Source organism: Onychomys torridus, chromosome 3 (genome assembly GCF_903995425.1).
Source record: "Onychomys torridus chromosome 3, mOncTor1.1, whole genome shotgun sequence".
NCBI lineage: Eukaryota > Metazoa > Chordata > Mammalia > Rodentia > Cricetidae > Onychomys > Onychomys torridus.
The window spans coordinates 126120765-126221810 of record NC_050445.1 but is presented as its reverse complement, the minus strand read 5'-3'; the positions used below and the strand labels follow the sequence as shown (position 1 = coordinate 126221810).

Here is a 101046-nt window from a genome sequence, read left to right as displayed (position 1 = left end):
CTCACAATACAGAAAACAGGGATTGAGGTACGGTCCAACGCTGCTCTCTGGAGAGCTCTGCCCTGATCCGCACCAGCATCCAAGACCATGAGGTAGTGAAGAGAGCCAGCACGCATATCACCCCAGGTCTTAGGGGTTCCTGTCTGGGTCATGCCCCAGTGGGGAGGACAGGTACCTAGCAGTTACGTTCTGCCTCACTGGGGCAGTGCTTTGGAGTAAGGCACCGACAACCACCCTACAATCCAGCACTGGGCAGCGCATGCCTTTAATCCCAGCACTCAGGAGGCAAGGCCAGGCAGATCTCTGTGAGTTCGAGGCCAGCTTGGGCTACAAAGTGAGTTCCAGGAAAGGCACAAAGCTACACAGAGAAACCCTGTCTCGAAAAAACAAAAAAAAAAAAAAAAACCAAAACAACAACAACAAAAAACAATCCAGAACTGGTGAGGTAGAGGCAATTCAAGACCAGATTGAAGCTAATAGGAAAAGAAGTCGTGGGACAGGAAGCTTGCGAGGCAGGAGACCAGTGTCCATGGATGCCAGAACAGTGAGTCAGTTACGGAGGAAGGACACAGATACTCCATAGTTCCACAAGATTTTAACACTGGCCAGAGAGCCAACCACCACACTTGACTCTGTTTCCTTGTCAAAATGCCTTCAGCTTGAATCCGAGTTTGTGCCCCAAGGATTGTCAACATAGAGGCCTGCATAAATGATTGCCTACATTGTCTATATTGTGGATTCTGGGTGATCTTCAGTCTTAGAAACCCTTCATCAGCAAGCATGTTGGCTTTTGGCCTTGTGGGAGTCAGTTTGCCTCTATAAGAGCATTTACTCAGTGTCCTATTTAGTTTCACACACACACACAAAAAAAGTTTTGATAACAGAGTGGTGTTATCTCTAACACTGTACACACACACAGGAGGTGAGGGGCTCCAGGGAAGGGTGAGGCCCGGGCCCTAGAGTTTCTTTTTTATTCTATGGGTGTTTTTCTTGCATGTATATCTGAGAATCATGTGTGTGCAGTGTCCTCAGAAGCCAGAAAGCAACATTGGATCCCCTGGAACTGGAATTACAGAGGGTTGTGAGTGCCAAGTGGGTGCTGGGAATTGAACTCAGGTCCTCAGCAAGAGAAGCAAGCGTTCTTAACCGCTGAGCCATTGCTCCGGCCCACTGGCCTTACAGTTTGATGTCTAGGAGGAAGCTTATTCTTCCTAAAAGATGGCTTGGTCAGAGCCAGAAGATTCTGCTGATCCAGGCCCAAGATTTATTTAATTAATTAAATCTTAGCTTAGATCTGCCAGCTTTCTGGGAAAACAATTAAGGGCATGACTTCATACTCCAAGGGGCCCTCCGTATTCTTGGAGACGCTGAGTACATTTGTTTAAAAAACAAAACAAAACAAAAAAAACCTGTCAGGCATTCTGTGGACCCCTAAAATTTCCTCAGGAAAATGGGGTAGAGACCAGAGACTCTCTGCCCCTCCAGTGTCTCACGCAGCCCAGGCAGACTGTGAACTCCCTATGTAGCTGAAGACGTGAAGATGAGGCTGCGGTTGGGAGCCTCGTGCCTCCACTTCCCCAGTGCGGGCGGGGCTTGCAGGTGGCCTTCGGTGGTGTTAGAGACGGAAGGCGGAGCTTCACACACGCTGGGAGGGCGGGCCCTCTCCCGTGGCCACGCCCCATCCTCTTCTGAACTCTTGTTCCTACCTTTCAGGGCGAAAAGCTAACGAGAAGGAGAGGCAAGCAGCCCTCCAAGTGGCTGATGGCTTCATCTCTCGCATGAGATACTCCCCAAGCACTCAGGTGAGGACGAAACCATGTCCCCACCTCCTCCTGGCACCTTCCTGTGGCTCCCTACCCGGAGACGGGACGAGTACAGGGCAGCAAGGGAGTTGGGAGCAGACTTGCCTGCCTCAGACCAGTCAGGTGGAAAAGCCTTCTCAGTTCTCCAGCATTAAAACCAACAACTCCAAACTTACCTTCAAAGAGAATCCTGGGAGCCTGAAGGACAGGGTGTGTCACTGGGGGGCTGTGTACCCCTTTTAATCCCAGCACAGTGGCTACACAAGATATTCTCATCTTGCCTCTCTCCATATGGGTCTCAGGTAGCCCAGGCTGGCCTCAGACTGTCTATGTAGCTAAGGACGACCTTGAACTTCTGATCTTCTGGCCTCTACTTCCCAAGTTCTAGGATCATAGGTGTGGGTCACACCTGGTTTAAGTGGTGCTGGGAATTGAACCCAGGGCTTTGTGTGTGGCTAGCATGCCCTCTACCAGTGAGCTTCATCCTCAGCTCTCTCTTCCTCCTTTCAAGACAGTGTCTCACTCTGTTGCTCAGATTAGCTTAGAACTCACTGTGTATCCCCAGCTGGCCTGAACTCACAGCGATTCTCCTGCCTCAGCCTCTCACGTGCTGAGAGGCCAGGTGTGAGTCACCGTGCCCTGCTCAGAAGTTCTGACGTAGAAATTCTGGCACAGCTGATGTCTGACTGGTGCATCTGCCGAGCTGAGCACCCCAATCCTTGAAGTAGCGTTCCCTCAGCCTGCGACCTGTGACCTTGTACCTCGTCATCTTCTCGGGACTGGCTTAGACTGCGGCCTCTCGCCTGGTGTCACAGGGCCATATTCTTGAATGAGAAAGAATTTAGTTAAAAGACAGGCAGTCTGAGCTAAAGTTTATTCAGCCAATTCACACAAAGAAACAGTCCAAAGAGCCTGGAGTCCACTGCCCCCATGGTGGGGAGCTGCCCCGGGTTCTGCATTGTGGATACTGAAGACAATTTTACGGATATTTGTGAGGTGGGTGACACACTCCATGGGATAAAGTGGTCCTTTCCCCTCCTAAATCCCAGTGGACCAGGTATCCCTCTAGAGTATTTCTTCTATAATCCTCTAGAAAAGCCCACAAAAGTGTGTAAATGTGTGGGGCTATGGAAAACCACAGTGTGAATGATGTGATGATCATTCGTCACTTGAAGATGCAAGCCTTTTGGTCGATGACATGCTCGCACCTCAGGCTCTGACGAGACAACCTAACTGTAGGGCCATGACAAGGAGATTTAACCGGAAAGGAACATTCTCTCAGGGGCAGGCTGGCAAGGCACAGCTGCCATTTCCCTTGGTTACGTCCTACCGAACTCTGCTGACCCGTCACGGTATTGCTTGTCCTCCTCAGCAGCAGAGGTGAGCAGCCCGTGAGCCAAGCTTTTCTCCCACTGCAGGTGGAGATTCTGCCCCAGGGCCGAGAGAGTCCCATCTTCAAGCAATTCTTCAAGGACTGGAAGTGAGGGTGGGTGTGCCCAGCCCTGCTCTCCTGCCTGCCACTACCTGCCTGCTTGTTCCTGCCCCTGGCTGCTGAGTCAGCACCAAGGTGCCCTCTGGATGCTCAATAAAGGAGACACATTCCGTTCCCAGCTCTCTCCGGGTGTGCTCACCCTGGGCTGATTCTGTCCCACCTACTCACTTGGGCTCATCCCCATTCTGGGTCAAGTAGAACACAGATGGTAATCCACAGCTTCCAGGAGCCCAGCACTGGCTCTGCATGGCCAGGACTCTCGGTGGAGCTGCTGTCCATCCCCCACCATGCCCAGAACCCGATAGGGGTGGCACAGTGCCAGGCCTTGGCATTGCTTTCAGGCCAGGGTTTCATTCAGGTCTCACATTCGCAGCTGGGAGAAGGCTGTGGCTGTGTCTGGGGATAGATTTCTGTTCAAACCAGTATTTGCTCAGATGCCCCAGTAAGCACCCTTTGAGGCAGTTTTAAATGATTACACTCACCCAGCAACAGAATGTGCCACAGCCCTTGAGTAGGTCCGCTGTTCTCTCTTACTCCACTGATGTTTGGCTCCTCAGCCCAGGACCAGTGAGTGTGTGTGTGTGTGTGTGTGTGTGTGTGTGTGTGTGTGTGTGTGTAAAGCACAGTCTACAGTGGAGAGGCCCCTGCTCCACTGTATGGAATATCAAGTAGGGCAGAGAGCATATGCTGGGAAGAGAGAAACTGAGCCAGGTATGGAGGTACAAGCCTGTAATCCTGACACACTTAAGAGGTAGAGGCAGGAGGATCATGAGTTTAGCCTTTGCTACATAGTGAGTTCCAGGTCAACCTAGGCTACATGAGACCCTATGTCAAAACAAACAAGCTAGAGAGCGGTGAGGAGTGTGTCACAAAGAGGCCCCCACCCTGAAAGGGATGGCAAGAGTGTGGTGTCTTGGTGAGCCTGGACCAGAGGCTGAGGCCTAGCAGCAGCCACCCTGAGCCACCCCTCCCGTGTCCTAAGGGTTATTGTGGCTTCTGAGCTGTGACACACTGATTCTTCTGTCCCACACAAACCCAGAAAATCTGACCAAGTTCAACTTTTTGATGTTGTGCCAAGAAGCAAAGGAAGGTGAGCTCCTCTGTGGACCCTCCCCTCAGTTTCCCCTGAGACATCCACAGAGGAGCACATGCCGGGACAGAGGAAGACACACCCAGTGATTCTGCCTGTTTTAGATTTATGGAGACTTTGAGGTCTCCCGTGGAAGGCGGTCCTCCCTATCCCCAAGAAAAATGCAGCTCTCAGCTCTCTGCGGCCTCCTCTCTCCACCTCCACCGGATCAGAACAGATTCCTGAGTTATCCTGGAGTCTTGTGCACCCTGGTCTGGATGAAGGGCCCCTGCTGGGGGTGCTGGCTCCCTTCCAGCCAGACCCTCCTAGGGTCCATGTGGCCAGATATGCTGGGATCCGGTGCTTCCAGCATCTCCAGCCGATGCTGCCGAGTGAGCCTTGCAGGCTCAGAGCAAGGGAAGGGGACAGGAAGGAAGGAAGCACCCAGACTGACCTCTGCCAGCCCCGTAACCTCTGTGACCTCTCTGCGGGAGGAAGAGGCATGGTAACAAACATTCTAACTGAGACCCTGTAAATACGACAGGGCCAACTGCAGGGCATGTCACAGCACACTGGGAAGCCTCTGTTGGTGCCATCTCTGGGCCAGATTAGGAGTGGCCTGAAACACAAGCAGAGATGGACACTGGCTTCCACAGCTTCACTTGCGGGGAGCCAGAGGCGCGCAGGGGGCCTGAGGCTCTAGGGTGTTAGGTGAGGGGCAGGGGCGAGGGAGCAAGAGCCAGGCCCTGAAGCAAATGCAGGAAAAGCCTGTGGTGGACACCACACTAGTCGACTCTAACGAGAGCCATCGTGCTCACTGGCTAGCGCTTGCAAGGGGTCTCCTGGCCTGGGTAGGCAAGATGGGTAAGGAGCCTGCCACAAAAGCCAGACGACCTGGTTTTAATCTCCAGAACCTAAAGGAGGAGAGAGAGAACTTCACAAAGCTGTCTTCTGATCCCCACGTCATGTCGTGTGTGCCCCCACACCCCATATCATACACACAAACAAAAGTAAATAAGACATCCCCAGGCCCGCAGGTGCAGCCAGGGGAACTCAGGTGGCAGGGAGCCCGGGCGCAGGAAGCCTCTTCATCCGGGGCTCTGAGGGGTCTGCAGCCCCACCTGTACCCTAGGCGCTAAGCTGCCTGGCTCAATCTGGTGCCCAGACAACCGGGCACAAGAAGGCCCTGAACTGTCTTGGAAGAAAACACTAGAGACTACAACAATTCCTTTATTCTAAAGCTGCTGGTGGGTGAGCGGGTTCTCAGCGCCTCCGAGCCAGGCCAGATAACCAGTTAACCTGGTGCGTGGTCTCCCTAGGAGCCCCGGCCTGCAGGCGGTGGGGATCGGGCGCCACGTTGACTAGGCTAGCTAGCCGAGTGCCCATTTCGAGATCACAAATCACGGTGGGCAAGGAGGGAGAGGGAGGGGGAGAAAGGTGGAAATAAGAGTCCTGAAAATCGCGGTGGTTGAAGGAGAGGCCGGCCCATCAGTCAGTCGCTTTGAACTGTGTTGTGCTGCCCCCTGCTGGCCGAAGGTATTGTTGCCTCTGCCTCTCCAACTCCAACCCCAGACCCTGCGGGCAGCGGCTGGGTTGCCAGACTCCCAGCAGCAGCTCCCAGGAATTCTTCCTCTAGGTGTGGATGGGTAGACTGTTCAGATGCGGCTGTCCTACTTTGCGGTCTGTTCACTTCCACTGAGGTATCGGGAGCCTAACCCTGTGACTGCAGCCCAGCGGGGAACGACAGAAAACCCTCCTTGCTTCAAAAGAGGCGAGGAGGTAAATTCTAGCTGCCCGAATGTGCTTCACTACCCACACGTGGGAGCTTCCTGACCTCACCTGCAGGGGCAGGAAGGGCTTTGGTTCTGAAAGCTCCAGTGACCCAGCTTCCTTTCTAGGAATGGCCCCTGCGGTGGGTCAGCTCAGCCCTGCACTCTCCAGTGAGTGAGACTGCAGGTCACACACGCCTGTGAAGGTGAGGTCCTTGGAGGAAGGCCCTTGTGATCCAGAGCACTTCTGGGCCCCCAACAAGGAGGCCTGTCCCTTTGACACCCGGGCTAAGTAGGCGTCCAGAGTCTTGAGCAGCCGTTTGGGGCTCTTCTTGGCCAATACTTCCAAATCTGGAACAGAGGAGATTGGGACTGAGGGCTCAGGGGGCTCTGGGGGACACAAGGCCTCAAGTCCAATGGCCCTGTGAACACTTCCAACCCTGTCCTTTAGAAACAAGAGTAAAACAGCCATCAAAGATGGCAAAACTTGACAGAGCCCAGGGACCACTTCCTCCTTGTGACAGAGATCTCAACTCTGGAAAAGCGGGCTAACTGCTAGACCTTGGCTTTCACATGTTTTAGTTTAAAATTTTGTGTTTTATATGTATGAAGTTTCGCTTGAATGTATGCCTGTGTCCCACGTGTGCTTGATGCCTGAGGAGGTCAGAAGAGGGCGCCAGATCCCCTGGAACTGGAGCTGTGAGCCACCATGTGGGTGCCGGGTTAGAAACCAGGCCTGTGGAGGTCAGTCAGCGCTCGCTCTCAACCGCTGAGCAATCTCTCCAGCCCCAGCTTTCACGGCTTTTTTGTTTTGTTTTGTTCTGTTTGGGACAGGTCTCCTGTAGACCTGGAACTTCTTATCTTCCTGTCTCCACCTATTAAGTGCAGAGATTACAGGCTTGTGCCACCACACATAGTTTGTGCAACTCCGGGAATTGAACTCAGGGCTCCCGCATGCCAGGCAGGAGCCTTAACAACAGCACCACACCCCAGCCCCAACTTTTATTGACTGTGTGTTTTCAAGACTTATTCTTGTTTTTCAAAACATGCATGTAAGTCTGAGTGTGGATATGTGAGTGTCAGTGCCTCAGAGGTCAGAGGAAAAATATCTCTCTGGAGCTGGAGTTACAGGCAGATGTGAGCTGCCCAACGTGGGTGCTGGGAACCAAGTGGGTTCTCTGCAAGAGCAGTAGGCCCTCTAACCACTGGGCCATTTTGTCCGTCCTGTTTTGTTGTTTGTTACTATGTAGCTCTGGCTTTGCCTGAAACTCACATGTAGACCAGGCTGGCCTTGACCTCACAGAGATCTGCCTGTTGAGCTTTAAATTTTTGGTTCAGAAGATGTGGGTTTTGGTTGTTTGATATGACCATGAAGAACGGTGCATGTTCAAGACTGTAATCCCAACACAGGGGATGGAGCAGGAGGCCTGTAGCCTGGCTAGTGTGAGACTATCTCAAAAATCTAAACAAAAATAACAATGACAACCAGTCATCAGACACCTATGGCCAGAGCCCACCAACCACACCTGTCATTTTTTTTTTTCCTTCTTTGAGACAGGGTTTCTCTGAGTCCAGGACTATTGTCCCGGAACTCCTTCTGAAGACCAGGCTGGATGCCTGCCATCTTTGTAGTCAGGAAGCAGAGGCAGATGGACTGCCACAAATTCAAGACCATTCTGGTCTATGCAGCAAGTTCCAGGTCGGCCAGGGCCTTATAGCGAGGGACCCTGCTCAGACACGCAAACAAATAAAAAGCAAGGGGACAGAAGTGCATGGGCAGAGAAAGGAGAGACAGCGGGCCCCAGGGGTTCTGGGCCGGGAGGGCAGGGGAGGGGAGGGGCACGAAGTAGTCCACAGGAGAAAGTGCCCACCTTTGAGGACAAAGCCCGAGTCTGAGATGGTCCTCTGCTGGGTCCTCCACTCCCGTGCCAGGTGAAGGAAAGTGGCCGCGTAGAAGCTGTTCACCACTGGGATGACCTTCTGCCGCCGGTTACACTCCCTACAGGGCAGAGGGGATCTGCTCAGCCGCAGATGAGCCTGACTCCAGTGCCCCCCTTCCCAGCCTACCCAGTCGTCTCGCCCCACCCCACCATTCCCCAAGCAGCCTGGCATTTGGTCAGGTTAGGGAGGCGAAGTGGCTGGTGCATGGGGACGTGTCCAGGTCTGAGACCCAGCAGAGCCGTGGAGGAGGAGGCATGGATGGGAACGGACCAGGCTCAGCCAGGTCACTCTGATCCGATGGGGACTCACCTGGAGAGACACTCTTCCCTCAGGGCCTGGATGGCAATGCGGGTGATGTTCACAGACATCACACAGAAAGGGAATTGCTGGAATGGAGGAGCGAAGGTCAGTGGCAGCCGGCTCTGCCTTAATTGTTTTTCTTCTGCCTCATGTGGCTGGCAGGAGCGGCTGCTGCTGTTACTGGTCCCGCTTTCCACCTTACATGCCAAAATACTTAACCGTAACTTAAGACCTGGAACCTAGGACTCCACATGAGGTTAGTCCAAACGAGATCTGCATCCAACTCCCTCTTTTCTCATAATGGACTGGGTTTTATGGTGGTATTGTGTTCCCTGAAATATTGCGCAGGCTAATAAACTTATCTGGGGGTCAGAGAACAAAACAGTCACTGTATTAAACATAGAGGATAGGCAGTGGTAGCACATGCCCTTTAATCCTAGCATTCCAGAGGCAGAAATCCCTCTGGATCTCTGTGAGTTCAAGGCCACATTAGAAACAGCCAGGCATGGTGACACTCGCCTTTAATCCCAGAAAGTGAGCCTTTAATCCCAGGGAGTGGTGGTAGAAAGCAGAAAGGTATATAAGGCGTGAGGACCAGAAACTAGAAGCTTTTGGCTGGTTAAGCTTTTAGGCTTTTGAGCAGCAGTTCAGCTGAGAGCCACTGGGATGAGGACACAGAAGCTTCCAGTCTGAGGAAACAGGATCAGCTGGGGAATTAGCAAGGTGAGCTGGCTGTGGCTTGTTCTAATTCTCTGATCTTCCAGCGTTCACCCCAACAACTGGCCTCTGAGTTTGATTTTATTTAATAAGACTCCTTAAGATTCGTGCTACAGGCTTTCACAGATCCCATGCTTGACTTAAACTCTCTTTGTAGCCAAGATCAACCTTGAACTTTTTTCTTCTTTTTCCAGACAGGTTTTCTCTCTGTAGTTTTGGTGCCTGTCCTGAATCTCGCTCTGTAGTCCAGGCTGGCCTTGAACTCACAGAGTTCCGCCTGGCCCTGCCTCTGGAGTGCTGGGATTACAGGCGTGCGCCACCACCGCCTGGCACCCTTGAACTTTTTAATTACTTATTTAATGTGTATGATATGACTGTTTTGTCTGCATGTATGTGTACCATGTGTGTACCTAGTGCCTGAGGAGGCTAGAAGAGGGTGTTGGACCCCTGGGACTGGAATTACAGGTGGTTGTGGACTGCCGTGTGGGTGCTGGGAATGAGCCCGGGTCCTCTGGAGGAGCAGCCAGTGCTCTCCCACTGCTGAGTCAGCGCTCTAGTCCCATAACAGTTTTTGTTAATTATACTCATTTACTTGTGTGTAGCATGTGCACACGCAGAGGCACATGTGTCAAGGTCAGAGAACAATTTGTAGGAATTGGTTTTCTTTCAACTGCGTGGGTCCTGGGCAGCAAGGGCTCTACCTGCTGAGCCATCTCCATGGCCCTCAGTCATCTTTTTAGGAGGAAACAGACATGGCTTCTGGTTGAACATGTCCCAGAGACTACATCTGGAAAACTCCACATTTTGGAGCTCAGACTCCACACTGTTACTTGTTTTGTGTTTTGAGACCAGGTCTTACTATGAAGCCCAGCTGGCCTCGAACTCAGCAGCCTCCCACCTTGAAGGTTTCACCCCGAAACAGTGGATTATAGCCAGGGGTGGTGGTATACACTTGCTAACAGCCTGGGAGGCAGCAGAGGGCCACTGAAGCCTAGGAGGCATCAGGTGGCTCACAGCCACCTTAACTTTTTAGTGCCAGGGGATCAGATGTCTCTAGCTCTGCAGGCACATGCACTTACATGCACACATACTTATATGCATTATTTTAAAAATAAATCTCCTTTTAAAAAGTGGATGGGTGAAAATTTGAGGGTAAACAGGATATTTGCATAATTTCAAAGTATTTTTTGTTAAGATGGTTATTAATTGTAAGGGGAAAATAGAAACCTTATTTAAATGGACATGGACCAGAGGACACCATCTTAACCAAAGCTAACACCACAGGAATAACACACAGAAGATAGTGTGTGTGCACCTTGGAACCAGGCACCCAGGAAAGCATATTACATACATGGTGCCATTTTGCCCCAAATGCAAACCTCCAACTGAATTAAAAAAAAACAAGAGAGAGAGAGAGAGAGAGAGAGAGAGAGAGAGAGAGAGAGACAAACCTAAATTGAGGGATGGTCTACAAAAGAACTGAACACGGGTCCTTTAATGTGTCAAGGTCGAAAAAGACAAAGACTCCCACAGGCTGGAGGAGATGAAGGAGACAGAACAAAGGTCGCCAGATGTGCACTGGGCAGAACAGGCAGGTAGAAGATTGCTGGGGAAGTTGAAGGGACAGGATGGGCTGCTCTCTCTAACGTCCTTTTGCAAGTTTTCTGTGATTTTAAATTGAAGGGACACTAGCCCCCTAGAGCATGTGGCTCTGGCAGGCCATGCCCTTCTCCCCCATTCCCTCTGCCTTGCTAAACCATTAGATTACACTCCTAAAGCTAGCCACCAAGGTCTATTCCCTTATTTGGCCACTTCCTCCTCCCAAGGCTGACTACCAAAGTCCCCTTTGGGGGCTGGAGAGATGGCTCAGAGGTTAAAAGCATTGCTTTGTTCTTCCAGAGGTCCTGAGTTCAATTCCCAGCAACCACATGGTGGCTCACAACCATCTGTAATGAGCTCTGGTGCCCTCTTCTGGTCTGTGGGTGTACATGCACACAGAACACTGTATACATAATAAATAAATCAATCCTTTTAAAGACGTTATCCTAACACGGGGTTTGTTTATAAATGGCAATTTTCCTATGGGCCACACCGGTCTTTTCTCTATCCAGAGGCAGTTCAGGTAGTTCTTTGTCCCTGAGGGACAAATACCCCTGCCCCCTGCCCCTTCCCCCTCAGCCCCATCTCCTTGCCCACGGCATCCTAGCCCATTCTAGCACAGGCCTCCCCTTCTCTTCTCGAGAATGGCACCTGCAAGGTCATTTGCTGCTGTTTTCCTGCCTGAGTCAAACTTTTCCCCACTTAATAAAGAATCTCTCTGTGAAACAGGTATTTGGATGTGGTTTGTGCCTAATTCGGGGTCTGGAGGGGAGCCCCCACTGTGTGGGAGTCCCCTTCAAAAATCATTACAAAATAAAAAGTTAAAGGGCATTGGTCAGGAAGCAGAAGCATGAGGATCAGGAATTCATGGCTAGTGCTGGCTACAGAGTGAGTTTGAGGCCAGTCTGGTCTACCAGAAAGTCTATAATGGAGCTGCTGAGATGACTCAGGCTGTCTGCCGCCAGACCCGAAGACCTGAACTGATCCCCAAGACCCACATGGCAAAAGGAGAGAATGAACTCCCACAAGATGTCCTCTTTTGGTGTACTTGTGCATGCACACAATCGTGTACACACACACACACACACTGTACTTTGATCACATCCCCCTCAACACCCTACCTTACCCGGTTCTCCTAACAAGCCCCTACTACTTCCACGTCTAATTAAACCCCACTGTATTTAATTAGAAGTGCTGTGTAAGCACAGGTGAGGGGAGTTGATAGTTATTCTTGACTGTCAACTCGACAGGGTCTAGACTTACCAGAGACTCTGGGCAGGTCGGTGAGGGATTCTCTCGATTAGTTAACTGAGGTGGGAAAACCACCCTAAATACTGGTGTTGGGTTGGTGTCCTGGACTGGATAAAAAGCCAGCCAAGCAGCAGCATTCACAGTTTCCTGCTTGTGACTGTGGATGCCATGTGACTGACCATCTGGGTACTTACACCCTCCCTCCTTTCAGCTGCTTTTGGGAAGTAGTCTGTCTTAGTAACAGAAAGGTAACTAATACACCTCCACTTATCATCCTGAAAACACCAGAGCCAATCTCTGTGGTGGTATTGTGTTCCCTAAAATATTGTGAACCCTAATAAATTTATCTGGGGTCAGAGAACAGAACAGCCACTAGATACAGAGGCCAGAAAATGGTGGCACACATGCCTTTAATCCTAGCATTCCAGAGGCAGAGATCCATCTGTTCAAGGATACAGCCAAGCATGGTGACTCACGCCTTTAATCCCAGGGAGTGATGGTAGAAAGCAGAAAGGTATATAAGGCATGAAGACCAGAAACTAGAAGCATTTTGGCTGGTTAAGCTTTTAGGCTTCTAGCAGCAGTTCAGCTGAGATCCATTCAGATATGAGGACTGAGAGGCTTCCAATTTGAGAAAACAGAATCAGCTGAGGAACTGGCGAGGTGAGGTAGCTGTGGCTTGTTCTGCTTCTCTGGTCTTCCAGCATTCACCCCAATACCTGTCCTCAGGTTTGTTTTTATTAATAAGACCTGTTAAGATTCCTACTACATCTGGCGCCTAATGTTTGTGGTAGGAATTCATGAAAAAGCCGCTTGCCTGTGGTCTTGCAGGCCCCAGCTCAGACCCAAGCTACACTCAGCCAGTTGTGGTGGCGCACGCCTGTAGGATTTACTGAAGGAGGCAGAGGCAGGAAGATCCCGAGTTTGAGGCCAGCCTGGGAAGGTTGCTAAGGAGAAGCTGCAGCCACAAACTTTGGCAGTGGGACCATAGGCTGCTGCTCCGAGTTGCAGGCTCCTTCTCATCGTGTTGGTGACTGCAGTGATGCTGCTACCTGGGACAAAGGGTTTACTGCTGCTTGTTCAGAGAAGAATTGCCAGGACCAGCATGTTACATCGGCAAAGGTCAGTTTGGAAATGTTTGGTGAGACAAATGGTGGAGAGAAATTGCTGTGAAGATTTTCTCTTCTAGGGAAGAACATTTGTGGTTCCAAGAGACAGACATTTATCAGACTGATTGCTCCAAACCACAGAGGAGGAAAAAAATGTCTGCAGGGAACCATGACCACACCTAACAGTGACTTTGAAATCTTCAAAAAGATGATAGGATCCCACAATGAAGATTCCACAGGACTATGGTAAAGCCATTAAGCTGATTAACACCATGGAAAGATCGACTTTGGACTACAAACTGCTCAGGACAATTTCGAGATGGCTAGCTGAGATGATCCAGCCTGACAGACTACTTGAACAAGGACTTGAAACAAGCCCTGCACTTTCTCATTATGCAGAAACTGGACAAATGATACAGGACTTGTCAATTAACTCTAAAATTTTCTTTTCAGGATCCCCTAAAGATGTCTTCACCCCCAGAAAGCGGGAAGTAATTTTAAGAAAAATTCCCAAAGGTGGGGTGGGTGATTTTTGGTCGTTTAATGACTTATGGATAATTGTCATTGTTTACAATGATTGGTTACTAGGTGTTAATTGTTAATGGTCAGGAAAAAAGCTGAACATGGATATTAGATTCAGAGGTTTTGTTTAAAAAAGAAAAAAGAGAAAAGAGAATATAGATATGAGGTAGATCTCTGAATCTATTCTGAGAAAAAAGATAAAGAATAATAGGATAAATGGGTAGATCACCGAATCTATTATAAGAAGAAAAAGGAGAAGATATTAAAAGACAAAAGATAGACTACTGAATCTATTATGAAAAGAAAAAAGAATGTGGATATGACAATATAAAAAGGTCAATTATTGAATCTACATTTAAAAAGAAACTACTTGTTTTAAATAGGATAAGTTGGGTTGGGGATTTAGCTCAGTGGTAGAGCACTTGCCTAGCAAGCGCAAGGCCCTGGGTTCGATCCTCAGTTCCACATACAAATAAATAAATAAATAAATAAATAGGATAAGTAATGAAATTTTTGTCTGTGTTTATCAAATATTACTGGACTGGACATTGTTAATATATATAATGAAGTTTTTATCTGAATCTGTCAAATATTAATGGACTAGACAGTGTTAATATAATTCTTTTTATTTTTTTAAGATTTATTTATTTATTTATTTATTTATTTATTTATTTATTTGTTTATGTATACAGTGCAGCCATATATGTATGGCTGCAGGCCAGAAGAGGGCACCAGATCTCATTACAGATGGTGGTGAGCCACCATGTGGTTGCTGGGAATTGAACTCAGGACCTTTGGAAGAGCAGCCAGTGCTCTTAACTGCTGAGCCATCTCTCTAGCCCGTTAATGTAATTCTTGACTGTATATATTGTATATACTTATTGGACAGTTTTTCTTGTATTAGTTATAAGCTTTTTAAATTTTAGACAAAAAAGGGGAAATGTGGTGGTATTGTGTTCCCTAAAATATTGTGAACCCTAATAAATTTATCTGGGGTCAGAGAACAGACAGCCACTAGATACAGAGGCTAGAAAATGGTGGCACTCACACCTTTAATCCTAGCATTCCAGAAGCAGAAATCCATCTGTTCAAGGATACAGCCAAGCATGGTGACTCACGCCTTTAATCCCAGGGAGTGATGGTAGAAAGCAGAAAGGTATATAAGGCATGAAGACCAGAAACTAGAAGCATTTTGGCTGGTTAAGCTTTTAGGCTTCTAGCAGCAGTTCAGCTGAGATCCATTCAGATATGAGGACTGAGAGGCTTCCAATTTGAGAAAACAGAATCAGCTGAGGAATTGGTGAGTCGAGGTAGCTGTGGCTTGTTCTGCTTCTCTGATCTTCCAGCATTCACCCCAATAATGGGCCTCAGGTTTGTTTTTATTAATAAGACCCTCTAAGATTCGTGCAACAAATCTCATTTGGTTCTGTTTATGTGTCTTGCCTTTTTGAAATGGGGTCTCATGGAGCTCAGGCTGGCCTGGAATGCACTCTGTAATGGAGGGTAACCTTGGACTACTGGTTTTCCTGCCTCCACCACTTGATGGATGCCTGCTCTCACCCAGCTTCATTTGTTCTTTGGACCTTTTCATGTGGTTGCCGTAACCCTTGCCAGACTCCAGGGCCATGACCGGCTTCCTGCACACTCCACCCCAAACAGGCTCTATCTTTCACCTTTCCCCTACTTCCCAAATGTGCCACTGTGCTCCTGGCACAACTGTCCTACTCAATGCGTGATGCGCACAGCATGATGATAAGCATCCAATTACAGCAAGTGGTCCTGTGAACAAATACTCTATTTGTGGACCTGGCACTCTGCTGGGGACATAGTTTCCCTGATGGCCATTTCCGATCCCTGGGGCTAGAGTATGTGTGTATGTGCAAGGGTGCTGCAGCCTGCTTTTAAATCATCCTTCCCATTTTTCCCTACTGGCTTCTAAGTCATTGTGTGGCTTGGGATGACCCTGACTTGTGACTGTCCTGACTACCTCCAGAGTGCTGGAGTTACAGGTGTGCACCACAATGCCTGCTTTGTGCTGAGGGCTGAACACAAGGCCTGTGGATACTAAGCAGGCACTCTACCAACGGACCCACATTCCCAGCCCCTGCCCCACTTTTGAGACAGGGTTCTACTGTGTCACCCTGGCTGACCTGGAACTCTCTATGTAGACCAGGCTGGCCTTGAACTCACAACAGATCTATCTGCCTCTGACTCCCAGAGTACTGGAATTAAAGATACCACACTCATATAAAAAAATTTTTTTTTTTTTTAAATTCCTTTCTTCTTAAACAGGGTGTCTTGGAACCCAGGCTGGCCTTGAACCTTGCTATGACGTTTAGGATGACCTTGATTTTATAAGTGTGCCCTAACATGCCAGGTCCTGGGGATCTGTAATATATATTATATTGGTAAATTGTCACGTGCTGTTTGTGCATGGTTTTTTGTTTTTGTTTTGAGCTGAGGATCGAACCCAGGGCCTTGCGCTTGCTAGCAAGTGCTCTACCACTGAGCTAAATCCCCAACCCCAAAAGTAAGAACCATTTCACATCTTTTTTTTGTTTGTTTGTTTGTTTTTTTCGAGACAGGGTTTCTCTGTGTAGCTTTGGAGGCTGTCCTGGATCTTGCTCGTAGCCCAGGCTGGCCTCGAACTCACAGAGATCCACCTGCCTCTGCCTCCCGAGTGCTGGGATTAAAGGCGTGCGCCACCACCTCCTGGCCGTTTGTGCATGTTGAGAGCTGACTCTTGAGGACAAGAGTCCCCTTGTCTCAGACTCAAGCCTGTTTATCTCAAGTGTCCTCTGAGACTCCTTGTCCTGGGGCAGGCTGATGTTCCAGCCCTGTGGGGGGCAGGGGGAGGAGGGAGGAGAGCAGTAAACAGCGGAGGGCATTAAAGACATTGCACCTCTGAGACCAGGTAGAAGGCAAACCATTCCAGCAGGGGTTACTATTGTCTAGCCCATGGCATTCAACTGCCTGCAGTGGGACCTGGAAGCTGGAAGCTCCTCCATGAAGAGACCACCCTGCTCTGCCCAGAATGCTTGCAGTCAGGCACTTCAGCAGTGTGTGAGCAGGGTTTCTCCCATGGTTTCTGCTGGATGTGGTAACTACCTGATTTGATGAGCATTCTTATCTGTTACTTGATATTTATTCTTTTTCTAAAAAACATTTGTTTGTTTGTTTATATGAGTGCACTGTCTGTAGAAGAGGGCACCAGATCTCATCACAGATGGTTGTGAGCCACCATGTGGGTGCTGGGAATTGAACTCAGGACCTCTGGAAGATCCGCCAATGCTCTTAACCGCTATGCCATCTCTCCAGTCCAATAGTTATTCTTTTACTTTTGCTTTCTATATAGTTAATAAACTCACTCATTCAAAACGGAAAATATGGCTATCATAGATCAGTCTCTGGATAGAAAAGAATTGAACTCAGGGCTCTGTGCACACTAGGCAGTCACTCTACCAACTGAGCTACATCCCCAGGGCTCTAACCTTGATTTTTTTTCTACGTTATTAGATAATATTTCCCACTTACAACTTTTCTGTACACTTGAAGTTTCATGAAAATAACTACTTGTCATGGATGGGGGCTCACACCTGTAACCCTAGCCCTTGGAATGCTGAAGCAGGAGAATCACTATGTATTTAAGGGCAATCTGGGCTACACAGTGAGTTCCAAGACAGCCCGGACAACAGAGTGAAATGCTGACTCAAAAATGAAGAACAAAACAGAACAATATAAGGGGCTGGAGAAGTGGCTCAGTGGTTAAGGCACTGGTTGCTCTCGAAGGTTCCCAGCACCCAGGTCAGATAGCTCCTGGGGATCCTATGCCCTCTTCGGGCCTCCACGGGCATATGCACACATGTGCACATACACATATACACACAAATACACATAAATAAAAATAAAATCTTAAAAAAGCAAACTGAAACACACACACACACACACACACACACACACACACACACAAAATCACCCTTCTTGGCTTCCCTTTGGCACGAAATGCTCCCAAAACTGAGTCTACATTGACTGTCTCAAATGTATTCCCCCTGCTCCACTCCCTTTCAAACTTAATCCAAGTCAAGGCTCTTTGTCTCTAATATCTGCTGAAAACATCCTATTTTCGTTCCCAGTGACAGCCTAGCAATCCTTAGGTCTTACTAGCTAGCACCCCAGGCCAAGGCCAACGCGGCATCCTCCTTCTGGTGACTTCTGCGGTGCTTCTGTCCCCTGGGCTTCTACTCACGTAATGTTGGAAGGCTGTCACTCATGTCCCGGGCATCTCACTCCACCTCCATGACTGAAAGTGTGGACTCTACCATTGACAAATTTTCAGAATCGCTTGCAGGGCTTCTTACAACACAGGCTTCTAGGACCCCCAGAGGGTCTGGGAAGGGCTGCCTTCCTCCCAACCTCGTCCTTCTCCTCCCTCCCTCTCCTCCATTTTCTCCCCTCCTCTCTCTCTTCTTTCTAGCTAGACAGCCCAGGCTTGCCTTGAACTTGATATGTAGCCTGGGCTGTGTACAACTCACTACAGGTATTTATTTTAAGGTAGTAATGGGGATTGAGCCTGCACCCTGAGCCTGCTAGGTTAGTGTTCTTTCTTTCATAGCTACATTTCCAACCCCTGGAAGTCACAACATGAGGCCTTGAACTTGCCTTCAGCCTCCCGAGTGCTGGGATTACTGTTGTGCATCACCACCACACGAAGCTCAGAATGTGCACTTATTCTTATTTATTTGTTATGTGTACGGTGCTTTGCTTACATGTATGTCTGTGCACCGAATGCATGCCTGGTGCTTGAGGAGGGCAGGAGAGTGTCAGATCCCCTAGAACTGGAGTTACAGACCATTGTGAACCACCATATGGGTTCTGGGAGTCAAACCCAGGCTTTCCAGAAGAGCAGTCAGTGTTCTGTGTAGCCCTGGCTGTTCTGGAACAGTTTCTGTAGACTAGGCTGGCCTCAGACTCAGAGATCCCCCTGCCTCTGCCTCCCATGTGTTGGGCTTAAGGCCTGCACCACCACCGCCCCATGCAGTCAGTGTTATTAACTACCGAGCCGACTCTCCAGTCCCCACATCTGCTTTTTCTTTACCTTTTTTTTTTTTTTTGAGAAAAAGTCTAATTTTGTGGTTCTAGCTGACCTGGAACTTGCTCTGTAGACTAGGCTGGCCTCAAACTCCCAGAAATCCACCTACCTCTGCCTCCTGAGTGCTGCGATTAAAGGCGTGCTCCACAATGCCTCTTTCCCCCTTAGTTGTTCTTAGTTTAAAAAAAACCACTGACTTCTTCCTTGTCCCAAGTCCCAACTCTGTCCAGTCCATCAAAACCCACACTGCTTCTATCTCTTAGACACACACACACACACACACACACACACACACACACACACACACACGAGTCTTATTTTATTTCACCTCCTCTGGAATTTCCCTGTTCCAGCCCCTGCCTCCCTGAACTGGGATGACCCTAAGGGACCTCCCTAGAAATTGCTCTTCACCTAGCAGCTGGTAAGGTCCCTGTGAGGTGGCACATGTCACTGTGCTGCTCAAGCTTTGCAGTTATTCCTGATGCAACAGAGAACAAACCTGGAATCACCTTGTGACTGAAGAAGCCTACTGCCTGATCTGCTTCCTTGGTGGCTTTTTCTCCCACTGTGTGCCCTGTTCCTTCTACTCACTCCCAGCATGCTCCATTTCTTGTGACCTTTGCCTCTGCTGCACCTCTGCCTGGAACACCAGGCACCCTAGGCACAGGCTTGGCTGCCATGCCACAGCCTTCCAGACTCCGTTTATCCTGAGAGTTAACCCTACCTCCTCCATTGAACACCATGTCCCCCCCCTTACCAGACTTAATGCTGCCTCCTCCACTCATCACTGTGTCCCCACCTTACCAACCCCAGAGTTAACGCTGCCTCCTCCACTGAATGCCGTGTCCCCCCTTACCAGCCTCAGAGTTAACCCTGCCTCCTTCACTGAATGCCGTGTCCCCCCCCCCACCAGCCCCAGAGTTAACCCTGCCTCCTCCACTCAGCACCATGTCCCCACCTTACCAGAGTTAACCTCCTCCACTGAACACCGTGTCCCCCTTTCCAGCCCCAGAGTTAACCCTGCCTCCAGTCAGCACCGTGTCCCCCCTTACCAGCCCCAGAGTTAACGCTGCCTCCTCCACTCAGCATCGTGTCCCCCCTTACCAGCCCCCTTTCCTCAGCACTTTGCACTTTCGAATGAGTTCTGGAATTCATTTAATATATTATCTTGTCATCTCTGCTGGAAGATCCTAGTCTGTTTTGTTCTTTGACACGTGCCAAGCACCATGAGAAATAACTAGTGGGGGTGGGTGGGGATGTGGAACAGATCTTTGTTCTTTGTTCACTGAATGAAGTAATTTCTAGCCCCGGGTGGACAAATTTGGGAGGAAGCAGGCTGCATCTGTCTTCTTTTGGAGTGAATACTATCTTTCACTACATGGGAAAACCATCAGACCTATCCCCAAAGGGCAGGAGACACTAAGGGGCTAGCAAAGCCATCACTGGGCTGATGGTTAAGATCATGGGTCACCCCAAAACTAACCCTGTCCCTTCAGAGTTGAAAGAAACTACCAATCCCGGAAGCAGCAACCCCTCTGTGTGCCTAGTGCATATAATCATAGACAACTGAATATTCCCAGTGGGCCAGCTAACAGTCATGATGGGCAGTGCTGACAAATGGCCAGTGTCTGGAGTCACCTGGGATATGGGCCTTGACTATATTGTTGACATGGAGACACACATCTTAATTGTGGGCAGGACCATCCCTGGGCAGGGTATCTGGGACCACGTGAAACGACAAAGTGAGCTGTCCACTAGCACATTCTTGCAGTTACTGTTGTTTCTTGACTGTGGTGCAATGGGACCAGCTGCCCCCTGAAGCTCCTGCTGCTGCGGCTCCCTGGCACTGACACACTATAACATCAAACTGTGAGCAAAGACAAACCATTCCTTAGGAGGCAGAGGCAGGCCGATCTCTGTGCGTTTGAGGCCAGCCTGGTCTACAGAGAGTGTTCCAGGACAGCTGGGGCTACACAGAGAAACCCTGTCTTGAAAAACCAACCAACCAACCAACCAACCAACCAACCAACCAACCAACCCAACCCAACCCAACCCAACCCAACCAACCAACCAACCAACCAACCAACCAACCAACACCCCTTCCTTTCTCAGTAGCTCTTGCCAGAGACCTTCACTACAGCGACAGACAAGAAGTGAAAATGAGTCTCCAGGATTTCCGTCCAGCAGATGAGGAAATCAAGGCTCCGAGTGTCTGAGGATTTGCTGGAGACCCACAGCTAATGAACAGTGGAGCTCAAAGTCTACAGCCTCTGACAGAGAAGCCATCCTGACGCTCCGCTGCGCAGTCCTCCTGGCTGCTCAGGTCCTCATCCCACAGCCCTCCCCTCTGCCTTCCCACCAGAACCCTACCTGGATGTGGTGATGAGACAGACGGAATATCTCCTGGGCCATCAGCAAGGTCTTCGAGTCCATGACCAGGTAGAGCAGGTGCAGCAAGGCCAGGAAGCCTGCCCCCCTCAGGTCCGTAGCTGGGTTTGCTCCTGTGCCAGAAACCGGGGTGTGACAGTAAGCGAGGATCCCCTGACCTCCCAGGACTTGGCTGGAACGTTGCCCTGACACTGGCCCTGCTGGGCTAGGAGAGGATGCGAGGCACGGCCCACTTCCAGACACACCCCTGCTGGGCTCTGTGGACCAAACAAGCCCGTCCTTCTGCACTCGGGACTGCCCGGGCAGCAGTCTTCTGTTCCCACAGCCTTTTGGAGTCATTTCCCCACACAGCTACCAGCACGATCTTCACACAGATAGGGGCTGGGATGGAGCTTAGCAGGTAGAGTGATGGCCTCCCATACGAGGCTCTGGGTGACATCTCCAGCAGAGTGTAAACTGGGCATGTTCGTCAACATGCCTGTCATCCCAGCACTTGGGAGGTCATCCTTGTCTGTATAGCAAGTTCAAGGCCAGCAGAGAGACCATGTCCAGAAGGAAAGAGGGAGAAAGAAGGTGGAAACATAGCCAGAGGAGTTAGGAGCAAGCTCAGGGATGCCCTTCTGCCTATAAAGTGTGCAGGAAGTTTCTAGAAGCTCAAAAGGTTAAGGAAATGGATGTTCTCCCAGGTCCCCTACAAAGAAGTCAGTACTGCTGACCTCCTGGTCACTCTCTTCACGACTGAGACAGGGTCTCCTGGAGTCCAGGCTGGTCTCCAACCTGCTATGTAGCTGAGCACGACCATAAACTTCTGATCCACTGCCTCCATTTATCCAGTGCTGGAAGTGTAGGTGCATGGAACGGCATCTTTTTGTTGTTTTTCAAGACAGGGTTTCTCTGCATAACCCTGGCTGTCCTGGAACTCTGTAGATCAGGCTGGCCTCGAACTCACAGAGATCTGCCTGCCTCTGCCCCCTGAGTACTGGGATTAAAGGCGTGCGCCACCACCGCCCTGTGATACTGTCATTTTATGGGGTGCTGGGGATTGAACACTCTAACAACTGAACTACACATCTCTTGGTCAGTAGAAATCTGTTACTGCAACTATAGAAAACGACGACAGTCCTGGTTGGTCTGGGACTCTATGTAGAACAGGCTGGCTCCAAACTCACCGAGATCTGCCTACTTATGCCTCTGGGTGCTGGAATTATGCCCTGCAATATAGTTTCTTATTCTTTAAAATATGATAGGATTTGAGGAAAAAAAAAAAACAGTATAGGGTGGAGGATGCAGCTCGGTGGATAGACCGCTTATCTGGCATGCAAAAAGGCTCTGGGCTGGGTGTCCAGTACTATATAAACTGGGTGTGGTGGGACTACCAGCTAGGGAGGGGGAGCAGGAGGGTCCAAATTCAAGGCCAGGCCAGGCAAGTATAAGAGACCCTGCCTCAAAAATAAATAAATAAATACATAAATGAATGAATGAATGAATAAATAAAAGCCAGGCGGTGGTGGCGCACATCTTTAATACCAGCACTCACAGAGGCAGGCAGATCTCTGTGAGTTCAAGGCCAGCCTGGTCTACAGAGTGAGATCCAGGACAGCCATGGCTGTTACACAGAGGCAGGCAGATCTCTGTGAGTTCAAGGCCAGCCTGGTCTACAGAGTGAGATCCAGGACAGCCATGGCTGTTACACAGAGAAACCCTGTCATGAAAAACAAAACAATCAAAAAAAGGTGTAATCCCAAAGCAAGTGCACTAATTGTTTCCAACCTCATTTAGAAAGAGGAAAGGACACAGGTAAACCAGATTCAAATGACATCACTCTGTATACTCCATCCCACAGCACCACAGTGCTTCCTGACAGACGGCAGCGCTCCCAGGGACATGTGCTCTGTCCCTCTCTTCTTCCCTCAGCCACGCTCGACACACTCCGGTGTGCTGCCCCTAGGGCCCTTGACTCTTCTGTACCCTCCTGGATGTTCCTCCTCACTCGAGATGGCCTCTCCCTCTGGAATCTGGGATCAATCAGACCAGGAAAGCAAGACAGGCGCTCTGTTCTCACCCTGGAAGCCCAGGTCTTCCCAATGGTCTCCGTGAAGGGCACAGTCGAACTTGGAGCCGGTCAGCTTCTTGTAGATGGTCTGGAGCACTCGGCCGTGCATTGGGTCTTGGCTGTCCAGGCCACCTGCCCCAAAACACACACACACATACACATACTTTCTGCCAGGCTGTTCCCAGGGAGAAACCAGTGCTTCCTGGAGAAGTGGACTATGATCGAGACGTGCTACGGCCATTCCTGTTCTTTTTTTTTTTTTTTTTTGCCAGAGCTGAGGACCGAACCCAGGGCCTTGCGCTTGAGCGCTCTACCACTGAGCTAAATCCCCCCCCCCATTCCTGTTCTTATCACAGAGCTTCAGGGTGTGCCCTGGGGCTGCCCCTAGCACTCACACTGAGCAATGGTGAGGACCAGGTCTCTTTCTTCCCGAAGGCCCTGGTGCAGCTTTGGCGGCCCAAAGAGGCAATGCCGGAGGGCGGCGAGCCCAGTCCTTCGAATAGTTGGCTGGATTCTTTTCTGGGAAGAAAAGCACAGACAATCTACTAAACTCCTGTCAAGCAGGGGCTCTCCCCCCAGTTAGTGTTGGCCAGGAGAAGGAGTCAGAAGGCAGGGGGCAGCAGCTGGACCGCAGAGACAGGCGCATCCAGACCCCAGATTCTCTGCAAGATGTCCCAGCCAGCTCTCTGCATTTGTATCTTGGACTTTTTCACAACTAGTTATTGACGACCAGGGAGGCTGAGCTGTGGCTACATGGAGTCTCAGACATGGTCAGACAAAGGCCAGGCTAGTATTCTCAGCAAGGTTGTGTCTACCTTTCATACGGATATGAATTCCAAAATTCGGCTCCTTCCCCACTTACATGATGCTAGGACCAGTGGGCATTCATGAGTTAGATGTCCTTTTAAACTGCATCATGCTGGCTCCCTAAAGTCAGGGCCACCGCAGTGTGCCTTACAAGGTGCTGGGTTGACATCTTCTGGCCTTCCGTGTCAGCGTCTGTCTCTTTAACCTCTCCTAGGATCCAGGCTTTAGGCTGACCCCCAAACCACATTCTGCTAAACTTAGTACAGGTCCCACAAACCCCTCAGTGTGCTTACTCCCCCAATCCTCCTTTCCCCAATCCCACTTTATTTTGTGTGTGTGTGTGTGTGTGTGTGTGTGTGTGTGTGTACATGATGTGTGTGAGAGGCACACATGTCAGGACTTGTGTGTAGAGGTCAGTTCTCTCTTCCCACCTTTCCATGCGGCTTGTACAGCAAGAGCCTTTACCCACCGAGTCATCTTGCTGCCCCACACGACTGTTTGTTTTTCTAGACAGGGTTTCTCTGTGTCGCCCGGCCATCCTGGGACTCGCTATGTAGCCCAGGCTGGCCTCGAACTCACAGAGATCCACCTGCCTATGCCTCCCGAGTGCTGGGATTAAAGGTGAGCATAACCAGCACTCAGCTCTCACATAAGTTTTTTGAGACATGGTTTCTCAAGGTAGCTCAGGCTGGCCTTGAACTTGTGATCTCCTGCCTCAGCCTCCTGAGTGCTAGAATTACAGCTGTGTGCCATCACAACATCCTTTTTAATAGTTTATTTTATGTGTACGAGTGTTTTGCTTGAACGTATGTCTGTCTGTCTGTGCCCCATGTGTGTACCTGGTGCCTGAGGTGGTCAGAAGAGGGTGTCGAATCCCCTGGCCCTGAAGTAATAGATGGTTGTGAGCTGACATGTAGGTTTTGAGAATCAGACACGGGTCCTCTGCAAAAACAAGTACTCTCAACTGCCAAGTCATCTATCTCTCCAGCCCCCAACATGTTTCCTGAATTTCTAAATTATATTGGGGTGTGGCGGCACATGCTTATAACACCAATACTTGAGAGGGGAGGAAGGAGGACTGCCTTGTGATTATCACCAGCCCTGCTAACATAGTGAGTACCGTGCAGCCAGGGCTACAGAACAAGATTCTGCTTCAAACATTAATGAATTAATTCAATTCCCAGACAGCTCCTGGCTCCTCTGGGAACTTCCTTCAATTGCCATGAATCTTTAGTACCCGGCTCCCTAGACAGTCTGTCTTGCCTCCCCAAGGAGGTCTTCGACTGCACACTTCCCATCTCTGAGAGGGAAAAAGTCAGGAGAATCTGCACGTTCTGAATCACAGGACTGCAAGAGCTCCTCAGGCTCAGTCCCACAAAGGCTGGCAGGGCCCTACATCATTCTGGGAGACGGCCCATGAGTTAATAAGAGTACTTATTCTTTCAAAAGACCTGGGTCCGGTTCCCAGCTCCGACATCACATCAGGCGGCTCACAACTACCTGTTCCAGAGGACCCAACAGCCTCTGGCCACCACAAGGCACCTGCACACACCTAATCAGTCCATCAGTCATGGGTTCTTAGTTTGGAGCACACACTGTAGCTGGCTGTAAGCATGAGGCAACCCTCTTGCCTCAGTGTCTCTATGCTGGGATTAGAGGTGTGAGCCACCAAACCTGGTTCTTTGGCTACCTGAGATCCTGTAGCCCAAGCTTTCTTAGGTGAGGAAGGGTCCAGTGCCCTGCAAGTTTAGGAAGCAGGAGCATGCTGCAGGCCCATACTTTCCTACAGCCATACCTTGAAGGAGGAGAGGTCCACAGTCTGGAAGTGTTGGAGGGCCTCACTGAAGGAGACGAGCTGGCCAGGCTGTTGGGAGCTGATTCCACTCTCTGGGTAAAAAGAGAAGACACCTGAGGAGTTGAGATGGTAGTTGTCCTAACAGCAAACATCCACTGATGGCCAGCTGGTTGTTACCTCTGAACCGAGCACTGGCTACCAACTTGTCACTAGCAATACAGGGGGTGGCTGGTGTCACTCTCTGTGAGATCTCTCCTGAGCTTGGTGTGAAGTTTGGGTGAGACCTAGATGGCCTCTACCCTTCTTCAGCTCCATCTAAATTGGTCAGGAAAGGACTTGAGGCAATTCTCCATCCCCTTCCCCAACCTTCAGAGACTGCCAGCAGATGGCTTCCACAGGGGCCCTCACTGCCTGCCTCCACCCCATCCCTTCAGGGGCTAACTCTGACCAAGGCTCTCTTGTCTCCCCTCAGCACTGGGTGGAGGGTGGGCAGCGCTGGCGGCGTTGCCCTGTGGTGTTCCTTCCCTACTTCATGTAGTAGATATCATTTCCGGATCTGTGGAGGAGACTATACTATGTCACATAATGAAAAATTAAGCTTCTAATCCCAGTCCCAGCTACATTGGCTGTGCACTGGGATTCTGCAGGTGGCTGTGCTGGACAGCTCCATCTCCATACCTACCTGTGTCTGGATGGATGGTGTCCACCACGTCCCACTCTTCCTGGGCTCTGAGCACCTCCGAATTTACAACTGCAACAGCAAGAAAAGGAGTCTGTGAGGCCGCTCTCACACAGCCCTTCCCGCCAAACCACAGCTGTCCTCCTGGTCAATCGGCCTGCAGGAGGCGGTAAGGGTTAGAGCAGGCGGTCATGTCTGAATCCAGGTGGCTTCATCAGAGAGACCAGGACGAAAAAAGGAAGTGCTTAGACATTGCAGAGCCAGAGAAAAAGGGCACAGGAGCACCATGCCCACAGGGATCCTCAGGGAGGCCTCAGTACAGGAGCACCATGCCCATAGGGATCCCCAGGCCTCCCTGAAGATCCCTGTGGGCATGGTGCTCCTGTACCCTTTGGCCGCCCTGGGGATTCCTGTGGGCATGGTGCTCCTGTACCCTGTCTTTAAAATACTAATAAGGGCTGGAAAGATGGCTCATCGGTTAAGAGCACTGACTGCTCTTCCAGAGGTCCTGAGTTCAATTCCCAGCACCCACATGGTGGCTCACAACCATCTGTAATGAGATCTAGTGCCCTCTTCTGGCCTGCAGTCATACATGCTGTATACATAATAATAAATAAATAAGTCTTAAAATACTAATAAAATAAAAACATGCTATTTCTTTATTATTTACTTATGTGCATATCTATGTGTATGCACGCAGGTGTCAGTAATGGCCAAAAGCAGGTGTGGATTCCCTGGAGCTGGCATCATAGGCAGTTGTGAGCCACCTGCCCAGGGTGCGCAGAACTGAAATCTGAAATCTAGTGCTCTGAAACAGCAGCAAGCTTGCTTTCTTTCTTTCTTTCTTTCTTTCTTTCTTTCTTTCTTTCTTTCTTCATTCATTCATTCATTCATTCATTCATTCATTTATGGTTTTTTGTTTTGTTTTGTTTTTTGAGACAGGGTTTCTCTGTGTAGTTTTGGTGCCTGTCCTAGATCTTGCTCTATAGACCAGGATCTCGCTCTGGTAAGCACTATTAACTACTGAGCCATCTCTCCAGCTTCAACATTAAAAAAAAAAAATAGTAAGTGACATATATTCACTTGGGACAAAAGTCTGGTGTGTCAGATTTTTTTCAGGAAATAATTGCAGAGAGGGCAAAAGTATTTTAATTCTTGGGGGTTGCAACATGGATAACAGAAAAGTGAGAAAGGCATGATACCAACCTGAAGCCAAGCATGAGAGTTCATGTCTGTAACCACAGCACACAGGAAGACTGCTGTGAGTCTAGGGCTAGCCTGGGCTATGGTGAGACCTTGCCTTAAAAATAGTCATAGTGATGGGAAAGTTTTAATAACAAAAAGAGTGGAAAGAATACTAAACAAGCCGGGCGGTGGTGGCGCACGCCTGTAATCCCAGGGAAGCAGAGGCAGGTGGATCTCTGTGAGTTCAAGGCCAGCCTGGTCTACAGAGCTAGTCCAGGACAGGCTCCAAAGCTACAGAGAAACCCTGTCTCGAAAAACCAAAAAAAAAAAAAAAAGAACACTAAACAAGTCATTGCTCAGTCTGCCACAGAGTCAGACTTTTTTGGTTTGTCATGTGTGGTCATGACTTTCAGTGAACTTGTGCAAACAGGGTCTGCTGCTTGGGTATATCTTTTGTCCTCTCCAGAAGACTTCATTTTGACTTTGATGAAAATTATGACTCATACAATTTAAAAAATGCCAAGCAGTGTGGCAATCTTTAATCCCAGCACTTGGGAGGCAGAGGCAGCCGGATCTCTGTGAGTTCGAGTCCAGCCTGTTCTACTTAGACTGTCTCAAAACCAAACAGGAAGGACAGGAACTAGAAGAGACATTGTGTATGTAACCTCTCTTTGTCGTGGGACACCCTGCACCAACGGCAGGTAGGACACCAGATACAGCCCCTTCTGAACCTCAGTGAACCTCAGGTTGTCTGTTTCTTTGGTTTTTTAGGTAGAGTCTCCTGTAGCCCTGGGCTATCTTGAACTTACAATCCAGCCAAGAATAACCTTTAAATTTCTGACCTTTCTACCTCCACTTCCCAAGTGCTGGAGATACAGGCATGTGCCACCATGCCTGCTTAAACCCCTATTCCATACAAAATTACCCAGCCTCTGGTACTTGTTGTAGTAATAAAGGATGCATTGACAGAAGAGACTTGTAGATGAAATAAAACACAACCCAATGCTAATGAAAACTGAGGAGAAAGCGGCTGGGAGAGGAGAGGCTTCACTGCTGCTGCTTACTAGCTGGGGTTTTGTTTTTGTTTTTTTTTTTTTTTCCAAATTACTTAACCATGTGCGAGTTCTCTTGGGACTGCTGTAAGCACGAGGCAACTCTCCAATGTCTTACATGGGTATGCAGCCTAGAGGGAAGAGTTTAACAAATGTTCACTACTGTTACTGACACAGCCACGGTTAAGGCCAGCAGGTTAGTGGGATCAGGGGAAATGATGCAGGGTCCTGAGGAATGGACTGCTAGGAAATTCCACCTTGCTACTTCCAGCCTTGGGGTGGCAGACACGGAGACTCAGAATGACTGAGTCCACAGGACTTAGTCTTGCATGAATAGAGAAAATGAAGTTCAACCTTTAGCATTCAAGACTATGGGAGATAAAAATGAGGGGCAAAGGGGCTGAACCAAGAGACGAAGGAGGGGTTGGGGATTTGGCTCAGGGCATCTGCCTAGCAAGCGGAAGGCCATGGGTTTGGTCCTCAGCTCCCCTCCAAGAGGGGACAGGCTGGAGAGATGGCTTAGCAGTTAAGAGCACTTGTTCCAAAGGATGAGTTTAGTTCTCAGCATCCAGACTGGGAGCTCACAGCTGACAATAACTCTAGCTTCAAGGCATCCAACACCCTCTTCTGGCCTCCACAGGCACCCAGTAACATTCACACACACACACACACACACACACACACACACACACACACACACTAATAATAATAATTCTTTAAAAAAGAGTGTGTGGGCTAGGTGGTGCACTCCTAGAATCCCAGCACTAAGGAGGCAGAGGCAGGGGGAACACAGCAAGTTAAGGCTAACCTGATCTACAGAGCGAGCTCTAGGACAGACAGGGTTACACAAGACCTTGTCTCAAAAACCAGAAAACAAAAACAAGTGAGGAGTATGGAACATAGGAAAAGTGGTGAACAGAGCCTTCCGACCTTCGACCCTGGCGTCCAAGCATCTTTATCACTGATAGACCTCTCACCCCATGCTCGCTCACCTACAAGCAATTTGACCATATCCGTGAGTCAGGAGCAAAAGAAACTTTGGCCAGAGGGCAAGGGAATTGGCCATTACAACATTTATGCAACGGAAAGTTCAAGATCTCAGCTAGCCTTATCCAGCTGGTGCCTAAAATCTGGAGAGAGATGGCCAAACCTGGCTCTGACATAGGATCCATAGGAGCGTGCGCATGAAGCAAAAATCTCTAGGATAATTCATGCAGTTCACATTTTTCTCTTTTACTACTTAACTGAATTCTTTATTTTTGCCTCTCTTATTTATCCATCAACTAGACAGCACTGATTTAGTCATCCTGTAAATGGAAATTAGCCAAGAGCATTACTTTTTTGAAGAGAGGTGTATTGAGAAAGGGTTTCTCTATGTAACAGTCCTGGAACTTGTTTTTGTAGACCAGGCTGGCCTCGAACTCACAGAGATCCACCTGCCTCTGTCTCCTGAGTGCTGGCATTAAAGGCGTGCCCCACCATGCTTGGCCCCATATTGCATCATTTTTAGACTGTCCTTGAGGATGAGCATTGTTTACATTTCCACTGCTGGGTCAGGGAGATGGCTCAGTGCCTCCAAGGCTAGAGACCTGACTTCATCCCTGGAATCCAAATGGTGGAAAAAGGGAACCGACTCCTGCCAAGTCATCTTCTGGCCTGTACTCCCCCCATAAACAAATAAATGTAATTTAAAAATTTCCACTGTAAACAGACATTATTACATGACTTGCCCAGAAGCACACAGCAAACCACTACCAAATAAACTGGCTCCTAACCCAGCATTGCTTCTAATTTTTGTTGGGGAATGATACAAACAAAATTCTGTGGCTCTGATCTGGGTCCCACTCAAACCACAAGGGCCCTCAGAGTTCTTACCACCTGGCTGCCATCCATTGGTTTCTGTGGTCAGGGCCTGGAGAAAGCCATGGTTCTTCAGCTCTGAGATCTGTAGAGGCAGGTGACCTTTAAAGTGAGGGTAGCCTCACTACCTCCCCACACACTACTCTTCCCACCCACTGTATGTAAAATATCCTGGAAATCAGAGACTGGAAGAATACAGTCTGCTCTGATGGGCTGATTAAAAATTTGTGTGTGTGTGTGTGTGTGTACACACACACTCATGACACACACACTCATGTAGGCCACAAGTCAACTTTGGGTGTTGTTTCTCAGGAGACTTCCACTTTGCTTTTTGTAACAGGGTCTCTCTGGTACCTGGGGCTCCCTGCTTTGGCTAGACTAGCTGCCCAATGAACCCCAAGATCCTCCTGCCTCTGCCTCCACAGCACTAGGATTAGAACATGCCACCATGCCTGGCCTTTTATGTGCATTCTAGGGATCAAACCCAGGTCCTCATGTGGGCAAGACAACCACTTTACTATTTCCTCGATCCTAATTGTGTGTGTGTACACTCACTCACTGGGGATTGAACGAAGAGCCTAGTGCATACTAAGCACTCACTCTACACCGAGCTACACCCCAGTTCCAAATCCAACCCTGTTTGCGTTCGAGACAGAGTATAGCTATGTAGTACAGGTGGGCCTTGAACTCTTGCCTTCCTGTGTCTGCCTCCCCAGGTGCTGGGACTTGCAGGCCTACACTACCTCCTCCAGCCTAAAAGTTATTCTTTTTTTTTTTTGGTTTTTTGAGACAGGGTTTCTCTGTATAGCTTTGCGCCTCTCCTCACAGAGATCGCCTGCCTCTGCCTCCTGAGTGCTGGGATTAAAGGTGTGTGCCACCACTGCCCGGCTAAAAGTTATTCTTTAAGTGGAGTTCCTGGAAAACTTTGACTGTGGGGTTGCAGGTCTTTAATGTGGGGGACAAAAGACTGCCCTTGTTGAATGCTAAACAGACACAAATACCCACAATCCTCTGAGACTGTGGTGTACCGTTGGCAACCCTAGTGCATTCTATGCTCACCCTCTGGGTGGTAAGAGCTTATCAGACAGGTGGGTGAGTGTGTGCTTTCCCAGATGTGAACTCCTGGAGTCTGTGCCCTCCTGTGTCCCCAGCACACAAAAGCTTATGTTGGCAGGAGAGGCACTGAAGAGTGGGTGATACGTACAGGAATTCCTCTGAAAGCCATGAGTGTCTCATTGTCCTTGTACAATGAAGGGTGCCCAGCAGAGACACTTTCCACCTGCAAGACAGACAGACCAGGGTCAACTTCCTGCAGCAATCTCCCTCAGACCACAGTTTAAGTTTCTCATCTTTTCCTAGAATCACAAAGATATGAACTTCAGAGAAATCAGACACAACACTACAAAGACAAACCACTAGGCATGGTGGTGGACTTGGGAGGCAGAGGCAGGAGGATCAAGGTGTCTGAGGCCAGCCTGGGCTACAGAAGAGCCTATCTCAACCCTCAACTCCCACAGAGGGGGTGGTGGTGCAGGCTTTTGCTTGAGACACTGGGTTCCTATGATCTTAAGATAAGCATGCAGCTAGTCGCCAGCACAGCACTGTGTAGCATGAACAGACTAGGGTACCACCACAAGAGAAAGGAAGGGAGGGTAGAGGGCAGAAGAAAAGAGGAAAAACTATCAAGGGATTACTGAATGCTATTCAAGAAATCACTTTGTGTGTGTATGTACGTATGTATGTATGTATGCTTGTACATATGTATGCATGGGGGCACTGTGCCACAGCATGTGTGTGCGAGTCAGAGGGCAATTTGTAGGAGTTGGGCCCCTCCTTCTACCATGTGAGTCTGGGGAATTGAACTCAAATCATCAGGCTTGGCCGCAAGCACCTTCACTGCTGAGCCGTCTCACCAGCCCCTAAGAAATCTTACGTCGTCGGTTTCTCTGTTGTTACAAGTCTTGGAACTTGTGTCGGTGAAGTTCATCTAGGCACTTGGCCCTTTCACTCAGCACACCTTCCCCTAATAGTGTTCAAAAAACCAAAAAAACAACAAAACAGCTGGGCGGGGGTGGCGCACGCCTTTATTCCCAGCACCTGAGAGGCAGAGGCAGGTGGATCTCTGAGTTTGAGGCCAGCCTGGGCTACAAAGTGAGTTCCAGGACAGTTAGGGCTACACAGAGAAACCCTGTCTCCAAAAAACAAAATAAATAAATAAATAGATAGATAAATAGATAAGGAAGGAAAGAAAGAAAGAAAGGAAGGAAGGAAGGAAGGAAGGAAGGAAGGAAGGAAGAAAGGAAGGAAGAAAAAGAAAGAAAGAAAGGAAGGAAGGAAGGAAGAAAGAAAGAAAGAAAGAAAGAAAGCACGTGACAGGGAGGGAGAGTCAGTTTTCTCTAAATGTGTGGCCTGGAAGGTCCCAGTGCCCAGGGGCTCCCTCCACACCCACAAACACCTGAGCAGAACAAACCAGACTTGAGGTGGGTTTTTTGTTTTTGTTTTTTTTAAATTCAGGGGAGGTTCTGAATTTGGGAGGGATTGGGAGTGGCTCTGGGAAGGAGTTAGGGGCAGAAGGAGGGGCAAATATGATCAAATGTATATATTGTATACATATATAAAATTCTTTTTTTTTTTTGAGACAAGGTTTCTCTGTATAGCTTTGGTGCCTATCCTGGAACTTGCTCTGTAGCCCAGGCTGGTCTTGAACTCACAGAGATCTGCCTGGCTCTGTCTCCTGAGTGCTGGGATTAAAGGTGTGCACCACCACCGCCCAGTCAAAATTCTTAAAGAATTAATAAAAATAAATTTTAAAACATACACAGGAGATTCTGTCTCAAACCAACCACTCAACCATATCCACAAACCAAACCAAACAAGCTGAGAGTGGTAGAATACAGCCTTGCAAGGCCAGCACACAGGGGGCAGAGGCAGGAGCATATCGCTTTGGAGACTTGCCTAGGCTACAAAACAAGACTGTTGAGTGTCACACACACACACACACACACACACACACCCCTAAACCCAGGAGAAAATGCATGATTTACACAAAAGGAACTATTAGTTTGAATAATTTAAAGTGTGAGGTGCGTGTAGGCGCACGCGTGACAGTCAGAACCCACCCTAAAGTATCTATCCTCACTTCCCACCTTGCTTTGAGGAAGGGTCTCTTCTTCCCTGCTGGTGTGCCAGGTCAGCCAGGCCCCTGAGGGGATTCCACATCTACCTCCCATCTCTCTATTCGGGTTACAGGCACAGGCCACCACATCTGGTTACATGGGTTCTGAGGGTGCAAATCCACATCCTCATGTTGCACAGAAGGTGTTTTACCCACTGAGCCATCTCCCTGGCTCAAAAGCACATTATTTTAAAATTTTTTCTTGCTCTGTGTGTGTGTGTGTGTGTGTGTGTGTGTGTGTGTGTGTGTTGTCTTTCTATGTATCTCAGAGTTTGCCATGTGTATGCAGGTGCTCAGTGAGGCCAGGAGAGGGCTCAGATCCTTCGGTTACAAGCTCTCTGACATGGGTGCTGGGAACTGAATCCAGGTCCTCTGAAGTGCAGTAAGTACTCTTAACTGCAAGCCATCCATCCCTCCAGCCTCAAGAATTTTTTTTAAAAAACATAGGTGTGAAGGCTACTCTTGGTTGTTAACTTGACCACATCTGGAATTAACTACAATCGAAGATGCTAGATAGACGTGAGGGAATTTCTTGACTGGACATCTGAAGGGGGAAGACCCACCTAAATCTGGCCCACACCTGCTGCTGGCAGCCTACACAAAGGACAGGGAGAAGGAAGCTTTGGCTTCACCCGCCCACTGGCCCTTGCCCTTGCTGCCAAGTCCACCCCTTCACTGGCATCTGACCTACTTTCTCAGGATTCTGATGTAGATGAAGTCCAGCCGAGACATCCAGCCTCAGGGGCTAAGAACTGCTGGACTGCTGGATTCTTGGTCTTTCTGTTAGACTCGCAGGACCACAGCCTGTAAGCCACTCTGACACACACACACACACACACACACACACACACACACACACACACACCCCAGTTCTGTCCTCCAGGGAACCCTGACTGATATACATGAATAAATGAATTATTCTGAGATAATGTTTCAGTTGTTAGGTTATCAGAGGTCAAAAAATGTGATTAAAAAAAGTTGTTTTTTTTTTTTTTTTTTGACTAGAGGGTCAAGGGTTATAACTCACCAGATGCAAGTGTATCTAACCTTTTGACCTTGCAACAGATACTGTCATCTATAAGATTCATGCTCAGGTTATAAAAAAGAGAAAATTGCAAGAAAGATGTTCTAATGCTGTAAATGTCTTTTTCTTTTTCTTAAAGATTTATTTATTTATTATGTATACAATATTCCTCCTGCATGTTGCCTGCAGGCCAGAACAGGGCACCAGATCTCATTACAGGTGTTTGTGAGCCAACATGTGGTTGCTGGGAATTGAACTCAGGACCTCTGGAATAATAGTCAGTGCTCTTAACCTCTGAGCCACCTCACCAGTCCTGTAAATGTCTTCTTAAAGAATGTAGGGTTGCTGGGCAGTGATGGCACATGCCTTTAACTTTAGCAGGGAGGCAGAGGCAGGTGGAGGTCTGTGAGTTCAAGGCCAGCCTGTCTACAAAGAGAGTTCCAGGCCAGCCAGGGCTATTACACAGAGAAACCCTGTCTCAAAAAACTGAAAAAAAAAAAGGAAAAGAAAACTAAACAAACCCAAAACCTTAAAGTATGCCCATTCAATGAGATAAATGCAGCCCTGAGGAAGCGCTAGTCTCTGGAAATTACTAGAGTACCACCACTTCATCTGTGGGCCAACTACACGGCCTCCTGAGACCCTATTTTCCACGTGGCCTGTGGAACTTTGCTTTCCTTTTCTTTGGGTTTAAAAGAGACTCCTCTCTTGCTGTTACATTTATTTTTCATCACTATTACTTGGTTTGAATCTTGTTTCATTATGCATCCCTGGTTGCCTTATAATGTGCAGTAATCCTTCTGCCTCTACCTCCTCCTGAGTGCTAAAAGGTGACAGATGTGTACCACTGCTGTGGGATGTTCTGTATGTCAAATGTGTTGTTCTGGTTGGTTAAAATAAATAAAGTGCTGATTGGCCAGTAGCCAGGCAGGAAGGATAAGGTAGGCGGGACAAGGAAGAGGAGAAGGCTGGGAACAGGAAGGCTGGGAGGGACACTGCCAGCTGCTGCCATGAGAAGCAACATGTAAAGACACCAGTAAGCCACAAGCCATGTGGCAAAGTATAGACTAACAGAAATGGGTTAATTTAAGATAGAAGAAGTAGATAACAAGCAGCCTGCCACGGCCATACAGTTTGTAAGCATTATAAGTCTCTGTGTGCTTTCGTGGTTGGGTCTGAGCGACTGTGGGACTGGCGGGTGAGAGAGATTTGTCCTGACTGTGGGCCGGGCAGGAAATCTCTAACGACACCCCACTGTGTCTGGTAAGGTGGGGGAATGTCACCATTTTGTTTCACTGACCTTACCTTTCTTTCCTTCCTTCTCTTTCCTCCCCTCTTTCCCACAGTTTAAAAAAAATACACAACCCTGGGCGGTGGTGGCACACGCCTTTAATCCCAGCACTCCAGAGGCAGAGGCAGGCGGATCTTTGTGAGTTCGAGGCCAGCCTGGTCTACAGAGCAAGCTCCAAGACAGGCTCCAAAGTTACACTGAGAAACTGTGTCTCAAAAAAAAAAAACCAAAAAACAAAAAAAACCAAACAAAAACAAAAACAAAAAACCCACAAATGTACAGCTGGGTAGTTGTGGCACACGCCTTTTATCCCAGCACTCAGGAGGCAGAGGCAGAGGCAGGTGGATCTCTATGAGTTTGAGGCCAGCCTGGTCTACGGAGCGAGTTCAAAGACAGCTGACGCTACCCAAAGAAACCCTTTCTTGAAAAATTTCTTTTAAATTAAGACATTTATGTGTATGAGTATGAGTGTTCTGCTGCATGTATGCCTGTGCACATCACGCATCCCTGGTACCTGTAGAGGCCAGAAGGCATCAGGTCCCCTGGAACTGGAACTGCAGATGGTTACGACCCATCATGTGATACAGGCACTGAATCTGGAGCCTCTGCAAGGGCAGCATGTGCTCTTAACCACTGAGCCATCTCTCCAGCCCCTTATTTTATTTTGAGACAGGATCGGATTACGCTGCTCTGGCTGGCATGGAACTTAATTAGTAGCTCAGGCTGGCCTCCAACTCACCTGTCTCTGCCTCCCAAGTGCTGGGACTAAAGGGGTGGCTACCACACCCAGTTCTATTTTGATTTTTTAAAAATTAAATGTGTGCATCTGTGCGAGCGTATGTCATGTGTATGGAGGTGCCTGCAGAAGCCAGAAAGGACGTTGATCCCCTGGGCTGTAGTGATAGGTGGCTATGAGCTGCCTGACGTGGGTCCTCCAGAAGAGTAGCTAGCGTTATTGCCCACTGAGCCATCTCTCTCAGTGTCCCTGCAAAAGGCTCCAGAAGACCTTCTCTTCTATGTCTTTGATGTTTTCCACAACCATCAGCCTAGTACAAGACACAAAATCTGTCCATAAATTTTTTTTTTTTTTTTTTTTTTTGAGCTGAGGACCGAACCCAGGGCCTTGTGCTTGCTAGGCAAGCGTTCTACCACTGAGCTAAATCCCCAACCCCTGTCTATAATTTTTATTGAAATTCTATCTCAATAATATTTGGTGGTTCCTGGTGTTACAGATAAAAACCAGATTCACTTCCCTCTTCCCTGTCTACATTTCAGCCCCTTCCAGAGCCTTCCCTTTGGAGAATAAGGAAATCTCCCTGGAGAGCTCAGCAAATGCTGCTCTGTCTCTACTCTGGCCCCCGAATCTCATTTCTGGCCAGCAGGTCAGAGGGGAATGTCCAGAAAGTAAGCGAGCTGCCAGGCTCACATGGACATACACTGTGACTGTGCTGAACCAGGAGACAAAACAGGTGTCATCTGGGAAAGATGCCTCCCCTGAGAAAATGCCTCTGTTGTATTGGCTTTAGACAAGTCTGTTGTTTTTGTTGCTGCTCTTAGACAGGGTCTCACTTTGTATGCCCAGCTGGTCTGGAATTCACTATGCAGCCCCAGGTGACTTTGAACTCCCAGAGATCTGCCTGTCTCTGCCTCCTGAGTGCTGGGGTTAAACGTGTGTGCCACTCTGCCTGACTGATATTTTCTTGATTAACAACTGGTGGGGGAGGGCCCAGCCACTGTGGGCAGTGCCACACCTGGTCAGGTGGTCCTGGGAGGTATGAGAAATCGGGCTAAATGCCAGCTGAGGAGCAAGTCAGTAAGCAGTGTTCCTCCATGGTTCTGTTCCAGTTCCTGCCCCCAGGTTTCTTCTCTGACTTCCCTCAGGGATGGGCTGGAAGCTGTAAGATGAAATCAACCCTTTCCTCCCCAAGCTGCTTTTGGTCACAGTGTTTATCACAGTAATAAAAAAACTAAGTAAGGGAGCTGAAGAGATGGCTCAGCAATTAACAGCACTGACTGCTTTTCCAGAGGACTCAGGTTCAATTCCCAGCACCCACATGACAGCTCACAACTGTCTGTAATTCCCAGATCTGACACCCTCACACAGACATACATACAGGCAAAACACCAATGCACATAAAACAAACAAACAAACAAATAAATAAAAGCTGAGTAAGACAGTTAGCCAAAGCCAATGATCGGCAGGGAAGAAAATAGTAAGTTAACTGATGTGAGTCCAAGCAATAGTGAGTTCTTAGGGAATTTCAGACACCATCCACCTTCTCCAACCCAGGCAAAAGAAAACAAGGTTCTTTGAGTCACCCAGAAATTACCCATCACCTACAAGTAGACAGAACCTTCTGCTTTTCAGACAGGGTCTCCGTAGCCTTGAACTCATATGTAGCTGAGGATGACCTAGAATTCCTGATCTTTTTGTCTCTACCTCCCAAGTGTTAAGTTCACAGCTGTCCCCCATGATGGCTTAGCGTCTCCTGTCTCTGCCTGTCTGTCTGTCTGTCTCCTCCAGGGAATGGAACTACAGCTACAGGCACACTAGGCAAGCGCTTTACTGCTGAACTTACACCTCCAGCCCAGACTCTCCTAGAACGAAGATATACGATCATTTTCCCTAGATATTTCTAAAGCCCCACATTCTCTGGCTCATGAACAGCAGAGCCCCCAAACAGCACCTTCTTTTCCAAGTAGGAGTACTCACCTGTCCATCTCGGAATTCGCTCTCCATCCTGAGAGAACAAGATTTTTCATTCATGACTCCAGATCACTGGTTCAGATGAGCCCTATGCTTGGGCTCTGGAAGGGTTTGATGCGATGGTCTGAGCTCCAAAGCTACCAGGAGAGCCACAGGCCCATGTGCTCTACCTTTGCCTTCCTTTTTGGCAGTCATTCAGGCTACAAGTAAGTAAACAGTCCCTTTGTGCCATCACCAAGGTGCAGGTTTCTGTGAGTCTTGAAAGGAGCCCCTGGGGACTGTGAAGCCTCACTCTGGAAAAACAGAGATGGGGTGGGCTGGAGAGGAGAAGAAAAAACTGGCTTCATTGGTTATGCCTCTATTCAGTGGGGGAAGGACTTTAAAAATCCTTCATCAACTGTGAATCTATTCTAAATAAACAAGATGCTTAGCCAGATGTCTACTGTTTACTGCCCACACCACAGGATTGGATGCCATACAGGGGACTGGGGGTTGGGGGTGGACTGTCAGTGTCTAGAGGGCTGTGGCACTATTCTAAGTAGTGGGGTCTGTTTCTGGCCATGACGTCACCAAGGCCTAGCTAGCTTATAGGGGTGAGTCTAAGTGGTGGTTGCACTTTACTGAAGAGCTCTGGCTTTGTTCAGATCTTAGACATAGGTGGAGCTCTGAGGCTTATGATCCCGAACCTGCTTCCTAGAGTTATAGAAAAACTCAAAATGCAAGATATCCTAACCTTGCCAAACCAAAATGGTCAACTCTCTGTGTATGAGACTCTGCATGTGTATGTGTGTGCAGTTGTGGTGGTGGTGGGGATATCAAATTCAGGTCTTCATACATGTCAGGTAAGTGTTCTACCACTGAGCTACATCTCCAGCTCAACTTATGTGTGTGCGCATTCCTGTGCGTGTAGATGTACATCTGTTTGTGTGAAAGGGTTAGAGGACAACCTCAGCTGTTGTTCCTTAGGGTCCTGTCACCTTAGTTTTTTGAGACAGGATCTCTCATTTGCCTGGAACCCAATGAGCAGGCTGGGCTGGCCAGCCAATGAGCTTTAGAGATCTGCCTGTCTCCACTGTCCTAACGCTGGGATTACAAGTATGTGCTCCCACACTACCACACCCAATTAAAAAGATATTATTTTTAGCTGAGCGGTGGTGGCACACGCCTTTAATCCCAGCACTGGGAGGCTGAGCCAGGCGGATCTCTGTGAGTTTGAGGCCAGCCTGGGCTACCAAGTGAGTTCCAGGAGTTCAGGAAAGATGCAAAGCTACACAGAGAAACCCTGTCTCAAAAAACCAAAAAAAAAGATATTATTTTTATTCATGTGGATGTGTGTGTCTGCCATGTATGTACAGATGTCCACAGGGTATTAGATTCCCTGGAGCTGAAGTTACAGATGGATGTAAGCTGCCATGTAGGTGCTGAGAGCCAAATCCTGTTCCTCTGCAAGGACAACAAATGTTAAGTGATGAGCCCTCCCCACCTCTGAGACGGGGATATAGATATACAGAACAGGATACAGACGTAGTTCAGCCTGGCCTCGTACTTGCTGTGTAGCTGAGGCTTGCTTCTACTTCTCCAGGGCTGGGACAAAATGCTGTGGAAAAGCTCTGAACTCTAGCCCTGCTCTAATGTCTTTCCTCCCATGTCTGCCTCAGGACTAGGGCAGGACAGAGATCATATCTTAATCATGAAGGAACTAGACATCATGGATGCTTGTCACATCAGATGTTTGTGTCAAGCAGAGACAGTCTTCTCATGGACAAGAGTTTCCAAGATCTTAGTGGCAGGGATTGATGTGTGTGGGTCAAGACAAAAACATGAGGCCTGGGATATAGATCAGAAGTAAAGCTATTGCTTATCATGTATGAGGTCCTGGGTCCAACTCCCAACACTGAAGAAAAGAAAGAAAAGAAAAGAAAAAACAAGCAGGAAAAAGAAGATCAGAGATCATTTTCTCTCTCTCTCTCTCTCTCTCTTTTCTCGAGACAGGGTTTCTCTGTAGCTTTGGAGCCTGTCCTGGACTAGCTCTGTAGACCAGGCTGGCCTCGAACTCACACAGATCCACCTGCCTCTGCCTCCCGAGTGCTGGGATTACAGGCGTGTGCCACCACCGCCCAGCGATCATTCTCAATATGGTATGCAGAGGCAGGAGGGTCACTGTAAGTTTGAGGGAAGCCTGATCTACCTAGAGTTCCAGGACAGCTGAGGCTACATAGCAAGACTTTGTCTCAATAAAAAACAAAATAAGGGCAGGTGAAATGGCTCAGTGGGTAGAGGTGCTTGCCAGCAAGTTTGGTGCACTGGGTTCAATCCCCAGAGGGACCCACATGGTAGAAGAAGAGATATAAGTTGTCTTCTGACCTCCACACATGCACCATGGCACACACCATTCCACTCACCCCCTACTACATAAAATTAATACAAACAGAACAAGGGATTGGGAAGATGGCTCAGTGGGTAAGAGAGCTTGCTTCGGGTATAAGGACCTGAGTTTGGCTCCCTAGCACTATGGGGGATGAAGATAAAATGACTGCTCGTTTCTGGGCCTAGTTCCAGCAGAGCCCCAACTTCAAAGGTATGAGGCATAGAACAGGGCATTTGGCAGTCCTCCTCTGGTCTGTCTCTTCCTGTATGGGCATGCATACTCACACCCACACACCGAAGAGTCAGCTGAAAAGGTTGGCACTGCAGTGTAGTGGCAGGACACTAGGTTCAACCCTTAACACTGAGGGAAAGAAAATGTGGCTGCAGAGTTTTCTTACAATTGACAAATCATGCTTCACAGGCTCAAAGGACTAAGGCAGGATCTCCAGAGTCAGCTCTCGACTGGGGGGGACAGGATCCATAGTCTCCAAGGACTGGCTGCCAGTAACACACTGGGATCATTGTTAACTTTTGGGCTGGACACCTGACTGTCTGTGATCTAGGAAGGCTGTGGTAATCCTTTACCAGGAACTAGCTTTCTCTCCCTGGAACCTCAGCATCTACCTCTCTTTTCCTTCCCTCCCATCTTGTTCTGGATGACAGCACAGGATGAAACACACACATCAGCTAACCTGGCGGAGTAACAGGTAGGTAGGACAGCAGCAGTCTCAGGAAGGCTTTCCTCTTACTGGGTGGGAAACAAACCAAGTAGCACAGAAGCATGACTTGCTTTACACAGTCGACTGGAGCCCTGCTGGGATCTGTAAAAGGGACAAAATACTCAAAGTTATGAAGTCACTCTTCCTGATAGTTGGTATCTGAGGAAATGGACTTCCTATAAAAACAATCAGTCTCAAACCAAGTACTTATTTCAGACCTACTTTCTTCGAAGGGCAACGTTAAGAGGGTTAGGATATCTAGACTGTCCGCTGACGCTAACCTAAAGAGGTGATTTAGAAGCTGGTTTACCCTTAAATGCAAATGCATACATAGGTATGATGATCCTTGACGGTCTTTCTTGAGGCTCCTACCGAGTGATTGAGATTAGGGGGATCCAGCTAGGGGCGACTTCAGGGACCAGTGTTCGGCTGCCAGCCCTGGGGCAGTGAGTGACAGAATCAGGAGAGAGCCTGTGCAGTTCTCAACAGGGGGTCTCAATTCATCAAAAAACCCAGACAGGCGGAGGCTGTGGGGACTGGGAGGCAGAAACGTTCTCATTGCTTGTAAGGGGAAAGTGGAGGAAAGCAATGAATTGCCTCTGAGGTTTCAGCAAATCCATCGCAGAACTAGCACCAGGACCCAGATCTCTGCCTTCCAGGCGGGATCTCTCTCAGACTTGCAACTTTCAGTCTTGTGTATTCCCGTGGTGACCATTTCCATCTCACATCGTCCCCTTGACCCTTATCTCCCTCACCCCAGCCCTGGCTCACCGGACGCGTCCCCAGAATTCCGGTTGGGATCCCACATCCCCTGTGGGGCCTCATCGCGCAAGCGCTCAGCGCCTCCTGTCCCGTGCTAGAACTACATTTCCCAGCAGGCAATGGAAATCCCGCGCCGCAAACGTCATATGAATAACCAGGATGGACAAACTTCATCAGTTTTGCGCGGGCATGGGTCAAAGTTCCTGGGCTGTCCTTGGTGTTCTTCCACCAACAAGCTAATGGGGCGGAGCTTCAGCCATAAAAACCGAGCTCAGACGGAAAGGACGCATTCTTCCAAGCCCACTCAGCAAGATGTGGGTCGCCGGACTGCTGCTGGCCGTACTGCTGCTGGCGGTCCTCCGCAGAGTTTACGTGGGTCTCTTCGGCGGAAGATCCCCGAACCCCTTCGCCAAGGATGTCAAGCGACCACCTGAGCCCCTGGTGACCGACAAGGAGGCCAGGAAGAAGGTTCTCAAACAAGGTCAGCTGGAGGGACTGTGGGTTCCAGTCTCTCGGGCCCTTTGCTCATGCAGGGCACGGACCTCCGTCTCCCCATTAAAAAAAAAAAAAAAAAAAAAAAAAAGTACTGGGAAAACTCACTTGCACACGGAGGCTCCACAGCTCAGTGTTCTTTGCTCCTGAAGGTTTGGGTGCAGGCACTAGTTACCCTTGGCACGCCAAGATGTTGGCATAACCTAGTCCCAGCTTGTCCGGTTGGAATCTGTTCGGCTAACAGCTCACACAGAATAAGACACCTTTCCCCTACTTGGTTCTAGAATCAACTTTTTCCTATGCTCCTGTGCAAGTTCGGGGGTATTGGGGAGCAGCACAGAAAATTTTCCCAGCAAGCGGTTTGACAGGGAAAGTGTCGTAGTCTCAGTTAATAGGATTGAAACTTGACTATAAAACTTCCGAGTTCCACTACTGCTTCGGGATAAGAACCTTACTGTCCAGTCAACCAGCTATCATTAAAACATGTGTAGAGTTGCCTCCAAGGTTTTTGGTTTTTGTGTTTTTGAGACAGGTCTCTCTTTTGCACCAGAGCTGGCTTCAAACTCACTATGAAGCCTCGAGTCAAGCTTGGAGCAGCCCTTCAGCTTTTGGGATCACAAGAATGCATCCACATGCCTGGCCTTCAAAGTTTTAAGGAAACGTTGGAGCTGGGAAAAGTGGTGTAACATTTTAATTCCAGCCTGGACTATACAGTGAGACCCTGTCTCTACAAACACCAAAACAACCAAAACCCTCAAATGTAAAACCTTCAGAAAACAAACAAGGATCTCTTGTTTGACCTCCAAGGACCTCTTGCTTGTAAATTTTAGCCTAGGGTAGCCTCAACTCACTATCGAAGACTGACCTTGAACTCCTGATACTTGTGTGTCTACTTCCTAAGGCATACCACAACCAGTTATTTTATGGTTACTGTTTGTGGATTTGGGGAGGGGTGAAGATCTTATACTTGTATCCCAGGCTAGCTTAGAACTTGCTACGTAGGCCCAGCATACCTCAAACCTACAGCGATTCTCCTACCCTCAGCAAGATTACAGATGGTGGGATTACAGATATAAACTACCATGGCTTGAGAAGTGAATTTTTTTTTTTTTTTTTTTTTGAGATAGTGTATCTCTATGTAGTTCTGGCTGTCTTGGAACTTGCTATATAGACCAGGCTGGCCTTGAATTCACTAATATTCTTCTTCCTCTGCCTCCTGAGTGCTAGGACTAAAGCTGAGAGCCCCTATTCCTGGCCTTGGGCAGTGATTTTTTTTTTTTTCACTGAAAGGAATTTTTTATTTTTAAAATTTCATTTAATTTAGCATGGTGGTGGCAGTGCACATCTTTAGTTCCAGCACTTGGGAGGCAGAGGCAGGCAGATCTCTGTGAGTTCGAGGCCGGCCTGGTCTACAGAGTGAGTTCCAGGACAGCCAAGGCTACACAGAGAATCCCTGTTTCGAAAAAGCCAAAAAAAAATTTTTTTTTTAATTTTATTTTATGAACAGTGGTATGAAGGTGTTGAACTAGAGTTACAGACAGTTGTGAGCTACCATGTGGGTGCTGGGACTTGAACCTGAGTCCTCTGGAAGAGCATTCAGTTGCTTTTAATGGCTGAACCATCTCTGCAGCCTGACTTTTTTCTCTCTCCTTTTTAAAAAAAAAAAAAAATTATTTTTTATTTTTTTTTTGGAATTGTAACTGGGCAGTGATTTTTAATAAACAGGTTTTGCTGGACATAGGGGCACATTCCTGTAATCCCAGTGCTGGGGAGGAGAGGCTGGTGGATCTCTACATAGGGAGTTCCAGGCCAGTTAGTGAAACCCTGTCTCCAAAAAACCCAAATCAAGGAAAGTAAATAAATAAAGGAGGGAATGAAGGAAGAGAACAGGAGAAGACAACAAAAAACAAGTCTTGTGTTGGACATGCTTTCCAGTTTGGTTCTGTTAGGTGTCCTGCCTTTTGTAGCTGGTGCTGTGTGACTTCTCAGAGTAACAGCTCTGAGCAGCCCCGCCTGCCCTACCTCCATTGGCATTCAAAGAAACTCAGTTCTCTGAACCTCCAACACACACACACACACACACACACACACACACCATCGTTCCCTTTCCTTGCTTGCATTCATAGAAATGTCTGCACTTAGATTACAATGCCTGTACTGGTGCCATCTTTCTGGTTTTGTTCTACAGTAGTTAGCTGAATCCTACTTTCTTTGAAAGGTATGAAAATCCCCACGTACATAGTAGGGGTTAAGACCCAGATCATCACTGTTTATTTTGCCTGCCTGGTCCTGAGTATTCCCTGGTAAAGTGTTTTGAGGCATCTTAATCAAGAATTCTGTGCTGACCTCCAATTCAGCTGTATAACTGAGGATGACCTTGAACTCCTAATCCACCTTCCAAGTGCTGGGCTCAGGAGTGCACCACCATGCCCAGCTTGCCTTAGAGATTTCTTACAGAGTACCAGCTAGAGAAGCCCCCTCCGGCTTCTCTGACACCCCTGCCTTCCTGTCCTCGGAGAAGCCCACCTCTGTCTCCCTCCTACAGCATTCTCAGTCAGTCGAGTACCAGAGAAGCTGGATGCCGTGGTGATTGGCAGTGGCATTGGGGGGCTGGCCTCAGCTGCGATTCTGGCTAAAGCTGGCAAAAGAGTCCTTGTACTGGAGCAGCATAGCAAGGCAGGAGGCTGCTGTCACACCTTCGGGAAAAATGGCCTTGAATTTGACACTGGTAAGGCTTTTGTGGAAAAGGGTTGGGAACATGGCTCTGTCTTTAGAAGGCTGGGAATGGGCACTATGGAGTGATATGGGGCACACACAATAGAGTAATTTTGGGGCACCTCTATGTTTTGGAGGTCCCAACTTCTTTCTGGGCATCTCCATTTCTGTCTGGCCTGGCAAGCATTGGGTGGTATATATTCTGGCACATTCCTATAGAAAGGGTGGGCAGCCCTCTCTGGGCATGAACTTGGCCACACAGGGAAACCTCTTCCTTACTGGGCACATTTCCAGGGTGATGACCTCTTCCTTACTGGGCACATTTCCAGGGTGATGACCTCTTCCTTACTGGGCACATTTCCAGGGCCCGATCCCCTTATCTCTGTGCCTCCTTTTCTTTCCACCTCCCAACAGGAATCCATTATATTGGACAAATGCAGGAGGGCAACCTTGGCCGTTTCATCTTGGACCAGATCACTGAAGGGCAGCTGGACTGGGCCCCCATGGCCTCCCCTTTTGACCTGATGATACTAGAAGGGCCCGATGGCCGAAAGGAGTTTCCCATGTACAGTGGGAGGGAAAAATACATCCGAGGCCTTAAGGAGAAGTTCCCCAAGGAAGAAGCTGTCATTGACAAGTACATGGAGCTAGTTAAGGTAGCATGCACCACAATCAGCATCCCCAGTTTATTTCCAACAAGATTGACTTTTTCTTTGGTGAAGTAAGTGGTTGGGGGGACTGAGTTGGGGAGGCAGGCAGGCATGTCTGTCTTGAATCCAGTGTACACTTGCATATATATGCCTGGGCCCTGCCAGACTCTTCAGCTGCTACCCTCACTCTGGCCGCTAGATGGTACCCCTGGGAAGTCAGGCTTTGAGGGAGTCCTGAGAAGAACCAGACTCTTTGTTTTGTGATTTTTGAGACAGAGTCTCACAATGTAGCCCTGACTGGCCTGGAACTTAGATCCTCCTGCCTCTGCTGGGTGTATGCTCTGCGTCACACCTGGCTTCTGGACCAGGATATTTGAAAAGAATTTGAGGACTGGAGACAGCTCACACTCGTTAACATGTATAAAACTCTGCACTAGATTCCAAGCACCCCTTAAACTGGGCATGTCATCCTAGTACTCAAGAGGCAGAAGCAGGAGGATTTGGAGTTCAAGGTCACTGGGATACATGGAACTCCATATAAAAAACCATATTGGGGGGGCAGGAAATGGAAGAGCAAGTATAGTCTCATTTTAGTGTGAAGAATGAGAAAAATTTAGGGTCAGTTTTTTTGCTGTTATTGTTTTATGGTGAGGGAGACAGTCCTGGCTTGAGTGTCAGTGTGTAGCTCTGGTTGCCCTTGAACTCATGGCAATCCTCCTGCCTTAGCATCTCAACTGTTGAGATCACAAGCCTGAGCCACCATGCCTGCCCAGCTTAAATTTTTTTAAGTCTAAAAATTCAGACACGAGTGAGTGTTGCTGGGCCAACAATCAGTACTGGCTGTCGGTGTGGTGCCTAGGCTACAGAGGTTGAAGATTCCCCTTACCTGTCTTTCCCCAGGTGGTATACCGCGGTGCCTTCCACGCCATCCTGCTGAAGTTCCTCCCGTTGACCTTGACTCAGCTCCTCCACAAGTTTGGGCTGCTGACTCGTTTCTCTCCCTTCTGCCGAGCATCTACCCAGAGCCTGGCCCAGGTTCTGCAGCAGCTCGGGGCTTCCCCTGAGCTCCAGGCTGTTCTCAGCTACATCTTCCCCACTTACGGTGGGTAGCTACTGGCCCAGGCTCTTCTAAGCTGCTGCCCTCCCAGCTTTTGGTCTCTCTTTCCCATCTGCCTAGCTGACAAGCCAGAACAGAGTAAGGTCTACTGGAGTTTGAAGAGAAGGGCTGAGAAGTCTGACCCCTGCTGGACTCTGGTAGAAATTCTTTTTTATCTACTTCGTAGTCAAGGACGCCCTTAAATTCCTGATCCTTCTGCCTCCACCTCAGTAGTGCTAGGATTATTGGTATATGCCACGATGCCTGGTTTATGTGGTGCTGGAGATCAAATCAGACCTTCCTGCATGCATCCTGCTAATTGAGCTACATCCCCAGTACATTTTCTTCCCCACATCCCTTTCCCTTCTGAGACAGGTTCTGACTTTGTTCAGGCTGGTCTGGAACTCTCCGTACCTGAGTCTGGCTTTGAATCAATGATCCTTCCATTTTAGCTTTTGAGTGTTGAGATCATAGGCATGTACTGTCACACTGCTCAAGTCACACACTCACACACTCTTTAGCCAACAGCATCAGTGACTTCCCTGGTCTTGGCAGAGTAGTGGTTTTCGGGGAGTATTATTTATATTCCCACTAAACTTAGTATCTTCCCTGGGCCTTCGGGAGCATTTGGATCCTGGGATGGACTCATGTGGCCCTTTACAGGAAGCCCTGTTTCTTCCTGCATGGCACCAAGTGACTACTCTTGCCTGCTCACCTTTTCTATCCTTCTTCCTTTGTAGGAGTAACCCCCAGCCACACTACCTTTTCCTTGCATGCTCTGCTGGTTGAACACTACATACAAGGGGCATATTACCCCCGAGGAGGTTCCAGTGAGATTGCCTTCCATATCATCCCCGTGATTCAGCAGGCCGGGGGTGCAGTCCTCACCCATGCCACTGTACAGAGTGTGCTGCTGGACTCTGATGGGCGAGCCTGTGGTAAGAGAGCTGCACTGAGCTGTGGGGTCAGTGGGCTGGGGTGAAAGAGACTTGGAGTCTCCCTATAGATGAGCCAGCATGTTCATGCAAGGTAAGAGGCTGGAGTCTAGGCTGGTGAGATAGCTCAGTGGATAATGTTCCAGCCACTAGTCCTGATGACCTCAGTTTGATTCCTACAGTCTACATGTTGGAAGGAGGGAACTGACCCTGCAAGTTGTCCTCTTAGCTCCACATGAGGACTGCAGCACCTCACCCCCACACAAAATAAAGGAAGAAAAATACAATTTTTACAAAAGGTCAGGTTTGGCATAAAGGTTTTATGAGAATAGCCAGAGATGATGTTGGACACACAGGCTACAGCAGATCACAGAAACTGGTGCTTCATGAAGGTTGAGTCATCCGGGGAGTATTGTGGATGTAGAACTTGGCGGCAGTGAAGGAGGGCCCACAACTCCATAGAACCAGTGTTCTTGGGACGGCGAGACATGGCTAAAGATAAGCAGGTCCATATGGGTGGGCGGGCAGAGCTAGAGAAGGCAAGCACAGGCGCAGTTGAGCCCAGGCCTGCTTTGCTTAGGAACTTCCAGGGCTGAGAAAGTAGGGTCTGCCCTAGGAGACATCTGCACAGTGTGGCTATACGCAGAACTGATGTTTTGAGGCAGGGTCTCATGTGGTCCAGGCTAGCCTCAAATTCACTAGCTAGCTGAAGCTGTCCTTAGAACTCCTGATTGTGCTGCTTCTACCTCCTAAATGTTAGCATTACAGGCATACGTCACCATGCCACGGCTACAACTATAGCCTTGAGAGAAATGTATTTGAGGCTTTCCAGGAGTTTATTTGTTTTATGGGGGGTAGGGGTGCACTGAACCTAGGGCCTCACACATGCTAGACAAGGGCTATACCACTGAGCTACATCCCCAGCCCTTAAGTGTTTTTCCATTGGCACAGAGGCTGCGCTTTAATTTGCTGCTGTCTTAGCCAGCAAACGTGGCCCCGCAGTTACTGGCCCTCTTCTCTGGCAGTGGCCCAGCTATTCAGGCTGCAGCCGGGCGGGAGTTCTGTTCCCGCAGGCACTGGCTATGTTGCTGCCCAAATATAGCGTTAAACTAAGTCTGTATTGTTCTAATTATCAACAAGACTTGGGGGTTGAAGGCTGGGGTAAGCTCAGAGAGGTAGAGGAGCAGCTAGCCGACCATCTCTTTTTGCCGGCATCTCCAAGAGAGTATTCTTCCGCTCTGCCAAAACAAAAGAACCTGTGCTACACTAAGCCCCTCCTACTACTTCCCGTGCGTTTATCATCTTACAGATACCCTATGACTCTCTATGATTACTTTCTGTCTCCTGACCCTAGGTTGATTATTTAATTAATGCAGATGCAAACTTGGGGCTCAGAGTGTGATCAAATATCCCACAACACTTGAGAGGTCTGGAGAAGGATATAGGCCCTTCTCTTTTTCTTCTTGAACTCCCAGAAGCTCAGCCACCTTCTTGTGCCTGCAGGTGTCAGTGTGAAGAAGGGACAGGAGCTGGTGAGTATCTACTGTCCCGTTGTCATCTCCAGTGCAGGACTGTTCAACACCTACCAGCACTTACTGCCAGAGAGTGTCCGCTGCCTGCCAGGTAAGAGGCTGGTCTTCCAAACTGACATGTCCTCTGTGGAGCTTATCACTCAGCCTGGGTTATAACTCTTCTAGGGCACCTCCCTGACTGACTATCTCTGGTCTGTGTTACCAGCACCACAACATTTACATTTGGGGAACCCAGGACCACACGGGAATAGGCCCTTCACAGAGGCAGTGGCAGAGCTCTGAGGGCCCTGTTCTGTCAGATGCAAATGTCTGGACTCTATACTTCGGGTTGAGAAACCAAAGCCTGTATATTTGCCTTCCTTTGCCTGAGGACTTCAATAGAAAGGGACTCACTTAAAGGGGGAGAGGGCTGGGGATGAAATTCAGTTGAGTAGAGTGCTTGCCTACCTAGCATGCATCAAGCCCTGGTTTTGATCCCCAGAACCAGGCAAGACAGCGGTGGTGGATTTTGCTGTAATCCCAGCACCCTGAAGGTGGAGGCAGGGAGATAGGAAATTCAAGGTCATCCTTGGCTCCATGAGACCCTGCCTCAGCAAAAAAAAACAAAAAAAAAACAAAAAACAAGGGTCGTTGAGCGTTGAGCTGGTTCCAAGAGTAAAAAAGCACTTGCTGCTAAGTCTGGAGATTTGAGTTAGGTCCTCAGAGTGGAAGAAGATCACCAAGTTGTCCTCTGACTTCACCCTGCACATGCAGACGTGCACGTATCCATGCACGCCTGCAATTAAAAAAAGAAAAATCTAAACATCTAAAGAAGAGGATGGAGACAGCCTGCTTGTCCAGGGGTGCTGTGAGTTAGCTGTGCTGGGAGCCAGCACCTACGTCTAAAGGTGCACAGAGCAGAGGTGGAAAGAGTCTGAGGCTATGTTTGACATGGTCAGGAAGAGACAGACGAGCAGGACCCTGGAGATATAGCTGTAAAAAGAGCTAGGTCTCTGTCTGTCCTAGCTGGCAGCTGAGTAGCAAGCTGCAGATGAGAAAAGGAACATCCAGAGGCTGTCCTGGCAGGGAGGAGCTGTCTGGCCACAGCTCCTGCAGTGCAATCCTCTCGGGCTCTCTCTCCAGATGTGAAGAAGCAGCTGGCAATGGTACGGCCCGGCATGAGCATGTTCTCAATTTTCATCTGCCTGAGAGGCACCAAGGAGGAATTGAAGCTTCCGTCCACCAACTACTATGTTTATTTTGACACAGACATGGACAAAGCGTAAGATGTGGGGGGTTGGGGAAGACTGATGGCACTGGACCTTAACCACAAGACCCCGCTTCCACCCTTGATACAGTTCGATATGTATTGAAGGAGGAGGTGCACAGTCCCCAGTGTACCCCTAGAAAGGCTTCTTATACCAAAGCTGCGTCTGTTTCACCCCGTGGGGAATATGGCCTTGGGCAGGGGTGGGGTAGGGGGTGGCCTAGAGATTGGCAGTCACACACCCCCTCATCCACAGGATGAAACGCTATGTCTCTATGCCCAAGGAAAAGGCTCCAGAACACATTCCCCTCATTTTCATTGCCTTCCCATCAAGCAAGGACCCAACCTGGGAGGACCGATTCCCAGGTAGGGCTCTAGGTCCAGGGGAGTTGGGTGTGGGCGGGGGAGGACCAGGCTGCAGTGACATGGCCTTACCCCTGCAGACCAGTCCACAGTGACTATGCTGGTCCCCATGGCCTTCGAGTGGTCCAGGGGAGTTGGGTGTGGGCGGGGGAGGACCAGGCTGCAGTGACATGGCCTTACCCCTGCAGACCGGTCCATAGTGACTATGCTGGTCCCCATGGCCTTTGAGTGGTCCAGGGGAGTTGGGTGTGGGCGGGGGAGGACCGGGCTGTAGTGACATGGCCTTGTCCCTGCAGACCGGTCCACAATGACTGTGCTGGTCCCCATGGCCTTCGAGTGGTTCGAGGAATGGCAGGAAGAGCCAAAGGGCAAGCGGGGTGCTGACTATGAGACCCTCAAAAGCGCCTTTCTGGAGGCCTCCATGTCCGTGGTCATGAAACTGTTCCCACAGCTGGAGGGCAAGGTAGGGCTGACATACAGAGTGCTTGGTCTTTTCTTGGGTTCAGGAATAAAGCCTGAGGTAACAAGAGTCCCAAGGAAGGAGCAGCCCTTACAGTTCCCTTGCTCATTCTGCCCTGCCCTTTTGCCTCCTTAGGTGGAGAGTGTGACTGGAGGATCCCCACTGACCAACCAGTACTATCTGGCTGCTCCCCGAGGTGCTACCTATGGGGCTGACCATGACCTGGCTCGTCTGCATCCCCGTGCAATGGCTTCCCTAAGAGCTCAAACCCCCATCCCCAACCTCTACCTGACAGGTACAGTGCCTCACTTTGCTAGGACCTGGGCTTCCCTGGCAGTCTTCTGTTCTCATCCTCAGGGCTCATTGTCCCCTTCAGCTCCCATACCAGGAGCTGGGCTGCCTCGGCTGATTACAGTCCTGGGGTCTAGCTGAAGCTGTCTCTCTTTGGGTGGCCTTGATGTGGAGGCACGAACACAAGAACCCTGGCTCTATCCTCATATGGGTAGGTATTTCATGGGTCACCGTTTTTGCCTTCTAGGCCAAGATATCTTCACCTGTGGGCTGATGGGGGCCCTACAAGGGGCCTTGCTGTGCAGCAGCGCCATCCTGAAGCGGAACTTGTACTCAGATCTGCGGGCTCTTGGCTCAAAGGTCCAGGCACAAAAGAAGAAGAAGAAGTAGTCCACTCAGAGATAAGCCAGAGGAATGGCACCTTCCCCAACGTCTTCCTCATGGCGTCCTCCTGCAGCACTTTTGTGCATATACCCAAACCACTTTGTTTCTGATAACTGCTGTAAATCAAGTTCTTCACCTTTGCACCTTGCATTTCTACTTAAGGCCTAGTGTGGGCTGCATAAAATATCTCTGCTTGACCTTGTAAACAGACCTAATATCACTACAAGTTTGACTGTAATGTCTAACTACTAACTTTCATTTCTTTATATCCTGGTAGTTGGTAATAATAACATTCAAGGATTAGCAAATTGCATTACATTGTTAAATGAACTGCGTAGGTGCAATATCTCGCACAAGATTAGAAATATATGTACAGCATTTTCTAACAAAATCAATCTCAAATTTGTATAAATATATATAATTTGTATGCAGTATACAAAAATCCAATCCAATGTAAAATATTTAAAAAACTAGTAGCTCTTCGCCTTTGCACCTTGCATTTCTACTTAAGGCCTAGTGTGGGCTGCATTGTCTCACGATGAAGAATGCTCCCATGCCTTCCCCACACAACTCTAAGCAAGGGTCAGGCACCAGAACCCAAGGGTGTTGGCTATTGGAGTAGGTTGGTCTAGTCCTGCCCTTGAGGTTTTTGCTCCTACTCTAGTGTTGTGCTCTGTCTGTCCTATCAATGGAAAGGATGACTAGCATGGGTTTCGGTGGCAACTCTCTCAAAGTGAGCCAAGAAACTCCCAGCCTTAAGCTTTGTCCTCCGATAGAAGCAGGCTGAAGGAGCGTTCCAATCAAAGACATACCAAAAGATACCACTGCACCAACAAAATGAGATTTTGACTAGAGAATGGCCAGCCTGGTAGGGAGGGGACAAGAGTGGAGACGTTGGGTCCAAATACAGGAAGCCCAATGTGCACAGAGCCTAGAGATGGCATTTGTAGTTGCGGACACATAGTAAAAACTGTATTGTTTTCCAAAATGCTTGGAATCAGAATTCCTTCAGATTTTGTAGTATTTGCATATATATGAGATAACGTGGGGAATGGGATCCAGGACTAACCTCAAATTCATTTGTTTCATATACACAGACCAGGCATGACATCTTATGTAATATTTTGAAAACTTATGAACATTCCATTACCTGTCATATGAATTCATGTTATTAAAAAAAGCTTGCTTTGGATTTTAGAATGGGGATTCTCAACCTATATGAATAAATGGGAAAGTGGGTAAAAGTTTAAAATCTTTCACTTATGTTAAACAGGTACCAATTTTAGTTCATTTAAATATAGAATTAATACATGTAATTTTTCAATGCTTTTATATCTGAAGTTTATTTTGGTTTTTGTTCAATAATGACATGAAACTACACTGAGATGCCATTTACAGAAGCTCAGTAAAACATACTGAAAAATACTTATTATACCACAATAAGCTTTAAAAAAATAAAATTAAATCATTATAGTTAAGTTACAAAAAAGGTGAAAATACAAAACATGACTAACAGTGGCAATCTACTAATGGGTAAACAAAACAAGGAAAATAATGTCAACAGTCACTCATTTACTAAACATGGTAGTTTGAATTAAATTCCGATCACAGTGTGAGGAGGCCACCTTCATGGCTAGTTTGCTATGTTATGCAAGCTGAGGAGTTTCTCAAACTACAGAGTTTCTAAGCTAAAATACTTAGGAGAGTCACATCTGAGCAGGGAGCTAAATGAACTGAGAGTCATCCTGATGTAGCTAGATAAAACTTCAACATCTCTTTACAGCTTTCTTTTGTTTTTTGAGACAGGCTCTCACTGTGTAACTTTGGCTGCCTCGAACTTGCTATTCTAGACCAGGCTGGCCTCAAACTCACAGAGATCTGGATTCTTGCCTCTGCCTCCTGAGTGCTGGGTTTAAAGCCTTCCTTCACCACGCCCATCTCCTCACAGGTTTCTTATGGCAATGCCAAAATGAACCTTCCTAGCAAGAGTTTATGTCAAGGAACAACACAGTAACACACTTAGTTTGGTCCAGAAGTGGCTTCTATAATCCACAGCAGGAAAATAAACTATTACCATCTAGGACAAGCAGGTTCCCCTTAAGAAACTGCCCTTCAGCCAAAAGCTGTGCAGGAGAGCAAGCTTAGAATAGTCTACAGAGTGCTACTTGAGGCTTCCTACATGCCAGCCCAGCCCCTGGTGTGGATGCCTCAGTTGGGCCATCTGCACACTCTAGGAAAATATGCTTCAAGTACTCTACCTTTAAAAAACAGTCCTGAAACTGACTTTTCTTAGGTGGGAGCCATCTCCTTACAGTGCAACTCTGTCAGCACAAGAGACATCTGTCCGCAGTCCAGGGGGGAGGCTTTGTACACTCTGGCAATATTTCATGTGTATGTCCACTTGCTGGCAATCTTGGTTCCTGAAAATCAATTTTTCTTCTTGCCCCTCAAAAGCAAAGTCAACAAGTATAAGGTCACAGAACCAGTATCCAGGTATTGCTGTGTGACCCTAGGTTTCAGTTACATCTCCAACAAGAAATCTGACCCCTGAAGTCCCTGGGGGCTTTCACAACACTAGACAGATAAAACAATGACAATGGCTGTCTCTCAGGGCTTAGTTTTCTTGGGGAGATCATAGCAACATCAGAACTAGTCATGGTGAAGTTCCAAGATGAGGGAGACAAAAAGAAGCTATCTGTGGAATGAGAAAAGCTAGGAAGGAACGTAAGCATGGGAGCTAAGTCCTTCAAAACACAAGGACCTGGTTTGTAAGCTGAAAGGAAGGGGAAAGCCTAATCATAGAGCAACCATGAGAAGCTGGAATACAGAGGCCATGATGAGGGCAGAGGCAGAGAAGCAGTGTGGGCTTGAATGATGAAGCCAAGGAATCTAGTCTAGAATACAACTTCAGACAGAAGCTTCAGACCAGGGCACACATTCTAGAAAGATCAATGTTTCCAAAACTGGCATGAGAAAAGATCAGGAGAACAAAATGGAGAGTATATTTAGATACTTTCTTTAAAAAAGGTGGGTGGGGTGGGACTTCTGTGATAAGAAAAATGTTATTAGTTTGCAGTGTGGAGTTTTCAGATGATTAAAGAAACTCAATAATAATAGGTAGAGGAGCTTCATAGGTACAAGTGAGAAATTCTGGTTGGATGAAAACCAGACAATGTTGCTGAGTTATTTAGCATATAGCAGAAGTGGGTTCTTGGGAAGTAGGCTTGGGAAGACAAAGATGAGTCAGAGAGGATAAAGAATGGATGGATTTATTGAGATAGTAAAAGCAATAGAGACCTGGCTTTGGGCACCCTGTTCCCTTCCCACCATAAGGCAAAGGACAATTGGCCAGAGACACCCAAGCTGTCAACATGCATGGACCCCAGCATCCACTATCACCAAGTGTAAGAATAAGGTGAGAAGGAGCTGTTGAATTTGGAGCTCTGTTAACTGAGTAACCTTGAAAAACAGGAGGAAAACAGACCAAGGGCGTCTAAGGTCAGGAGGAGGAGGCAAGCGATGGAAGCAACGAGAACAGGATAAGTATGGGCGTGCAGACAGGCTGGAGGGAAGCCTGCAGAGGTGCACAAACAGGTCTGAAGAGGAAGAGAAAACGGGAAGGGGGCGCTGAAGAGATGTTAGGGAAAGCTGAAGGAGCCTGAGAAAGGCTTCCTTAGCTTGGAAAGTTAAGACTTGTGCGCAGCTGAGAGAATGGTAGCAACGATCTTATTTCCAGAAGGCAACCTGCTAAGAATACAAACTTCTACTTCAAGCACAAGCTGCAGTCAGCACAGGGAAAGAACTCCAGACTGTTTCTTCTTCAGACTGACTTCTCCATCGTATTTTCCCTCATGCTTTCCACATCCCTGAGATTAGCTGAGACTCTTCTTTCTTTAGGCATGACCGTATAGACTGGAATAAAACTTCAGACGGCATAATCCAAGACATCCTCAGTAACGTCAGGGAACCTGCTTGGTTTCTTACAGTTTCATGACCAGGTGTCACAGGAGAGAAAAGATTTTACTCATTACCTTGGCATCTTGGATGGGAGGACCATTAAACCGAGCAAGAAAAGATGTGGAGCGTGTAGTTAGTTCCTAAATATCTATCTATCTACTGTAGGCAATAAAGGCGAATGGAGTTTGTGGAAACCCTCTTTTTTGCAGACCAAATCCCTTCTATGTATTTCCTTCCACAATGCATGAACCTGCCCCTTTCCAAGGAGTTCCTTCCTATTGGGGTGACTGTATGCAAGAACAAACTGGTTCAATGATCATCACCTTATTAAGCAAAACAAAGCGGAAAGCCCATGGAACAGTGACTTTACTTTAGAAACCCCGAGTTCCCTTTTATGCTAGTACACCCAAAGAGTGCAAACTTTCAGAAAAATATACAGACTGTCAGATGTGTCAGACTTTAACACTCTTTAAACTTACTACTCTGGTTTGCAGCTGAGGCCTCTGTAGAAAATGAGTGTTCAAAGCCCTCTCTGCCCATAGGCATCCCACCTTCTACACCTTGTCTAGGAAGCACCTCTCTTCAGATTCCTCCTAGAGTTGCAAAGATAAAGAGGCTATGGGAGGGTGGTCCATCATGCGGCCTGCCTAGGGTGGTGTCTTCCTTTGTTCACAGCCATGTTTCCACATGTTCCCTCCTCACACTCCAAGAAAGAAAGGATGATGGGACACACCAGCATAAAGGGAACACAAAAGCAAATAAAACATCACCAGAATACAATGTCACCAAAGTGCAGGTGCAAAATCTGAAGCAATCCCGTCTCTGCCAGCCCAGACTTGCCACCAAACCCCAGACGAAGTCAGTCTTTTCATTTCTCTTGATTCGGAAACAAATCAGCAGGGAGGACAAGGTTCTTGCAGACAAGAAAATAATCAAAGCTGAAATGAGAGCAACACATTCCATTGGTAACGTTCATCTTTTTCAGAGAAATATACTACTGCCTTATTTTGAAACTGAGGTTTAGGTGAAATGTCAGAATTAAACTCATCCACCACCACGAAACAGAGTGAACAAAAATACATGAGTCGGGGTTGGGGATTTAGCTCAGTGGTAGAGTGCTCGCCTAGCAAGCGCAAGGCCCTGGGTTCGATCCTCTCAGCTCAAAAAAAGAAAAAAGTTAGACATTTAGCTAATGTGGTAGCTAATATCTGTAATCCCAGCACTCAGGAGGCTGAGGCAGAAGGATTATGAATTTGAGGCCAGCATAGATTACATCATGAGTCCTGAGATATAGTGAAAGATTGTCTCAAAAAAAAAAAAAAAAAAGCTAGTGATTGACAGGAGAGAATGAAAGTTACTTCCTTCAGCAGGGCCCACTGGTAAGGTGCCCATGCCCCTGTGAACAACTCCTAAGGAAACTCACTGGGTCATTTTAAAAAAAGTATACTGGGAGTTGGAGAAATGGTAGTTAAGAGCACTGGCCATTTTTCCAGAGGTCCTGAGTTCAATTCCCAGCAACCACATGGGGGCTCAAAACCATCTGTAATGGGATCTGATTACCTCTTCTGGTGTGCCTGGAGATAGGTCACTCATATCCAATAAATAAATAAATTAATTTTTTTAAGTGTGCTGGAAAGACAGTTGAGCAGTTAAGAGCACATGTTGCTCTTGCAAGGAGTGGAGTTTGTTTCCTAGCACCCACACAATAGTTCACAACTATCCTTAATTCCAGTTCCAGGGGATTCAATGACTTCCATTGGCAACAGGCACACCTGTGGTACATACACATACACGCAGGCAAAACACACACCTAAAACAAAATAAATAAACCCAAAAAATGTTATAAATGTAGAGGGGGACAAGAAAGGATAACAGGGTGGTGGTAAATATTATCCAACCCCCCCACACACACACACAAACATGTAGTAAAATTGTGTAATTACTACCTGCTAATAAAGAAACAAATGATGGCAGGTAGATAGAATTAGGGCTTCTAATTTATATTCTCTGGTATTATTCTGAATAATTTTCATGTGTATTATTTTCTTTCCAACTAAAACAAAATTCAGGAGGAAAAATCCTTAAAAGTCAGTTATCAAGGAAAGTAGCAGGCTAGACCTAACTGTGAAGTTGACCTAGTTATGACAGATCTCTGAGCAGTGACTTAGTCTATGGTGCTGTGATTGGACAGGTGAACTGTTCCCTGCAGGAAGTCTTGGAAACGTTCCCGTCTGGGTCATCAACTCTTCTTTGCCAATGTCCTTCCTGTTGCTTAACAGAACAGGTGCCTGTGGTAGCAGCTAATATGACTGACTAAAAGTTACTTGTGGGGAGAACCTTCCTCAGCTCCTGCTGCTGAGGGATGGAAGGAAGGTTCCTCTCCCTGGCAATCAGAGTGGCCACAATAAGGAGGTGAAGCCTGTAGTGCTGACCTGCGTGTGGGGTTACCTGAGGTCTATGTGCTTCTGGGCTCATCTGCTTTGAGAGAGTTGTGATCTGGGACTCTGCTGCCCATAGTGTAGTCTGGAAGCATCTGGTGATCCCCAGAAATGAGGACATAGCCCATACTTAGTGAATCAGATTTGGCTTTTTTTTTTTAAAGTGTTCTGCCTTCAGGCCAGAGGAGGGCACCAAATCTCACTATAGATGGTTGTGAGCCACCATGTGGTTGCTGGGAATTGAACTCAGGACCTCTGGAAGAGCAGCCAGTGCTCTTAACCTCTGAGCCATCCCTCCAACTCCAGATTTGGCTTTTTATCACACTGCTCAATGTTTATCACAATGTTCATGTGTCAAGAGCTAAAACAGTGCAAACGTGTTTAAAAGTATATGGAATTACTATCAGGTGCTGGTGTTGCCTCTGAGTGGAAACTCAGGACAAAAACAAACAAAAGAGACAAACAAACAAAAATCACATTTTTGAGCAGATCAGTTTATCTGTCAAATGTGAGAAGTACTGAAAGGCCTCTTCTAGCTCTAACTTTGTAGATAAATATATAGTCTATGGATGGTCCTATTTGCAGTCTCCAAGGGCTGGGGACATTGACAGCAGCATCCCCAGAATTGGCCCAACTCAAGTTTCCTAGACCTGGCTCCTCCTTCCTTACCTTTAAGTTCAAACGCTGGTAGTCACTGGCCTTTGGCCTCCGAGTGACTTTGGATCTCTTTCCTTCTAGGGCAAAAGCAATAATCTGAGGAAAGGAAAAAGAAAACAAATTAACCCTTGGCTCTGTAATGATGTTCTTCGGTTCCTGAAATCGGAGGCAACTACCTAGATCCACAAAGAGGCCTATTTAACTTGTCTATACATTCTTCCCTCTCTCTCTTTTCAGTGCTGGAGTTCAAATAAAGCCTTGTGTATACTAGGCAAATGCTATATCAAGCATGGGATATAGCACTAGAGTAGAATGCTTGCCTAGCATGCACATAAGCTGAGTTCAACCTCCAGCACCACAAAAGTAATAAAATTGTAGGTTTTAAAAGGAGCTTGGTGATGTTCTAAAACAGGAAGTGGTGATGGTGTCATGGGTCTACGAGGATGCTGAACTAAAGTCCATCAAATTGTGCAAACAGGAAAATTGTATACTATGTGAATTATCTGTCAATAAAGATGTTATTTTAAAAAAAGAAAACAAACAAACAAACAAAAAAAGGAGCTTGGTTACAAGAAAATCCTTTATACTATTTAATAGGGATTAACAGATGGAGGGTGTAGCCTGTGGGAATCTGTTATGATTTAATTGCAGGGATAGAATTAAAGGTCTGTCAGTCCCCTTGCCAAAGAGCTCTAGATCAGGTCTTTAAGGGTGGGGGGAGCAGCTCATAATCACTGACTGTTTCCTATCTACAAATACATGTTTTTATCCTTCAACAACTTCACTCTGATTTACCGCGCTCATTATAAACATTTGGATGGAGAGTGAAGAATGCATTTTTACTAATGGTCTTCCCTCATTCTTTGTAGCCATATACCCAATGGCCATCACAAATTGAACTCTCCAATTAAATCAGGTTACTGAAATTATCTTCTAAATTTCATGGCTCATTAGGAAATACAATCATTTTCTCATCAGTAAAGGACATGGGTGCCACTTTATCCCCAAAGACATTTAAGCACTTTCTAGGTTTGCTCTAACTCTTGTTGGTTGCAGAAGAGCTGTCGTGGGCTTTATGTTACTGGTATTAGAGCCGATGTGACTGGAAATATTCTGTCTACAGAGAGAAGACAGTTGGGATAGAAGCTAGAAATGGTAAACTGTCTCAAGCCTGGAAAAAAGGAAAGGGGTCTACATATCAAGAACTCAGGTCCACAAAGGCTGTGAAAGATCTGAGTTCCAAGTTATGGGAGGAGAATCTCAATTAGGTCAGGTCATGATTCATGTCCAACTTGGCACTTAACAACAGAAATCACAGGAAACAAGTCACATGATGAAAACACATGACTTACAAAACTAGAGTTTTGTAAGGCCTAGCAGGGTCTGAGGAAAAACTGAAGTTGCTCTTCAAATCCTTGGAGCTCACAAGCAGATGAGTGACAGATAGGTACCCATGCTCCAAGCTCTCAGGGTTAGGGAAATCCCAGTCTCCTCTTACCTTCCGTTTGTTGTGGTAAGCAATATAGAGAACAGCAACAAGAACAGCTGCGGTCACCAGATATGCAAAGAAATGGCTGCTTTCTGCACTGGTGTTTCCAGAATTGTCCTTATAAGAATCATCCTTCTCCCCATTCATAGAGTCCATAAGTGTCTCCTCTCGGTTCTCACTGGAGGAAGGGTCCAACACCTTTTCATTCTCTTCTTCAAGTGGTGAGCCCTCTTCCGGCTCTGTATCACCCTCATCAGTCTCCTTGGTTTCCACATTTTCAGTAGGCTCTGAAGACTTGTCTCCTACCTCTGGCTTTAAAGAGAAGTCGGAGTCCCCTGCCGGTCTCTCCCCAGATTCAGTTTTGGAAGTAAGCGTTGGTTTCTGTCCTTGTTCAGCTAGGTCGGTTTCGTCAATCTTGGGAGTCTCCTTATCTGAGGTGGGTTTGGAGATGGGCTTGTCCAAATTAGCTTTTGTGGACTTGTCTGGATCATCTTTTGCGGGCTTCTGCTCAGGCTCCTCCTGTTTGGGGTCGGCTGGCGGGGGCAGCTGTGCAGTCCCAGTTGACGTTGTTTGTGCTACCTCGGGCTGATTTCTGGAACCAGCCAGCTCTTTTGCGGGGGTAACGGCTGCAGCGGCCTGCTGTCCAGATCCCGCCGAACTGGAAACTGCTGCCGCAGTCGGCTCCACCTGCGTCTCCGGGCTTCTGTTAGCGGACGGCTGCCTCTGCCCGGTCTGCCCGCTAGGCTCTTCCTGCTTAGAAGACGCTTTTTTCTCAGGAGGCGGGGACGTGGGGGGCTGACTGGAGTCTTTTTTTGTAGAAGGCTGACCCGGAGGATTATCTTGACTTGGGGTGGTGTGTGGCGTAGGAGGAGGTGGCGACTCAGCTCCTGAAACAGAAAAAGCAGTAAGTCCTCGGAAGAAAGGGCCGGGAGAAGAGAAGGGGAATTGGCGTCTCAGAGCTGGAAGAGCTCAGTGGCGATGGCCAGAGTCGGGTCAGGCACGGAGGACGCCAGCTCCGGTTGCGACCCGCCAAGGGGAAGACGGGGGAACCTAAGGGAGAGAGCGGGATGAGCTGGGGGGCAGGGGGCTTCTTACTCGCCACTGCGACACTTAGCAGGAGCAACGCAACCAGGAACCGCATCCTGTAGTCTGCGCTTCCGCCCTCTACTGCTGACGTGAGAGCGGCGCACCGGACTTCGAGCGCGTGGCCCCTCCCCTTCCGGCGGGCTGTTCCTTTTCCGGCGCGGCCCCGCCCCCGGGGGCGGGGCTCTGGGGTACTGGCAGTTGGCGGCTGTGTATTCCCATAGGGTGCCGGAAGTCGAGTCCGCTCGGTCTTCCTCCTTTTCCCAGCTCTCCGACGACCCCCGCAGTCGCTTTCCTGTTTACTCGTCCACGTGCTTTGGAAGCTGTTCTGACCCGCAGGCACTGCGCCGCCCCTCGTGGCTCGTGAAGTGGGGTCGCGGGTTCTCCGATGCTGGTGGGGCTTTTCTCACTCCACACAAAAATGTAATCTGTTCGGGTCTTTCCCATCATTTTCGTCCCTGGTCCTAATCCCTTTCTTGATGGTACCTCGGGCCCACTGAATTTACCACGCATTTTTTTTCTCTGAATTTTGTGTATGAGAACGTATTGCTATATAGACAGGCTAGCTAGCCTCAAGCTCCTGCCTCCGAAGTGCTTGGGATTACATGTGTCTCACCAGGCCCCTCTCAGGCTATTTATTTATTTAAGACATACGATAGTAAAGATTTGTTTTTATTTGTGTGTACCACCTGTGTGCGGGTGCCCTTGGCCAGACGAGAACGTCGGATCCCCCAGAGCTAGAGCTACAAGCGGTTTCAAACATCTACATGGGTGTTGGGAACTGAACTCTGGTCCTGTGGGAGAGCAGCAAATGCCCCTAACTGTTGAGCCATCTATCTCTCTAGTCCAAACATAAGGTCTCTTGTTAACCAACCAGAGGAAGACCTTGATCTTAGCCTTCCTACTAGATTACAGGCTTGTATCCAAAAACCCAATTAATGTGGTACTGGGGATCAAACTCATATCTTTGTACACTAGACAAGAACTCTGCCTCACCCCAGTAATTTTCTTTTTTTTTTTTTCCCCAGAGATAGCCCTGGCTGTCCTGGTACTCACTCACTCTGTAGACCAGTCTGGCCTCAAACTCAGAGATCTCTGCCTTTGCCTCCTGAGTGCTGGGATTAAAGCTGTGTGCCACCACCGTTTGGCAGCAATAGATTCTTAATAATTTCAAACAACAAAGAATTTTAAAAGAAATATACTTTTAAGTACAAAGGATGTTTGAAGGACTCTCTGGTAGCAATTGATTGACCACAGAATGTCCCAATGCCGGAGGTAGTCTATAAAGTTCGACAAACAACTTTAAACTACATAGTGAGATAACACAGAAATTCTGGAAAGCCCCTAAAACTTGAGCCAATCAGAATTGTACCCATACTAGCACCCCTAAATGATGTAACCTTGTGGTTTTTGCCTTTAAAAACTGAGCTTGCAGAGGGGCGGGCACCTCCTCCAGCCTCTACTGTGTTGGATGGCCTGACGAGGTCCCTGCCACGGCTTGAACTGCTTCAATAAACCTTGCTTTTGCATTTCAGTTAAAAAAAATTACATAAAAATTCTTTTAGGGAAAAAATTGTTTTATGGAAGCTTGGCATCATGGGTCATGTCTTTAATTCTAGCACTCAGGGGGCTGAGGCAGAGGGATCTCTGAGTTCCAGCCTGGTGTGGTTCCAGGACAGCCAAGGCTACACAGAGAAATCCTGTCTTGAAAAATAAATTTATTTTAGAGGCTAGAGAGATGGCTCAGTAGATAAGAACACTAACTGCTCTTCCAGAGGACTCAGGTTCCATTTCATTCCCAGCACTCACAAGATAGCTAACAACGGTCTGTAATTCCAGTTTCAGGAGATCTGACACCCTCTTTTGGCCTCCACAGACATTGTATGCATATGGTGTACAGATGTACATGTAGGTAAAACATTCACTTTAAAAATTCTTGCTGTCTGCTCATCTATGGATTACTATTTGCATTCATTTCTTGTGTCTTCATCTGTTAGAGTGCTGGATTGTTTAAATAAGTTGCTTGAAATCATTTATGAACATCTGCCAGGTTAGGTATTTTGTAAGCAGTGATTTAACAAATTGTTGTTGGTTGTTTTTACTTTTTACTCTTACTCTTTGCTCTTTTTGGGGGCCCGCCACCCAGCTCCCAAATAAATCACACATGGAGGATTATTATTATTTTAAATGCCTGACCTTAACTTGGCTTGTTTCTTGCCAGCTTTTTAAAAATGATCCCTTTGGCCTCTGGGCTTTTGCCTTTCTCTGTTTCCGTATTTCTTTATTCACTTCTCACTCTGGCTTGCTGTGTAGCTGGGTGCCTGGCCCTGTGGAGTCATCCTCCTTCTCTTTCCTGCTCCTCCTCCATACCTCTTCCTGTCAGCTGGTTATTGACACAGCCTCCCGACCCCAGGTTAATGTCATTTAATCAAACAAATGTAACACATCTTTGCATCAGTAAACAAATATTCCACATCATAAATTAATGTAACACAGATTAATATTCCACAACATATAGTAGGTCCTTGTTGAAACTGAAAGTCCCAACAACTGTGTTCATTTTGTTTTTGTTGTTTTGAGAGAGGCAGTCATATCAGGCCTGGAACTCACTCAGAAGAGCAGCTGACCTTGACTTGGCATCAATATTCCTTCCTCTGCCTTTAGAAATGCTGAAATTAGGGACTGGAGAGATGGCTCAGAGGTTAAGAGCACTGGCTGCTCTTCCAGAGGTCCTGAGTTCAATTTCCCCAGCAACCACATGGTGGCTCACAACCATCTATAGTGAGATCTGGTGCTCTCTTCCGGCCTGCAGGGATATGTGCAGACAGAACACTATACATAATAATAATAAATAAATCTTTAAAAAAAATGCTGAAATTAGTTTGGGGATTTAGCTCAGTGGTAGAGCGCTTGCCTAGCAAGCGCAAGGCCCTGGGTTCAATCCTCAGCTCAAAAAAAAAAAAAAAATGCTGAAATTACAGTTGTATGCCACCTTGCCAGGTTCTATGATCTTTAATACCCTGGAGGTTTAAGACAGAGGCTATTTTAAATAAAATTGTTACGTTATTCTTTTACGTGTGTGAGTGTTTTGTCTCCATTTATGCCTGGCCAGCATGTGCCTATCTGGAGTCCAGGGAAGCCAGAAGAGGGCATCAGATCCTTTGGAACTGGGGTTAAGAGATGGTTGTGAGCTACCATATGGGTGCTGGATATTGAACCTGGGGCCTCTAGAAGATCAGCCAGAGCTCTTAATCTCTGAGCCATCTCTCCAGCCTCAGAAGCAAAGGATCTTTTGAATTACCAGAATTTGGAGGCCAGTCTGAAGACAAAAAGTAAGAGTGAGTCTCAAAAGTACCTAAATAGCTGGTCATGGTGGCACATGTCTTTAATCTCAGCACTCAGGAGGCAGAGGCAGGTAGATCTCCGTGAGCTGGAAGCCAGCCTGGTCTACAGAGTGAGTTCCAGGACAGCCAGAGCTGTTACATAAAGAAAGTCTGTTTGAAAAAACAAACACACAAACAAACAAACAAATAAAAAAAGCAAGCAAAAAAGACATAAATACATATGGGTTTAATTTCATAAAGCACGAAATCTCTAGGCATGCCTGTAAGGGATTACCTAGGTTAGGTTGATCGAGGTGGTCACCCTGTATATGGGCATGAGGATTTCACGGGCTGGAGTCCTAGACTGAATAGAATGTAAACCAAGGTGAGCACAATACTCAATGTTCCTGCCTCTCTGCTTCCTGACCATGGGTTCAACATGACCAGCCACCTCCTGCTCTTGCTGTCATGATTTCCCTGTCACGATGGACTGTTGATACAAATGTAAACTATTTTTATATTCCTGTTTAAGATAGTTTGTATATTGATACAAATACAGAACTATATTTGTTATAATGTACATACATTTCTACTCTTATTTGAAATATTTGTATATTGATACAAATGTAAATTTATATCTGTATGCATGTTCTACTTCTGTCTAGCATATTCTGCATATTGATAAATATTTAAGATAATTGTCACATTGCATATCGCACTATACATTCCTACCTCTGTTATAAATATCTTGTGTATTGTCACAGTTTTAAAGTCATCATCCTTTACCGTATATTTACTTATAGACTGTTTACCTTGTTTACATGAAGCCTTAGTCCTTTGGTTATTTCAGTAGATAAGACTTAGAGATTTATAGTCACCTATGCTTCTCATCTCTATAGTTACATTAGTTAGGTTATCCAGATTTACAGATACATAGGTTGGATGGACAGGTAATCTTCAAACACTTCATAGACCTAGAGAATATTGCATTTAAATAACTTAGAATTCTGTTGACATGAGACACAATTGTTCCTGGCAGTACCAATTTGATCCCAAGAGAACGTTGGGCTTCTAAGACATTTCCATTTGGAAGTTTGTCTTCTTGGCACAAAATGGCCTATTGGGCAAAGAACTGCCCTTGCCTCAACTGCTGACAGTACTAGTGCTGTCCTTCTGGATAAGCGGGATGCAAAGAAAAGTGACTTCTGAACTCTGCCAAGACAGGGTAAGATGGTCTTTCAGAATTCCTGCTTCTGAAAATGGTCTGTCAGCCATTTTCAAATACTCTAGGCCTGTAGCCAATTTGAATGCGCCAACAATGCTGAGAAACATTAGGGGACTGTCCAGGCTGCCAGTTGTCTCTGTCTACTCTTGCAAGATTCCTGAAAGTTGCTTGCATCCATCTTCCATTTCTCCAGTACCATTATATTCCTTCTTAGGTCTTTGATGAGATTGAAGACTAATATTTATAGTTACAACTTAGTATATTAGATAGAACATATTAAGTATTAGATTCAGGTTCTTTAGGATAGGACACCTTTTGAAATGATCTTTGTAACAAGCCATTTACCCACGCTCTAGACTTCTCTGGATTTTAGTATATGTTTCTTGCTTGATATTGTTCTCATTGATTATAGTTCCATCTTATCTAGGTCATTATCCCTCATTACTCCTGGACAATATTTGATAACCATCCCTTTGTATATAGTCTTGTATTAGGTTAGAACCTTCTTATTTAGACAAAAGGGGGAGTTGTAGTGGGTAGCCATTCCAGCTTTGGCCTGGAAGTTCCAACCCCCATTGAGGCTTCAGTAATGGTCACACCTACAAGGCGGGGCTGAGAGAGGACGCTGTAGACCCAAGTTCTGGATTTGGGGGCTCTCTTGGTTCCTGGACCCTGGACGCTGGAGGTAGACCGAGTAGAGTTCTCCAGAGAAAACCACTGGACTGCTACACACCTTTCCCAGACCCTGCAACCTAACTACCCATTCATTTGTAAGTTATGCCACTAAATAAACTCCCTTTTAACTACATAGAGTGGCCTTAATAATTTCACCAATAATGGACTGTGTATTCCTGGGAACTGTAAGCCAAAGGCAACCTTTAAATTACTTTTGTCAAGTAGTTTGCAGTGACATCCAGACAAATAACTAATAGAATACATTCAAAGAGCTGCCAAGTAAAATGTGAAGCATGTGTGTATGCTGAGGAGTGAACCATAGGACTAAGGACTGAAGATTGTAGATATTCTTGGGGAATAATGTGGTTTTTTTTTTCCTCCCAGAGCTGAGGACTGAACCCAGGTTCTTGTGCTTGCTAGGCAAGCGCTCTACCACTGAGCCAAATCCCCAGCCCTCCTGGGGAATGATGAAAGGAGAGGGATGAGGGTTCCTGACTGAGTGACCAGCACATGCAGTTGTGAACCAGGAGTTATGGGTAAGCCTACAGGGCAGGCTTGTTGGGTAACAAGAATGGGAGAGAAGGAGGCTGGAACAGAGCCAGACCGAGAAACACATGAGAAACAGTTTCCTGTTCAACTACTTCAGCCAAAGAGGACTCTAGAGCCACAGGGGAAGTAACACTCTGTGAGAGACTGAATGTAATACGATATGATATGTAGTCATATTCTGGCCGGATGGCTGAAATTTTTCAAAATTTCAAGAACTAGTACATGACACAAATACAGTTTCAGAAACAAGTGCTCTTTCTGTTTTTGAATAAAAATCCCTTTAATGTGCCCCCACCACTTCCCCCCCCTCTCCTCTCTTCTTACATTACTGAAGAGGGAATAAAAACCACAGAGATGTGAGAAGTCTACCAGATTATTTCAGGAATGATAGCTCAGTGGTAAAGTATTGCTTGCCAGACATGTGGAAGGCCCTGGGTACAGTCTCCAGAACTTAAACAAAACACAAACAAACAAACAAACAAAACACTTTAGGATGTTGACTCTGCCTTGACTAGAGGAAGTGAACTGGTAAATGAATCTTTTTCTAAAAGAAAATTCTGTTCCCCTGCTTTTAAGATAAATGTTTGACTAGCATTTAAGGATATTGGCTTAGTGAGGGTGTAGGTGGGTGGGGAGGGTAGTGGCAAATATTAAACCTGACCTGGTGTCCATGTTGCTAGGGGCAATGGGGGAAAAAAGTTCTGATCACACAGAGCTCTCGGGCATTTGTATTTTATCTAAATAGTAAAAGAAACCATTGAAGAGGTTTAAGTAGGGCAAGGTGTAATCAGAGCGGAGAATGTTTGGACATTACTCTGCGTGTATCAGAAAGAACTGACTTGGGCAATAGGGAAAAAGATGTGGCTGTTAATCATTGAGAAGACTGTTGCAATAGTCCCAAGTAGTGCACAGGCCCAGAGAGAATGATGGGAAGTGGTCAGACGGGAGAGGAAATTGGGAAGCAGTACCAACATGTTTCCGAGGTAGACTGGAAAAGAAACAGAGGAAAGCTGGGGAGGGGAAAGGAAGGTGCTTTCTCCCTGAGGGAGGAACCGCTGGTGGAGAACCAGGTGTAATGGACTGGGGCACAGGAAATGAATTTGCTTCTGGTCAATTACTCACTGCTTTGGTTTATCTTCACTTAAGATGATTGTGATAGCCAAGAGGAGAGATGTTGGCATGGTAACTGAAAATGTGAGCCTGGAGTTCAAAGCAAATAAAGGAACCATTTTCTTCAGTGTTTTGTTTTCAAGATGGGGTTTCTCTATGTAGCCTTGGCTATCCTGGAATTCACTCTGAAGACCAGGCTGTCCTGGAACTCAAGAGATCCTCCTGTCTCTGCCTCCTGAGTGCTGGGATTAAAGGTGTGTGCCACCACCGCCCGGCTTCAGTATTGTTTAAAATATGCTTGCTAATGGTTTCATTAAAAGGTAATTTACACGTTTATCATAACTGTGACAGTTTCCCAACTGTTGGGCACCTGGATTTTCCTCACCTTTCCACTGCTAGCAGCTATTTGTTATCAGGTAGTGGTTAGGATACATGCCTTCTAAGATGAGACAGTTACTCAGTTTGCTCAAGGCAGGTTATTGTTATTAAACTTCTGATAACAGGGAGCTTTTCTTTTCTTGGTCTTTCTCCTGACTCTCTCTTCCTCCCTGCTTTTCCTTTCATCATTATGTTGCCCACACTTCTCTCAATCTCTTGGCCCAGGTGATCCTCCACCTCAGTTTCCTGAATTTCAGCAGCAGCGACCATGGACAGCCACATTGACTGCTATCCTTACTTGCTCTTTTACGCTTGAGTTCGCATACAAAGAGTCCAGTTACATTATGGCATTTTCAAACAGAATTTGTTTCGGTTGTTTCTCCTTCCCCCTGTTTCCCCAGCCCTGAGAAGTCTTAATGTGTCAAATTGATACATAGGATTTCCTGCATATGTATGCATGCATACTTATTTGCATACTCGTCTGTGTGTGTGTGTGTGTGTGTGTGTGTGTGTGTGTGTGTAGGCCAGAGGACAACCTCTTATGTCATTCCTCTGGCACCATCTGCCCTTTACAAGGTCTTGCAGTGGCATAGAACTGGCTGAGTATGCTAGGCTAGTTGGCCAGCAAGCTTTGGGAATCTACCTGTCTCCAACTTCCCCTGCAGTGGGGTTTCAAACACACCCAGCTTTTAAACGTGGGTTCTGAGGATCGAATTCCAGTCCTCCTGCTTGTAAGGTAAGCAGTTTACTGATTGAGCCATCTCTCTCGTTTTATTTATTTATTTATTGAAACTTTTGTGTGTACGGGTGTTTTGTCTGCTTGTGTGTCTGTGCACTATGTGCATGCCTGGTGCTGTGGAGGCCAGAAGATGACATCAAATCCCCTGGGCTGGATAACAGACCCTTGTGAGCCGCCAACTGGGAATTGCAGTTGGGTTTTTGGAAGAGCAGTTAGTGTTCTTAACTGCTGAATCATCTCTTCAGCCTCTCTTTGTTTGTTTAAACTAGGTCTTACTAAATTGCTCATACTGGCCTCATGATCCTCCTGCCTCAGCCTCCTGAGTGCTGGGATTGCAGCGTAAGTCAACATGCCTGGCTCCTGACTGTTATTATTTAGTACTGAATTCTTGCACAAATAGTTTGCATGACTGTAGGTAATTACTTAAGTACTTTAAGGGTCAGTTTCTTCATTATGAATTAGAGATAAAAGTGTTGACTGGTAGGGCTGGAGAGATGACTCCACAGTGATGATTGGTGAGTGATGAACAGTAAGATGGTTCCACAGCATGGGCTGCTATTACAGAGGACCTGGTTTCAGCTCCCCCCACCAAGCACATAATGGCTCACAACTAACTGTAACTCCAGTTCCAGGGGATTCAACAACATTGTCTGGCTTCTGTGGGTACCAGGCATGCACATACATGCAGGCAAAATACCCATACACACAAAAATAAGATAGAAATAAAAACATTTAGCCCCGTGGTGGTGGTACACATCTTTAACCCCAGCATTTGGAAGGCAGGCTGAGTTCAAGGCCAGCCTGGTCTACAAAGTGAGTACCAGGATAGTCGGGACTGTTACACAGAGAAACCCTGTCTTGAAAAACAAACAAACAAATAATTAACATTTGAGAGTTAGATGAATTGTGTATGACAGTTCATAGCCTATAATTAAAGTTCTAAGGTTATTGCTATTAGTAATACACTCAGTGTAGAAAAGTTAGAAAATAGCCAGGCGGTGGTGGCGCACGCCTTTAATCCCAGCACTCGGGAGGCAGAGGCAGGCGGACCTCTGTGAGTTCAAGGCCAGCCTGGTCAACAAAGCGAGTTCCAGGAAAGGCGCAAAGCTACACAAAGAAACCCTGTCTCGAAAAAAAACAAAAAACAAAACAAAACAAAACAAAAAGTTAGAAAATGAAGATAATCAAAGTAAGAAAATAATTTTTTTAAATCTAGAGCCGTGTTACAAATATCCTTTTAGTCATATGTGTGCACATGATAGTTAACTGAAAATACAGCAAGTTATTAAACCACACACACAAATCCCACTGTGCAGGTCTCCTTGTGGCTGTCTGTGCTACAGTGAGTCATGTCACTTACCACCTGGGACATCGTCTCCTTGACTTCCACTAATTTCTTTCTTCTCTCTATGTCCTTAGAAGTCTCTGATTTGTCCCAGAATGTGGTGCTTCTAGAAGGAAAGTGACATGAACAGTCGCAAACAGCACAGGACTGAAATAAGATTTCAGATTAGATGCTGTGCTGGCTGGTTTCATGTCAGCTTGACATAATCTGGAATTATCTGAAAGGAAGGACTCTCCACTGAGAAAATGCCTCCATAAGATCTGACTGCAAGGCATTTTATTAATTAGTGATCAATGGGGGAGGTCCCAGCCCACGGTGGGTGGTGTCATCCCTGGGCTGCTGGCCCTGGGTTCTATAAGAGAGCAGGTTGAGCAAGTCATGTGAAGCAAGCCAGTAAGCAGCACCCTCCATGGCCTCTGCATCAGCTCCTGCCTCCAGGTTCCTGCTCTGTTTGAGTTCCTGTCCTGACTTCCTTCGGTGATAGACTACAGTGTGAAAGTGTAAGTCAAATAAACCCTTTCCTCCCCACCTAGCTTTTTGGCCTTGGTGTTTTATTGCAGCAACAGAAACCCTGACTAGGACAGATGCTTCCCCCGAGAGGTGAGAGTTTGGCTGCAGAGGGGTCAGCGGTGAAGAAGGTGAGTGCAAACGTCTGTGGGGAGAGGGTGGAGCACAGGGATCCTCCTGTGAGAGAGAACCAGCTACTTAGTGACTGGGGAAGGGAGTAGGGGAGGGAGGGAGGAAGAGAAGGAGGGAGGAAGAGCAGAGGTAATATGATTAACTGACTAACATACAGAGATATGAAAGGCTAAGGTGGAGCCGAAAGTATAGAGTTGAATTTGAGCCGGTATGAGGAGCAGATTTTAGGTAAGGATCTGGGGGAGCAAAACAGCAAAATCAGATCATTTCCGTTGGTCTCAACTTCCTTCCTATCTCCCTCCTTTTTTTGCCTGTAAGGTTTCTTTGTTTTATTTTATGTGCATGAGTGTTTTGTCTTCATGTACGTACGTGCACGTGTGCGTGCCTGGTACCAAGGAGTCAGAAGTAGGCATTGGGTCCTCTGGAACTGGAGTCACAGATGTCTGTGAACTGTCACGTGGGTGTTCAAACTTGGGCCCACTGCCGGGTCATCTCTCCAGCTCCTCCTTTGCTCCCCCCCCCCCCCACCCCCCACCTTTTTTGAGACAGGGTCTCATGTATTTCAAACTGGCCTTGAACTAGCTTTGTTGTCTGAGGATGACGTTGAACTTGTGGTCCACCAGCGCCTACTTCCCGAGTGCCTGGATTTAAGCAGATAGAACTCCAGTTTCTTGAATGCTAGGAAGTGCTCTACCAACTGAGCTACACCCTCAGCCCTCAATTTCTCAGATATTCTGAGAGGCAAGCCTTCTTTCAAGAGTGAGGGGGTGGAGATGGTATTGGGACTGGGAGAACGAACAGAGCTGCTGAGTGGGCAAGAAGGGAGCTGACTCAGGACAGTGCCGAAGAAGGAGTGAATCGAACGGCGCTCATCCCCACACATGCTTCTTCCTGGCCGCTCATCCCCACCCATGCTTCTTCCTGGCCGCTCATCCCTACTCCATGCTTCTTCCTGGCCCTGGCTCAGAGGAGGCAGACTACAACACCGACTCCTAGCTTACCACAGTTACAGTTGAAGGAAGAAGCAGAAAGGAATTCCCTTTTCCTTTTGAAGTGGAGGGTCTTACTACATTGCCCAGATTGGAACTCCAAGGTCAAGCCATCCTCCTGCCTCAGTGAGGTAGCTAGTAATATAAATGCTTGTCACTGTGCCCAGCTGAAAGTAGATTAATAAATCTTAAAATTTCTTTGTATCCCTTCATGATTAAAAGAACAGCAACAACTAAGAAAAGGCAGAGAGTGTGCTCAACCTGAAAAACGGATATGCATGGAGCTTACCATTCACATACTTGATGGAAAGAAATTGGATACTCCCCCGCCCCCCCAAAAAAAGTAATAGTTTCCTCAACTGTTTTTTTTTATTATGTGTGAGGTAAAGTGTGTGTGTGTGTGTGTGTGTGTTAAAGTGTGTGTGTGTGTGTATGTGTGTGTGTGTGTGTGTGAGGTAAAGTGTGTGTGTGTGTGTGTATATGTGTGTGAGGTAAAGTGTGTGTGTGTGTGTATGTGTGTGTGTGTGTATGTGTGTGTGTGTGTGTGTGTGTGTGTGTGTGTGTGTGTGTGTGTGTGTGTGTGTGTGCAGGTCAGAGGACAGCTTACAGCTGTTGGTTCTCTCCATGTTGGTCCTGGGAATCTAATGGAGGCCCTCAGGCTTGGTTGCAAGTGTCTTCCCAGCTCTTGACTGGATTTTATTTACTGTTTTCAAATTTCTATTACATTTTAATTATTTTGTGTGTATTTGTGTGAGTGTGTGTATGACATAATATTTATGTGGCAGTCAGAGGCCAATTTGTAGGACTCAGGAATCAGTTCTCTCATGAATCAGTGATATGTGTGTGGGTCTGGGGATTGAACTTGAGGCTTGTCCTCAGGCTTGATAGCAGGTACCTCTACCCACTAAGCCCACCCCCTTTCTTAAAGATTTAGTTTATGTATATGAATGTTTTACCTGCATGGATGTATGTGTACCACATACTTCCCTCGGAAGTCAGAGGAGGGTTTCAGATCCTCTAAAATTAGAGTTATGGATGGTTGTGAACCACCATGTTGGTGCTGGGAATCAAACTCAGGTCCTCTGTAAGAGCAACAAGTGATCTTAACCATTGAGCCATCTCTCTAGCCCTCCCACTAAGCCATCTCAATAGTCCAATTCAAGGGATTTTATGGTGATCTAGGAAACATCTTGAGGAGTGTCTGTGAGGTATGTCCAGACAGGTTTATCTGAGCAGGGAAGACCCATTCTGACTATGGGCAGTATAATCCCATGGGTTGGGGTCCTGGATTGGATGAAAAGGAGAAAGTAGACTGAACACCAGCATGCCTCTGCTTCTTGTCTGCAGACATGATGTGAAGAGTGGCTTCACATTTCTGCCGCCATACCTTCCCACCACAATGAACTTGGATCCCTTCTCAAGCTGTGAGCCAAAATACATCCTCCGTCTCTCCATATGCTTCTGTGAGGCATTTTGTCACAGCAATGGAAAAAGTGGCTAATATGGTTTCCAAATTGACGCACCAACACAGTCTTTGGTAAAATCTAAGTTGGCTTCTTTGCAGAATTGAACAGTTGATCCTAAAATTCACAAGGAAATACAAGAGACTCAAAAGGACCAAGCAGTGCTGTTAAAAAACAAAAACAAACAAACAAAAAAAACTGCCAGAAGACTTCCACTTCCACTTCCTAAGTTGATTGATCTTAAAGATGTATTTTATTACATGTATCTATCTCTGTGTGTGTGCATGCACTTTTTAGGTACCCACTGAGGCCACAAGAGAGCTTTGGGTCCCCTGGAACTGGAGTTACAAGCAATTGTGAGCTGCCAGATGAGGTGCTGGGAATCAACCTTGGGTCCTCTGAAAAACCAGGAAGTACTCTCAACTGCTAAGCCATCTCTCCAGCCTCAACCTTAAAGCTCCTGTAACACTTCGGTAGACAGGACGATATGGTGCTGGCATAAGGAAGGACATGGGGATGAACAGGACAAACTGAAAGTTTAGAAACAAGCTTGCCCATTTGTGATTAATTCATTTTTGATGAGGGTACCAGGACAGCTCACTGGGAGGGGTGAGGGGAGGGGAGACTGAATAACACCAGGGCAGCTAGCCCACAAGTACAGAAAAAGATGCCGTGTATCATTAGTATTAGGGAAATATCAATCAAAATCAGTGAAATATTATTTCAGAGAAACTAGAAAATAGATATTGCTAAGGTGAAGGAGATCTCAAGCAGGAATGTACCACGGTACAGCTGCCAGGAGAAAGTCCAAGGCTTCCTTAAGAAGTTAAAACGGCTCCTTATGTGACACAGCACATGCCCCTAGTTATGTGTCCCCAAAGAATTAAAAAAGAAAAAAATCAACATTTACTTGTTTGTTTTTGTTTTCAAGACAGGGTTTCTCCATGTAGGCCTGGCTGTCCTAGAACTTGCTCTGTAGACCAGGCTGGCCTTGAACTCATGAGATCTGCCTTCTAAGTGCTGGGATTAAGGGCGTGAGCCACCACTGCCTGGTTTATTTTCTATTTTTATTTTTTAAACAGGGTCTCACTATGTGGTCCTGGCTAGTTTGGAACTTGCTATGTAGACCAGGCAGGTCTAGAACTCTCTGCCTCTAGAATGCTGAGATTAAAGGCCTACACCATCCTGCCTTGTGATATTCTGTCTTTTGAGATAGTGTCTCAAGTATCCCAGGCTGGCCTCCAACTCTGTATGTAGCTGAGGATGATCTTGAACTTCTGATCCTCCTGCCTGTACCTCCTGAGGGCTGGGAAATAGGCATGGAACACCGTGCTCAGTTTCTGCTGTGCTCGGGATCGAGCCCAGGGCTTTGTGCATGCTGGGCAGGCACTCTACTGAATTACATGCCTAGCTAGTTCTTCAGGTACTCTTGAACCAGGGCTTAGTCACTCTTCACACAGTCTCCAGTTCTCCACCTTGTCCTAGTTCCTCAGCGTGACCTATCTGATAGCTGCCAAGATGACCGTCTCCTGGAAACCACTTCCTTACGAGGCAAAAGCAAACAAATTGAAGTCTAGGCAGTAGAAGCCATTCAAAAGTATCAGAACCTGACTGGCCTGAGTCATTGCTCAGAGTATGATAGCAATTAAGGAAAACACACCTCCCCTCACTTTTTGCTCTTTTTCAAAGCACACCTTTAGTTCTAGCAGAGGCAGGCAGAGCTCTGTGAGTTCAAGGCCAGCCTGTTCTACAGAGTGAGGTCCAGGCCAGCCAAGGCTAGGCAGCAAGATTTTATCTCAACGAACCAAATAAATCAATAAAAAGATTTGTGTATATGTCTGTGTGTATGACTGTATGTGCACTGTGTCTGCGTGGGTGCGTGCCAGAAAAGGGGGGGCCAGCGTTCTCCACAGTCATTCTCGGCCTAATGCTTTGAAGCAATGTCTCTCCCTAAACTTGGAGCTTGAGTTTTCTAAGCTGGTCTGACAGGTGTGCGAGGGTCAGTTGTCTTGTTAAAGTGGGTGCTGGGATCCAAACTCTGGTCCCCATGATTGCACAGCAAGTGCTCTTAAGTCCTGAACCATCTTTGTAGCCCAGCTGGAGAAACAGATAGTGGTCATGATCACAGTGTAGTAAACGTACTGAATGCTACCTAAAAATGGCTAAATGGCTTTTTTTTTTTTTTTTTAAAAAAAAAAAAGCAGGAACTCATATCAGCTAAGCTGGCCTCAAACTCAATATGTAGCCAAAGAGGAAAATAAACTTCTGATCCTCTTGCCTCTACCTTCCAAGTTCTGGCTTAACAGCACCACCACACACCTGGTTTTATGTAGTGCTGGGCAATGCAACTTGGGTGTTGTGCATGCCAGCCAACTACTCTAGCAATTGGGCTATATCCCCAGTCTTAAAATATAAAAATGTTGAACTCATGTTAAATGCGTTTTACTACTGTTTTTAACATTTGATACAAGGTACGTGGATAAACTTGCCAACATGACACGGAGAGACCTTGGTGACAGAAGACCTCATGTTGAATTATTTTGAGTAAATACCAGGATAAACAAATTTATAGACAAAATAGATTTCTGGCTGGCGAGTGGAGAAGATAGGGGAGCCACCTTCAGAGGACAGAAGAGTTTCTCTTGGGAAAAACTTCTCTATAATTGGCAGCAGTAGCAATGGACACATGGATACACAGTTCATCATGATAAAATCCAATAAGATCGTCTTCTTGAAAAAAAAAAAAAATCCAAGACAGCTCTGTGAGGAAAGGTACTTGCCGCACAAGCCTGTATACCTGAGTGTCATCCCTGGAAGGTAGGATTGGTTCCATAAAGTCCTCCAACCACCATAATAACTTGCGCTTCCCTGCCAGACACAATGATAAATAACGTGTCATTTTTAATTGGCAGTACTGGTATCAAACTCAAAGCCTCCTACAGAGGTCGTTGAGAGGTACCCCCAGCCCCGTCCACTGTTCTGAAGGGGTAAAATGTAAGTCTAAACTAGTAAATTATCTCTCAAGAAAGCCATTATGAATAACACCAGCCATAGGCCCGGAAACCACAAAAAGCTCAAAGGACATCCAGTGCTCCTTGGCAAGTCTAATAAGGGGGTGGGGGAAGCATAAGCAGAATATTCCCAGATTAGAAATCTCTTTAAATCAATTATAAATTATAAGATTCATACTTTGGGGGTCTCGATGGTCAATACTGACTGGGTTATGTATCTTGAAGATGAAGTTGGGGGCTGGAGACATGACTCAGTGGTTAAGAGCACTTGTTCTGGGTTTGGTTCCCAGCACCGACACAGTGGTTTACATCCCTCCATAACTTCAGTTCCAGGGGATTCAAAGCCCTCTTCTGACCTCTGAGGGCACCAGGCACACACATGGTGCACATATATATGTGCAGGCAAAATGTGCAAAATGTCCATGCACATAAAGTAAAATAAAAAAACTGTGGGGGAAGAAAGATTAGAAGTTGCTTGGGTTTTTCTGAGCTCAGCTGGTATGATTCTACAATGAGCGGCCTGCAAAAATTTAACCCAGGGCTTGGCAGGAGGGCAGCGGCTTGATTCAACAAAAGGTCTAAAGAAACATCCAGAAACGGTCTTGCAACTGTAATTTTTATTTTCTTTTGTGAAAATAAACTGGGAGTTTCAATTGCTCCAAAAACCATAAAAACAAAATGAAATACACACAGAAGAAGCTTGTGAGGTGGGAGGGCAGAGGGTCTGAGAACTTCGGCAGATTGTACTAGCACAGACCGAGGAGACAGGAGCCGGACAGTGGGGACTGTGCCCTGCCAGCCACTCGGAGACTGCCACGTGGGAAAACTCAACTGGGCACCAGAGAGGAACACAGACTTCTTGGAGGCACCTTGAGTCCCTTCAAGGGGTGGGGGGGACCTTTTCAGAGGAAGGACCTCGTTCCCCACCACAAGCTGGAGGCTGGCCCCTTGGGGCCTGAAGAGGGAGAGGGTACGCTGGTGGGAACTGGTCAGGCCAAGATGTCGTCACACATGGTCGTGGCCTTACACTGGGCAGAGGATGAAGGGGCATGAACCGGTGGTATTTGTTGAACACATGACAAAAACTTGCGCTAGGGAACAGGAGTGACCCGGAGGAAGGGGAGCCAGGCTAGAACTCCAGGCCACGCAAAGTTGCAGACGTGGTGCGGGGAGCTGGGGCAGGTGGGAGCTGGTGAGGACAGGGGAGGGCAGAAAGTCAGGAAGAGAAGAGGTAGAGAGGCATCTTCCGCCCAGGTACACCTACCACAGCACATGGGGAGAGAGCGAGCGACACACTGCTTTTCAGTGCTTTCTTGTGAAGGTATTTTTTTTGGGGGGGGGTAAGGAAGATTTTGTTTTGTTTTTTTCTTTTTCTTTTTTTAAAAAAGCCTGAAGATCAGCTATTGGTTACATCTACACCCGTAAAGCACTGTTGTTACCAGTCACTTTACAGCACAGTCCAGAGTGGTCAAATATTGACCAATAATGTTTCCTTTTTTTCTTCCCCCCCTCCTCTTGTCTGAATCAACTAACTACTTTGAGTCCCAAGACAGCCTGCATAGAACAGGGGCAGCTTAGTGGGCAGACTTGGTGACCAAGGAAAGAGGCTGAGCCTGTAGCACGGGGAAGGGTCTGATGGGCATGGAGGGTGGCTGGGAAGGAAGGGGGAGAGGTCAGCAGAGCAGCGGGCACGGAGCCCAGGGGCAAAGGCCTGGTCAGCAGTGGGGGCTGGCTGCCCATCTGGCTGGAATTGCTGGCTGTGGCCTTAGCTGACAGGAAGGCAGCTGAATGGAGAGCCAGCTGGGCTCGGGCCTCCGGTTTGGTGGTGAGGGACAGAGGCTGGGCTTGCTCCGAGTGGGTGGCCGCGGGGGCAGCAGGCGAGGCCAAGGCTGTGGAGGGAGTTGCAGGCGAGTCCAGGGTGCTGCCATGGGAGGAGGCAGGGCTATCACAGGGCTTCTCGGGGGGCAGGTACTGAATACATGGCTTCTTGCTCTTAGAGGCCAGAGCACCTAAAGGGAAAACACAAGGAAAAAGGATCAGCTGATTGCAGTGGGAGAGGCAGAGGAATAAGCAGGTACAGTGAACCTTGTGGATCTGTGGCTCCCACTCATGTGGATTCAACTCAGAGCCCATGAGAAATACTCAGGGGAAAAAACCTGTCCATACTAAACACATTTTCCCCCTAAGCAAATAAAACCTAACAGCTATTTCCACAGCACTCATTGTGTGGGGCGTTATAAGCCATCTAGAGTTGGTATCGGGTAGATGGAAGATACGCATAAGCTATATATAAATACAAGGCCACCTCACTCAAGGGACTTGAGCACCCATAGATTAGCTATCTCAGGAGTGGAGTATGGTGAGGCCCTGGAACTAATCCAAAGGATATTGACTACACATTGGAAACATTAAGATTGCTTTAAAAATACTTGAAAAAAAAATATTGTGGGGTGTGTGTGGAGGGCAAGGATGAAGTCTGGGCATCTTCTATTGCTTTACATCTTAATTTTAAAAAAAAATTATCTTGTGTATGAGTGTTTTGCCTACATGTATGTCGGTGTACTAGGTGTGTGCCTGGTACCTGTGGAGGCCAGAAGAGGGCATTAGCTCCCCTATGACTGGAGTTACAAATGGGCACAAGTACTCTTCACTGCCAAGCCAACTCTTGAGACCCTCCCCCCTCTTTTCGAGTCTCTCACTGGATATGAAGCCTGTTGTTTTTAGTAGATTAGATGATCAGGCTGCCATGGTGACTTTCACATGGGTCCTGGGTGTCTCTGAACACAGGTCCTCATGCTTGCCCAGACTATCCACCTAGTTATATCTCCAGTCCTTGATTTATTTGTTTGCTTGAGACAGGCTCTCATGTATCCCAGGCTGGCCTCAGACTGAAGCCAACCTCTGGAGTGTTGGGATAGACACACAGTACCACCCCTGTTTTATGTGCTGTTGGCCATCAGGCTCAGGGCTGCATGCATGTTTAGGCAAGCATTCCTTCAACTGGGCTACATCTCCAGGCTTTTTAAAGATTCCAAGATTAGGAAACTACAGTTAAGAATGCCCAGAGAAGGCACAATCCGAAGATCAAATACCCAAACTGACAAAGGCCCACTCAGAATCTGATTGGAAAGAAGCAATTCCAAGTCTTCCTCCTTTTCATCCCTTCCTTAAACCCCTTAACTGTTGAGATGACTCTCTACGCAGTTTGCTTTCAAATCCTCGGCTAATGGCACAGAGATGGGGCACTCACTGCTGCTGAGCACTGTGGCATGTAACAGATTTTGTATTGTCTCTGTATTTTCCTGCTGGAAGTGGAAGAAAGGAGGCCAATGTACCACAAATGGCACAAGCAGTTACACACGTTACCCATCAGCTTTATACTGAGATGAGCGTGAGATGAAGGCCAGGACCTAAAATCCCGTCACCCTGAACAACGCTCTGTGCTAGCTGTCATCTAGCTCAGCTTCTTGTGGGATGTGGTTCCTGAACAAAGGCAAACACTGTTCTTCTGGCGTGCAACCAAAGAACACCTAATCCCGGTGAATTTATAGATAAGTGGTGTGATGGTCAAGCTTCACCATCACCATGGAAACACACCCCTAAGTATGTCCATCATATGTTTCCAGAGAGTTTTAACAGAGCAAGGAGGATCCAGCCTGAACAAAGGCAGAGGTCCTAGACTAAATCCAAAGGAGAAAGCAAGCTGGGCACCCATTCACCTCCCTCCCTACCGACCAAGAATACGGTGTGACATACGGCTGCCATATCCGCCACCATGAGGGACAGCCCCCTCAGCTCTGAGACAGACCAAATCTTTCCTGATGTTGCTTTGTCAGGTATTGGCTATTTTGTCAAGTAACTAGTCCAGGCACTGTGTTTATCTCTAGCATGCCACGTTTGGAAGGGATTTTAATTTCAGAGATTAATTCCAGCTAACTCCTGTTTTTATTGTATGCAGGACATAACCCTTAGGGGACAACAACTCAGTGGGATGAGACATGTCTGAGCTTTGAAAAGACTGTAGGCCTCTCTCCATTTAAATTGCTGATTATCTTAAGGAGCGTAAACCGGGAGACCCCCCTCCCAGCCCCCCCCCAGTCCCCCAGAGTTTTATATGAGGAGGTTGGGATCCAACCCAGGGCTGACAACAGTGTCCTCCCGGAGGACCCAGCCCAGGACTCACCCTCTGCCTCGTGGATCTGCTGCTGTGACTGCGTCTGTGACAGCTGCTTTTCTCTCTTCCTCTTCTTCTTCTTGCCCTGAAAAATATGGCCACAGGATGAGATGACTAGGGAGAGAATAACACCAGTCTGGCAAGAGGACCCCAGACCAGACCAGGGGCCAGCCTTCTTCTCTTGATTGCTCCTGGTGAGGGTGCTGGAGGACTGGGAGGGGAAAGGAGGCAGAGCGACCTTGCCCTTCTTTCTCAGAAAGTTCCTCTGGTTGGGGCAGCCAGGCCTCTTGGTCTTGAGGGCCTTCAAGCTATTCTGTTTAGCCCCCATCCCAGTGTGTGTGTGTGTGTGTGTGTGTGTGTGTGTGTGTGTGTGCGCACGCACGTGTGGGCTGTGCATGTATGCAATGCACATGGGGACCCGAGGACCAGATGTCATTCCTTAGGCACTGTCTACCTTTTTTGGAGACAAGGTCTCTCCACTGGCCTGGAACTTGCCACACAGGCTAGGCTGGCTAGAGAACCCCAAGGACTTGCCTCCCCCTCTCCAGTCTAAGAACACAGCACCACGCTCCGCTTTGTATGTAGGTGTCAAAGATTAAAATTCATCTTCTTGCAAAGCAAGCATTTTATCTACTGAGCTATCGCCCTGGCCTGGTGGTTGATCTTTTCTGTGGTGTCCCAGGTCTCTCTGAAGATTTGATGCAGATATGAACCCTCTTACCAGAAAAGAGAGAGAGAGAGAGAGAGAGAGAGAGAGAGAGAGAGAGAGAGAGAAGAAAAGCATATATTTAAAAATCTGACAAGTTTCAAAGAATTTCTAGACATGGCTTCCCTAAGAATTCAAACTTGGCTTCCTTGTTTCTAGAGAACATGGCTTCTCCCCTAAAAGCAAATTGAAGTTGCTTGCTTTCTCACACCTCTGCATCGGGAAGACGCACATGTGCAGCTCCTGGGGGAGGGCGGGGGTGGGGAGGGGTCTGCGTTCTGGAACAGTGTGAACACTTACATAGTTGTCCCGAGCTGACCAGGTTGGGTAGAGTTGAGCGTGAAGCTGCCGCTCTTTCCGGGCAAGCTCATAGTATTTGGCCTGTTCTTCTCTGGACAGGTTGTGCCACTGAGGGAGGAAGGTTAAGACACAAAGAGCAGTCAGGGTGGGGACAGAGAGGCCAGATGCTAGGACCAGACAGCAGGAAGGCGGGCCTCACCTTTCTTCCCAGGATTTGGTTAATGGCTGCACTTTCCTTCAGGGTACACTCAGCCACCACCTTGGCCCTCATCTCCTTCATATACAACATGAAGGCATTTAGAGGCTTTTTCACGTGAGGCTTCTTCTCCTCCTCCTTTTTCACGGTGACCGGGGATTTCCTGTGGAGGAATGTGGTTATAGGTTAGGAACCACCATCATCCGGCTCCCCGATCCCTGCCTTCACTGAGGCAGCTGACCAAGGCCTCTGGGAGGAGAGGCTTGTTTGTATAGCCATGTGTGACTGCTTTAAGGATCTGGGCAGAGAGAGGAATAATAATAATAATAATAATAATAATAATAATAATAATAATAATAATAAAAAGAAGAGGAAGAGGAGGAGCTGGAGGAGAGAGAATGAAGGCAGGACATGGCTCTCTGGGCTCCTCAGCCACGGTGCTCCTGGTGTGTGGGCTTTCCTGCTGTCTTTCCAGCAGAGAGGATAATGTCTGGGTCTCTGCTCTGGCATCAGCTCTCACGAATCCTTGAGAGAATTTCTTTCTCCTCCCCCAGCCTCACATTTTGCCGGGATGAGAGGGCAGGGAGGAAAGCTGAAAGCTTCCTTCATTCCTCACAGCCACTAGAACCTGACTAGGAGAAAGGGTGCATAAAGTCTTAAAGGAAGGGTCGCAGAAACTCAGAGAGAACAGCCTCCAGGAGAGATGACAGGGCTAAGATTGCAAGCGGACACCGGGAGAGAGGAAATCAAATGGCATGGGCTGTGCAGACTGGCCAGTCGCTCACATCCCCTCCATCCAGAGGCTTCTTACTTACGCACTCACTGCAGGGCTCAGGCTGGGGGGTGCTGGCTCCTGCTTCACAATGGGGGAGACGATGGCAGGGTGGGGGATTCCTGACGTAGGCAGGCCAGGATGGGCAGAAGCCACCATGTGTGGAGAGAACCGACTTGAGACCAGGCTGCATCACAAATGGAAACAAATGAGAACAGAGAGGCAAGGGCTGTGTATCACCCGGACGGCTGTCATCTGCAGAATTAGGATATCAGTTTTGGGGGGATGCCTAAGGATGCTGTTCCTTCCCCTCGCACACACAAGGTCCCCAAGCCTGGTGCTGGATGCAGGAGGAATGACAAACAGAAGTGTGTGGGGGAGTCCTCAGGTCCATATCCCATGGGGTTGTGGTGTAAGGAGCATTGGGCAAGAGGTAGCCCCTCATCAAAGAGAAGTAAGGACCGGGGAACCCCATACCTGCTCACTAACCTACAGGGGAGAGGCCAGAAGTGGCACTCACTAATAGACAAGTATCCCAACACTTCATGTTGACAGCCCCAAGACTAACCTGGACATTGAGGCATTCATGGCGAGGGCAGGGTAAGGATGCCGGAAACCACCAGGAGGGAGTGAGTACATAGGCTGTCCTTGCCTGTGAGGGTGAGGAAAGAGCGAGATCATTTGGTCAGACAGGGGAGTTTAGGCCACGACAGAGGGGGCTGAAATGAGGAGAAATAGAGGCAGGAAGTCAGAGGAGCTGGGGGAAAGCTGGCCAAGGTGGGAGTTGAGGGTGTCTAAGTTCTGGGGTCCAGAAGGCAGAGCTCAGCAGAGGGGACAATGAGGGTAAGAGAGGTGGTAGGTTTCCTTACTGTGGGACAAGCCAGCCGAGGGGATGGGGGATTTGTCCGACAGCTCCCGGAGACAGTGGGTAGTATGGTGAGAGCTCAGAGGGATGAGGAGGTCGGGGGATTCCTGCTTCCAAAGAGAGATGCGTCAAGTACTTCCCTCACCCTATCTTTATAACTTCCATAACACCCAACAGGAGCTCCTTCTCCTGCATGCCCCGGGTGTCCACACCCTGGGAAGCCCTTGTCTCTCATTTCTGCCCTTTCCACCAGCTAGCAGCTCTGGGCTGCCACTCAAGGGCATCCAAGGGCGGGAGGACCCATAAACCTTCTCTCTAGTATCTTTGTGGTTGTAACTTTCTTTTGTTGATTGGACAAGGATGCATACAGGGTCCAGGACATACCCAACAGAGAGCAAAAAGTACCCCGAGTCACCTTTAACTAATGTTCTAGGAAACCTGCTTCATTCCCAGTACAATAAACTTGTTCTGCCAATAAACCACCCTGCCTCTAAACTCTGGATTTTCACTCTACATTTACCAACCCTACCACCCTACAATGATCATTATTTCTCCAAACAAGGGCTCTGAAACTTCTTAGAACCACAGTGACTCAGTAGGAATGTTATGAAGACCTTGGCTCCCAGGGATGGACAGGTATGGTGGGCAGTTAATTATCACCAACAACACATCAAGTCAGACCCGCCCTCTGTTTTATAGCTATTTTAAAGTCTGTCCAGAAGGCTCCTATTTGAAATGTATGGTGAAGGCATACATCCTGGTTTATGGAGGCACAGCCTCAGATAGACTGGACAGCACTCTGAATTTACAATGGTACCCTGGTTTCCCTGCTTCTAGTCCTCACAATGGCCTCTTAGTGTGGAGAGGTGGAGGGCATAGGTTAAAACCAACTAAACAAACAAACAAAACCCACCAGACCAAAACAACAAAACACTACTCCAGCGAACCGGCAAGGCAAGCAAGCTTTTGAGAGCTGCAACAAGATCTGAACACAGATCTTATTCATTCAAGTACCCCACCCCAAAGGAAAGCTGGCCACCCCATGAGAGCACAGCCTGAACCAGGGACCACTCACCTGTCTTTGGATCGATCTCTGGGGAGAGATGCGTGGGAGGGGACGCAGGGGAGAAGTGGTCGTTGCTGTAGGTGATGAGGGGTGTCAACGGGTGCATGTGATGAGGGTGCTGAACAACAGGAACCTTGTTGGACTGCAAGAGAGAGAGAAGATGGACTAGGCAGAGAGGCCAGGGAGATGGTGTGTACAACCAGCTGTCACTCACTGGTGGAATGTGTGCTGGTTCCTTTCTGTGCGACGTCCTATCCAGTCCTCATAGTAGGCCTAGAGAGGAGAGGATGGCAAACCCCTCACTAACCCTGCACAGCACCTCTTCACAAATGCAGTGGGCATCCATGGGCCACTCAGTTCTAATGGGCTATGGCGCCTAGGTGGGAAAGGGCTTGGCACACTTTCTAGACTGCTTCCATGGAAAAAGGAGATCTCAGGTTCGTTACCAAGTTCAGACTTACGGATGACGGGCACTCTTAACTCTCTGCTACTTCCTGCAGCTTCCTAGGCTCACAGGTCTTTCTGCAGATAAGGTAGCAGAGCAAGGGGTGGAAAGCCCATCCCGATTATGAGCCGTGCTGCTGGCCTTGGTGGTGGTCACGGGCTTTACAGTGAGCAACTTCCTAAGCCTTCTGTGCTTGCTAGACGTGGTAGCGTGAGGACTATTCTCACTTTATCCACTGGCATCACCAATGGTTCTCTACCCACAAACAGACCATGACTAAAAGCACAGACAATAACTAATTCTGACATCAGATTGCTAAGAGCCCAGTGCGTCCAAAGGATGAACTTGGGTTTCTTGGGGATGGTTTGTCAAAGGGTGACTATTGGTATTATAATCACAATGGGACTATTACTAAAGAAACGTAAGGGACAGAAGAATTATAGAGAGTGGTCAGATGGTTCAGTGGGTCATGGTGTTCTCTCCCATGCCTGACAACCTGAGTTTTATACCTAGAACCCACATTGTAGGTCATCTGACCTCCACGAGAATACCTTCCATTCTCATGGAGGTGGGAGGATAGATACACACACACACACACACACACACACACACACACTGAAAAAAAAAAGAATTACACAAAACCATCTCAACTGGGAAAATACATGAACTATGATTTAAAACAATGACTGCTACATAATCACACCACGTAAGCCAGCCCCTGCCACCACCTTCTCATGTCATTTATTATTTTTGACATCATCTCATTATATGGTCCAGGCTAGTCTCAAACTCATGATCATCTGTTCTAGCCTTCATGCCTCAGTTTTTAATTTATCCTTATTTGTATCATCTTGTTATTGTATAGTAAGTCTTGGGCTGAGGTGTGAAGCTCAGTTGTCTGGCATGCTTGAAGGCCTGGGTTTGATCCCAAGCACTGCATGAACTGGGTCTGGTGGTATGTATCTGTATCCCAGGCACTTGCACTGGGCAAGTGGAAGGAGAAAGATCAGGAGTTGAAGGTCATTCTTTGCTACATAGCGAGGTGAAAGCCAGCCTGGGATATAGCACTCTCTGTCTGTCTGTCTGTCTATCTCTCTCTCTCTCTCTGCCTCCCTCCCTCTAGTAAAAAGTCTCAGTTGCCCCCCCCCCCCAGTGCCATTGAGTCAAAGAACACAGAGCAAGGAGTTCAATTTGCAAATCTAGGTATAAAAACAACCTAGACGTCCTGTGGGCTATTATCTGCCACTAGGGGGCAACGTTGTTCAGAAAATGAACTTCCAGGGGCCAGAAGGGAAGTAAGAACGAACTGTTTTAAGTCTGGCCTCTTCTTTCAGGCTGTAGTCCTACTTTGCTCTCCTCACTCTCCTCTCTCCAGCTGCCCCCAGGGCTGATGAACACAGCTGAGGTCATGGATCAGGAATGTACAGCCTCGGTGGACAACCTCAGTGAAGACACAGGGGCTTGCTCCTCGAGGAATGCACCCATCCAGAACAGAGCCAATCCTTCCTGCGAGCTACATAGCCCGAGCACTTCCTCAGCCCAGGTGTCTTGTCCATTTTCAAGTTTTGTGTGCGTCTACTCATATGGAGGCCCAAGTTGACATCGGGTCATCTTCTTTGACCATTCTCCTTTTGACTTACTGAGCAGGTCTCGTGCTGAACTGTTGCTTACTGATTTTGGCTAGACTGCTTGCCTAGGGGTCTTTATCTACTGAGCCTAGAGGAGGCTGCCACACAGGCCTAGGTTTTATATGACTTCTGAGGATCCCAACTCCCTCTGGTCCCACACTTTCAGAGCAAGCTCTTTATCTGCTGAGCCATCTCCCTTAGCCCGTCTTTACCTTTCTAGGGCATGGGTTTAATTGTAACCTAGGCTGGCTTGTGGCCACCACAACCTGCTTCAGTCTTTTCCAGGTTTGAATCTCTTCAAACTTGCAGCTCTTAGGGAAGTAAAGGCCACCCCCCTCACACTTCAGGGTGTACTTCAAGCCCAAAGTAAAGGGAACCCCTAATGGCTCCCCCATGGAAAACCCTCCACCAGAGCCCCCTCCCCATTATGTCTTCCCCTTCTTAACCTGATCAGCAATCAGGTGCATGGAAGTTTATGGCTCAGGAGAGAGTAGAGCCTTCTCTTTTTCATCACTCAGGAAGGGGTCATGGACTTCACAATGGCTGCCCAGGAAGGCACCTAACACTCCAGTAGGCATCGAACAGTATTCAAAACGAGAGTTCTACCCACCATCAATGATGTGCTTGCTGACAAGGACCACCTTTTCTTGATGGTGGTGGCAGGGGTGCTGTTTGTGAGAGACTATGCAGAAAGCAGAGAAGTACGAAAACCAAGCATGTTTGCAGTACCATCGGCTTCTCTGAAACATCACAAAGCCCCTGCGAAGGGGTGGGACAGGAAGCGGGGGACACAGGCTCCAGCAGACCTTGTCCCTCCAGGTACAACCTGCTGAGATGGCAAAACATGGGATTGGAAGGAGAGCTCCCAGACTTCCAGGCTCCACTACAGTTCCGCCATACTGCGGCTCTTCTATCTGTCCCAGGTGATCAGCTAAGCCAAGGGGTGCTCCATTTCTTCTGTCGTCCAGCCCCGGCAACAGAAAGTATCAGCTTTGCTGTGTCTCTTCATTTTTAACCTCAGGTTTGTTGCAGGAACAGCACCCCCCAACCTCCAAGCTCCTTGAATGTTCCTAAGTGTATTCCTAAGACCTGAATGGCTCCTTAGGTGGGCTCAGCTAAGCAGAGATGTGTTACAAGACAAGAACCAGCACATAAGTGTGTTGTTACACCTCAACATGAAGCTTCCGATTTCCTTCCAGCACACCTCACATTTCACGCAGTAAGGCTTCATTTCATTCCTGGCTGTCCTGGAACTCACTCTGTAGACTAGGCTAGCCTTGAATTACAGAGATCCACCTGCCTCTGCCTCCCTAGTGCTGGGGATTAAAGGTGTGTGCTGCCACTGCCTGGCCCTAATTTAAAATTATTTTAAACATTTATTTGTGTGTGTGTTCATGCGTATGCAAGTGTATGAGCACACACATGCTACAGTATGCTTGTGGAGATCAGTGAATTGTTCTCTCCTTCCATATGGGTTTCAGGGCTACAACCTCAGATCACCAGGCTGAGCCATTATGCATAGGTTTTAAGAGTATCCATGACAGTGAGCGTGTCCTGCTGCCCATCTGCCCAGATCTTCTTTTATTTTTTGTTAATTCACTGCTTAAAGTTTTATGGCCAAGAGCAACCTTCTCTATATGCACCCTATTACAGATACCTACAAAGCTCTTCCTTAAGCAAATTCATGAAATGTCTCCTTTCTAACTCTGCATATGTCTGTCTGTCTGTCTGTCTGTCTGTCTCTCTCTCTCTTGTTTGTTTGTTTTTGTTTTTGATACAGGGTTTCTCTGTGTAGCCCTGGCTGTCCTGAAGCTCAGTTTATAACTCAGTCTTGTCTTGAACTCAGAGATTCACCTGCCTCTGCCTCCCAAGTGCTGGGATCAAAGATGTGTGCAACCACACCGGCCTTATTTCTCTTTCATAAATGAATTCTGTTTCAGATTTTTCTTTTTTTTAAAGGTTTATTTATTTATTTCTTATGCATATAGCTCTCTGTCTGCATGTATGCCTGTGAGCCAGTAGAGGGCACCAGATCTCATTATAGATGGCTGTGACTCGCCATGTGGTTGCTGGAATTGAACTCAGGACATTTGGAAGAGCAGCCAGCGCTCTTAGTCATTGAGCCATCTCTCCAGCCCACTTGTTTTAGATTGTTCAATTTTATTTTATGTGTATGAGTATTTGCCTGTATGTATGAATGAGTACCATGTGTACGTCTGGTGACCACAGAAGTCAGAGGCACTGGATCGGTCCCTGGTGCTGGGCTCAGGATGGTTGTGAACCACTGTGAAGGTTCCTCTGTGAGAGCAGTGAGTGCTCCTGACTGCTGGCCCGACAACGGCAGAGCTACTGCTCCCAAATTTCCTGCTTCCCTTCTGCCAGTTCCTGGATTCCTCTCCAATTTCTGGCCACCTGTCTCTAAATTACTCCCAAGACTATCTTAAAATTAGCAAAATATTCCAGAAGGAGCCAGCTGGTGCAGAAAATAAGGGGGAAAGATTTACATGCAACAAGACCTGAGGCAAAGAGGAACTTAATTAAAATTTGGACAAGAGAGACTGATGAAATAGCCCAGCTGGTAAAGGTTTGTGTCACCGAGCTTGACAACATGAATTCAATCACAGGAACTCACGAGGTGGAAGAAGAAAGCGATTCCTGGAAGTAGTCCTCTGACCCACACAAACCCACCATGAGGCATGTGCTTCCCCTCTACCCTCCAATAAACAAACGTACATAAGAAACCAGCCCAGACATGATGGCACACGCCTTTGATCTCAGAACTCCAGAGGCAGAAGTAAATGGATCGCTGTGAGTTCCGGGCTAGCCTGGTCTACACAATGAGGTCTCCAGAGCCAGGGCTCTGGAGAAAGACCCTGTCTCAAAATACCAAACAAACAAATAAAATAAAACCTAAAATTGGACATCTTCCTTGATAGACAAATACCTCTCGAATGAGGAACAATTGCTTTCCTTCTTCCACGCCCCCACCCCCCCCTTTTCTGAGACAGGATCTCATGTAGCCCAGGATGGCTTCAGATTCACTATGTAGTTAAGGATGACCTTGACCTTCTGGCCCTCCCTCCTGCATTCTTCAGCTACAGGTGTGCATCATTTTGTAGTGCTAGGGATGGAACCCAGGGCTTTGTGTGTGTTAGGCAAATACTACCAGCTGAGGCACATCCCCAGCCCAACAAAACCTCTCAACTCTCACTGTAAGCTCTTTAGCAATCCCCTTCCCCAGCTTGTCAAGCAGAGGAAACATGTGACTCCCACATAGACTCTGTCTCTACTGTGACCAATGCAGTGACACTTTCGTTTATGGGTTACATGACTGTGGAGACTCTTCATGGGATAGGCACTGAGGTGGACAGCCACAGAGCTGGAGCTAATAGAGCAGAGAAAACTGCCTTATAGGAAATTAAGGGTCACAAAAATAAATAAGACATACTTTTGTATTCACTCCGTGACGTGTTCTAGGTCTTACGGAGGCAAAATGAGAACTTTATCTGGGGCTGGAAAAATGACTCAGTGGTTAGGAGCACTTACTGCTCTTGTGGAAGACCTGGGTTCAGTTCCCAGCACTTACATGGTGTCCCACATCTGTCTGTCATGTAAAACTGATGCCTTCTGGCCTCCAAGGGCACCTGTACATATGTGGTGTACAGAAACTCATGCAGATACACACACTCACACAAATAAATCTCACCAGCAGAGAGAACCTGCTCTATTTAGACAACAGTACTTGTCCTCATGGTATATGAATACAGTATGGAGTAAGTGTTTGATAAACACCGAGAAAAAGAAAACTGGAAAGACAGATAAGAAATGCAGGTGTTTGTCAGGCTGATCAGGGAGGCCACACCAAAGGTCACCAAGAAAATGACTTAAATCTTAATGACCGAAGGCAGGAACTAGTCAGGCACAAAGCAAAAGGTGGTGGAGGAGGATTCTGGCAAAGGGACACTAGCGTGGTGGCTTGAAGTGGCAGGACTCTCGGAGTGTTTGAGGAGCTACCAGAGGTCAGGGGACTGTACAAGAGAAGGAAGTGGGGTCTCTGTTAGCATGTCCACAGCAGCAGAACACCAGGAAAGCCCTGCCTTCGAGCTCTAGTGCCTCCGAACAGGCTGGGCGCAGTGAGTCACACCTGTAACCCTGGCTTCCATAGCTTGAAGAAGCTGAGGTTAGGGCAGGGAGATGACGGCCTGAGTTTGATCCTGGGACCCACGTGGTGGAAGGAGAGAACCGGCTTCCACAAGTTGTCCTCTGAGCTCCACACATGTGCCATAGCACATCAGCCCCCTCCCCCACAATTTTTAAAATTAAAAAGAAATGAAGTTGAGGCCAATCTGGGTTCTATAGAGAGACCATGTTTCTAAAACAGCATAACACAGAAATCCAAACTGAAACTTTCCAGCCCCTAGGACCTGACCAGGACCACGCTGCAGGCCAGGAAAGATGCACAGATAAGACAAGGACCTGTGTGTGGGACAGCAGGAGATAAATCTCTGGGAACTGGAATGTGCCTGCAGGTGCTTTTGTGCAATGGTCTATCTGGAAGGCTTTGCAAGCTGGGGCACTAATAGAACCCCTGGGAGAAACCCTTCCTAACCAGAGCTCTGGCCTCCCCATTCTGGTAGTGGGAGACAAGGAGAAACAACGGCTACTTCATCTTCCCTCAGCCGCCGCCGCCGCCGCCATCCCTTCCTGTGTGTCTGGGGGGAAACAGCTTCGAGACGGGGTTCTGCCTTGTGATCTGGGCTGGCTTCAGACCCTTCCCTGATGACAGTCTCTAAGTTCATGCTTAAAGTCCATTTTAGCCAGCACAACGGATCTCTGTGAGTTTGAGACCAGCCATGACTAGAGGGAGACAATGTCTCAAAACCACTGCGTGCGTGCGTGCGTGTGTGCGTGTGTGCGTGTGTGTGTGTGTGTGTGTGTAAACACGCACACACTCACGTGTGCACGGAAGACAACTTGCTGCGGTAGACTGGTTCCTTCCATCGTGTGGGGCCCAAGCATGGACCTCAAACTTGGGTCATCCATCAAGCTAGGCGCCAAGTCCCTTTACCTGCTGAGCCATCTCACTGACCCCCACTGATCCGTTTAGCTCTCTGTGTTATCAAGGGCACAAATTTGATTCTCTACAATGTTGATTCTGTTCTATGTGAAAGTTAGAGAAGGGGAGGGGTAAAGTTTTTCAAAGAAGACAAAAGATTGTAGAAAGGAATAGAACCATGGTTCTCAACCTGGGGGTCACGACCCCAGGGCCAGATAACTAATGGGGGTCGCCCAAGACCATCGGAAAACATTAGCTTCAGACCAGTAGCAAAATTACAGTTATGAAGTGGCAAGGAAAATGATGTTAGGGTTGAGGGTCACCACCTCACAAAGAAGAACTGTATTAAAGGGTCGCAGCATTGGGAAGGTTGAGAACCACTGGAATAGAAGGAAGGATGCAGTTCCCGAGTTCAAACTCAGTGGGTAACTATTTGGTGAGAAAGCACATGCAACTTCCAATCCTCTCCCCACAGAGCACTCATTAACCACCTGGGGGGGGGGGGACAGCAGCACCACAGTGGGAACACCTGGCACCAGCTAATCCCAAAGCCAACATCTCTAACATGGGGCCATATTGACACAGTGGGCCTGCTCCTGACGAATGGCATCAACACAGTGGTATTCTTGCCTACCACGCACAAACATAGCCGTGAGAGAACGTCAGACAGACTCAAACCGGCAGGCAGAGTGCTGGAAAGTCCTGGGTTCGATCTTGCCCACTGCATAAACTGAGCATGGTGGCAATCCTAGCACTCGGGAGGCAGAGGAAGGAGGGTCAGGAGTTCAAGGCCATCCCTGGGAAAGTTCCAAGTCTGAGGCCAGCCTGAGCTACGTGAGGCTCAACAAACCTGACAACAGAAAAGCCGGACAATGAAAAGGCTGGCTGGCCTGAGAGCCAAGGAAAGCAGAGCAGGGCTGGGGCCCCTGACTGGAAACCCAACGGATGAGTGCAGATGGGACTCTCAGGGAAGACAGGACCGTTCTTACTATGGGCTAGTGCTGAAAGAAAATGGCCCCCAAAAGGAGGGGCGCGGCGAGGAGGAAGTGTGTCACTGTGGGGGTGGGCATGGAGGTCTCTTTCACTCCAGATTCCTTCAGTGGGGCTGAGAGATGACTTCCTGCTGCCTTCCGGTCAATATGTAGCCAACACCACGTCTGTCTGCATGCCGCCATGCTCCCTATCATGAGGATAATGGACTGAACCCCTAAAACTGTAAGCGTGCCACCCCAGTTAAATGGTTTCTTTGTAAGTGTTGCCGTGGTCATAGTGTCTCTTCACAGCAGGAGAACCCTAACTAAGGCCGCGAGGGAACTGTGTGACGTGTGACCTTTCTTCTCTTTTGGTTGTGTGTGCAGGGGGGTCAGAAGAGGACCTGGGGTGCCCTAATGTGCCACTTCCCACTTCATTCCCACTGAAACTGGAGCTGGTGTGCACGGGGTTACGGGACACATGCATGGCCCATCCTTCCCCTTTTGAGTGTGGGGCTGGGGATTTGAATTCAGGTTGTCATGTTCATACAGCATACACCCTTACTGACCGACCGAGCAATTTCTTCAGGTCCTAATGTTCCTTTCTTGATGTTTTGATAACTCTCCTGTGGTTACTTAAGCAAATATTTTTGTTCTTAAGAAACCTAAGGTGTTCAGAGATCACATTTCTAAGTTACTATCAACTTATCAGAAACGGAAAAGGGAAAAACATACACAGAGGGAGGAAGAAGAAAAACCCCAGGAGCTGGATTTGTAGTCCAGATGAAAAGTATGTGGGAGCTTCAGATAGGAAAGTCTGAATTTAGCTCCAGCCAAATAAAAAAATTACTATTAAGTAAAAAGAAGTATAGTCGGTATGGAGAGGAATGGAGTGGGCCACAGACTTATGGATTTTGGAGACTTCTAGGTTTACACAGGTCATCTGGTGAGATGGAGAAGCAACACATAAATTTCATTTATTTATGAACCCAGTATTTATTTGCTTATGAATAGATAGATAGGGTTGCACATAACCACATACAAATTTCATTTATTCATTTATAGATAGATAGATAGACCTCCCTCACGGAACCCAGGCTGGCCTTGGACTGACTATGTAGCTGAGAATGACCTTAAACTCCTCTTGGCCATCCTGCCCCTAACTCTTCAAGTGCTAGGATGACAGATGTGTGCCACCACACGCCCTCTGCAATGTATGATACGAAAAGGGAAATCCCATCGAGTGATTTTGAGAGCGTTCACCTGCTAAGCAACACCAGGCTTCTCAGCGTGGTGGGGCTCAGGCTCGGGCAGTGAGACTGTGGTCCTTAGAAGGAAAGCATCCAGGCACCGACTGACTCAGGCCCTAGTCATCTGACACACAGCTCTCCAACGCTTCTGAGAATGACCCAACGTACAATGGTAAAATAGGGTATTCCCTGTTAAAATACCGGTGTAATGGTGGCCACGGGCTGCGGGCTTCCGTCCTTTGACTCACCAGCCTTTCCCCCTTGTTCTATTAGTAATATTGCTCCCTTTAAACATGCTAGTACGCTTTTATTAGTTTACTTTTCGTGAGTGTGTGCATGTGTGTGGAAGTCAGAGGCCAGCTTGGGGGAATCTCTTCTCTCCCTCCACCATGTAGATTTCGGGGATGGAACTCAGGCTGTCGGGCTTGGGAGCAGGCACCTTTACCAGCTGAGCATGCAAGGGGCCCTGAATTAATCCTCAGACCCTCGAAACCAAGTACAGTGGTGAATGCCTGTAAACACACACACACACACACACACACACACACACACACACACACACGCCAATGACATGTAGCAACACATATACTAGCTGTCTTCCTCTATGTCCTTTGGTACTTTCTTAAGCAACACAGCATATATAATACCTTTTTGTATTTTTATGCTTTTTGAGACAAGGCCTTGCTATATATATATATATATATAGTCCATGTTGGCTCGAACTTCTGAGTTGCCTGCCTCAGCTTCCTAGGTCCTAGGATTATAGGCGTATGTCTCCACAGCTGACTCTTGTCGTTTATGTGTGCCATTTCTCATTTCTGAATGAGAAGAAGGAGATGACCCTGGAGTAAGGAGATGTACACAAGGACTGTCCATCTTCTCACAGACCATCCCCCACTCCCTTAACAAATTCTCCTCTGCATATGGAAGATGCTGGTAAATGTTTATGAACAAGACAGAGACAGGTTTTTTCTTTGCTCAGCACTCCGGGAACAGAGTGGTGAAAGGCAGTACTCGGGCCTGGAGGGTAGAGTCAGTGGGGGGGTCAGCACAACTGTCCCCCACAGTGAGATTATGGTAACAAATACCATAAATAGTTACACAGGGGACTGGAGAGATGGCTCCGTGGTTAAGAAAGCAGGTTGCTTTTGCTAGGGGACCCAGGTTCAGTTCTCAGCACCCACACACAGTGGCTCACAACCATCTTTAATTATTTCCAGGGCAGTGGTTCTCAACCGTCCTAATGCTGTGATCCTTTAATACAGTTCCTCACCGGTGTGGTGACCTCCGACTATACAATTATTTCATTGCTACTTCATAGGTGTAATTTCACTAATGTTATGGATTGTAATGTAAATATCTGTGATTTCTAATGGTCTTGGGCAAGCCCTGTGAGAGGGTCATTTGATCCCAAAGGGTTTGTGACTCAACAGGTTGAGAACCACTGCTCTGGGGGATCTGACACCCTTGTACGTCTTCTCTAGGCACCAAGAATGCACATGGTACACAGAGAGGCAGGCAAGCACTCGTGCACATAAAATCAAATAATAAAATAAAATCTTTATATCAAAGCAAAGCAGGAAAACCGAACAGTAACAGAGGCCATTTCCCCGTTTTTTTTTTTTTTTTCACCCCCAGCTTGCCTCAAAGGTGTAAATGGAAGTCATAGTAACACTCAGCCCCGCCCCCATCACAGCCGGGTTATGACTTGTTTGGACACCCTTCCCTGTCAGACTGTCCATGACTCACCAAATCTCTGCAAGTATGTAGCCTATTTTCTTCATTGGCCCTACTCCCTGGGCAAACAACGTCTTCAAATATTTTACTTCTGATCTAAACTAAATTTTCATAATCTAGAGTGTTTTTATTTCTCTAATTAAGAAAGAAAAGAAAAACCAATGCCCCAGCTTCTGTGCCTGCGACCTAGGAAACTTCAAGCTCTGCTCACACCTCTGGCTTGCCGAGGAGTCATGCTAAGTCATTAGGGATGTGGGGAGCTCCTCTTTCCCTGCCTCCGGGCTTTGATTTGCAATTATGGGAATGAGTCTCAACTCTGGCTGCCCCTTAGAGTCGCCGTGGGGAGCTTAAAAAACTAAGATACCAGCCCCACCCCAGCCCAATTAAATCATATCCTTGGGGGATTACGATGTTAAATTCTATGGGCTCATTATCTCTATTACCTTCGCAATCTGTCCATTTGTTTTGGCACCTAATTCAGGTCCTCATTACCTCTTAGTTCTGCTAATTAAACGGGATGTTAATTGTTCATTCCCTCTCTTAATTTCTTAACAATAGCAATGGCGGCAGTAGTGGTGGCAATGATGGTGTAGTGTGGTGATGGTTTGGAAAACTAGGCGTTAGTGAAGAGTTACTTTGTGTTGGGCACAATGCTGAACTCATTACAACCCACTGGCTCATTTCTGTACAACTCTATGACGTCAGCGTTCCTCTAATCCCCATTTAATAGATGAAGAAACTGAGGCAAAGAGATGATGTCATTGGCTTGGAGCTTGGAGAAGAGAAGGAAGCAAAGCCAGGATCCAAATCTGCAGTGCTTCCCAGCCACAGTCCCCAGCCTCCTCCCCAGACACCTTAGGCCCTCCTCTCCTCTCAGGAGTTTGGATGAGCTGCTGGACTCCAGGTTCATATGAAGGGCTTTCCTCTTGTGTGTGCCTTGATCTTTCCTCCCCGCCCCTTTTTTAACATTCAGGTTTAAATCTTTCACTTTCTATTTAATTTAATACAAGGTCTCCCTTTGTAGCCCTGGTTGGTCTGAACTTGCTATGTAGACCAGGCTGGCCTAAAATTTACAGACATCTGCTGCCTGTTTATGTCCCGCCCATCCAGGTTTTTTTTTTTTTTAAGCTGAGGATCGAACCAAGGGGTAGGCAAGCACTCTACCACTGAGCTAAACCCCCAACCCCCACCCAGGTTTTTTTAAATTACATTTATCCTCTCTCTCCCCTTCAGATTCATAGTCTCTCTCTCTCTCTCTCTGTCTGTCTGTCTCGCTCTCAAGTTTGCTTATGGAGCTTGGAGGATAACTGGTAGGGGTCAGTTCTCTACCACTAAGTCGGTCCTGGGAATCAACTCAAACCATCAGGCATGACAGCAAGCACCTAGATCTACAGAGCCATCCCTCGGCTTCCTTGCCTTGCAATATTAGAATACAGAGTATGATGCTATGGAATTTGCTGGGAGAATGTCCACTTTGCTGTCTATAAAGCAATCTGTACCAACAGTTCATGCTTCTCTGCTCTGAGACAAAATCAGGGTTCTCGGTTTCCCCAGTGTGCTGTGATATGATACACAGAGCACTCATCTGCAGTGGCCAGATGATTGGCAGCCGCAACTGCAAGCAGCCCCCGAGAGGTCAGGAAATTTCACACACTTTTCTGTCACCCCAAGAAAGCCATGAGCAGTTGGTTTATTTGAGGGGAAGGGACCAGAAAGAAAAAGGCCAAGAGCTAACATTGAGTATTATGATAGTGTCCCAGAGTCGAGGAGGTGGGAGCGGTCAACACTGTCCCGTATCACCTAGATGATGCCTAGAAATCACGGAGATGAGTGGACACGGCAGTTAGAGCTGAGCCAGACTGTCACAGGTTGGCAGGGAAGATGTGACAATGAAAGCATGGGAAGCTGGGTTGGGAACATTAGAAGGCAAGTATGGTGATGCTCATAAGGAGGACGGGACATCCAGAAATGTGTGTTAGATTTGAAAGGGAAATCGGGTCCCTGAAAAGGAACCTGTGAAAAGACCGTCTCTGGACAGGAGAGAGGGCAGCAAGTCCTGACATTCTGGGGTCTGCTGCAGGAGGTCCCGAGGTGCCACAGGATGGGTGAGGGTAAGCAAAGAGGGAGACAGCGAATGAAAGGTAAATGGACTAAAGGTCCGTCTCTGTGTCTGATTCAGGCCACTAGAGGGCACCAATACCTCATTCTCACCATCTCAAGTCAGAACCACCACCATGGCCCATCCATGGCCCAACTGCTCAATGCTTTGGTGACAGGATACTGAACCTGCCACTAGTTCCGTGCATGTCGTCGGACAGCCTGCCCTGGGTGGCTGGCTCTGCCCTACATGGTTATTCCTGTCCACCTCCTGACAGATGGCTGTGACAGTCATCTGAGAGCCACACATGACATCATGTTGTAAACTACCAAGGGCTCTACCACTCTAAGCTGGTCGCGTGATTGCTGGAAACCACATAAGCTCACTGCACCTCTATTTTTATATTCTGTGTATTCTTCTTCCTCACAGCTAGCCTCTGAGCTTTTAATGAGCAAGGATTCTCAGTGTATCTTAAAATGTCCTGGGTGAGAAAATAATATGTCTGGGATTTACTGTACAGTAAGAGTGGCAAGAGGGGGAACGTGAGTGATGGTGATGTGGGAGTTCATTTTACACAATATACTCTGCTTTCCTAGATCTTCAAATTTGTCTCTAACAGTTGCTAAAATCGCTGTGGATCCCTAAGGCTTTGTAGCTAGTATGGCTGGCAGTGAAGAAGCCTTGGTCTCCTGTCTGTAAAGTGAACAGGCTGAGAAAGGTGAAGGTCCTCTATGACTCGGAGACTCACAGGACAGCACAGATTAGCTTGGTGGGCATCCGCTCGGAGCCTGCCTGCCTTCCTTCCTTCCTGGAAGATGGAATGCAAAGTTATATTCCAGCATCATTTCTTATATGCTTTGGACTTCAGTCTCCAGGAGCTGAGGAGCCCTGCTGGGACCCCACTGACCTTGTCTCCCAGGACTCTCTCCCCTTTCCTCCAAAGCCCAGTGTGACCACAGCTGTGCTGAGGGGCCATTGTCCCTGTTTTAATGGATGCTTCCCTGAAACAGCTGGTAGAGAAGAGCTGCTTTAACTGCAGCCTTGCAGCTATGGGGAGAAGAGGTGTGCCGAGTGAGCACCGACCGGACAGAAAGGACTCCTTGTTCTAGGAAGTGGAGAAGGATTTGAAGCAGGTGTCCAGGAAGAACGCGGGGTTAATGGTCAGGGCCATGTGTCTTCAATCAAGCATTCCAGGTGGTGCGTGCCTATGTGCTGAGGTGGGCGAAAAGGTGAGGCTGTCTAAGCTGTAACCTCTTTGTTAACCCCTGACTGTGCCCACACAGTGTGGAGGGTTAATCTTCATTGCCAATTAGACTGGATTTACAATCACCATGGAAACCCCCTCCAGGTGTGTCCGTAAGAGTGTTTCCAGAAAGATTTAACTGAGGAGGGGGAGACTCACCCTGAATGTGGGAGGCACCATCCAACGGGCAGGATCCCCAGACTGAACAAAAAGGAGAGAGTGAGCTGAGCACCAGCGTCCAACTGCTTTCTGCTCCCTGACAGTGGATGCAGCGTAACCAGCCGCCTCACACTCCTGCAACCACGGCTTCCCCACCAGACAGCCGCTCCCACCAAACTGTGAGCCAAACAAACCCTTCCTCTGTTGAGTTGCCCTAGTCAGCTATTTTAGCACAGCGAGAAAAGCAAGACACTGGGGGGACAGACGTAGGAAGCTTCTGGAAGGTAGGAAGGAGTCAGGAGGAGAGGCCCAGGCGGCTAAAACAGACTCACCAAGTGTGCTGGAGATGGTGATCTTGTGTCCTTGACTGTAGCACTGGAGGGGACATCGAGGAGGGGCCATTTCATCTGCAGGTACTGCACAGGACACAGAAAACAGGAAGCAGGTGAGATGCAGTCTCTCAAGCACCAAGATGCATATAGAAAGGGCTGGCAGGGAGGTCACCAGCTATAAACCCACAGGCCCTGGACGGGGACAGTCACCTCCATTACCACATGATTCTAATATGGCATAGCATACATGTATAGTTGCTCTGCCACCATTATCCTGTCACCACGGCCAG

At 47.6% G+C, this 101046-nt stretch overlaps 4 protein-coding genes and 1 long non-coding RNA gene across 6 annotated transcripts in view; 2 read left to right on the top strand and 3 right to left on the bottom strand.

The window, feature by feature from the left end:
* The first annotated feature begins 482 nt into the window (after positions 1–482).
* On the top strand, positions 483–3416 carry LOC118580444. The gene is made up of 3 exons (XR_004944532.1): positions 483–544; positions 1714–1802; positions 3221–3416. It is a non-coding gene; the product is annotated as an uncharacterized LOC118580444 (long non-coding RNA).
* A 2164-nt stretch (positions 3417–5580) lies between these two features.
* Elmod3 (ELMO domain containing 3) lies at positions 5581–42608 on the bottom strand. Of its 2 annotated transcripts, none has more exons than XM_036182588.1 (13): positions 42534–42608; positions 41736–41864; positions 38683–38993; positions 31684–31758; positions 30495–30564; positions 26386–26454; positions 25704–25795; positions 23497–23620; positions 23111–23233; positions 21031–21161; positions 8383–8459; positions 8004–8131; positions 5581–6483 (listed from the first exon to the last, which is right to left on the bottom strand). In XM_036182588.1, exons 3-13 carry the CDS (start codon positions 38734–38736, stop codon positions 6281–6283), a joined length of 1146 nt encoding a protein of 381 aa, XP_036038481.1. In that variant the 5' UTR covers positions 38737–38993; positions 41736–41864; positions 42534–42608; the 3' UTR covers positions 5581–6280. The 2 variants fall into 2 exon arrangements, with proteins under 2 accessions (XP_036038481.1, XP_036038482.1); XM_036182589.1 differs by having other exon boundaries at positions 38683–38969.
* Positions 42609–42707: 99 nt separating this feature from the next.
* Positions 42708–52973, top strand: Retsat (retinol saturase). The gene is made up of 11 exons (XM_036180613.1): positions 42708–43005; positions 45562–45744; positions 46146–46387; positions 47282–47483; positions 48218–48415; positions 49916–50035; positions 51067–51205; positions 51447–51556; positions 51850–52016; positions 52149–52308; positions 52552–52973. The coding sequence occupies exons 1-11, from the start codon at positions 42837–42839 to the stop codon at positions 52692–52694; spliced, it is 1833 nt and encodes a 610-aa protein (XP_036036506.1). The 5' UTR covers positions 42708–42836; the 3' UTR covers positions 52695–52973.
* Positions 52974–54004: 1031 nt separating this feature from the next.
* On the bottom strand, positions 54005–62421 carry Tgoln2 (trans-golgi network protein 2). The gene is made up of 4 exons (XM_036180612.1): positions 62325–62421; positions 61239–62116; positions 59753–59836; positions 54005–57583 (listed from the first exon to the last, which is right to left on the bottom strand). Exons 1-4 carry the CDS (start codon positions 62368–62370, stop codon positions 57578–57580), a joined length of 1014 nt encoding a protein of 337 aa, XP_036036505.1. The 5' UTR covers positions 62371–62421; the 3' UTR covers positions 54005–57577.
* Positions 62422–79128: 16707 nt separating this feature from the next.
* Tcf7l1 (transcription factor 7 like 1) overlaps positions 79129–101046 on the bottom strand; it is a 165266-nt gene continuing 143348 nt past the window's right edge. Inside the window, 11 exon segments of the mRNA XM_036182347.1 lie at positions 79129–79383; positions 79385–79767; positions 81942–82017; positions 82939–83046; positions 83138–83297; positions 83950–84093; positions 84475–84558; positions 84776–84878; positions 85847–85979; positions 100425–100466; positions 100757–100840. Of these exon segments, the coding sequence (XP_036038240.1) occupies positions 79333–79383; positions 79385–79767; positions 81942–82017; positions 82939–83046; positions 83138–83297; positions 83950–84093; positions 84475–84558; positions 84776–84878; positions 85847–85979; positions 100425–100466; positions 100757–100840 (1368 nt within the window). The 3' untranslated portion in view covers positions 79129–79332.

Bases quoted from the DNA above. Each gene is read 5' to 3' on its own strand.
- Tgoln2 (XM_036180612.1), bottom strand. From the start codon at position 62,370: ATGCGGTTCCTGGTTGCGTTGCTCCTGCTAAGTGTCGCAGTGGCGA. The intron at 62,117-62,324 runs GTAAGAAGCCCC...TTTCTGTTTCAG, and splicing joins GCTAAGTGTCGCAGTGGCGA to GAGCTGAGTCGCCACCTCCT. The intron at 59,837-61,238 runs GTAAGAGGAGAC...TCCTTTCCTCAG, and splicing joins CTTACCACAACAAACGGAAG to ATTATTGCTTTTGCCCTAGA.
- Elmod3 (XM_036182588.1), bottom strand. From the start codon at position 38,736: ATGAATGAAAAATCTTGTTCTCTCAGGATGGAGAGCGAATTCCGAGAT. The intron at 30,565-31,683 runs GTACGTATCACC...CTGCCTCTACAG, and splicing joins TGGCTTTCAGAGGAATTCCT to ATCTCAGAGCTGAAGAACCA. The intron at 8,460-21,030 runs GTAGGGTTCTGG...CCTCCATTCCAG, and splicing joins TGTCTCATCACCACATCCAG to CAATTCCCTTTCTGTGTGAT.
- Retsat (XM_036180613.1), top strand. From the start codon at position 42,837: ATGTGGGTCGCCGGACTGCTGCTGGCCGTACTGCTGCTGGCGGTCCTC. The intron at 43,006-45,561 runs GTCAGCTGGAGG...TCCCTCCTACAG, and splicing joins GAAGAAGGTTCTCAAACAAG to CATTCTCAGTCAGTCGAGTA. The intron at 47,484-48,217 runs GTGGGTAGCTAC...CTTCCTTTGTAG, and splicing joins CTACATCTTCCCCACTTACG to GAGTAACCCCCAGCCACACT.